Consider the following 144,179-nt stretch of genomic DNA (forward strand, 5'->3'; position numbering starts at 1 on the left):
CTAGTACCCCACTGAGGGAGCAGTGACACTAGTTCCCCACTGAGGGAGGAGTGACACTAGTTCCCCATTGAGGGAGCAGTGACACAAGTTCCCCAATGAGGGAGGAGTGACACTAGTTCCCCAATGAGGGAGAAGTAACACTAGTTCCCCACTGAGGGAGCAGTGACACCAGTTCCCCACTGAGGGAGGAGTGACATTAGTTCCCCATTGAGGGAGCAGTGAAACCAGTTCTTCACTGAGGGAGGAGTGACACTAGTTCACCAATGAGGGTGCAGTGACACTAGTTCCCCACTGAGGTAGCAGGGACACTAGTTCCCCAATGAGGGAGCAGTGAAACCAGTTCTTCACTGAGGGAGGAGTGACACTAGTTCCCCAATGAGGGAGGAGTGACACTAGTTCACCACTGAGGGAGGAGTGACACTAGTTCCCCAATGAGGGAGCAGTGACACTAGTTCACCACTGAGGGAGGAGTGACACTAGTTCCCCAATGAGGGAGGAGTGACACTAGTTCCGCACTGAGGTAGAATTGACACTAGTTCCCCACTGTGCGAGGATTGACACTACTTCCCCAATGAGGAAAGAGTGACACTAGTTCACCACTGAGGGAACAGTGACACTAGTTCCCCACTGAGGGAGGAGTGACACTAGTTCCTCAATGAGGAAAGAGTGACACTAGTTCACCACTGAGGGAACAGTGACACTAGTTCCCCACTGAGGGAGGAGTGACAATAGTTCCTCAATGAGGGAGCAGTGACACTAGTTGCCCAATGAGGGAGGAGTGACACTAGTTTCCCCACTGAGGGAGGAGTGACACGAGTTCCCCAATGAGGGAGGATCGACACTAGTTCCCCAATGACAGTGCAGTGATACCAGTTCCGTAATGAGAGAGCAGTGCCACTAGTTCCCCACTGAGGGAGGAGTGACACTAGTACCCCACTGAGGGAGCAGTGACACTAGTTCCCCACTGAGGGAGGAGTGACACTAGTTGCCCATTGAGGGAGCAGTGACACTAGTTCCCCAATGAGGGAGGAGTGACACTAGTTCCCCAATGAGGGAGAAGTAACACTAGTTCCCCACTGAGGGAGCAGTGACACTAGTTCCCCACTGAGGGAGGAGTGACATTAGTTCCCCATTGAGGGAGCAGTGAAACCAGTTCTTCACTGAGGGAGGAGTGACACTAGTTCACCAATGAGGGTGCAGTGACACTAGTTCCCCACTGAGGTAGCAGGGACACTAGTTCCCCAATGAGGGAGCAGTGAAACCAGTTCTTCACTGAGGGAGGAGTGACACTAGTTCCCCAATGAGGGAGGAGTGACACCAGTTCCCCACTGAGGGAGGAGTGACACTAGTTCCCCAATGAGGGAGCAGTGACACTAGTTCGCCACTGAGGGAGGAGTGACACTAGTTCCCCAATGAGGGAGGAGTGACAGTAGTTCCGCACTGAGGTAGAAGTGACACTAGTTCCCCACTGTGCGAGGATTGACACTCCTTCCCCAATGAGGAAAGAGTGACACTAGTTCACCACTGAGGGAACAGTGACACTAGTTCCCCACTGAGGGAGGAGTGACACTAGTTCCTCAATGAGGAAAGAGTGACACTAGTTCACCACTGAGGGAACAGTGACACTAGTTCCCCACTGAGGGAGGAGTGACACTAGTTCCTCAATGAGGGAGCAGTGACACTAGTTCCTCAATGAGGGAGCAGTGACACTAGTTGCCCAATGAGGGAGGAGTGACACTAGTTTCCCCACTGAGGGAGGAGTGACACGAGTTCCCCAATGAGGGAGGATCGACACTAGTTCCCCAATGACAGTGCAGTGATACCAGTTCCGTAATGAGAGAGCAGTGCCACTAGTTCCCCACTGAGGGAGGAGTGACACTAGTACCCCACTGAGGGAGCAGTGACACTAGTTCCCCACTGAGGGAGGAGTGACACTAGTTCCCCATTGAGGGAGCAGTGACACTAGTTCCCCAATGAGGGAGGAGTGACACTAGTTCCCCAATGAGGGAGCAGTGACACCAGTTCCCCACTGAGGGAGGAGTGACACTAGTTCCCCATTGAGGGAGCAGTGAAACCAGTTCTTCAATGAGGGAGGAGTGACACTAGCTCACCAATGAGGGTGCAGTGACACTCGTTCCCCACTGAGGTAGCAGGGACACTAGTTCCACACTGAGGGAGGAGTGACACTAGTTCCCCATTGAGGGAGCAGTGAAACCAGTTCTTCAATGAGGGAGGAGTGACACTAGCTCACCAATGAGGGTGCAGTGACACTCGTTCCCCACTGAGGTAGCAGGGACACTAGTTCCACACTGAGGTAGCAGTGACACTAGTTCCCCACTGACGGAGGAGTGACACTACTTCCCCAATGAGGGAGGAGTGACATGAGTTCACCACAGAGGGAGCAGTGACACCTTTTCCCCAATGAGGGAGCAGTGACACTGGAACCCCACTGAGGGAGCAGTGACACTAGTTCACCACTGAGGGAGCAGTGACACCAGTTCCCCAATGAGGGAGCAGTGGCACTAGTTCCCCACTGAGGGAGGAGTGACACTAGTTCCCCAATGAGGGAGCAGTGACACTATTTCCTCAATGAGGTAGCAGTGACACTAGTTCCCCAATGAGGGAGGAGTGACACGATTTCCTCAATGAGGTAGCAGTGACACTAGTTCCCCAATGAGGGAGGAGTGACACTAGTTTCCCCACTGAGGGAGGAGTGACACGAGTTCACCACTGAGGGAGCAGTGACACACGTTCCCCAATGAGGGAGGAGCGACACTAGTTCCCCAATGAGAGTGCAGTGACACTAGTTCCCCAATGAGGGAGCAGTGATACCAGTTCCGTAATGAGAGAGCAGTGACACTAGTTCCTCATTGAGGGAGGAGTGACTCTAGATCCCCAATGAGGGAGCAGTGACACTATTTCCTCAATGAGGTAGCAGTGACACTAGTTCCCCAATGAGGGATTAGTGACACTATTTCCTCAATGAGGGAGGAGTGACACTAGTTTCCCCACTGAGGGAGGAGTGACACGAGTTCACCACTGAGGAAGCAGTCACACACGTTACCCAATGAGGGAGGAGCGACACTAGTTCCCCAATGAGAGTGCAGTGACACTAGTTCCCCAATGAGAGTGCAGTGACACTAGTTCCTCAATGAGGGAGCAGTGATACCAGTTCCGTAATGAGAGAGCAGTGACACTAGTTCCTCATTGAGGGAGGAGTGACACTAGTTTCCCCACTGAGGGAGGAGTGACACTAGTTTCCCCACTGAGGGAGGAGTGACACGAGTTCACCACTGAGGGAACAGTGACACACGTTCCCCAATGAGGGAGGAGCGACACTAGTTCCCCAATGAGAGTGCAGTGACACTAGTTCCTCATTGAGGGAGGAGTGACACCAGTTCTTCATTGAGGGAGCAGTGACACTAGTTCCCCACTGAGGGAGACGTAACACTAGTTCCCCACTGAGGGAGCAGTGACACTAGTTCCCCACTGAGGGAGCAGTGACACTAGTTCCCCACTGAGGGAGGAGTGACGCTAGTTCCCCACTGAGGGAGTAGTGACACTAGTTCCCCACTGAGGAAGCAGTGACACCAGTTCCTGACTGAGGGAGGAGTGACACTAGTTCCCAACTGAGGGAGGAGTGACACTAGTTCCCCACTGAGGGAGCAGTGACACTAGTTCCCAACTGAGGGAGGAGTGACACTAGTTCCCCACTGAGGGAGCAGTGACACTAGTTTCCCCAATGAGGAAGGAGTGACACTAGTTCCCCACTGAGGTAGCAGTGACACTTGTTCCCCACTGACAGAGGAGTGACACAAGTTCCCCACTGATGTAGCAGTGACACTTGTTCTCCACTGAGAGAGGAGTGACATTGGTTACCCAATGAGGGAGCAGTGACACTAGTTCCACACTGAGGAAGGAGTGACACTAGTTCCCCACTGAGGTAGCAGTGACACTTGTTCCCCACTGAGGGAGGAGTGACACAAGTTCCCCACTGAGGTAGCAGTGACACTTGTTCTCCACTGAGAGAGGAGTGACACTAGTTCCCCAATGAGGGAGCAGTGACACTAGGTCCACACTGAGGGAGGAGTGACACTAGTTCCCCACTGAGGGAGCAGTGACACTAGTTCCCAACTGAGGGAGGAGTGACACTAGTTCCCCACTGAGGGAGCAGTGACACTCGTTCCCCACTGAGGAAGGAGTGACACTAGTTCCCCACTGAGGTAGCAGTGACACTTGTTCCCCACTGAGAGAGGAGTGACACAAGTTCCCCACTGAGAGAGGAGTGACACAAGTTCCCCACTGAGGTAGCAGTGACACTTGTTCTCCACTGAGAGAGGAGTGACACTAGTTCCCCAATGAGGGAGCAGTGACACTAGTTCCACACTGAGGGAGGAGTGACACTAGTTCCCCAATGAGGGAGGAGTGACACTAGTTCCCCACTGAGGGAGGAGTGACACTAGTTCCCCAATGAGGGAGGAGTGACACTTGTACCCCAATGAGGGAGCAGTGACATCAGTTCCCCACTGAGGGAGGAGTGACACTAGTTCCCCAATGAGGGAGCAGTGACACTAGTTCCCCACTGAAGGAGGAGTGACACGAGTTCCCCAATGAGGGAGGAGTGACACTAGTTCCCCACTGAGGTAGAAGTGACACTAGTTCCCCACTGTGCGAGGAGTGAAACTACTTCCCCAATGAGGAAAGAGTGGCACTAGTTCACCACTGAGGGAACAGTGACACTAGTTCCCCACTGAGGGAGGAGTGACACTAGTTCCTCAATGAGGGAGGAGCGACACCAGTTCCCCACTGAGGTAGAAGTGACACTAGTTCCCCACTGTGCAAGGAGTGACACTACTTCCCCAATGAGGAATGAGTGACACTAGTTCACCACTGAGGGAAGAGTGACACTAGTTCCCAACTGAGGGAGGAGTGAGACTAGTTACTCAATGAGGGAGCAGTGACACTAGTTGCCCAATGAGGGAGGAGTGACACTAGTTTTCCCCAATGAGGGAGGATCGACACTAGTTCCCCAATGACAGTGCAGTGATACCAGTTCCGTAATGAGAGAGCAGTGTCACTAGTTCCTCCTTGAGGGAGGAGTGACACTAGTTCCCCAATGAGGGAGCAGTGAAACTAGTTCCCCACTGAGGGAGGAGTGACATCAGTTCCCCACTGAGGGAGGAGTGACACTAGTTCCCCAATGAGGGAGGAGTGACACTAGTTCCCCAATGAGGGAGGAGTGACAATAGTTCCCTAATGAGGGATCAGTGACACTAGTTCCCCACTGAGGGAGGAGTGACACTAGTTCCCCAATGAGGGAGCAGTGACACTAGTTCCCCACTGAGGGAGGAGTGACACTAGGACCCCACTGAGGGAGGAGTGACACTAGTTCCCCAATGAGGGAGCAGTGACACTAGTTCCCCACTGAGGGAGGAGTGACACTAGTTGCCCAATGAGGGAGGAGTGACACTAGTTCCCCAATGAGGGAGGAGTGACACTAGTTCCCCACTGAGGTAGAAGTGACACTAGTTCCCCACTGTGCGAGGATTGACACTACTTCCCCAATGAGGAAAGAGTGACACTAGTTCACCACTGAGGGAACAGTGACACTAGTTCCCCACGGAGGGAGGAGTGACACTAGTTCCTCAATGAGGAAAGAGTGACACTAGTTCACCACTGAGGGAACAGTGACAAGAGTTCCCCACTGAGGGAGGAGTGACACTAGTTCCTCAATGAGGGAGCAGTGACACGAGTTGCCCAATGAGTGAAGAGTGACACTAGTTTCCCCACTGAGGGAGGAGTGACACGAGTTCCCCAATGAGGGAGGATCGACACTAGTTCCCCAATGAGGGAGGAGTGACACTAGTTCCCCAATGAGGGAGGAGTGACACTAGTTCCCCAATGAGGGAGGAGTGACACTAGTTCCCCACTGAGGTAGAAGTGACACTAGTACCCCACTGTGCGAGGATTGACACGACTTCCCCAATGAGGAAAGAGTGACACTAGTTCACCACTGAGGGAACAGTGACACTAGTTCCCCACTGAGGGAGGAGTGACACTAGTTCCTCAATGAGGAAAGAGTGACACTAGTTCACCACTGAGGGAACAGTGACAAGAGTTCCCCACTGAGGGAGGAGTGACACTAGTTCCTCAATGAGGGAGCAGTGACACGAGTTGCCCAATGAGTGAAGAGTGACACTAGTTTCCCCACTGAGGGAGGAGTGACACGAGTTCCCCAATGAGGGAGGATCGACACTAGTTCCCCAATGAGGGAGGATCGACACTAGTTCCCCAATGACAGTGCAGTGATACCAGTTCCGTAATGAGAGAGCAGTGCCACTAGTTCCCCATTGAGGGAGGAGTGACACTAGTTCCCCACTGAGGGAGAAGTAACACTAGTTCCCCACTGAGGGAGGAGTGACACTAGTTCCCCATTGAGGGAGCAGTGACACTAGTTCCCCAATGAGGGAGGTGTGACACTAGTTCCCCAATGAGGGAGAAGTAACACTAGTTCCCCACTGAGGGAGCAGTGACACCAGTTCCCCACTGAGGGAGGAGTGACACTAGTTCCCCATTGAGGGAGCAGTGAAACCAGTTCTTCACTGAGGGAGGAGTGACACTAGTTCACCAATGAGGGTGCAGTGACACTAGTTCCCCACTGAGGTAGCAGTGACACTAGTTCCCCACTGACGGAGGAGTGACACTACTTCCCCAATGAGGGAGGAGTGACACTGGAACCCCACTGAGGGAGGAGTGACACTAGTTCACCACTGAGGGAGCAGTGACACCAGTTCCCCAATGAGGGAGCAGTGGCACTAGTTCCCCACTGAGGGAGGAGTGACACTAGTTCCCCAATGAGGGAACAGTGACACACGTTCCCCAATGAGGGAGGAGCGACACTAGTTCCCCAATGAGGGAGGAGCGACACTAGTTCCCCAATGAGAGTGCAGTGACACTAGTTCCTCATTGAGGGAGGAGTGACACCAGTTCTTCATTGAGGGAGCAGTGACACTAGTTCCCCACTGAGGGAGACGTAACACTAGTTCCCCACTGAGGGAGCAGTGACACTAATTTCCCACTGAGGGAGCAGTGACACTAGTTCCCCACTGAGGGAGCAGTGACACTAGTTCCCCACTGAGGGAGGAGTGACGCTAGTTCCCCACTGAGGGAGCAGTGACACTCGTTCCCCACTGAGGAAGCAGTGACACCAGTTCCTGACTGAGGGAGGAGTGACACTAGTTCCCAACTGAGGGAGAAGTGACACTAGTTCCCCACTGAGGGAGCAGTGACACTAGTTCCCAACTGAGGGAGGAGTGACACTAGTTCCCCACTGAGGGAGCAGTGAAACTCGTTCCCCAATGCGGAAGGAGTGACACTCGTTCCCCAATGAGGAAGGAGTGACACTTGTTCCCCACTGAGAGAGGAGTGACACAAGTTCCCCACTGAGGAAGGAGTGACACTAGTTCCCCACTGAGGTAGCAGTGACACTTGTTCCCCACTGAGAGAGGAGTGACACAAGTTCCCCACTGAGGTAGCAGTGACACTTGTTCTCCACTGAGAGAGGAGTGACACTAGTTCCCTAATGAGGGAGCAGTGACACTAGTTCCACACTGAGGGAGGAGTGACACTAGTTCCCCACTGAGGGAGCAGTGACACTAGTTCCCAACTGAGGGAGGAGTGACACTAGTTCCCCACTGAGGGAGCAGTGACACTCGTTCCCCAATGAGGAAGGAGTGACACTAGTTCCCCACTGAGGTAGCAGTGACACTTGTTCCCCACTGAGAGAGGAGTGACACAAGTTCCCCACTGAGGTAGCAGTGACACTTGTTCTCCACTGAGAGAGGAGTGACACTAGTTCCCCAATGAGGGAGCAGTGACACTAGTTCCACACTGAGGGAGGAGTGACACTAGTTCCCCAATGAGGGAGGAGTGACACTGGTTCCCCACTGAGGGAGGAGTGACACTAGTTCCCCAATGAGGGAGGAGTGACACTTGTACCCCAATGAGGGAGCAGTGACACTAGTTCACCACTGAGGGAACAGTGACACTAGTTCCCCACTGAGGGAGGAGTGACAGTAGTTCCTCAATGAGGGAGCAGCGACACCAGTTCCCCACTGAGGTAGAAGTGACACTAGTTCCCCACTGTGCGAGGAGTGATACTACTTCCCCAATGAGGAAAGAGTGACACTAGTTCACCACTGAGGGAAGAGTGACACTAGTTCCCAACTGAGGGAGGAGTGAGACTAGTTACTCAATGAGGGAGCAGTGACACTAGTTGCCCAATGAGGGAGGAGTGACACTAGTTTTCCCCACTGAGGGAGGAGTGACACGAGTTCCCCAATGAGGGAGGATCGACACTAGTTCCCCAATGACAGTGCAGTGATACCAGTTCCGTAATGAGAGAGCAGTGCCACTAGTTTCTCCTTGAGGGAGGAGTGACACTAGTTCCCCAATGAGGGAGCAGTGAAACTAGTTCCCCACTGAGGGAGGAGTGACACTAGTTCCCCACTGAGGGAGGAGTGACACTAGTTCCCCAATGAGGGAGGAGTGACACTGGTTCCCCAATGAGGGAGGAGTAACACTAGTTCCCCAATGAGGGATCAGTGACACTAGTTCCCCACTGAGGGAGGAGTGACACTAGTTCCCCAATGAGGGAGGAGTGACACTAGTTCCCCACTGAGGGAGGAGTGACACTAGTTCCCCACTGAGGGAGGAGTGACACTAGTTCCCCAATGAGGGAGCAGTGACACTAGTTCCCCACTGAGGGAGGAGTGACACTAGTTCCCCAATGAGGGAGGAGTGACACTAGTTCCCCACTGAGGTAGAAGTGACACTAGTTTCCCACTGTGCGAGGATTGACACTACTTCCCCAATGAGGAAAGAGTGACACTTGTTCACCACTGAGGGAACAGTGACACTAGTTCCCCACTGAGGGAGGAGTGACACTAGTTCCTCAATGAGGAAACAGTGACACTAGTTCACCACTGAGGGAACAGTGACAAGAGTTCCCCACTGAGGGAGGAGTGACACTAGTTCCTCAATGAGGGAGCAGTGACACTAGTTGCCCAATGAGGGAGGAGTGACACTAGTTTCCCCACTGAGGGAGGAGTGACACGAGTTCCCCAATGAGGGAGGATCGACACTAGTTCCCCAATGACTGTGCAGTGATACCAGTTCCGTAATGAGAGAGCAGTGCCACTAGTTCCCCACTGAGGGAGGAGTGACACTAGTACCCCACTGAGGGAGCAGTGACACTAGTTCCCCACTGAGGGAGGAGTGACACTAGTTGCCCATTGAGGGAGCAGTGACACTAGTTCCCCAATGAGGGAGGAGTGACACTAGTTCCCCACTGAGGGAGCACTGACACCAGTTCCCCACTGAGGGAGCATTGACACCAGTTCCCCACTGAGGGAGGAGTGACACTAGTTCCCCATTGAGGGAGCAGTGAAACCAGTTCTTCACTGAGGGAGGAGTGACACTAGTTCACCAATGAGGGTGCAGTGACACTAGTTCCCCACTGAGGTAGCAGGGACACTAGTTCCCCAATGAGGGAGCAGTGAAACCAGTTCTTCACTGAGGGAGGAGTGACACTAGTTCCCCAATGAGGGAGGAGTGACACTAGGACCCCACTGAGGGAGGAGTGACACTAGTTCCCCAATGAGGGAGCAGTGACACTAGTTGGCCACTGAGGGAGGAGTGACACTAGTTCCCCAATGAGGGAGGAGTGACACTAGTTCCGCACTGAGGTAGAAGTGACACTAGTTCCCCACTGTGCGAGGATTGACACTACTTCCCCAATGAGGAAAGAGTGACACTAGTTCACCACTGAGGGAACAGTGACACTAGTTCCCCACTGAGGGAGGAGTGACACTAGTTCCTCAATGAGGAAAGAGTGACACTAGTTCACCACTGAGGGAACAGTGACACTAGTTCCTCACTGAGGGAGGAGTGACACTAGTTCCTCAATGAGGGAGCAGTGACACTAGTTCCTCAATGAGGGAGCAGTGACACTAGTTGCCCAATGAGGCAGGAGTGACACTAGTTTCCCCACTGAGGGAGGAGTGACACGAGGTCCCCAATGAGGGAGGATCGACACTAGTTCCCCAATGACAGTGCAGTGATACCAGTTCCGTAATGAGAGAGCAGTGCCACTAGTTCCCCACTGAGGGAGGAGTGACACTAGTACCCCAATGAGGGAGCAGTGACACTAGTTCCCCACTGAGGGAGGAGTGACACTAGTTCCCCATTGAGGGAGCAGTGACACTAGTTCCCCAATGAGGGAGGAGTGACACTAGCTCCCCAATGAGGGAGAAGTAACACTAGTTCCCCACTGAGGCAGCAGTGACACCAGTTCCCCACTGAGGCAGGAGTGACACGAGTTCCCCATTGAGGGAGCAGTGAAACCAGTTCTTCACTGAGGGAGGAGTGACACTAGTTCACCAATGAGGGTGCAGTGACACTAGTTCCCCACTGAGGTAGCAGGGAGACTAGTTCCCCAATGAGGGAGCATTGAAACCAGTTCTTCACTGAGGGAGGAGTGACACTAGCTCACCAATGAGGGTGCAGTGACACTCGTTCCCCACTGAGGTAGCAGGGACACTAGTTCCCCACTGAGGTAGCAGTGACACTAGTTCCCCACTGACGGAGGAGTGACACTACTTCCCCAATGAGGGAGGAGTGACACGAGTTCACCACAGAGGGAGCAGTGACACCTTTTCCCCAATGAGGGAGCAGTGACACTGGAACCCCACTGAGGGAGGAGTGACACTAGTTCCCCACTGAGGGAGCAGTGACACCAGTTCCCCAATGAGGGAGCAGTGGCACTAGTTCCCCACTGAGGGAGGAGTGACACTAGTTCCCCAATGAGGGAGCAGTGACACTATTTCCTCAATGAGGTAGCAGTGACACTAGTTCCCCAATGAGGGAGGAGTGACACCATTTCCTCAATGAGGTAGCAGTGACACTAGTTCCCCAATGAGGGAGGAGTGACACTAGCTTCCCCACTGAGGGAGGAGTGACACGAGTTCACCACAAAGGGAGGAGTGACACGAGTTCACCACTGAGGGAGCAGTGACACACGTTCCCCAATGAGGGAGGAGCGACACTCGTTCCCCAATGAGAGTGCAGTGACACTAGTTCCCCAATGAAGGAGCAGTGATACCAGTTCCGTAATGAGAGAGCAGTGACACGAGTTCCTCATTGAGGGAGGAGTGACACTAGATCCCCAATGAGGGAGCAGTGACACTATTTCCTCAATGAGGTAGCAGTGACACTAGTTCCCCAATGAGGGATTAGTGACACTATTTCCTCAATGAGGGAGGAGTGACACTAGTTTCCCCAATGAGGGAGGAGTGACACGCGTTCACCACTGAGGAAGCAGTGACACACGTTACCCAATGAGGGAGGAGCGACACTAGTTCCCCAATGGGAGTGCAGTGACACTAGTTCCTCAATGAGGGAGCAGTGATACCAGTTCCGTAATGAGGGAGCAGTGACACTAGTTCCTCATTGAGGGAGGAGTGACACGAGTTCACCACTGAGGGAACAGTGACACACGTTCCCCAATGAGGGAGGAGCAACACGAGTTCCCCAATGATGGAGGAGCGACACTAGTTCCCCAATGAGAGTGCAGTGACACTAGTTCCTCATTGAGGGAGGAGTGACACCAGTTCTTCATTGAGGGAGCAGTGACACTAGTTCCCCACTGAGGGAGACGTAACACTAGTTCCCCACTGAGGGAGCAGTGACACTAATTCCCCAATGAGGGAGGAGTGACACTAGTTCCCCACTGAGGTAGAAGTGACACTAGTTTCCCACTGTGCGAGGATTGACACTACTTCCCCAATGAGGAAAGAGTGACACTAGTTCCCCACTGAGGGAACAGTGACACTAGTTCCCCACTGAGGGAGGAGTGACACTAGTTCCTCAATGAGGAAACAGTGACACTAGTTCACCACTGAGGGAACAGTGACAAGAGTTCCCCACTGAGGGAGGAGTGACACTAGTTCCTCAATGAGGGAGCAGTGACACTAGTTGCCCAATGAGGGAGGAGTGACACTAGTTTCCCCACTGAGGGAGGAGTGACACGAGTTCCCCAATGAGGGAGGATCGACACTAGTTCCCCAATGACAGTGCAGTGATACCAGTTCCGTAATGAGAGAGCAGTGCCACTAGTTCCCCATTGAGGGAGGAGTGACACTAGTTCCCCAATGAGGGAGAAGTGACACTAGTTCCCCACTGAGGGAGGAGTGACACTAGTTCCCCATTGAGGGAGCAGTGACACTAGTTCCCCAATGAGGGAGGAGTGACACTAGTTCCCCAATGAGGGAGAAGTAACACTAGTTCCCCACTGATGGAGCATTGACACCAGTTCCCCACTGAGGGAGGAGTGACACGAGTTCCCCATTGAGGGAGCAGTGAAACCAGTTCTTCACTGAGGGAGGAGTGACACTAGTTCACCAATGAGGGTGCAGTGACACTAGTTCCCCACTGAGGTAGCAGGGACACTAGCTCCCCAATGAGGGAGCAGTGAAACCAGTTCTTCACTGAGGGAGGAGTGACACTAGTTCCCCAATGAGGGAGGAGTGACACTAGGACCCCACTGAGGGAGGAGTGACACTAGTTCCCCAATGAGGGAGCAGTGACACTAGTTCGCCACTGAGGGAGGAGTGACACTAGTTCCCCAATGAGGGAGGAGTGACACTAGTTCCGCACTGAGGTAGAAGTGACACTAGTTCCCCACTGTGCGAGGATTGACACTACTTCCCCAATGAGGAAAGAGTGACACTAGTTCACCACTGAGGGAACAGTGACACTAGTTCCCCACTGAGGGAGGAGTGACACTAGTTCCTCAATGAGGAAAGAGTGACACTAGTTCCTCAATGAGGAAAGAGTGACACTAGTTCACCACTGAGGGAACAGTGACACTAGTTCCTCACTGAGGGAGGAGTGACACGAGTTCCTCAATGAGGGAGCAGTGACACTAGTTCCTCAATGAGGGAGCAGTGACACTAGTTGCCCAATGAGGGAGGAGTGACACTAGTTTCCCCACTGAGGGAGGAGTGACACGAGTTCCCCAATGAGGGAGGATCGACACTAGTTCCCCAATGACAGTGCAGTGATACCAGTTCCGTAATGAGAGAGCAGTGCCACTAGTTCCCCACTGAGGGAGGAGTGACACTAGTACCCCAATGAGGGAGCAGTGACACTAGTTCCCCACTGACAGTGCAGTGATACCAGTTCCGTAATGAGAGAGCAGTGCCACTAGTTCCCCAATGAGGGAGGAGTGACACTAGTTCCCCAATGAGGGAGAAGTGACACTAGTTCCCCACTGTGCGAGGAGTGACACTACTTCCCCAATGAGGAATGAGTGACACTAGTTCACCACTGAGGGAACAGTGACACTAGTTCCCAACTGAGGGAGGAGTGAGACTAGTTACTCAATGAGGGAGCAGTGACACTAGTTGCCCAATGAGGGAGGAGTGACACTAGTTTTCCCCAATGAGGGAGGATCGACACTAGTTCCCCAATGACAGTGCAGTGATACCAGTTCCGTAATGAGAGAGCAGTGTCACTAGTTCCTCCTTGAGGGAGGAGTGACACTAGTTCCCCAATGAGGGAGCAGTGAAACTAGTTCCCCACTGAGGGAGGAGTGACATCAGTTCCCCACTGAGGGAGGAGTGACACTAGTTCCCCAATGAGGGAGGAGTGACACTAGTTCCCCAATGAGGGAGGAGTGACAATAGTTCCCTAATGAGGGATCAGTGACACTAGTTCCCCACTGAGGGAGGAGTGACACTAGTTCCCCAATGAGGGAGCAGTGACACTAGTTCCCCACTGAGGGAGGAGTGACACTAGGACCCCACTGAGGGAGGAGTGACACTAGTTCCCCAATGAGGGAGCAGTGACACTAGTTCCCCACTGAGGGAGGAGTGACACTATTTCCCCAATGAGGGAGGAGTGACACTAGTTCCCCAATGAGGGAGGAGTGACACTAGTTCCCCACTGAGGTAGAAGTGACACTAGTTCCCCACTGTGCGAGGATTGACACTACTTCCCCAATGAGGAAAGAGTGACATTAGTTCACCACTGAGGGAACAGTGACACTAGTCCCCCACTGAGGGAGGAGTGACACTAGTTCCTCAATGAGGAAAGAGTGACACTAGTTCACCACTGAGGGAACAGTGACAAGAGTTCCCCACTGAGGGAGGAGTGACACTAGTTCCTCAATGAGGGAGCAGTGACACGAGTTGCCCAATGAGTGAAGAGTGACACTAGTTTCCCCACTGAGGGAGGAGTGACACGAGTTCCCCAATGAGGGAGGATCGACACTAGTTCCCCAATGAGGGAGGAGTGACACTAGTTCCCCAATGAGGGAGGAGTGACACTAGTTCCCCACTGAGGTAGAAGTGACACTAGTTCCCCACTGTGCGAGGATTGACACTACTTCCCCAATGAGGAAAGAGTGACACTAGTTCACCACTGAGGGAACAGTGACACTAGTTCCCCACTGAGGGAGGAGTGACACTAGTTCCTCAATGAGGAAAGAGTGACACTAGTTCACCACTGAGGGAACAGTGACAAGAGTTCCCCACTGAGGGAGGAGTGACACTAGTTCCTCAATGAGGGAGCAGTGACACGAGTTGCCCAATGAGTGAAGAGTGACACTAGTTTCCCCACTGAGGGAGGAGTGACACGAGTTCCCCAATGAGGGAGGATCGACACTAGTTCCCCAATGAGGGAGGATCGACACTAGTTCCCCAATGAGGGAGGATCGACACTAGTTCCCCAATGACAGTGCAGTGATACCAGTTCCGTAATGAGAGAGCAGTGCCACTAGTTCCCCATTGAGGGAGGAGTGACACGAGTTCCCCAATGAGGGAGGAGTGACACTAGTTCCCCACTGAGGGAGGAGTGACACTAGTTTCCCCACTGAGGGAGGAGTGACACTAGTTCCCCACAGAGGGAGGAGTGACACTAGTTCCCCACTGAGGGAGGAGTGACACTAGTTCCCCACTGAGGGAGGAGTGAAAAAGTTCCCCACTGAGGGAGCAGTGACACTAGTTCCCCACTGAGGGAGGAGTGACACTAGTTCCCCACTGATGAAGGAGTGAAACTCGTTCCCCACTGAGGGAGGAGTGACACGAGTTCCCCAATGAGGGAGGAGTGACACTAGTTCCCCACTGAGGGAGGAGTGACACTAGTTTCCCCACTGAGGGAGGAGTGACACTAGTTCCCCACAGAGGGAGGAGTGACACTAGTTCCCCACTGAGGGAGCAGTGACACTAGTTCCCCAATGAGGGAGGAGTGACACTAGTTTCCCCACTGAGGGAGGAGTGACACTAGTTTCCCCACTGAGGGAGGAGTGACACGAGTTCACCACTGAGGGTGCAGTGACAATCGTTCCCCAATGAGAATGAAGTGACACTAGCTCCTCAATGAGGGAGCAGTAATACCAGTTCCGTAATGAGAGAACAGTGACACTAGTTCCTCATTGAGGGAGGAGTGACACTAGATCCCCACTGAGGGTGGAGTGACAAAGTTCCACACTGAGGGAGGAGTGACACTAGTTCCCCACTGAGGGAGCTGTGACACTAGTTCCCCAATGAGGGAGGAGTTACGCTAGTTCCCCACTGAGGGAGCAGTGACACTAGTTCCCCACTGAGGGAGCAGTGACACGAGTTCCCCAATGAGGGAGAAGTAACACTAGTTCCCCAATGAGGGAGGAGTGACACTAGTTCCCCACTGAGGGAGCAGTGACACTAGTTCCCCACTGAGGGTGCCGTGAAACTAGTTCCCCACTGAGGGAGGAGTGACACTAGTTCCCCACTGAGGGAGGAGTGACACTTGTTCCCCACAGAGGGCGGAGTGAAACTAGTTCCCCACTGAGGGAGGAGTGACACTAGTTCACCACAGAGGGAGCAGTGACACCTTTTCCCCAATGAGGGAGCAGTGACACGAGAAACCCACTGAGGGAGCAATGACACTAGTTCCCCACTGAGGGAGGAGTGACACTAGTTCCCCACTGAGGGAGGAGTGAAAATAGTTCCCCACTGAGGGAGGAGTGACACCAGTTCCCCAATGAGGGAGGAGTAACACTAGTTCACCACAGAGGGAGTAGTGACACCTTTTCCCCAATGAGGGTGCCGTGAAACTTGTTCCCCATTGAGGGAGGAGTGACACTAGTTCCCCAATGAGGGAGCAGTGACACCAGATCGCCACTGAGGGAGGAGTGACACTAGTTCCCCAATGAGGGAGCAGTGACACCAGATCGCCACTGAGGTAGCAGTGACACTAGTTCCCCAATGAGGGAGGTGTGACACTAGTTTCCCCACTGAGGGAGGAGTGACACGAGTTCACCACTGAGGGAGCAGTGACACTAGGTCCCCAATGAGGGAGCAGTGACACGAGTTCCATAATGAGGGAGGAGCGACACTAGTTCCCCAATGAGAGTGCAGTGATACTAGTTCCTCAATGATGGAGCAGTGATACCAGTTCCGTAAAGAGAGAGCAGTGACACTAGTTCCTCATTGAGGGAGGAATGACACCAGTTCCCCACTGAGGGAGCAGTGACACGAGTTCCCCAATGAGGGAGCAGTGACACTAGTTCCCCACTGAGGGAGGAGTGACACTAGTTCCCCACTGAGGGAGCAGTGACACTAGTTCCACACTGAGGGAGGAGTGACACTAGTTCCCCACTGAGGGAGCAGTGACACTAGTTCCCCACTGAGGGAGGAGCGACACTCGTTCCCCACTTAGGGAGCAGTGACACTCGTTCCCCACTGAGAGAGGAGTGACACTAGTTTCCCCAATGAGGAAGGAGTGACACTGGTTCCCCACTTAGGGAGCAGTGACACTAGTTCCCCACTGAGGGAGCAGTGACACGAGTTCCCCAATGAGGAAGGAGTGACACGAGTTTTCCCAATGAGGAAGGAGTGACACTGGTTCCCCACAAAGGGAGCAGTGACACTAGTTCCCCAATGAGGAAGGAGTGACACTGGTTTCCCCACTGAGGGAGCAGTGACACTCGTTCCCCACTGAGGAAGGAGTGACACTAGTTTCCCCAATGAGGAAGGAGTGACACTGGTTCCCCACTTAGGGAGCAGTGACACTAGTTCCCCACTGAGGGAGCAGTGACACTAGTTCCCCAATGAGGAAGGAGTGACACTAGTTTCCCCAATGAGGAAGGAGTGACACTGGTTTCCCCCCTGAGGGAGGAGTGACACTGGTTTCCCCCCTGAGGGAGGAGTAACACTAGTTCACCACAGAGGGAGCAGTGACACCTTTTCCCCAATGAGGGAGCAGTGACACTAGAAACCCACTGACGGAGCAGTGACACTAGTTCCCCACTGAGGGAGGAGTGACACTAGTTCCCCACTGAGGAAGGAGTGAAACTCGTTCCCCACTGAGGGAGGAGTGACACGAGTTCCCCAATGAGGGAGGAGTGACACTAGTTCCCCACTGAGGGAGGAGTGACACCTTTTCCCCAATGAGGGAGCAGTGACACTAGAAACCCACTGAGGGAGCAGTGACACTAGTTCCCCACTGAGGGAGGAGTGACATGTGTTCCCCAATGAGGGAGGAGTGACACTAGTTCCCCATTGAGGGAGGAGTGACACTAATTTCCCCACTGAGGGAGGAGTGACACTAGTTCCCCACAGAGGGAGGAGTGGCACTAGTACCCCACTGAGGGAGGAGTGACACGAGTTCACCACTGAGGGTGCAGTGACACTAGTTCCCCAATGAGAGTGAAGTGACACTAGCTCCTCAATGAGGGAGCAGTGATACCAGTTCCGTAATGAGAGAACAGTGACACTAGTTCCTCATTGAGGGAGGAGTGACATTAGATCCCCACTGAGGGTGGAGTGACAAAGTTCCCCACTGAGGGAGGAGTGATACTAGTTCCCCACTGAGGGAGCAGTGACACTAGTTCCTCAATGAGGGAGGAGTTACGCTAGTTCCCCACTGAGGGAGCAGTGACACTAGTTCCCCACTGAGGGAGCAGTGACACTAGTTCCCCACTGAGGGAGCAGTGACACGAGTTCCCCAATGAGGGAGAAGTAACACTAGTTCCCCAATGAGGGAGGAGTGACACTAGTTCCCCACTGAGGGAGGAGTGACACTAGTTCCCCAATGAGGGAGGAGTGACACTAGTTCCCCACTGAGGGAGCAGTGACACTAGTTCCCCACTAAGGGTGCCGTGAAACTAGTTCCCCACTGAGGGAGGAGTGACATTAGTTCCCCACTGAGGGAGCAGTGACACTAGTTCCCCACTGAGGGAGGAGTGACACTTGTTCCCCACTGAGGGAGGAGTGAAACTAGTTCCCCACTGAGGGAGGAGTGACACTGCTTCCCCAATGAGGGAGGAGTAACACTAGTTCACCACAGAGGGAGCAGTGACACCTTTTCCCCAATGAGGGAGCAGTGACACTAGAAACCCACTGAGGGAGCAATGACACTAGTTCCCCACTGAGGGAGGAGTGACACTAGTTCCCCACTGAGGGAGGAGTGAAAATAGTTCCCCACTGAGGGAGGAGTGACACTACTTCCCCAATGAGGGAGGAGTAACCCTCGTTCACCACAGAGGGAGTAGTGACACCTTTTCCCCAATGAGGGTGCCGTGAAACTTGTTCCCCACTGAGGGAGGAGTGACACTAGTTCCCCAATGAGGGAGCAGTGACACCAGATCGCCACTGAGGGAGGAGTGACACTAGTTCCCCAATGAGGGAGCAGTGACACCAGATCGCCACTGAGGTAGCAGTGACACTAGTTCCCCAATGAGGGAGGTGTGACACTAGTTTCCCCACTGAGGGAGGAGTGACACGAGTTCACCACTCAGGGAGCAGTGACTCTAGGTCCCCAATGAGGGAGCAGTGACAAGAGTTCCATAATGAGGGAGGAGCGACACTAGTTCCCCAATGAGAGTGCAGTGATACTAGTTCCTCAATGATGTTGCAGTAATACCAGTTCCGTAAAGAGAGAGCAGTGACACTAGTTCCTCATTGAGGGAGGAATGACACCAGTTCCCCACTGAGGGAGCAGTGACACGAGTTCCCCACTGAGGGAGCAGTGACACTAGTTCCACACTGAGGGAGAAGTGACACTAGTTCCCCACTGAGGGAGCAGTGACACTAGTTCCCCACTGAGGGAGGAGTGACACTAGTTCCCCACTGAGGGAGCAGTGACACTAGTTCCACACTGAGGGAGGAGTGACACTAGTTCCCCACTGAGGGAGCAGTGACACTAGTTCCCCACTGAGGGAGGAGCGACACTCGTTCCCCACTTAGGGAGCAGTGACACTCGTTCCCCACTGAGAGAGGAGTGACACTAGTTTCCCCAATGAGGAAGGAGTGACACTAGTTCCCCACTGAGGGAGCAGTGACACTAGTTCCCCACTGAGGGAGGAGCGACACTCGTTCCCCACTTAGGGAGCAGTGACACTCGTTCCCCACTGAGAGAGGAGTGACACTAGTTTCCCCAATGAGGAAGGAGTGACACTGGTTCCCCACTTAGGGAGCAGTGACACTAGTTCCCCACTGAGGGAGCAGTGACACTAGTTCCCCAATGAGGAAGGAGTGACACGAGTTTCCCCAATGAGGAAGGAGTGACACTGGTTCCCCACAAAGGGAGCAGTGACACTAGTTCCCCAATGAGGAAGGAGTGACACTAGTTTCCCCACTGAGGGAGCAGTGACACTCGTTCCCCACTGAGGAAGGAGTGACACTAGTTTCCCACTGAGGGAGCAGTGACACTCGTTCCCCAATGAGGAAGGAGTGACACTAGTTTCCCCAATGAGGAAGGAGTGACACTGGTTTCCCCCCTGAGGGAGGAGTGACACTAGTTCCCCACTGAGGGAGGAGTAACACTAGTTCACCACAGAGGGAGCAGTGACACCTTTTCCCCAATGAGGCAGCAGTGACACTAGAAACCCACTGAGGGAGCAGTGACACTAGTTCCCCACTGAGGGAGGAGTGAAAAAGTTCCCCACTGAGGGAGGAGTGACACTACTTCCCCACTGAGGGAGGAGTGACACTAGTTCCCCAATGAGGGAGCAGTGACATCAGATCGCCACTGAGGGAGGAGTGACACTAGTTCCCCAATGAGGGAGCAGTGACACCAGATCGCCACTGAGGTAGCAGTGACACTAGTTCCCCAATGAGGGAGGTGTGACACTAGTTTCCCCACTGAGGGAGGAGTGACACGAGTTCACCACTGAGGGAGCACTGACACTAGGTCCCCAATGAGGGAGCAGTGACACGAGTTCCACAATGAGGGAGGTGCGACACTAGTTCCCCAATGAGAGTGCAGAGACACTGGTTCCTCAGAGAGGGAGCAGTGATACCAGTTCCCCTATGAGGAAGGAGTGACACTAGCTTCCCCAATGAGGAAGGAGTGACACTAGTTACCCCAATGAGGAAGGAGTGACACTAGTTTCCCCACTTAGGGAGCAGTGACACTCGTTTCCCACTGAGGAAGGAGTGACACTAGTTTCCCCAATGAGGGAGGAGCGACACTGGTTCCCCACTGAGGGAGCACTGACACTAGTTCCCCACTGAGGGAGCAGTGACACTAGTTCCCCAATGAGGAAGGAGTGACAACGGTTTCCCCCCTGAGGGAGGAGTGACACTAGTTCCCCACTGAGGGAGCAGTGACACTAGTTCCCCACTGAGGGAGGAGCGACACTCGTTCCCCACTTAGGGAGCAGTGACACTCGTTCCCCACTGAGAGAGGAGTGACACTAGTTTCCCCAATGAGGAAGGAGTGACACTGGTTCCCCACTTAGGGAGCAGTGACACTAGTTCCCCACTGAGGGAGCAGTGACACGAGTTCCCCAATGAGGAAGGAGTGACACGAGTTTTCCCAATGAGGAAGGAGTGACACTGGTTCCCCACAAAGGGAGCAGTGACACTAGTTCCCCAATGAGGAAGGAGTGACACTGGTTTCCCCACTGAGGGAGCAGTGACACTCGTTCCCCACTGAGGAAGGAGTGACACTAGTTTCCCCAATGAGGAAGGAGTGACACTGGTTTCCCCCCTGAGGGAGGAGTGACACTAGTTCCCCACTGAGGGAGGAGTAACACTAGTTCACCACAGAGGGAGCAGTGACACCTTTTCCCCAATGAGGGAGCAGTGACACTAGAAACCCACTGAGGGAGCAGTGACACTAGTTCCCCACTGAGGGAGGAGTCACACTAGTTCCCCACTGAGGAAGGAGTGAAACTCGTTCCCCACTGAGGGAGGAGTGACACGAGTTCCCCAATGAGGGAGGAGTGACACTAGTTCCCCACTGAGGGAGGAGTGACACCTTTTCCCCAATGAGGGAGCAGTGACACTAGAAACCCACTGAGGGAGCAGTGACACTAGTTCCCCACTGAGGGAGGAGTGACACTAGTTCCCCACTGAGGGAGGAGTGACATGAGTTCCCCAATGAGGGAGGAGTGACACTAGTTCCCCACTGAGGGAGGAGTGACACTAATTTCCCCACTGAGGGAGGAGTGACACTAGTTCCCCACAGAGGGAGGAGTGGCACTAGTTCCCCACTGAGGGAGGAGTGACACGAGTTCACCACTGAGGGTGCAGTGACACTAGTTCCCCAATGAGAGTGAAGTGACACTAGCTCCTCAATGAGGGAGCAGTGATACCAGTTCCGTAATGAGAGAACAGTGACACTAGTTCCTCATTGAGGGAGGAGTGACATTAGATCCCCACTGAGGGTGGAGTGACAAAGTTCCCCACTGAGGGAGGAGTGATACTAGTTCCCCACTGAGGGAGCAGTGACACTAGTTCCTCAATGAGGGAGGAGTTACGCTAGTTCCCCACTGAGGGAGCAGTGACACTAGTTCCCCACTGAGGGAGCAGTGACACTAGTTCCCCACTGAGGGAGCAGTGACACGAGTTCCCCAATGAGGGAGAAGTAACACTAGTTCCCCAATGAGGGAGGAGTGACACTAGTTCCCCACTGAGGGAGGAGTGACACTAGTTCCCCACTGAGGGAGGAGTGACACTAGTTCCCCACTGAGGGAGCAGTGACACTAGTTCCCCACGAAGGGTGCTGTGAAACTAGTTCCCCACTGAGGGAGGAGTGACATTAGTTCCCCACTGAGGGAGCAGTGACACTAGTTCCCCACTGAGGGAGGAGTGACACTTGTTCCCCACTGAGGGAGGAGTGAAACTAGTTCCCCACTGAGGGAGGAGTGACACTGCTTCTCCAATGAGGGAGGAGTAACACTAGTTCACCACAGAGGGAGCAGTGACACCTTTTCCCCAATGAGGGAGCAGTGACACTAGAAACCCACTGAGGGAGCAATGACACTAGTTCCCCACTGAGGGAGGAGTGACACTAGTTCCCCACTGAGGGAGGAGTGAAAATAGTTCCCCACTGAGGGAGGAGTGACACTACTTCCCCAATGAGGGAGGAGTAACCCTCGTTCACCACAGAGGGAGTAGTGACACCTTTTCCCCAATGAGGGTGCCGTGAAACTTGTTCCCCACTGAGGGAGGAGTGACACTAGTTCCCCAATGAGGGAGCAGTGACACCAGATCGCCACTGAGGGAGGAGTGACACTAGTTCCCCAATGAGGGAGCAGTGACACCAGATCGCCACTGAGGTAGCAGTGACACTAGTTCCCCAATGAGGGAGGTGTGACACTAGTTTCCCCACTGAGGGAGGAGTGACACGAATTCACCACTCAGGGAGCAGTGACTCTAGGTCCCCAATGAGGGAGCAGTGACAAGAGTTCCATAATGAGGGAGGAGCGACACTAGTTCCCCAATGAGAGTGCAGTGATACTAGTTCCTCAATGATGTTGCAGTAATACCAGTTCCGTAAAGAGAGAGCAGTGACACTAGTTCCTCATTGAGGGAGGAATGACACCAGTTCCCCACTGAGGGAGCAGTGACACGAGTTCCCCACTGAGGGAGCAGTGACACTAGTTCCACACTGAGGGAGAAGTGACACTAGTTCCCCACTGAGGGAGCAGTGACACTAGTTCCCCACTGAGGGAGGAGTGACACTAGTTCCCCACTGAGGGAGCAGTGACACTAGTTCCACACTGAGGGAGGAGTGACACTTGTTCCCCACTGAGGGAGCAGTGACACTAGTTCCCCACTGAGGGAGGAGCGACACTCGTTCCCCACTTAGGGAGCAGTGACACTCGTTCCCCACTGAGAGAGGAGTGACACTAGTTTCCCCAATGAGGAAGGAGTGACACTGGTTCCCCACTTAGGGAGCAGTGACACTAGTTCCCCACTGAGGGAGCAGTGACACTAGTTCCCCAATGAGGAAGGAGTGACACGAGTTTCCCCAATGAGGAAGGAGTGACACTGGTTCCCCACAAAGGGAGCAGTGACACTAGTTCCCCAATGAGGAAGGAGTGACACTAGTTTCCCCACTGAGGGAGCAGTGACACTCGTTCCCCACTGAGGAAGGAGTGACACTAGTTTCCCACTGAGGGAGCAGTGACACTCGTTCCCCAATGAGGAAGGAGTGACACTAGTTTCCCCAATGAGGAAGGAGTGACACTGGTTTCCCCCCTGAGGGAGGAGTGACACTAGTTCCCCACTGAGGGAGGAGTAACACTAGTTCACCACAGAGGGAGCAGTGACACCTTTTCCCCAATGAGGCAGCAGTGACACTAGAAACCCACTGAGGGAGCAGTGACACTAGTTCCCCACTGAGGGAGGAGTGAAAAAGTTCCCCACTGAGGGAGGAGTGACACTACTTCCCCACTGAGGGAGGAGTGACACTAGTTCCCCAATGAGGGAGCAGTGACATCAGATCGCCACTGAGGGAGGAGTGACACTAGTTCCCCAATGAGGGAGCAGTGACACCAGATCGCCACTGAGGTAGCAGTGACACTAGTTCCCCAATGAGGGAGGTGTGACACTAGTTTCCCCACTGAGGGAGGAGTGACACGAGTTCACCACTGAGGGAGCACTGACACTAGGTCCCCAATGAGGGAGCAGTGACACGAGTTCCACAATGAGGGAGGTGCGACACTAGTTCCCCAATGAGAGTGCAGAGACACTGGTTCCTCAGAGAGGGAGCAGTGATACCAGTTCCCCTATGAGGAAGGAGTGACACTAGCTTCCCCAATGAGGAAGGAGTGACACTAGTTTCCCCAATGAGGAAGGAGTGACACTAGTTTCCCCACTTAGGGAGCAGTGACACTCGTTTCCCACTGAGGAAGGAGTGACACTAGTTTCCCCAATGAGGGAGGAGCGACACTGGTTCCCCACTGAGGGAGCACTGACACTAGTTCCCCACTGAGGGAGCAGTGACACTAGTTCCCCAATGAGGAAGGAGTGACAACGGTTTCCCCCCTGAGGGAGGAGTGACACTAGTTCCCCACTGAGGGAGCAGTGACACTAGTTCCCCACTGAGGGAGGAGCGACACTCGTTCCCCACTTAGGGAGCAGTGACACTCGTTCCCCACTGAGAGAGGAGTGACACTAGTTTCCCCAATGAGGAAGGAGTGACACTGGTTCCCCACTTAGGGAGCAGTGACACTAGTTCCCCACTGAGGGAGCAGTGACACGAGTTCCCCAATGAGGAAGGAGTGACACGAGTTTTCCCAATGAGGAAGGAGTGACACTGGTTCCCCACAAAGGGAGCAGTGACACTAGTTCCCCAATGAGGAAGGAGTGACACTGGTTTCCCCACTGAGGGAGCAGTGACACTCGTTCCCCACTGAGGAAGGAGTGACACTAGTTTCCCCAATGAGGAAGGAGTGACACTGGTTCCCCACTTAGGGAGCAGTGACACTAGTTCCCCACTGAGGGAGCAGTGACACTAGTTCCCCAATGAGGAAGGAGTGACACTAGTTTCCCCAATGAGGAAGGAGTGACACTGGTTTCCCCCCTGAGGGAGGAGTGACACTAGTTCCCCACTGAGGGAGGAGTAACACTAGTTCACCACAGAGGGAGAAGTGACACCTTTTCCCCAATGAGGGAGCAGTGACACTAGAAACCCACTGAGGGAGCAGTGACACTAGTTCCCCACTGAGGGAGGAGTGACACTAGTTCCCCACTGAGGAAGGAGTGAAACTCGTTCCCCACTGAGGGAGGAGTGACACGAGTTCCCCAATGAGGGAGGAGTGACACTAGTTCCCCACTGAGGGAGGAGTGACACCTTTTCCCCAATGAGGGAGCAGTGACACTAGAAACCCACTGAGGGAGCAGTGACACTAGTTCCCCACTGAGGGAGGAGTGACACTAGTTCCCCACTGAGGGAGGAGTGACATGAGTTCCCCAATGAGGGAGGAGTGACACTAGTTCCCCACTGAGGGAGGAGTGACACTAATTTCCCCACTGAGGGAGGAGTGACACTAGTTCCCCACAGAGGGAGGAGTGGCACTAGTTCCCCACTGAGGGAGGAGTGACACGAGTTCACCACTGAGGGTGCAGTGACACTAGTTCCCCAATGAGAGTGAAGTGACACTAGCTCCTCAATGAGGGAGCAGTGATACCAGTTCCGTAATGAGAGAACAGTGACACTAGTTCCTCATTGAGGGAGGAGTGACATTAGATCCCCACTGAGGGTGGAGTGACAAAGTTCCCCACTGAGGGAGGAGTGATACTTGTTCCCCACTGAGGGAGCAGTGACACTAGTTCCTCAATGAGGGAGGAGTTACGCTAGTTCCCCACTGAGGGAGCAGTGACACTAGTTCCCCACTGAGGGAGCAGTGACACTAGTTCCCCACTGAGGGAGCAGTGACACGAGTTCCCCAATGAGGGAGAAGTAACACTAGTTCCCCAATGAGGGAGGAGTGACACTAGTTCCCCACTGAGGGAGGAGTGACACTAGTTCCCCACTGAGGGAGGAGTGACACTAGTTCCCCACTGAGGGAGCAGTGACACTAGTTCCCCACTAAGGGTGCCGTGAAACTAGTTCCCCACTGAGGGAGGAGTGACATTAGTTCCCCACTGAGGGAGCAGTGACACTAGTTCCCCACTGAGGGAGGAGTGACACTTGTTCCCCACTGAGGGAGGAGTGAAACTAGTTCCCCACTGAGGGAGGAGTGACACTGCTTCCCCAATGAGGGAGGAGTAACACTAGTTCACCACAGAGGGAGCAGTGACACCTTTTCCCCAATGAGGGAGCAGTGACACTAGAAACCCACTGAGGGAGCAATGACACTAGTTCCCCACTGAGGGAGGAGTGACACTAGTTCCCCACTGAGGGAGGAGTGAAAATAGTTCCCCACTGAGGGAGGAGTGACACTACTTCCCCAATGAGGGAGGAGTAACCCTCGTTCACCACAGAGGGAGTAGTGACACCTTTTCCCCAATGAGGGTGCCGTGAAACTTGTTCCCCACTGAGGGAGGAGTGACACTAGTTCCCCAATGAGGGAGCAGTGACACCAGATCGCCACTGAGGGAGGAGTGACACTAGTTCCCCAATGAGGGAGCAGTGACACCAGATCGCCACTGAGGTAGCAGTGACACTAGTTCCCCAATGAGGGAGGTGTGACACTAGTTTCCCCACTGAGGGAGGAGTGACACGAGTTCACCACTCAGGGAGCAGTGACTCTAGGTCCCCAATGAGGGAGCAGTGACAAGAGTTCCATAATGAGGGAGGAGCGACACTAGTTCCCCAATGAGAGTGCAGTGATACTAGTTCCTCAATGATGTTGCAGTAATACCAGTTCCGTAAAGAGAGAGCAGTGACACTAGTTCCTCATTGAGGGAGGAATGACACCAGTTCCCCACTGAGGGAGCAGTGACACGAGTTCCCCACTGAGGGAGCAGTGACACTAGTTCCACACTGAGGGAGAAGTGACACTAGTTCCCCACTGAGGGAGCAGTGACACTAGTTCCGCACTGAGGGAGGAGTGACACTAGTTCCCCACTGAGGGAGCAGTGACACTAGTTCCACACTGAGGGAGGAGTGACACTAGTTCCCCACTGAGGGAGCAGTGACACTAGTTCCCCACTGAGGGAGGAGCGACACTCGTTCCCCACTTAGGGAGCAGTGACACTCGTTCCCCACTGAGAGAGGAGTGACACTAGTTTCCCCAATGAGGAAGGAGTGACACTGGTTCCCCACTTAGGGAGCAGTGACACTAGTTCCCCACTGAGGGAGCAGTGACACTAGTTCCCCAATGAGGAAGGAGTGACACGAGTTTCCCCAATGAGGAAGGAGTGACACTGGTTCCCCACAAAGGGAGCAGTGACACTAGTTCCCCAATGAGGAAGGAGTGAAACTCGTTCCCCACTGAGGGAGGAGTGACACGAGTTCCCCAATGAGGGAGGAGTGACACTAGTTCCCCACTGAGGGAGGAGTGACACCTTTTCCCCAATGAGGGAGCAGTGACACTAGAAACCCACTGAGGGAGCAGTGACACTAGTTCCCCACTGAGGGAGGAGTGACACTAGTTCCCCACTGAGGGAGGAGTGACATGAGTTCCCCAATGAGGGAGGAGTGACACTAGTTCCCCACTGAGGGAGGAGTGACACTAATTTCCCCACTGAGGGAGGAGTGACACTAGTTCCCCACAGAGGGAGGAGTGGCACTAGTTCCCCACTGAGGGAGGAGTGACACGAGTTCACCACTGAGGGTGCAGTGACACTAGTTCCCCAATGAGAGTGAAGTGACACTAGCTCCTCAATGAGGGAGCAGTGATACCAGTTCCGTAATGAGAGAACAGTGACACTAGTTCCTCATTGAGGGAGGAGTGACATTAGATCCCCACTGAGGGTGGAGTGACAAAGTTCCCCACTGAGGGAGGAGTGATACTAGTTCCCCACTGAGGGAGCAGTGACACTAGTTCCTCAATGAGGGAGGAGTTACGCTAGTTCCCCACTGAGGGAGCAGTGACACTAGTTCCCCACTGAGGGAGCAGTGACACTAGTTCCCCACTGAGGGAGCAGTGACACGAGTTCCCCAATGAGGGAGAAGTAACACTAGTTCCCCAATGAGGGAGGAGTGACACTAGTTCCCCACTGAGGGAGGAGTGACACTAGTTCCCCACTGAGGGAGGAGTGACACTAGTTCCCCACTGAGGGAGCAGTGACACTAGTTCCCCACTAAGGGTGCCGTGAAACTAGTTCCCCACTGAGGGAGGAGTGACATTAGTTCCCCACTGAGGGAGCAGTGACACTAGTTCCCCACTGAGGGAGGAGTGACACTTGTTCCCCACTGAGGGAGGAGTGAAACTAGTTCCCCACTGAGGGAGGAGTGACACTGCTTCCCCAATGAGGGAGGAGTAACACTAGTTCACCACAGAGGGAGCAGTGACACCTTTTCCCCAATGAGGGAGCAGTGACACTAGAAACCCACTGAGGGAGCAATGACACTAGTTCCCCACTGAGGGAGGAGTGACACTAGTTCCCCACTGAGGGAGGAGTGAAAATAGTTCCCCACTGAGGGAGGAGTGACACTACTTCCCCAATGAGGGAGGAGTAACCCTCGTTCACCACAGAGGGAGTAGTGACACCTTTTCCCCAATGAGGGTGCCGTGAAACTTGTTCCCCACTGAGGGAGGAGTGACACTAGTTCCCCAATGAGGGAGCAGTGACACCAGATCGCCACTGAGGGAGGAGTGACACTAGTTCCCCAATGAGGGAGCAGTGACACCAGATCGCCACTGAGGTAGCAGTGACACTAGTTCCCCAATGAGGGAGGTGTGACACTAGTTTCCCCACTGAGGGAGGAGTGACACGAGTTCACCACTCAGGGAGCAGTGACTCTAGGTCCCCAATGAGGGAGCAGTGACAAGAGTTCCATAATGAGGGAGGAGCGACACTAGTTCCCCAATGAGAGTGCAGTGATACTAGTTCCTCAATGATGTTGCAGTAATACCAGTTCCGTAAAGAGAGAGCAGTGACACTAGTTCCTCATTGAGGGAGGAATGACACCAGTTCCCCACTGAGGGAGCAGTGACACGAGTTCCCCACTGAGGGAGCAGTGACACTAGTTCCACACTGAGGGAGAAGTGACACTAGTTCCCCACTGAGGGAGCAGTGACACTAGTTCCGCACTGAGGGAGGAGTGACACTAGTTCCCCACTGAGGGAGCAGTGACACTAGTTCCACACTGAGGGAGGAGTGACACTAGTTCCCCACTGAGGGAGCAGTGACACTAGTTCCCCACTGAGGGAGGAGCGACACTCGTTCCCCACTTAGGGAGCAGTGACACTCGTTCCCCACTGAGAGAGGAGTGACACTAGTTTCCCCAATGAGGAAGGAGTGACACTGGTTCCCCACTTAGGGAGCAGTGACACTAGTTCCCCACTGAGGGAGCAGTGACACTAGTTCCCCAATGAGGAAGGAGTGACACGAGTTTCCCCAATGAGGAAGGAGTGACACTGGTTCCCCACAAAGGGAGCAGTGACACTAGTTCCCCAATGAGGAAGGAGTGACACTAGTTTCCCCACTGAGGGAGCAGTGACACTCGTTCCCCACTGAGGAAGGAGTGACACTAGTTTCCCACTGAGGGAGCAGTGACACTCGTTCCCCAATGAGGAAGGAGTGACACTAGTTTCCCCAATGAGGAAGGAGTGACACTGGTTTCCCCCCTGAGGGAGGAGTGACACTAGTTCCCCACTGAGGGAGGAGTAACACTAGTTCACCACAGAGGGAGCAGTGACACCTTTTCCCCAATGAGGCAGCAGTGACACTAGAAACCCACTGAGGGAGCAGTGACACTAGTTCCCCACTGAGGGAGGAGTGAAAAAGTTCCCCACTGAGGGAGGAGTGACACTACTTCCCCACTGAGGGAGGAGTGACACTAGTTCCCCAATGAGGGAGCAGTGACATCAGATCGCCACTGAGGGAGGAGTGACACTAGTTCCCCAATGAGGGAGCAGTGACACCAGATCGCCACTGAGGTAGCAGTGACACTAGTTCCCCAATGAGGGAGGTGTGACACTAGTTTCCCCACTGAGGGAGGAGTGACACGAGTTCACCACTGAGGGAGCACTGACACTAGGTCCCCAATGAGGGAGCAGTGACACGAGTTCCACAATGAGGGAGGTGCGACACTAGTTCCCCAATGAGAGTGCAGAGACACTGGTTCCTCAGAGAGGGAGCAGTGATACCAGTTCCCCTATGAGGAAGGAGTGACACTAGCTTCCCCAATGAGGAAGGAGTGACACTAGTTTCCCCAATGAGGAAGGAGTGACACTAGTTTCCCCACTTAGGGAGCAGTGACACTCGTTTCCCACTGAGGAAGGAGTGACACTAGTTTCCCCAATGAGGGAGGAGTGACACTGGTTCCCCACTGAGGGAGCACTGACACTAGTTCCCCACTGAGGGAGCAGTGACACTAGTTCCCCAATGAGGAAGGAGTGACAACGGTTTCCCCCCTGAGGGAGGAGTGACACTAGTTCCCCACTGAGGGAGCAGTGACACTAGTTCCCCACTGAGGGAGGAGCGACACTCGTTCCCCACTTAGGGAGCAGTGACACTCGTTCCCCACTGAGAGAGGAGTGACACTAGTTTCCCCAATGAGGAAGGAGTGACACTGGTTCCCCACTTAGGGAGCAGTGACACTAGTTCCCCACTGAGGGAGCAGTGACACGAGTTCCCCAATGAGGAAGGAGTGACACGAGTTTTCCCAATGAGGAAGGAGTGACACTGGTTCCCCACAAAGGGAGCAGTGACACTAGTTCCCCAATGAGGAAGGAGTGACACTGGTTTCCCCACTGAGGGAGCAGTGACACTCGTTCCCCACTGAGGAAGGAGTGACACTAGTTTCCCCAATGAGGAAGGAGTGACACTGGTTCCCCACTTAGGGAGCAGTGACACTAGTTCCCCACTGAGGGAGCAGTGACACTAGTTCCCCAATGAGGAAGGAGTGACACTAGTTTCCCCAATGAGGAAGGAGTGACACTGGTTTCCCCCCTGAGGGAGGAGTGACACTAGTTCCCCACTGAGGGAGGAGTAACACTAGTTCACCACAGAGGGAGCAGTGACACCTTTTCCCCAATGAGGGAGCAGTGACACTAGAAACCCACTGAGGGAGCAGTGACACTAGTTCCCCACTGAGGGAGGAGTGACACTAGTTCCCCACTGAGGAAGGAGTGAAACTCGTTCCCCACTGAGGGAGGAGTGACACGAGTTCCCCAATGAGGGAGGAGTGACACTAGTTCCCCACTGAGGGAGGAGTGACACCTTTTCCCCAATGAGGGAGCAGTGACACTAGAAACCCACTGAGGGAGCAGTGACACTAGTTCCCCACTGAGGGAGGAGTGACACTAGTTCCCCACTGAGGGAGGAGTGACATGAGTTCCCCAATGAGGGAGGAGTGACACTAGTTCCCCACTGAGGGAGGAGTGACACTAATTTCCCCACTGAGGGAGGAGTGACACTAGTTCCCCACAGAGGGAGGAGTGGCACTAGTTCCCCACTGAGGGAGGAGTGGCACTAGTTCCCCACTGAGGGAGGAGTGACACGAGTTCACCACTGAGGGTGCAGTGACACTAGTTCCCCAATGAGAGTGAAGTGACACTAGCTCCTCAATGAGGGAGCAGTGATACCAGTTCCGTAATGAGAGAACAGTGACACTAGTTCCTCATTGAGGGAGGAGTGACATTAGATCCCCACTGAGGGTGGAGTGACAAAGTTCCCCACTGAGGGAGGAGTGATACTAGTTCCCCACTGAGGGAGCAGTGACACTAGTTCCTCAATGAGGGAGGAGTTACGCTAGTTCCCCACTGAGGGAGCAGTGACACTAGTTCCCCACTGAGGGAGCAGTGACACTAGTTCCCCACTGAGGGAGCAGTGACACGAGTTCCCCAATGAGGGAGAAGTAACACTAGTTCCCCAATGAGGGAGGAGTGACACTAGTTCCCCACTGAGGGAGGAGTGACACTAGTTCCCCACTGAGGGAGGAGTGACACTAGTTCCCCACTGAGGGAGCAGTGACACTAGTTCCCCACTAAGGGTGCCGTGAAACTAGTTCCCCACTGAGGGAGGAGTGACATTAGTTCCCCACTGAGGGAGCAGTGACACTAGTTCCCCACTGAGGGAGGAGTGACACTTGTTCCCCACTGAGGGAGGAGTGAAACTAGTTCCCCACTGAGGGAGGAGTGACACTGCTTCCCCAATGAGGGAGGAGTAACACTAGTTCACCACAGAGGGAGCAGTGACACCTTTTCCCCAATGAGGGAGCAGTGACACTAGAAACCCACTGAGGGAGCAATGACACTAGTTCCCCACTGAGGGAGGAGTGACACTAGTTCCCCACTGAGGGAGGAGTGAAAATAGTTCCCCACTGAGGGAGGAGTGACACTACTTCCCCAATGAGGGAGGAGTAACCCTCGTTCACCACAGAGGGAGTAGTGACACCTTTTCCCCAATGAGGGTGCCGTGAAACTTGTTCCCCACTGAGGGAGGAGTGACACTAGTTCCCCAATGAGGGAGCAGTGACACCAGATCGCCACTGAGGGAGGAGTGACACTAGTTCCCCAATGAGGGAGCAGTGACACCAGATCGCCACTGAGGTAGCAGTGACACTAGTTCCCCAATGAGGGAGGTGTGACACTAGTTTCCCCACTGAGGGAGGAGTGACACGAGTTCACCACTCAGGGAGCAGTGACTCTAGGTCCCCAATGAGGGAGCAGTGACACTAGTTCCACACTGAGGGAGGAGTGACACTAGTTCCCCACTGAGGGAGCAGTGACACTAGTTCCCCACTGAGGGAGGAGCGACACTCGTTCCCCACTTAGGGAGCAGTGACACTCGTTCCCCACTGAGAGAGGAGTGACACTAGTTTCCCCAATGAGGAAGGAGTGACACTGGTTCCCCACTTAGGGAGCAGTGACACTAGTTCCCCAATGAGAGTGCAGTGATACTAGTTCCTCAATGATGTTGCAGTAATACCAGTTCCGTAAAGAGAGAGCAGTGACACTAGTTCCTCATTGAGGGAGGAATGACACCAGTTCCCCACTGAGGGAGCAGTGACACGAGTTCCCCACTGAGGGAGCAGTGACACTAGTTCCACACTGAGGGAGAAGTGACACTAGTTCCCCACTGAGGGAGCAGTGACACTAGTTCCCCACTGAGGGAGGAGTGACACTAGTTCCCCACTGAGGGAGCAGTGACACTAGTTCCACACTGAGGGAGGAGTGACACTAGTTCCCCACTGAGGGAGCAGTGACACTAGTTCCCCACTGAGGGAGGAGCGACACTCGTTCCCCACTTAGGGAGCAGTGACACTCGTTCCCCACTGAGAGAGGAGTGACACTAGTTTCCCCAATGAGGAAGGAGTGACACTGGTTCCCCACTTAGGGAGCAGTGACACTAGTTCCCCACTGAGGGAGCAGTGACACTAGTTCCCCAATGAGGAAGGAGTGACACGAGTTTCCCCAATGAGGAAGGAGTGACACTGGTTCCCCACAAAGGGAGCAGTGACACTAGTTCCCCAATGAGGAAGGAGTGACACTAGTTTCCCCACTGAGGGAGCAGTGACACTCGTTCCCCACTGAGGAAGGAGTGACACTAGTTTCCCACTGAGGGAGCAGTGACACTAGTTCCCCAATGAGGAAGGAGTGACACTAGTTTCCCCAATGAGGAAGGAGTGACACTGGTTTCCCCCCTGAGGGAGGAGTGACACTAGTTCCCCACTGAGGGAGGAGTAACACTAGTTCACCACAGAGGGAGCAGTGACACCTTTTCCCCAATGAGGCAGCAGTGACACTAGAAACCCACTGAGGGAGCAGTGACACTAGTTCCCCACTGAGGGAGGAGTGAAAAAGTTCCCCACTGAGGGAGGAGTGACACTACTTCCCCACTGAGGGAGGAGTGACACTAGTTCCCCAATGAGGGAGCAGTGACATCAGATCGCCACTGAGGGAGGAGTGACACTAGTTCCCCAATGAGGGAGCAGTGACACCAGATCGCCACTGAGGTAGCAGTGACACTAGTTCCCCAATGAGGGAGGTGTGACACTAGTTTCCCCACTGAGGGAGGAGTGACACGAGTTCACCACTGAGGGAGCACTGACACTAGGTCCCCAATGAGGGAGCAGTGACACGAGTTCCACAATGAGGGAGGTGCGACACTAGTTCCCCAATGAGAGTGCAGAGACACTGGTTCCTCAGAGAGGGAGCAGTGATACCAGTTCCCCTATGAGGAAGGAGTGACACTAGCTTCCCCAATGAGGAAGGAGTGACACTAGTTTCCCCACTTAGGGAGCAGTGACACTCGTTTCCCACTGAGGAAGGAGTGACACTAGTTTCCCCAATGAGGGAGGAGCGACACTGGTTCCCCACTGAGGGAGCAGTGACACTAGTTCCCCACTGAGGGAGCAGTGACACTAGTTCCCCAATGAGGAAGGAGTGACAACGGTTTCCCCCCTGAGGGAGGAGTGACACTAGCTCCCCACTGAGGGAGGAGTAACAGTAGTTCACCACAGAGGGAGCAGTGACACGAGTTCCCCACTGAGGGAGCAGTGACACTAGTTCCCCACTGAGGGAGCAGTGACACTAGTTCCACACTGAGGGAGAAGTGACACTAGTTCCCCACTGAGGGAGCAGTGACACTAGTTCCCCACTGAGGGAGGAGTGACACTAGTTCCACACTGAGGGAGGAGTGACACTAGTTCCCCACTGAGGGAGCAGTGACACTAGTTCCCCACTGAGGGAGGAGCGACACTAGTTCCCCACTGAGGGAGGAGCGACACTCGTTCCCCACTTAGGGAGCAGTGACACTCGTTCCCCACTGAGAGAGGAGTGACACTAGTTTCCCCAATGAGGAAGGAGCGACACTGGTTCCCCACTTAGGGAGCAGTGACACTAGTTCCCCACTGAGGGAGCAGTGACACTAGTTCCCCAATGAGGAAGGAGTGACACGAGTTTCCCCAATGAGGAAGGAGTGACACTGGTTCCCCACAAAGGGAGCAGTGACACTAGTTCCCCAATGAGGAAGGAGTGACACTGGTTTCCCCACTGAGGGAGCAGTGACACTCGTTCCCCACTTAGGGAGCAGTGACACTAGTTCCCCAATGAGGAAGGAGTGACACGAGTTTCCCCAATGAGGAAGGAGTGACAACAGTTTCCCCCCTGAGGGAGGAGTGACACTAGCTCCCCACTGAGGGAGGAGTAACACTAGTTCACCACAGAGGGAGCAGTGACACCTTTTCCCCAATGAGGGAGCAGTGACACTAGAAACCCACTGAGGCAGCAGTGACACTAGTTCCCCACTGAGGGAGGAGTGACACTAGTTCCCCACTGAGGAAGGAGTGAAACTCGTTCCCCACTGAGGGAGGAGTGACACTAGTTCACCAATGAGGGAGGAGTGACACTAGTTCCCCACTGAGGGAGGAGTGACACTAGTTTCCCCACTGAGGGAGGAGTGACACTAGTTCCCCACAGAGGGAGGAGTGACACTAGTTCCCCACTGAGGGAGCAGTGACACTAGTTCCCCACTGAGGGAACAGTGACACTCATTGCCCACTGAGGGAGCAGTGACACTCGTTCCTCACTGAGGGAGCAGTGGCAGTAGTTCCCCACTGAGGTAGCAGGGACACTAGCTCCCCAATGAGGCAGCAGTGAAACCAGTTCTTCACTGAGGGAGGAGTGACACTAGTTCACCAATTAGGGAGGAGTGACACTAGGTCCCCAATGAGGGAGCAGTGACACTAGGTCCCCAATGAGTGAGCAGTGACACGAGTTCCCCAATGAGGGAGGAGCGACACTAGTTCCCCAATAAGGGAGGAGTAACACTTTTTTCCCCACTGAGGGAGGAGTGACACGAGTTCACCACTGAGGGAGCATTGACACTCGTTCCCCAATGAGGGAGCAGTGACACGAGGTCCCCAATGAGGGAGCAGTGACACGAATTCCCCAATGAGGGAGGAGCGACACTAGTTCCCCAATGAGAGTGCAGTGACACTAGTTCCTCAATGAGGGAGCAGTGATACCAGTTCCGTATTGAGGGAGCAGTGACACTAGTTCCTCATTGAGGGAGGAGTGACACTAGTTCCCCTCTGAGGAAGGAGTGACACTTGTTTCCCACTGAGGGAGCAGTGACACTAGTTCCCCACTGAGGGAGCAGAGACACTAGTTCATCATTGAGGGAGCAGTGACACTAGTTCACCACTGAGGGAGAAGTAACACTAGCCCCCCACTGAGGGAGCAGTGACACTAGTTCCTCATTGAGGGAGCAGTGAAACTAGTTCACCACTGAGGGAGAAGTAACACTAGTCCCCCACTGAGGGAGCAGTGACACGAGTACCCCTCTGAGGGAGGAGTGACACTAGTTCCCCACTGAGGGAGCAGTGACACTAGATCCCCACTGAGGGAGCAGTGACACTAGTTCCCCATGAGGGAGCAGTGACACTAGTTCCCCACTGAGGGAGCAGTGACACTAGTTCCTCACTGAGGGAGCAGTGGCATTTATTGCCCACTGAGGGAGCAGTGACACTCGCTCCTCACTGAGGGAGCAGTAGCACTAGTTCCCCAATGAGGGAGCAGTGACACTAGTTCCCCAATGAGGGAGCAGTGGCACTAGTTCCCCACTGAGGGAGCAGTGGCACTAGTTCCCCAATGAGGGAGCAGTGACACAAGTTCATCACTGAGGGAGCAGTGACACTAGTTCCCCAATGAGGGAGCAGTGGGACTAGTTCCCCACTGAGGGAGGAGTGACACTAGTTCCCCACTGAGGGAGCAGTGGCACTAGTTCCCCACTGAGGGAGCAGTGACACTAGTTCCCCAATGAGGGAGCAGTGACACAAGTTCATCACTGAGGGAGCAGTGACACTAGTTCCCCACTGAGGGAGCAGTGACACTAGTTCCCCACTGAGGGAGGAGTGACACTAGTTCCCCACTGAGGGAGCAGTGGCACTAGTTCCTCACTGAGGGAGCAGTGACACTAGTTCCCCAATGAGGGAGCAGTGGCACTAGTTCCCCACTGAGGGAGCAGTGACACAAGTTCATCACTGAGGGAGCAGTGACACTAGTTCCCCAATGAGGGAGCAGTGGCACTAGTTCCCCAATGAGGGAGCAGTGACACAAGTTCATCACTGAGGGAGCAGTGACACTAGTTCCCCACTGAGGGAGCAGTGACACTAGTTCCCCACTGAGGGAGGAGTGACACTAGTTCCCCACTGAGGGAGCAGTGGCACTAGTTCCTCACTGAGGGAGCAGTGACACTTGTTCCCCACTGAGGGAGCAGTGGCACTAGTTCCCCAATGAGGGAGCAGTGACACAAGTTCATCACTGAGGGAGCAGTGACACTAGATCCCCAATGAGGGAGCAGTGACACTAGTTCCCCACTGAGGGAGCTGTGACACTAGTTCCCCAATGAGGGAGGAGTGACACGAGTTCCCCACTGAGGGAGCAGTGGCACTAGTTTCCCCACTGAGGGAGCAGTGGCACTAGTTCCCCACTGAGGGAGGAGTGACACGAGTTCCCCACTGAGGGAGCAGTGGCACTAGTTTCCCCACTGAGGGAGCAGTGACACTAGTTCCCCACTAAGGGAGCAGTGACACTAGTTCCCCACTGAGGCAGGAGTGACACTAGTTCCCCACTGAGGGAACAGTGACACTAGTTCCCCACTGAGGGAACAGTGACACTTATTGCCCACTGAGGGAGCAGTGACACTCGTTCCTCACTGAGGGGGCAGTGGCAGTAGTTCCCCAATGAGGCAGCAGTGAAACCAGTTCTTCACTGAGGGAGGAGTGACACTAGTTCATCAATGAGGGTGCAGTGAAACCAGTTCTTCACTGAGGGAGGAGTGAGACTACTTCCCCAATTAGGGAGGAGTGACACTCGGTCCCCAATGAGGGAGAAGTGACACTCGGTCCCCAATGAGTGAGCAGTGACACGTGTTCCCCAATGAGGGAGGAGCGACACTCGTTCCCCAATAAGGGAGGAGTAACACTTTTTTCCCCACTGACGGAGGAGTGACACGAGTTCACCACTGAGGGAGCAGTGACACTCGTTCCCCAATGAGGGAGCAGTGACACTAGGTCCCCAATCAGGGAGCAGTGACACGGGTTCCCCAATGAGGGAGGAGCGACACTAGTTCCCCAATGAGAGTGCAGTGACACTAGTTCCTCAATGAGGGAGCAGTGATACCAGTTCCCCACTGAGGGAGAAGTAACACTGGTCCCCCACTGAGGGAGCAGTGACACTAGTTCCCCACTGAGGGAGGAGTGAAACTAATTCCCCTCTGAGGGAGGAGTGACACTTATTCCCCACAAAGGGAGCAGTGACACTCGTTTCCCAATGAGGGAGGAGTGACACTAGTTCCCCACTGAGGGAGCAGTGGCACCAGTTCCCCACTGAGGGAGCAGTGGCACTAGTTCCCCACTGAGGGAGCAGTGACACGAGATCCCCACTGAGGGAGCAGTGAAACTAGTTCCCCACTGAGGGAGGAGTGACACGAGTTCCCCACTGAGGGAGCAGTGACACTAGTTCCCCACTGAGGGAGCAGTGGCAGTAGTTCCCCACTGAGGTAGCAGGGACACTAGTTCCTCAATGAGGGAGCAGTGAAACCAGTTCTTCACTGAGGGAGGAGTGACACTAGTTCCCCAATTAGGGAGGAGTGACACTAGTTCCCCACTGAGTTAGCAGTGACACTAGTTCCCCACTGAGGGAGGAGTGACACGAGTTCACCACTGAGGGAGCAGTAACACCCGCTCCCCAATGAGGGAGGAGTGACACTTGTTTCCCCACTGAGGGAGGAGTGACACGAGTTCACCACTGAGGGAGCAGTGACACCCGTTCCCCAATGAGGGAGCAGTGACACTCGATCCCCAATGAGGGAGCAGTGACACTAGTTCCTCAATGAGGGAGCAGTGATACCAGTTCCGTAATGAGGGAGCAGTGACACTAGTTCCTCATTGAGGGAGGAGTGACACTAGTTCCCCACTGAGGGAGAAGTAACACTGGTCCCCCACTGAGGGAGCAGTGACACTAGTTCCCCACTGAGGGAGGAGTGAAACTAGTTCCCCACTGAGGGAGCAGTGACAATTTTTCCCCACGGAGGGAGGAGTGACACTAGTTCCACACTGAGGTAGGAGTGACACTAGTTCCCCACTGAGGGAGCAGTGACACTAATTCCCCACTCAGGGAGCAGTGGCACTAGTTCCCCACTGAGGGAGCAGTGACACTAGTTCCCCACTGAGGGAGGAGCGACACTCGTTCCCCACTTTGGGAGCAGTGACACTCGTTCCCCACTGAGAGAGGAGTGACACTAGTTTCCCCAATGAGGAAGGAGTGACACTGGTTCCCACTTCGGGAGCAGTGACACTAGTTCCCCACTGAGGGAGCAGTGACACTAGTTCCCCAATGAGGAAGGAGTGACACGAGTTTCCCCAATGAGGAAGGAGTGACACTGGTTCCCCACAAAGGGAGCAGTGACACTAGTTCCCCAATGAGGAAGGAGTGACACTAGTTTCCCCACTGAGGGAGCAGTGACACGAGTTCCCCACTGAGGAAGGAGTGACACTAGTTTCCCCAATGAGGAAGGAGTGACACTGGTTCCCCACTGAGGGAGCAGTGGCAGTAGTTCCCCACTGAGGTAGCAGGGACACTAGTTCCCCAATGAGGGAGCAGTGGCAGTAGTTCCCCACTGAGGTAGCAGGGACACTAGTTCCCCAATGAGGGAGCAGTGAAACCAGTTCTTCACTGAGGGAGGAGTGACACTAGTTCACCAGTGAGGGTGCAGTGACACTCGTTCCCCAATGAGGGAGCAGTGAAACCAGTTCTTCACTGAGGGAGGAGTGACACTGGTTCCCCAATTAGGGAGGAGTGACACTAGTTCCCCACTGAGTTAGCAGTGACACTAGTTCCCCACTGAGGGAGGAGTGACACGGGTTCACCACTGAGGGAGCAGTAACACCCTCTCCCCAATGAGGGAGGAGTGACACTTGCTTCCCCACTGAGGGAGGAGTGACACGAGTTCACCACTGAGGGAGCAGTGACACCCGTTCCCCAATGAGGGAGCAGTGACACTCGATCCCCAATGAGGGAGCAGTGACACTAGTTCCTCAATGAGGGAGCAGTGATACCAGTTCCGTAATGAGGGAGCAGTGACACTAGTTCCTCATTGAGGGAGGAGTGACACTAGTTCCCCACTGAGGGAGAAGTAACACTGGTCCCCCACTGAGGGAGCAGTGACACTAGTTCCCCACTGAGGGAGGAGTGAAACTAGTTCCCCACTGAGGGAGCAGTGACACTTTTTCCCCACGGAGGGAGGAGTGACACTATTTCCACACTGAGGGAGGAGTGCCACTAGTTCCCCACTGAGGGAGCAGTGACACTAATTCCCCACTCAGGGAGCAGTGGCACTAGTTCCCCACTGAGGGAGCAGTGACACTAGTTCCCCACTGAGGGAGCAGTGACACTAGTTCCCCACTGAGGGAGGAGTGACACGGGTTCACCACTGAGGGAGCAGTAACACCCGCTCCCCAATGAGGGAGGAGTGACACTTGTTTCCCCAATGAGGGAGCAGTGACACTCGATCCCCAATGAGGGAGCAGTGACACTAGTTCCTCAATGAGGGAGCAGTGATACCAGTTCCGTAATGAGGGAGCAGTGACACTAGTTCCTCATTGAGGGAGGAGTGACACTAGTTCCCCACTGAGGGAGAAGTAACACTGGTCCCCCACTGAGGGAGCAGTGACACTAGTTCCCCACTGAGGGAGGAGTGAAACTAGTTCCCCACTGAGGGAGCAGTGACACTTTTTCCCCACGGAGGGAGGAGTGACACTAGTTCCACACTGAGGGAGGAGTGACACCAGTTCCCCACTGAGGGAGCAGTGACACTAATTCCCCACTCAGGGAGCAGTGGCACTAGTTCCCCACTGAGGGGGCAGTGACACTAGTTCCCCACTGAGGGAGCAGTGACACTAGTTCCCCACTGAGGGAGGAGCGACACTCGTTCCCCACTTAGGGAGCAGTGACACTCGTTCCCCACTGAGAGAGGAGTGACACTAGTTTCCCCAATGAGGAAGGAGTGACACTGGTTCCCACTTCGGGAGCAGTGACACTAGTTCCCCACTGAGGGAGCAGTGACACTAGTTCCCCAATGAGGAAGGAGTGACACGAGTTTCCCCAATGAGGAAGGAGTGACACTGGTTCCCCACAAAGGGAGGAGTGACACTAGTTCCCCAATGAGGAAGGAGTGACACTAGTTTCCCCACTGAGGGAGCAGTGACACGAGTTCCCCACTGAGGAAGGAGTGACACTAGTTTCCCCAATGAGGAAGGAGTGACACTGGTTCCCCACTTAGGGAGCAGTGACACTAGTTCCCCACTGAGGGAGGAGTGAAACTAGTTCCCCACTGAGGGAGCAGTGACACTTTTTCCCCACGGAGGGAGGAGTGACACTATTTCCACACTGAGGGAGGAGTGCCACTAGTTCCCCACTGAGGGAGCAGTGACACTAATTCCCCACTCAGGGAGCAGTGGCACTAGTTCCCCACTTAGGGAGCAGTGACACTAGTTCCCCACTGAGGGAGCAGTGACACTAGTTCCCCACTGAGGGAGGAGCGACACTCGTTCCCCACTTAGGGAGCAGTGACACTCGTTCCCCACTGAGAGAGGAGTGACACTAGTTTCCCCAATGAGGAAGGAGTGACACTGGTTCCCACTTCGGGAGCAGTGACACTAGTTCCCCACTGAGGGAGCAGTGACACTAGTTCCCCAATGAGGAAGGAGTGACACGAGTTTCCCCAATGAGGAAGGAGTGACACTGGTTCCCCACAAAGGGAGCAGTGACACGAGTTCCCCACTGAGGAAGGAGTGACACTAGTTTCCCCAATGAGGAAGGAGTGACACTGGTTCCCCACTGAGGGAGCAGTGGCAGTAGTTCCCCACTGAGGGAGCAGGGACACTAGTTTCCCAATGAGGGAGCAGTGGCAGTAGTTCCCCACTGAGGTAGCAGGGACACTAGTTCCCCAATGAGGGAGCAGTGAAACCAGTTCTTCACTGAGGGAGGAGTGACACTAGTTCACCAGTGAGGGTGCAGTGACACTCGTTCCCCAATGAGGGAGCAGTGAAACCAGTTCTTCACTGAGGGAGGAGTGACACTAGTTCCCCAATTAGGGAGGAGTGACACTAGTTCCCCACTGAGTTATCAGTGACACTAGTTCCCCACTGAGGGAGGAGTGACACGAGTTCACCACTGAGGGAGCAGTAACACCCGCTCCCCAATGAGGGAGGAGTGACACTTGTTTCCCCACTGAGGGAGGAGTGACACGAGTTCACCACTGAGGGAGCAGTGACACCCGTTCCCCAATGAGGGAGCAGTGACACTCGATCCCCAATGAGGGAGCAGTGACACTAGTTCCTCAATGAGGGAGCAGTGATACCAGTTCCGTAATGAGGGAGCAGTGACACTAGTTCCTCATTGAGGGAGGAGTGACACTAGTTCCCCACTGAGGGAGAAGTAACACTGGTCCCCCACTGAGGGAGCAGTGACACTAGTTCCCCACTGAGGGAGGAGTGAAACTAGTTCCCCACTGAGGGAGCAGTGACACTTTTTCCCCACGGAGGGAGGAGTGACACTATTTCCACACTGAGGGAGGAGTGCCACTAGTTCCCCACTGAGGGAGCAGTGACACTAATTCCCCACTCAGGGAGCAGTGGCACTAGTTCCCCACTGAGGGAGCAGTGACACTAGTTCCCCACTGAGGGAGCAGTGACACTAATTCCCCACTCAGGGAGCAGTGGCACTAGTTCCCCACTGAGGGAGCAGTGGCACTAGTCCCCCACTGAGGGAGGAGCGACACTCGTTCCCCACTTAGGGAGCAGTGACACTCGTTCCCCACTGAGAGAGGAGTGACACTAGTTTCCCCAATGAGGAAGGAGTGACACTGGTTCCCACTTCGGGAGCAGTGACACTAGTTCCCCACTGAGGGAGCAGTGACACTAGTTCCCCAATGAGGAAGGAGTGACACGAGTTTCCCCAATGAGGAAGGAGTGACACTGGTTCCCCACAAAGGGAGCAGTGACACTAGTTCCCCAATGAGGAAGGAGTGACACTAGTTTCCCCACTGAGGGAGCAGTGACACGAGTTCCCCACTGAGGAAGGAGTGACACTAGTTTCCCCAATGAGGAAGGAGTGACACTGGTTCCCCACTAAGGGAGCAGTGACACTAGTTCCCCACTGAGGGAGCAGTGACACTAGTTCCCCAATGAGGAAGGAGTGACACTAGTTTCCCCAATGAGGAAGGAGTGACACTGGTTTCCCCCCCTGAGGAAGGAGTGACACTAGTTTCCCCAATGAGGAAGGAGGAACACTTTTTTCCCCACAGAGGGAGCAGTGACACCTTTTCCCCAATGAGGCAGCAGTGACACTAGAAACCCACTGAGGGGGCAGTGACACTAGTTTCCCACTGAGGGAGGAGTGAAAAAGTTCCCCACTGAGGGAGGAGTGACACTAGTTCCCCAATGAGGGAGCAGTGACATCAGATCGCCACTGAGGGAGGAGTGACACTAGTCCCCCAATGAGGGAGCAGTGACACCAGATCGCCACTGAGGTAGCAGTGACACTAGTTCCCCAATGAGGGAGGTGTGACACTAGTTTCCCCACTGAGGGAGGAGTGACACGAGTTCACCACTGAGGGAGCAGTGACACTAGGTCCCCAATGAGGGAGCAGTGACACTAGTTCCCCAATGAGAGTGCAGAGACACTGGTTCCTCAATGAGGGAGCAGTGATACCAGTTCCCCTATGAGGAAGGAGTGACACTAGTTTCCCCAATGAGGAAGGAGTGACACTGGTTCACCACTTAGGGAGCAGTGACACTAGTTCCCCAATGGGAGTGCAGTGACACTAGTTCCTCAATGATGGAGCAGTGATACCAGTTCCGTAATGAGGCAGCAGTGACACTAGTTCCTCACTGAGGGAGGAGTGACACTAATTCCCCTCTGAGGGAGGAGTGACACTTGTTCTCCACTAAGGGAGCAGTGACACTAGTTCCCCAATGAGGGAGGAGTGACACTAGTTCCCCACTGAGGGAGCAGTGGCACCAGTTCCCCACTGAGGGAGCAGTGACACTAGTTCCCCACTGAGGGAGCAGTGGCACTAGTTCCTCACTGAGGGAGCTGTGACACTAGTTGGCCACTGAGGGAGCAGTGACACTAGTTCCCCACTGAGGGAGCAGTGACACTAGTTCCCCACTGAGGGAGCAGTGAAACTAGTTCCCCACTGAGGGAGGAGTGACACGAGTTCCCCACTGAGGGAGCAGTGACACTAGTTCCCCACTGAGGGAGCAGTGGCAGTAGTTCCCCACTGAGGTAGCAGGGACACTAGTTCCCCAATGAGGGAGCAGTGAAACCAGTTCTTCACTGAGGGAGGAGTGACACTAGTTCACCAGTGAGGGTGCAGTGACACTCGTTCCCCAATGAGGGAGCAGTGAAACCAGTTCTTCACTGAGGGAGGAGTGACACTACTTCCCCAATTAGGGAGGAGTGACACTAGTTCCCCACTGAGTTAGCAGTGACACTAGTTCCCCACTGAGGGAGGAGTGACACTAGTTCCCCACTGAGGGAGCAGTGACACTCGTTCCCCTCTTAGGGAGCAGTGACACACGTTCCCCACTGAGAGAGGAGTGACACTAGTTTCCCCAATGAGGAAGGAGTGACACTGGTTCCCCACTTAGGGAGCAATGACACTAGTTCCCCACTGAGGGAGCAGTGACACTAGTTCCCCAATGAGGAAGGAGTGACACGAGTTTCCCCAATGAGGAAGGAGTGACACTTGTTCCCCACAAAGGAGCAGTGACACTAGTTCCCCAATGAGGAAGGAGTGACACTAGTTTCCCCACTGAGGGAGCAGTGACACTCGTTCCCCACTGAGGAAGGAGTGACCCTAGTTTCCCCAATGAGGAAGGAGTGACACTGGTTCCCCACTTAGGGAGCAGTGACACTAGTTCCCCACTGAGGGAGCAGTGACACTAGTTCCCCAATGAGGAAGGAGTGACACTAGTTTCCCCAATGAGGAAGGAGTGACACTGGTTTCCCCCCTGAGGGAAGAGTGACACTAGTTCCCCACTGAGGGATGAGTAACACTAGTTCACCACAGAGGGAGCAGATACACCTTTTCCCCAATGAGGCAGCAGTGACACTAGAAACCCACTGAGGGAGCACTGACACTAGTTCCCCACTGAGGGAGGAGTGAAAAAGTTCCCCACTGAGGGAGGAGTGACACTACTTCCCCACTGAGGGAGGAGTGACACTAGTTCCCCAATGAGGGAGCAGTGACATCAGATCGCCACTGAGGGAGGAGTGACACTAGTTCCCCAATGAGGGAGCAGTGACACCAGATCGCCACTGAGGTAGCAGTGACACTAGTTCCCCAATGAGGGAGGTGTGACACTAGTTTCCCCACTGAGGGAGGAGTGACACGAGTTCACCACTGAGGGAGCACTGACACTAGGTCCCCAATGAGGGAGCAGTGACACGAGTTCCACAATGAGGGAGGTGCGACACTAGTTCCCCAATGAGAGTGCAGAGACACTGGTTCCTCAATGAGGGAGCAGTGATACCAGTTCCCCAATGAGGAAGGAGTGACACTAGTTTCCATAATGAGGAAGGAGTGACACTGGTTCCCCACTTAGGGAGCAGTGACACCAGTTCCCCAATGAGGAAGGAGTGACACTAGTTTCCCCACTTAGGGAGCAGTGACACTCGTTCCCCACTGAGGAAGGAGTGACACTAGTTTCCCCAATGAGGGAGGAGCGACACTGGTTCCCCACTTAGGGAGCAGTGACACTAGTTCCCCACTGAGGGAGCAGTGACACTAGTTCCCCAATGAGGAAGGAGTGACACTAGTTTCCCCAATGAGGAAGGAGTGACACTGGTTTCCCCCCTGAGGGAGGAGTGACACTATTTCCCCACTGAGGGAGGAGTAACACTAGTTCACCACAGAGGGAGCAGTGATACCTTTTCCCTAATGAGGGAGCAGTGACACTAGAAACCCACTGAGGGAGCAGTGACACTAGTTCCCCACTGAGGGAGGAGTGACACTAGTTCCCCAGTGAGGAAGGAGTGAAACTCGTTCCCCACTGAGGGAGGAGTGACACTAGTTCCCCAATGAGGGAGGAGTGACACTAGTTCCCCACTGAGGGAGGAGTGACACTAGTTTCCCCACTGAGGGAGGAGTGACACTAGTTCCCCAAAGAGGGAGGAGTGACACTAGTTCCCCACTGAGGGAGGAGTGATGCTAGTTCCCCACTGAGGGAGCAGTGACACTCGTTCCTCACTGAGGGAGCAGTGGCAGTAGTTCCCCACTGAGGTAGCAGGGACACTAGTTCCCCAATGAGGCAGCAGTGAAACCAGTTCTTCACTGAGGGAGGAGTGACACTAGTTCACAAATGAGGGTGCAGTGAAACCAGTTCTTCACTGAGGGAGGAGTGACACTACTTCCCCAATTAGGGAGGAGTGACATTAGGTCCCCAATGAGGGAGCAGTGACACTAGGTCCCCAATGAGTGAGCAATGACACTAGTTCCCCACTGAGGGAGCAGTGACACTAGTTCCCCAATGAGGAAGGAGTGACACGAGTTTCCCCAATGAGGAAGGAGTGACACTGGTTCCCCACAAAGGAGCAGTGACACTAGTTCCCCAATGAGTAAGGAGTGACACTAGTTTCCCCACTGAGGGAGCAGTGACACTCGTTCCCCACTGAGGAAGGAGTGACACTAGTTTCCCCAATGAGGAAGGAGTGACACTGGTTCCCCACTTAGGGAGCAGTGACACTAGTTCCCCACTGAGGGAGCAGTGACACTAGTTCCCCAATGAGGAAGGAGTGACACTAGTTTCCCCAATGAGGAAGGAGTGACACTGGTTTCCCCCCTGAGGGAAGAGTGACACTAGTTCCCCACTGAGGGATGAGTAACACTAGTTCACCACAGAGGGAGCAGATACACCTTTTCCCCAATGAGGCAGCAGTGACACTAGAAACCCACTGAGGGAGCAGTGACACTAGTTCCCCACTGAGGGAGGAGTGAAAAAGTTCCCCACTGAGGGAGGAGTGACACTACTTCCCCACTGAGGGAGGAGTGACACTAGTTCCCCAATGAGGGTGCAGTGAAACCAGTTCTTCACTGAGGGAGGAGTGACACTACTTCCCCAATTAGGGAGGAGTGACATTAGGTCCCCAATGAGGGAGCAGTGACACTAGGTCCCCAATGAGTGAGCAGTGACACGAGTTCCCCAATGAGGGAGGAGCGACACTCGTTCCCCAATAAGGGCGGAGTAACACTTTTTTCCCCACTGAGGGAGGAGTGACACGAGTTCACCACTGAGGGAGCAGTGACACTCGTTCCCCAATGAGGGAGCAGTGACACGAGGTCCCCAATGAGGGAGCAGTTGCACGAGTTCCCCAATGAGGGAGGAGCGACACTAGTTCCCCAATGAGAGTGCAGTGACACTAGTTCCTCAATGAGGGAGCAGTGATACCAGTTCCGTATTGAGGGAGCAGTGACACTCGTTCCTCATTGAGGGAGGAGTGACACTAGTTCCCCTCTGAGGAAGGAGTGACACTTGTTCCCCACTGAGAGAGCAGTGACACTAGTTCCCCACTGAGGGAGCAGAGACACTAGTTCATCATTGAGGGAGCAGTGACACTAGTTCACCACTGAGGGAGAAGTAACACTAGTCCCCCACTGAGGGAGCAGTGACACTAGTACCCCTCTGAGGGAGGAGTGACACTAGTTCCCCACTGAGGGAGCAGTGACAATAGCTCCTCATTGAGGGAGCAGTGAAACTAGTTCACCACTGAGGGAGAAGTAACACTAGTCCCCCACTGAGGGAGCAGTGACACTAGTACCCCTCTGAGGGAGGAGTGACACTAGTTCCCCACTGAGGGAGCAGTGACACTAGATCGCCACTGAGGGAGCAGTGACACTAGTTCCCCACTGAGGGAGCAGTGACACTAGTTCCTCATTGAGGGAACAGTGATACCAGTTCCGTAATGAGGGTGTAGTGACACAAGTTCCTCATTGAGGGAGGAGTGACACTAGTTCCCCACTGAGGGAGAAGTGACACTAGTTCCCCACTGAGGGAGGAGTGACACTAGTTCCTCACTGAGGGAGCAGTGGCATTTATTGCCCACTGAGGGAGCAGTGACACTAGCCCCACACTGAGGGAGCAGTAGCACTAGTTCCCCACTGAGGGAGCAGTGACACTAGTTCCCCACTGAGGGAGCAGTGACACTAGTTTCCCCACTGAGGGAGCAGTGGCACTAGTTCCCCACTGAGGGAGGAGTGACACTAGTTCCCCACTGAGGGAGCAGTGACACTAGCTCCTCACTGAGGGAGGAGTGACACTAGTTCACCAATGAGGGTGCAGTGAAACCAGTTCTTCACTGAGGGAGGAGTGAGACTACTTCCCCAATTAGGGAGGAGTGACACTAGGTCCCCAATGAGGGAGAAGTGACTCTCGGTCCCCAATGAGTGAGCAGTGACACGAGTTCCCCAATGAGGGAGGAGCGACACTCGTTCCCCAATAAGGGAGGAGTAACACTTTTTTCCCCACTGAGGGAGGAGTGACACGAGTTCACCACTGAGGGAGCAGTGACACTCGTTCCCCAATGAGGGAGCAGTGACACTAGGTCCCCAATGAGGGAGCAGTGACACGAGTTCCCCAATGAGGGAGGAGCGACACTAGTTCCCCAATGAGAGTGTAGTGACACTAGTTCCTCAATGAGGGAGCAGTGATACCAGTTCCGTAATGAGGGAGCAGTGACACTAGTTCCTCATTGAGGGAGGAGTGACACTAATTCCCCTCTGAGGGAGGAGTGACACTTGTTCCCCACTAAGGGAGCAGTGACACTAGTTCCCCAATGAGGGAGGAATGACACTAGTTCCCCACTGAGGGAGCAGTGACACTAGTTCCCCACTGAGGGAGCAGTGGCAGTAGTTCCCCACTGAGGTAGCAGGGACACTAGTTCCCCAATGAGGGAGCAGTGAAACCAGTTCTTCACTGAGGGAGGTGTGACACTAAATCACCAGTGAGGGTGCAGTGACACTAGTTACCCCACTGAGGGAGGAGTGTCACGAGTTCCCCTATGAGAGAGGAGTGACACTCGTTCCCCAATGGGGGAGCAGTGAAACCAGTTCATCACTGAAGGAGTAGTGACACTACTTCCCCAATTAGGGAGGAGTGACACTAGTTTCCCCACTGAGGTAGCAGTGACACGAGTTCCCCACTGAGGGAGGAGTGACACTAGATCCCCACTGAGGTAGCAGTGACACGAGTTCCCACTGAGGGAGGAGTGACACTGGATCCCCACGGAGGGAGGAGTGACACTAGTTCCACACTGAGGGAGGAGTGACACTAGTTTCCCCACTGAGGGAGGAGTGACACGAGTTCCCTACTGAGGGAGGAGTTACACTAAATCCCCACTGAGGGAGGAGTGACACTAGTTTCCCCACTGAGGGAGGAGTGACACGAGTTCCCCACTGAGGGAGGAGTGACACTAGTTCCCCTCTGAGGTGGCAGTGACACTAGTTCCCCACTGAGGCAGGAGTGACTCTAGTTTCCCCACTGAGGGAGGAGTGACACTGGTTCCCCACTGAGGTAGCAGTGACACTAGTTCCCCACTGAGGGAGGAGTGACACGAGTTACCCACTGAGGGAGGAGTGACACGGGTTCCCCACTGAGGGAGCAGTGAAACCAGTTCTTCACTGAGGGAGGAGTGACACTACTTCCCCAATTAGGGAGGAGTGACACGAGTTCCCCACTGAGGTAGCAGTGACACGGGTTCCCCACTGAGGTAGCAGTGACACTAGTTTCCCCACTGAGGGAGGAGTGACACGAGTTCACCACTGAGGGAGCAGTGACACCCGTTCCCCAATGAGGGAGCAGTGACACTCGGTCCCCAATGAGGGAGCAGTGACACGAGTTCCCCAATGAGGGAGGAGCGACACTAGTTCCCCAATCAGAGTGCAGTGACACTAGTTCCTCAATGAGGGAGCAGTGATACCAGTTCCGTAATGAGGGAGCAGTGACACTAGTTCCTCATTGAGGGAGGAGTGACACTAATTCCCCTCTGAGGGAGGAGTGACACTAGTTCCCCAATGTGGGAGCAGTGACACCAGATCGCCACTGAGATAGCAGTGACACTAGTTCCCCAATGAGGGAGGTGTGACACTAGTTTCCCCACTGAGGGAGGAGTGACACGAGTTCACCACTGAGGGAGCACTGACACTAGGTCCCCAATGAGGGAGCAGTGACACGAGTTCCACAATGAGGGAGGTGCGACACTAGTTCCCCAATGAGAGTGCAGAGACACTGGTTCCTCAATGAGGGAGCAGTGATACCAGTTCCCCAATGAGGAAGGAGTGACACTAGTTTCCCCAATGAGGAAGGAGTGACACTGGTTCCCCACTTAGGGAGCAGTGACACCAGTTCCCCAATGAGGAAGGAGTGACACTAGTTTCCCCACTTAGGGAGCAGTGACACTCGTTCCCCACTGAGGAAGGAGTGACACTAGTTTCCCCAATGAGGGAGGAGCGACACTGGTTCCCCACTTAGGGAGCAGTGACACTAGTTCCCCACTGAGGGAGCAGTGACACTAGTTCCCCAATGAGGAAGGAGTGACACTAGTTTCCCCAATGAGGAAGGAGTGACACTGGTTTCCCCCCTGAGGGAGGAGTGACACTATTTCCCCACTGAGGGAGGAGTAACACTAGTTCACCACAGAGGGAGCAGTGATTCCTTTTCCCTAATGAGGGAGCAGTGACACTAGAAACCCACTGAGGGAGCAGTGACACTAGTTCCCCACTGAGGGAGGAGTGACACTAGTTCCCCACTGAGGAAGGAGTGAAACTCGTTCCCCACTGAGGGAGGAGTGACACTAGTTCCCCAATGAGGGAGGAGTGACACTAGTTCCCCACTGAGGGAGGAGTGACACTAGTTTCCCCACTGAGGGAGGAGTGACACTAGTTCCCCAAAGAGGGAGGAGTGACACTAGTTCCCCACTGAGGGAGGAGTGACGCTAGTTCCCCACTGAGGGAGCAGTGACACTCGTTCCTCACTGAGGGAGCAGTGGCAGTAGTTCCCCACTGAGGTAGCAGGGACACTAGTTCCCCAATGAGGCAGCAGTGAAACCAGTTCTTCACTGAGGGAGGAGTGACACTAGTTCACAAATGAGGGTGCAGTGAAACCAGTTCTTCACTGAGGGAGGAGTGACACTACTTCCCCAATTAGGGAGGAATGACATTAGGTCCCCAATGAGGGAGCAGTGACACTAGGTCCCCAATGAGTGAGCAGTGACACGAGTTCCCCAATGAGGGAGGAGCGACACTCGTTCCCCAATAAGGGCGGAGTAACACTTTTTTCCCCACTGAGGGAGGAGTGACACGAGTTCACCACTGAGGGAGCAGTGACACTCGTTCCCCAATGAGGGAGCAGTGACACGAGGTCCCCAATGAGGGAGCAGTTGCACGAGTTCCCCAATGAGGGAGGAGCGACACTAGTTCCCCAATGAGAGTGCAGTGACACTAGTTCCTCAATGAGGGAGCAGTGATACCAGTTCCGTATTGAGGGAGCAGTGACACTAGTTCCTCATTGAGGGAGGAGTGACACTAGTTCCCCTCTGAGGAAGGAGTGACACTTGTTCCCCACTGAGAGAGCAGTGACACTAGTTCCCCACTGAGGGAGCAGAGACACTAGTTCATCATTGAGGGAGCAGTGACACTAGTTCACCACTGAGGGAGAAGTAACACTAGTCCCCCACTGAGGGAGCAGTGACACTAGTACCCCTCTGAGGGAGGAGTGACACTAGTTCCCCACTGAGGGAGCAGTGACACTAGCTCCTCATTGAGGGAGCAGTGAAACTAGTTCACCACTGAGGGAGAAGTAACACTAGTCCCCCACTGAGGGAGCAGTGACACTAGTACCCCTCTGAGGGAGGAGTGACACTAGTTCCCCACTGAGGGAGCAGTGACACTAGATCGCCACTGAGGGAGCAGTGACACTAGTTCCCCACTGAGGGAGCAGTGACACTAGTTCCTCATTGAGGGAACAGTGATACCAGTTCCGTAATGAGGGTGTAGTGACACAAGTTCCTCATTGAGGGAGGAGTGACACTAGTTCCCCACTGAGGGAGAAGTGACACTAGTTCCCCACTGAGGGAGGAGTGACACTAGATCCTCACTGAGGGAGCAGTGGCATTTATTGCCCACTGAGGGAGCAGTGACACTAGCCCCACACTGAGGGAGCAGTAGCACTAGTTCCCCACTGAGGGAGCAGTGACACTAGTTCCCCACTGAGGGAGGAGTGACACTAGTTCCCCACTGAGGGAGCAGTGACACTAGCTCCTCATTGAGGGAGGAGTGACACTAGTTCACCAATGAGGGTGCAGTGAAACCAGTTCTTCACTGAGGGAGGAGTGAGACTACTTCCCCAATTAGGGAGGAGTGACACTAGGTCCCCAATGAGGGAGAAGTGACTCTCGGTCCCCAATGAGTGAGCAGTGACACGAGTTCCCCAATGAGGGAGGAGCGACACTCGTTCCCCAATAAGGGAGGAGTAACACTTTTTTCCCCACTAAGGGAGGAGTGACACGAGTTCACCACTGAGGGAGCAGTGACACTCGTTCCCCAATGAGGGAGCAGTGACACTAGGTCCTCAATGAGGGAGCAGTGACACGAGTTCCCCAATGAGGGAGGAGCGACACTAGTTCCCCAATGAGAGTGTAGTGACACTAGTTCCTCAATGAGGGAGCAGTGATACCAGTTCCGTAATGAGGGAGCAGTGACACTAGTTCCTCATTGAGGGAGGAGTGACACTTGTTCCCCACTAAGGGAGCAGTGACACTAGTTCCCCAATGAGGGAGGAATGACACTAGTTCCCCACTGAGGGAGCAGTGGCACCAGTTCCCCACTGAGGGAGCAGTGAAACCAGTTCTTCACTGAGGGAGGTGTGACACTCGTTCACCAGTGAGGGAGCAGTGACACTAGTTCCCCACTGAGGGAGCAGTGACACTAGTTCCCCACTGAGGGAGGAGTGACACGAGTTCCCCACTGAGGGAGCAGTGACACTAGTTCCCCACTGAGGGAGCAGTGGCAGTAGTTCCCCACTGAGGTAGCAGGGACACTAGTTCCCCAATGAGGGAGCAGTGAAACCAGTTCTTCACTGAGGGAGGTGTGACACTAGTTCACCAGTGAGGGTGCAGTGACACTACTTCCCCAATTAGGGAGGAGTGACACTAGATCCCCACTGAGTTAGCAGTGACACTAGTTCCCCACTGACGGAGGAGTGACACGAGTTTCCGCACTGAGGGAGGAGTGACATTCGTTCCCCACTCAGGGAGGAGTGACACTAGTTCCGCACTGAGGGAGGTGTGACACTAGTTACCCCACTGAGGGAGGAGTGTCACGAGTTCCCCTATGAGAGAGGAGTGACACTAGTTCCCCAATGGGGGAGCAGTGAAACCAGTTCATCACTGAAGGAGTAGTGACACTACTTCCCCAATTAGGGAGGAGTGACACTAGTTTCCCCACTGAGGTAGCAGTGACACGAGTTCCCCACTGAGGGAGGAGTGACACTAGATCCCCACTGAGGTAGCAGTGACACGAGTTCCCCACTGAGGGAGGAGTGACACTGGATCCCCACGGAGGGAGGAGTGACACTAGTTCCACACTGAGGGAGGATTGACACTAGTTTCCCCACTGAGGGAGGAGTGACACGAGTTCCCTACTGAGGGAGGAGTTACACTAGATCCCCACTGAGGGAGGAGTGACACTAGTTTCCCCACTGAGGGAGGAGTGACACGAGTTCCCCACTGAGGGAGGAGTGACACTAGTTCCCCTCTGAGGTGGCAGTGACACTAGTTCCCCACTGAGGCAGGAGTGACTCTAGTTTCCCCACTGAGGCAGGAGTGACACTGGTTCCCCACTGAGGTAGCAGTGACACTAGTTCCCCACTGAGGGAGGAGTGACACGAGTTACCCACTGAGGGAGGAGTGACACGGGTTCCCCACTGAGGGAGCAGTGAAACCAGTTCTTCACTGAGGGAGGAGTGACACTACTTCCCCAATTAGGGAGGAGTGACACGAGTTCCCCACTGAGGGAGCAGTGACACGGTTTCCCCACTGAGGTAGCAGTGACACTAGTTTCCCCACTGAGGGAGGAGTGACACTAGTTCACCACTGAGGGAGCAGTGACACCCGTTCCCCAATGAGGGAGCAGTGACACTCGGTCCCCAATGAGGGAGCAGTGACACGAGTTCCCCAATGAGGGAGGAGCGACACTAGTTCCCCAATCAGAGTGCAGTGACACTAGTTCCTCAATGAGGGAGCAGTGATACCAGTTCCGTAATGAGGGAGCAGTGACACTAGTTCCTCATTGAGGGAGGAGTGACACTAATTCCCCTCTGAGGGAGGAGTGACACTTGTACCCCACTAAGGGAGCAGTGACACTAGTTCCCCAATGAGGGAGGAATGACACTAGTTCCCCACTGAGGGAGCAGTGGCACCAGTTCCCCACTGAGGGAGCAGTGGCAGTAGTTCCCCACTGAGGTAGCAGGGACACTAGTTCCCCACTGAGGGAGCAGTGAAACCAGTTCTTCACTGAGGGAGGTGTGACACTAGTTCACCAGTGAGGGAGCAGTGACACTAGTTCCCCACTGAGGGAGCAGTGACACGAGTTCCCCACTGAGGGAGGAGTGACACGAGTTCCCCACTGAGGGAGCAGTGACACTAGTTCCCCACTGAGGGAGCAGTGGCAGTAGTTCCCCACTGAGGTAGCAGGGACACTAGTTCCCCAATGAGGGAGCAGTGAAACCAGTTCTTCACTGAGGGAGGTGTGACACTAGTTCACCAGTGAGGGTGCAGTGACACTACTTCCCCAATTAGGGAGGAGTGACACTAGATCCCCACTGAGTTAGCAGTGACACTAGTTCCCCACTGACGGAGGAGTGACACGAGTTTCCGCACTGAGGGAGGAGTGACACTCGTTCCCCACTCAGGGAGGAGTGACACTAGTTCCGCACTGAGGGAGGTGTGACACTAGTTACCCCACTGAGGGAGGAGTGTCACGAGTTCCCCTATGAGAGAGGAGTGACACTAGTTCCCCAATGGGGGAGCAGTGAAACCAGTTCATCACTGAAGGAGTAGTGACACTACTTCCCCAATTAGGGAGGAGTGACACTAGTTTCCCCACTGAGGTAGCAGTGACACGAGTTCCCCACTGAGGGAGGAGTGACACTAGATCCCCACTGAGGTAGCAGTGACACGAGTTCCCCACTGAGGGAGGAGTGAGACTGGATCCCCATGGAGGGAGGAGTGACACTAGTTCCACACTGAGGGAGGAGTGACACTAGTTTCCCCACTGAGGGAGGAGTGACACGAGTTCCCTACTGAGGGAGGAGTTACACTAGATCCCCACTGAGGGAGGAGTGACACTAGTTTCCCCACTGAGGGAGGAGTGACACGAGTTCCCCACTGAGGGAGGAGTGACACTAGTTCCCCTCTGAGGTGGCAGTGACACTAGTTCCCCACTGAGGCAGGAGTGACTCTAGTTTCCCCACTGAGGCAGGAGTGACACTGGTTCCCCACTGAGGTAGCAGTGACACTAGTTCCCCACTGAGGGAGGAGTGACACGAGTTACCCACTGAGGGAGGAGTGACACGGGTTCCCCACTGAGGGAGCAGTGAAACCAGTTCTTCACTGAGGGAGGAGTGACACTACTTCCCCAATTAGGGAGGAGTGACACGAGTTCCCCACTGAGGGAGCAATGACACGGGTTCCCCACTGAGGTAGCAGTGACACTAGTTTCCCCACTGAGGGAGGAGTGACACTAGTTCACCACTGAGGGAGCAGTGACACCCGTTCCCCAATGAGGGAGCAGTGACACTCGGTCCCCAATGAGGGAGCAGTGACACGAGTTCCCCAATGAGGGAGGAGCGACACTAGTTCCCCAATCAGAGTGCAGTGACACTAGTTCCTCAATGAGGGAGCAGTGATACCAGTTCCGTAATGAGGGAGCAGTGACACTAGTTCCTCATTGAGGGAGGAGTGACACTAATTCCCCTCTGAGGGAGGAGTGACACTTGTACCCCACTAAGGGAGCAGTGACACTAGTTCCCCAATGAGGGAGGAATGACACTAGTTCCCCACTGAGGGAGCAGTGGCACCAGTTCCCCACTGAGGGAGCAGTGGCAGTAGTTCCCCACTGAGGTAGCAGGGACACTAGTTCCCCAATGAGGGAGCAGTGAAACCAGTTCTTCACTGAGGGAGGTGTGACACTAGTTCACCAGTGAGGGAGCAGTGACACTAGTTCCCCACTGAGGGAGCAGTGACACGAGTTCCCCACTGAGGGAGGAGTGACACGAGTTCCCCACTGAGGGAGCAGTGACACTAGTTCCCCACTGAGGGAGCAGTGGCAGTAGTTCCCCACTGAGGTAGCAGGGACACTAGTTCCCCAATGAGGGAGCAGTGAAACCAGTTCTTCACTGAGGGAGGTGTGACACTAGTTCACCAGTGAGGGTGCAGTGACACTACTTCCCCAATTAGGGAGGAGTGACACTAGATCCCCACTGAGTTAGCAGTGACACTAGTTCCCCACTGACGGAGGAGTGACACGAGTTTCCGCACTGAGGGAGGAGTGACACTCGTTCCCCACTCAGGGAGGAGTGACACTAGTTCCCCACTGAGGGAGGTGTGACACTAGTTACCCCACTGAGGGAGGAGTGTCACGAGTTCCCCTATGAGAGAGGAGTGACACTAGTTCCCCAATGGGGAGCAGTGAAACCAGTTCATCACTGAAGGAGTAGTGACACTACTTCCCCAATTAGGGAGGAGTGACACTAGTTTCCCCACTGAGGTAGCAGTGACACGAGTTCCCCACTGAGGGAGGAGTGACACTAGATCCCCACTGAGGTAGCAGTGACACGAGTTCCCCACTGAGGGAGGAGTGACACTGGATCCCCACGGAGGGAGGAGTGACACTAGTTCCACACTGAGGGAGGAGTGACACTAGTTTCCCCACTGAGGGAGGAGTGACACGAGTTCCCTACTGAGGGAGGAGTTACACTAGATCCCCACTGAGGGAGGAGTGACACTAGTTTCCCCACTGAGGGAGGAGTGACACGAGTTCCCTACTGAGGGAGGAGTTACACTAGATCCCCACTGAGGGAGGAGTGACACTAGTTTCCCCACTGAGGGAGGAGTGACACGAGTTCCCCACTGAGGGAGGAGTGACACTAGTTCCCCTCTGAGGTGGCAGTGACACTAGTTTCCCCACTGAGGGAGGAGTGACACTAGTTTCCCCACTGAGGGAGGAGTGACACGAGTTCCCTACTGAGGGAGGAGTTACACTAGATCCCCACTGAGGGAGGAGTGACACTAGATCCCCACTGTGGTAGCAGTGACACGAGTTCCCCACTGAGGGAGGAGTGACACTGGATCCCCACGGAGGGAGGAGTGACACTAGTTCCACACTGAGGGAGGAGTGACACTAGTTTCCCCACTGAGGGAGGAGTGACACGAGTTCCCTACTGAGGGAGGAGTGACACTAGTTTCCCCACTGAGGGAGGAGTGACACGAGTTCCCCACTGAGGGAGGAGTGACACTAGTTCCCCTCTGAGGTGGCAGTGACACTAGTGCCCCACTGAGGCAGGAGTGACTCTAGTTTCCCCACTGAGGGAGGAGTGACACTGGTTCCCCACTGAGGTAGCAGTGACACTAGTTCCCCACTGAGGGAGGAGTGACACGAGTTACCCACTGAGGGAGGAGTGACACGGGTTCCCCACTGAGGGAGCAGTGAAACCAGTTCTTCACTGAGGGAGGAGTGACACTACTTCCCCAATTAGGGAGGAGTGACACGAGTTCCCCACTGAGGTAGCAGTGACACGGGTTCCCCACTGAGGTAGCAGTGACACTAGTTTCCCCACTGAGGGAGGAGTGACACTAGTTCACCACTGAGGGAGCAGTGACACTCGTTCCCCAATGAGGGAGAAGTGACACTCGGTCCCCAATGAGGGAGCAGTGACACGAGTTCCCCAATGAGGGAGGAGCGACACTAGTTCCCCAATCAGAGTGCAGTGACACTAGTTCCTCAATGAGGGAGCAGTGATACCAGTTCCGTAATGAGGGAGCAGTGACACTAGTTCCTCATTGAGGGAGGAGTGACAATAGTTCCCCACTGAGGGAGAAGTAAAACTAGTCCCCCACTGAGGGAGCAGTGACACTAGTTCCCCACTGAGGAAGGAGTGACACTAGTTCCCCACTGAGGGAGCAGTGACACTATTTCCCCACTGAGGGAGGAGTGACACTAATTCCCCATTGAGGGAGCAGTGGCACTAGTTCGCCAATGAGGGAGCAGTGAAACCAGTTCTTCACTGAGGGAGGAGTGACACTAGTTCCCCACTAAGGGAGGAGTGACACTAGTTTCCCCACAGTGGTAGCAGTGATACTAGTTCCCCACTGAGGGAGGAGTGACACTAGTTTCCCCACTGAGGTAGCAGTGACACTAGTTCCCCACTGAGGGAGGAGTGACACTATTTTCCCCACTGAGGTAGCAGTGATACTAGTTCCCCAATGAGGGAGCAGTGAAACCAGTTCTTCACTGAGGGAGGAGTGACACTAGTTTCCCCACTGAGGTAGCAGTGACACGAGTTCCCCACTGAGGTAGCAGTGACACGAGTTCCCCACTGAGGTAGCAGTGATACTAGTTCCCCAATGAGGGAGGAGTGACACTAGTTTCCCCACTGAGGGAGGAGTGACACTAGTTCCCCACTGAGGTAGCAGTGACACGAGTTCCCCACTGAGGGAAGAGTGACACTACTTCCCCAATCAGGGAGGAGTGACACGAGTTCCCCACTGAGGGAGGAGTGACACTAGTTTCCCCACTGAGGGAGGAGTGACACGAGTTCCCCACTGAGGGAGGAGTGACACTAGATCGCCACTGAGGGAGGAGTGACACTAGTTTCCCCACTGAGGGAGGAGTGACACGAGTTCCCCACTGAGGGAGGAGTGACACTAGTTCCCCACTGAGGGAGGAGTGACACTAGTTCCCCACTGAGGGAGGAGTGACACTAGTTTCCCCACTAAGGGAGGAGTGACACTAGTTCCCCACTGAGGGAGCAGTGACACTATTTCCCCACTGAGGGAGGAGTGACTCTAGTTCCCCACTGAGGGAGGAGTGACACTATTTTCCCCACTGAGGTAGCAGTGATACTAGTTCCCCAATGAGGGAGCAGTGAAACCAGTTCTTCACTGAGGGAGGAGTGACACTAGTTTCCCCACTGAGGTAGCAGTGACACGAGTTCCCCACTGAGGTAGCAGTGAAACCAGTTCTTCACTGAGGGAGGAGTGACACGAGTTCCCCACTGAGGTAGCAGTGATACTAGTTCCCCAGTGAGGGAGGAGTGACACTAGTTTCCCCACTGAGGGAGGAGTGACACTAGTTCCCCACTGAGGTAGCAGTGACACGAGTTCCCCACTGAGGGAAGAGTGACACTAATTCCCCAATCAGGGAGGAGTGACAGGAGTTCCCCACTGAGGGAGGAGTGACACTAGTTTCCCCACTGAGGGAGGAGTGACACGAGTTCCCCACTGAGGGAGGAGTGACACTAGATCGCCACTGAGGGAGGAGTGACACTAGTTTCCCTACTGAGGGAGGAGTGACACGAGTTCCCCACTGAGGGAGGAGTGACACTAGTTCCCCACTGAGGGAGGAGTGACACTAGTTCCCCACTGAGGGAGGAGTGACACTAGTTCCCCACTGAGGGAGGAGTGACACTAGTTTCCCCACTGAGGGAGGAGTGACACTAGTTCCCCACTGAGGTAGCAGTGACACTAGTTCCCCACTGAGGGAGGAGTGACTCTGGTTTCCCCACTGAGGGAGGAGTGACACGAGTTCCCCACTGAGGTAGCAGTGATACTAGTTCCCCAATGAGGGAGGAGTGACACTAGTTCCCCACTGAGGTAGCAGTGACACTAGTTCCCCACTGAGGGAGGAGTGACTCTGGTTTCCCCACTGAGGGAGGAGTGACACGAGTTCCCCACTGAGGTAGCAGTGATACTAGTTCCCCAATGAGGGAGGAGTGACACTAGTTCCCCACTGAGGTAGCAGTGACACGAGTTCCCCACTGAGGGAGGAGTGACACTAGTTTCCCACTGAGGGAGGAGTGACACGAGTTTCCCCACTGAGGGAGGAGTGACACGAGTTCCCCACTGAGAGAGGAGTGACACTACTTCCCCAATTAGGGAGGAGTGACACGAGTTCCCCACTGAGGGAGGAGTGACACTAGTTTCCCCACTGAGGGAGGAGTGACACGAGTTCCCCACTGAGGGAGGAGTGACACGAGATCCCCACTGAGGGAGGAATGACAATAGTTTCCCCACTGAGGGAAGAGTGACACGAGTTCCCCACTGAGGGAGGAGTGACACTAGTTCCCCACTGTGGTTGCAGTGACACTAGTGCCCCACTGAGGGAGGATTGACTCGAGTTTCTCCACTGAGGGAGGAGTGACACTGGTTCCCCACTGAGGTAGCAGTGACACAAGTTCCCCACTGAGGGAGAAGTGACACGAGTTACCCACTGAGGGAGGATTGACACTAGTTCCCCACTGAGGGAGGAGTGACACTGCTTCCCCAATGAGGGAGCAGTGACACCAGATCGCCACTGAGGGAGGAGTGACACTAGTTCCGCACTGAGGGAGGAGTGACACTAGTTCCCCAATGAGGGAGCAGTGAAACCAGTTCTTCACTGAGGGAGGAGTGACACTAGTACCCCACTGAGGTAGCAGTGACACGAGTTCCCCACTGAGGTAGCAGTGAAACCAGTTCTTCACTGAGGGAGGAGTGACACTACTTCCCCAATTAGGGAGGAGTGACATGAGTTCCCCACTGAGGTAGCAGTGATACTAGTTCCCCAATGAGGGAGGAGTGACACTAGTTCCCCACTGAGGTAGCAGTGACACGAGTTCCCCACTGAGGGAGGAGTGACACTCGTTCCCCACTGAGGGAGGAGCGACACGAGTGTCCCCACTGAGGGAGGAGTGACACGAGTTCCCCACTGAGAGAGGAGTGACACTACTTCCCCAATTAGGGAGCAGTGACACGAGTTCCCCACTAAGGGAGGAGTGACACTAGTTCCACACTGAGGGAGGAGTGACACTAGTTTCCCCACTGAGGGAGGAGTGACACGAGTTCCCTACTGAGGGAGGAGTTACACTAGATCCCCACTGAGGGAGGAGTGACACTAGTTTCCCCACTGAGGGAGGAGTGACACGAGTTCCCCACTGAGGGAGGAGTGACACTAGTTCCCCTCTGAGGTAGCAGTGACACTAGTTCCCCACTGAGGCAGGAGTGACTCTAGTTTCCCCACTGAGGGAGGAGTGACACTGGTTCCCCACTGAGGTAGCAGTGACACTAGTTCCCCACTGAGGGAGGAGTGACACGAGTTACCCACTGAGGGAGGAGTGACACGAGTTCCCCACTGAGGGAGCAGTGAAACCAGTTCTTCACTGAGGGAGGAGTGACACTACTTCCCCAATTAGGGAGGAGTGACACGAGTTCCCCACTGAGGTAGCAGTGACACGAGTTCCCCACTGAGGTAGCAGTGACACTAGTTTCCCCACTGAGGGAGGAGTGACACTAGTTCACCACTGAGGGAGCAGTGACACCCGTTCCCCAATGAGGGAGCAGTGACACTCGGTCCCCAATGAGCGAGCAGTGACACGAGTTCCCCAATGAGGGAGGAGCGACACTAGTTCCCCAATCAGAGTGCAGTGACACTAGTTCCTCAATGAGGGAGCAGTGATACCAGTTCCGTAATGAGGGAGCAGTGACACTAGTTCCTCATTGAGGGAGGAGTGACACTAGTTCCCCACTGAGGGAGGAGTGACACTAGTTCCCCACTGAGGGAGCAGTGACACCATTTCCCCACTGAGGGAGGAGTGACTCTAGTTCCCCACTGAGGGAGGAGTGCCACTAGTTCCCCACTGAGGGAGCAGTGACACTAATTCCCCATTGAGGGAGCAGTGGCACTAGTTCGCCAATGAGGGAGCAGTGAAACCAGTTCTTCACTGAGGGAGGAGTGACACTAGTTCACCAATGAGGGAGGAGGAACACTAGTTCCCCACTGAGGTAGCAGTGACACTAGTTCCCCACTGAGGGGGGAGTGACACCAGTTTCCCCACAGTGGTAGCAGTGATACTAGTTCCCCACTGAGGGAGGAGTGACACTAGTTTCCCCACTGAGGTAGCAGTGACACTAGTTCCCCACTGAGGGAGGAGTGACACTATTTTCCCCACTGAGGTAGCAGTGATACTAGTTCCCCAATGAGGGAGCAGTGAAACCAGTTCTTCACTGAGGGAAGAGTGACACTAGTTTCCCCACTGAGGTAGCAGTGACACGAGTTCCCCACTGAGGTAGCAGTGAAACCAGTTCTTCAGTGAGGGAGGAGTGACACGAGTTCCCCACTGAGGTAGCAGTGATACTAGTTCCCCAATGAGGGAGGAGTGACACTAGTTTCCCCACTGAGTGAGGAGTGACACTAGTTCCCCACTGAGGTAGCAGTGACACGAGTTCCCCACTGAGGGAAGAGTGACACTACTTCCCCAATCAGGGAGGAGTGACACGAGTTCCCCACTGAGGGAGGAGTGACACTAGTTTCCCCACTGAGGGAGGAGTGACACGAGTTCCCCACTGAGGGAGGAGTGACACTAGATCCCCACTGAGGGAGGAGTGACACTAGTTTCCCCACTGAGGGAGGAGTGACACGAGTTCCCCACTGAGGGAGGAGTGACACTAGTTCCCCACTGAGGTAGCAGTGACACTAGTTCCCCACTGAGGGAGGTGTGACACTAGTTTCCCCACTGAGGGAGGAGTGACACGAGTTCCCCACTGAGGTAGCAGTGACACTAGTTCCCCACTGAGGGAGGAGTGACTCTGGTTTCCCCACTGAGGGAGGAGTGACACGAGTTCCCCACTGAGGTAGCAGTGATACTAGTTCCCCAATGAGGGAGGAGTGACACTAGTTCCCCACTGAGGTAGCAGTGACACGAGTTCCCCACTGAGGGAGGAGTGACACTAGTTCCCCACTGAGGGAGGAGTGACACGAGTTTCCCCACTGAGGGAGGAGTGACACGAGTTCCCCACTGAGAGAGGAGTGACACTACTTCCCCAATTAGGGAGGAGTGACACGAGTTCCCCACTGAGGGAGGAGTGACACTAGTTTCCCCACTGAGGGAGGAGTGACACGAGTTCTCCACTGAGGGAGGAGTGACACGAGATCCCCACTGAGGGAGGAATGACACTAGTTTCCCCACTGAGGGAGGAGTGACACGAGTTCCCCACTGTGGTTGCAGTGACACTAGTGCCCCACTGAGGGAGGATTGACTCTAGTTTCTCCACTGAGGGAGGAGTGACACTGCTTCCCCAATGAGGGAGCAGTGACACCAGATCGCCACTGAGGGAGGAGTGACACTAGTTCCGCACTGAGGGAGGAGTGACACTAGTTCCCCAATGAGGGAGCAGTGAAACCAGTTCTTCACTGAGGGAGGAGTGACACTAGTTTCCCCACTGAGGTAGCAGTGACACGAGTTCCCCACTGAGGTAGCAGTGAAACCAGTTCTTCACTGAGGGAGGAGTGACACTACTTCCCCAATTAGGGAGGAGTGACACGAGTTCCCCACTGAGGTAGCAGTGATACTAGTTCCCCAATGAGGGAGGAGTGACACTAGTTCCCCACTGAGGTAGCAGTGACACGAGTTCCCCACTGAGGGAGGAGTGACACTCGTTCCCCACTGAGGGAGGAGTGACACGAGTGTCCCCACTGAGGGAGGAGTGACACGAGTTCCCCAATTAGGGAGGAGTGACACGAGTTCCCCACTAAGGGAGGAGTGACACTAGTTTCCCCACTGAGGGAGGAGTGACACGAGTTCCCCAATCAGAGTGCAGTGACACTAGTTCCTCAATGAGGGAGCAGTGATACTAGTTCCCCACTGAGGGAGAAGTAACACTAGTTCCCCACTGAGGGAGCAGTGACACTAGTTCCCCACTGAGGCAGGAGTGACACTACTTTCTCACTGAGGGAGCAGTGACATTAGTTCCCCACTGAGGGTGCAGTAAAACTAGTTCCCCACTGAGGGAGCAGTGACACTAGTTCCCCACTGAGGGAGGAGTGACACTCGTTCCCCACTTCGGGAGCAGTGACACTAGTTCCCCACGGAGGGAGGAGTGACAAATGTTCCCCACTGAGGGAGCAGTGACACTATTTCCCCATTGATGGAGGAGTGACTCTAGTTCCCCACTGAGGGAGGAGTGACACTAGTTCCCCACTGAGGGAGCAGTGACACTAATTCCCCACTGAGGGAGCAGTGGCACCAGTTCCCCAATGAGGGAGCAGTGAAACCAGTTCTTCACTGAGGGAGGAGTGACACTAGTTCACCAATAAGGGAGGAGGAACACTAGTTCCCCACTGAGGTAGCAGTGACACTAGCACCCCACTGAGGGAGGAGTGACAATAGTTTCCCCACAGAGGTAGCAGTGATCCTCGTTCCCCACTGAGGGAGCAGTGACACTAGTTCCCCACTGAGGGAGCAGTGGCAGTAGTTCCCCACTGAGGTAGCAGGGACACTAGTTCCCCAATGAGGGAGCAGTGAAACCAGTTCTTCACTGAAGGAGGTGTGACACTAGTTCACCAGTGAGGGTGCAGTGACACTACTTCCCCAATTAGGGAGGAGTGACACTAGATCCCCACTGAGTTAGCAGTGACACTAGTTCCCCACTGACGGAGGAGTGACACGAGTTTCCGCACTGAGGGAGGAGTGACACTCGTTCCCCACTCAGGGAGGAGTGACACTAGTTCCCCACTGAGGGAGGTGTGACACTAGTTACCCCACTGAGGGAGGAGTGTCACGAGTTCCCCTATGAGGGAGGAGTGACACTAGTTCCCCAATGGGGGAGCAGTGAAACCAGTTCATCACTGAAGGAGTAGTGACACTACTTCCCCAATTAGGGAGGAGTGACACTAGTTTCCCCACTGAGGTAGCAGTGACACGAGTTCCCCACTGAGGGAGGAGTGACACTAGATCCCCACTGAGGTAGCAGTGACACGAGTTCCCCACTGAGGGAGGAGTGACACTGGATCCCCACGGAGGGAGGAGTGACACTAGTTCCACACTGAGGGAGGAGTGACACTAGTTTCCCCACTGAGGGAGGAGTGACACGAGTTCCCTACTGAGGGAGGAGTTACACTAGATCCCCACTGAGGGAGGAGTGACACTAGTTTCCCCACTGAGGGAGCAGTGACACTAATTCCCCATTGAGGGAGCAGTGGCACTAGTTCGCCAATGAGGGAGCAGTGAAACCAGTTCTTCACTGAGGGAGGAGTGACACTAGTTCCCCACTAAGGGAGGAGTGACACTAGTTTCCCCACAGTGGTAGCAGTGATACTAGTTCCCCACTGAGGGAGGAGTGACACTAGTTTCCCCACTGAGGTAGCAGTGACACTAGTTCCCCACTGAGGAAGGAGTGACACTATTTTCCCCATTGAGGTAGCAGTGATACTAGTTCCCCAATGAGGGAGCAGTGAAACCAGTTCTTCACTGAGGGAGGAGTGACACTAGTTTCCCCACTGAGGTAGCAGTGACACGAGTTCCCCACTGAGGTAGCAGTGAAACCAGTTCTTCACTGAGGGAGGAGAGACACGAGTTCCCCACTGAGGTAGCAGTGATACTAGTTCCCCAATGAGGGAGGAGTGACACTAGTTTCCCCACTGAGGGAGGAGTGACACTAGTTCCCCACTGAGGTAGCAGTGACACGAGTTCCCCACTGAGGGAAGAGTGACACTACTTCCCCAATCAGGGAGGAGTGACACGAGTTCCCCACTGAGGGAGGAGTGACACTAGTTTCCCCACTGAGGGAGGAGTGACACGAGTTCCCCACTGAGGGAGGAGTAACACTAGATCCCCACTGAGGGAGGAGTGACACTAGTTTCCCCACTGAGGGAGGAGTGACACGAGTTCCCCACTGAGGGAGGAGTGACACTAGTTCCCCACTGAGGGAGGAGTGACACTAGTTCCCCACTGAGGGAGGAGTGACACTAGTTTCCCCACTGAGGGAGGAGTGACACTAGTTCCCCACTGAGGTAGCAGTGACACTAGTTCCCCACTGAGGGAGGAGTGACTCTGGTTTCCCCACTGAGGGAGGAGTGACACGAGTTCCCCACTGAGGTAGCAGTGATACTAGTTCCCCAATGAGGGAGGAGTGACACTAGTTCCCCACTGAGGTAGCAGTGACACGAGTTCCCCACTGAGGGAGGAGTGACACTAGTTCCCCACTGAGGGAGGAGTGACACGAGTTTCCCCACTGAGGGAGGAGTGACACGAGTTTCCCCACTGAGGGAGGAGTGACACTACTTCCCCAATTAGGGAGGAGTGACACGAGTTCCCCACTGAGGGAGGAGTGACACTTGTTTCCCCACTGAGGGAGGAGTGACACGAGTTCCCCACTGAGGGAGGAGTGACACGAGATCCCCACTGAGGGAGGAATGACAATAGTTTCCCCACTGAGGGAGGAGTGACACGAGTTCCCCACTGAGGGAGGAGTGACACTAGTTCCCCACTGTGGTTGCAGTGACACTAGTGCCCCACTGAGGGAGGATTGACTCTAGTTTCTCCACTGAGGGAGGAGTGACACTGGTTCCCCACTGAGGTAGCAGTGACACAAGTTCCCCACTGAGGGAGAAGTGACACGAGTTACCCACTGAGGGAGGATTGACACTAGTTCCCCACTGAGGGAGGAGTGACACTGCTTCCCCAATGAGGGAGCAGTGACACCAGATCGCCACTGAGGGAGGAGTGACACTAGTTCCGCACTGAGGGAGGAGTGACACTAGTTCCCCAATGAGGGAGCAGTGAAACCAGTTCTTCACTGAGGGAGGAGTGACACTAGTACCCCACTGAGGTAGCAGTGACACGAGTTCCCCACTGAGGTAGCAGTGAAACCAGTTCTTCACTGAGGGAGGAGTGACACTACTTCCCCAATTAGGGAGGAGTGACATGAGTTCCCCACTGAGGTAGCAGTGATACTAGTTCCCCAATGAGGGAGGAGTGACACTAGTTCCCCATTGAGGTAGCAGTGACACGAGTTCCCCACTGAGGGAGGAGTGACACTCGTTCCCCACTGAGGGAGGAGCGACACGAGTGTCCCCACTGAGGGAGGAGTGACACGAGTTCCCCACTGAGAGAGGAGTGACACTACTTCCCCAATTAGGGAGGAGTGACACGAGTTCTCCACTAAGGGAGCAGTGACACTAGTTCCACACTGAGGGAGGAGTGACACTAGTTTCCCCACTGAGGGAGGAGTGACACGAGTTCCCTACTGAGGGAGGAGTTACACTGGATCCCCACTGAGGGAGGAGTGACACTAGTTTCCCCACTGAGGGAGGAGTGACACGAGTTCCCCACTGAGGGAGGAGTGACACTAGTTCCCCTCTGAGGTAGCAGTGACACTAGTTCCCCACTGAGGCAGGAGTGACTCTAGTTTCCCCACTGAGGGAGGAGTGACACTGGTTCCCCACTGAGGTAGCAGTGACACTAGTTCCCCACTGAGGGAGGAGTGACACGAGTTACCCACTGAGGGAGGAGTGACACGAGTTCCCCACTGAGGGAGCAGTGAAACCAGTTCTTCACTGAGGGAGGAGTGACACTACTTCCCCAATTAGGGAGGAGTGACACGAGTTCCCCACTGAGGTAGCAGTGACACGAGTTCCCCACTGAGGTAGCAGTGACACTAGTTTCCCCACTGAGGGAGGAGTGACACTAGTTCACCACTGAGGGAGCAGTGACACCCGTTCCCCAATGAGGGAGCAGTGACACTCGGTCCCCAATGAGGGAGCAGTGACACGAGTTCCCCAATGAGGGAGGAGCGACACTAGTTCCCCAATCAGAGTGCAGTGACACTAGTTCCTCAATGAGGGAGCAGTGATACCAGTTCCGTAATGAGGGAGCAGTGACACTAGTTCCTCATTGAGGGAGGAGTGACACTAGTTCCCCACTGAGGGAGAAGTAAAACTAGTCCCCCACTGAGGGAGCAGTGACACTAGTTCCCCACTGAGGGAGGAGTGACACTAGTTCCCCACTGAGGGAGCAGTGACACCATTTCCCCACTGAGGGAGGAGTGACTCTAGTTCCCCACTGAGGGAGGAGTGCCACTAGTTCCCCACTGAGGGAGCAGTGACACTAATTCCCCATTGAGGGAGCAGTGGCACTAGTTCGCCAATGAGGGAGCAGTGAAACCAGTTCTTCACTGAGGGAGGAGTGACACTAGTTCACCAATGAGGGAGGAGGAACACTAGTTCCCCACTGAGGTAGCAGTGACACTAGTTCCCCACTGAGGGGGGAGTGACACTAGTTTCCCCACAGTGGTAGCAGTGATACTAGTTCCCCTCTGAGGGAGGAGTGACACTAGTTTCCCCACTGAGGTAGCAGTGACACTAGTTCCCCACTGAGGGAGGAGTGACACTATTTTCCCCACTGAGGTAGCAGTGATACTAGTTCCCCAATGAGGGAGCAGTAAAACCAGTTCTTCACTGAGGGAGGAGTGACACTAGTTTCCCCACTGAGGTAGCAGTGACACGAGTTCCCCACTGAGGTAGCAGTGAAACCAGTTCTTCAGTGAGGGAGGAGTGACACGAGTTCCCCACTGAGGTAGCAGTGATACTAGTTCCCCAATGAGGGAGGAGTGACACTAGTTTCCCCACTGAGGGAGGAGTGACACTAGTTCCCCACTGAGGTAGCAGTGACACGAGTTCCCCACTGAGGGAAGAGTGACACTACTTCCCCAATCAGGGAGGAGTGACACGAGTTCCCCACTGAGGGAGGAGTGACACTAGTTTCCCCACTGAGGGAGGAGTGACACTAGTTCCCCACTGAGGTAGCAGTGACACTAGTTCCCCACTGAGGGAGGTGTGACACTAGTTTCCCCACTGAGGGAGGAGTGACACGAGTTCCCCACTGAGGGAGGAGTGACACTCGTTCCCCACTGAGGTAGCAGTGACACTAGTTCCCCACTGAGGGAGGAGTGACTCTGGTTTCCCCACTGAGGGAGGAGTGACACGAGTTCCCCACTGAGGTAGCAGTGATACTAGTTCCCCAATGAGGGAGGAGTGACACTAGTTCCCCACTGAGGTAGCAGTGACACGAGTTCCCCACTGAGGGAGGAGTGACACTAGTTCCCCACTGAGGGAGGAGTGACACGAGTTTCCCCACTGAGGGAGGAGTGACACGAGTTCCCCACTGAGAGAGGAGTGACACTACTTCCCCAATTAGGGAGGAGTGACACGAGTTCCCCACTGAGGGAGGAGTGACACTAGGTTCCCCACTGAGGTAGCAGTGACACAAGTTCCCCACTGAGGGAGAAGTGACACGAGTTACCCACTGAGGGAGGATTGACACTAGTTCCCCACTGAGGGAGGAGTGACACTGCTTCCCCAATGAGGGAGCAGTGACACCAGATCGCCACTGAGGGAGGAGTGACACTAGTTCCGCTCTGAGGGAGGAGTGACACTAGTTCCCCAATGAGGGAGCAGTGAAACCAGTTCTTCACTGAGGGAGGAGTGACACTAGTTTCCCCACTGAGGTAGCAGTGACACGAGTTCCCCACTGAGGTAGCAGTGAAACCAGTTCTTCACTGAGGGAGGAGTGACACTACTTCCCCAATTAGGGAGGAGTGACACGAGTTCCCCACTGAGGTAGCAGTGATACTAGTTCCCCAATGAGGGAGGAGTGACACTAGTTCCCCACTGAGGTAGCAGTGACACTCGTTCCCCACTGAGGGAGGAGTGACACGAGCGTCCCCACTGAGGGAGGAGTGACACGAGTGTCCCCACTGAGGGAGGAGTGACACGAGTTCCCCACTGAGAGAGGAGTGACACTACTTCCCCAATTAGGGAGGAGTGACACGAGTTCCCCACGAAGGGAGGAGTGACACTAGTTTCCCCACTGAGGGAGGAGTGACACGAGTTCCCCAATCAGAGTGCAGTGACACTAGTTCCTCAATGAGGGAGCAGTGATACTAGTTCCCCACTGAGGGAGAAGTAACACTAGTTCCCCACTGAGGGAGCAGTGACACTAGTTCCCCACTGAGGCAGGAGTGACACTACTTTCTCACTGAGGGAGCAGTGACATTAGTTCCCCACTGAGGGTGCAGTAAAACTAGTTCCCCACTGAGGGAGCAGTGACACTAGTTCCCCACTGAGGGAGGAGTGACACTCGTTCCCCACTTCGGGAGCAGTGACACTAGTTCCCCACGGAGGGAGGAGTGACAAATGTTCCCCACTGAGGGAGCAGTGACACTATTTCCCCACTGATGGAGGAGTGACTCTAGTTCCCCACTGAGGGAGGAGTGACACTAGTTCCCCACTGAGGGAGCAGTGACACTAATTCCCCACTGAGGGAGCAGTGGCACCAGTTCCCCAATGAGGGAGCAGTGAAACCAGTTCTTCACTGAGGGAGGAGTGACACTAGTTCACCAATAAGGGAGGAGGAACACTAGTTCCCCACTGAGGTAGCAGTGACACTAGCACCCCACTGAGGGAGGAGTGACAATAGTTTCCCCACAGAGGTAGCAGTGATCCTCGTTCCCCACTGAGGGAGCAGTGACACTAGTTCCCCACTGAGGGAGCAGTGGCAGTAGTTCCCCACTGAGGTAGCAGGGACACTAGTTCCCCAATGAGGGAGCAGTGAAAACAGTTCTTCACTGAAGGAGGTGTGACACTAGTTCACCAGTGAGGGAGGAGGAACACTAGTTCCCCACTGAGGTAGCAGTGACACGAGTTCCCCACTGAGGGGGGAGTGACACTAGTTTCCCCACAGTGGTAGCAGTGATACTAGTTCCCCACTGAGGGAGGAGTGACACTAGTTTCCCCACTGAGGTAGCAGTGACACTAGTTCCCCACTGAGGGAGGAGTGACACTATTTTCCCCACTGAGGTAGCAGTGATACTAGTTCCCCAATGAGGGAGCAGTGAAACCAGTTCTTCACTGAGGGAGGAGTGACACTAGTTTCCCCACTGAGGTAGCAGTGACACGAGTTCCCCACTGAGGTAGCAGTGAAACCAGTTCTTCAGTGAGGGAGGAGTGACACGAGTTCCCCACTGAGGTAGCAGTGATACTAGTTCCCCAATGAGGGAGGAGTGACACTAGTTTCCCCACTGAGGGAGGAGTGACACTAGTTCCCCACTGAGGTAGCAGTGACACGAGTTCCCCACTGAGGGAAGAGTGACACTACTTCCCCAATCAGGGAGGAGTGACACGAGTTCCCCACTGAGGGAGGAGTGACACTAGTTTCCCCACTGAGGGAGGAGTGACACTAGTTCCCCACTGAGGTAGCAGTGACACTAGTTCCCCACTGAGGGAGGTGTGACACTAGTTTCCCCACTGAGGGAGGAGTGACACGAGTTTCCCACTGAGGGAGGAGTGACACTAGTTCCCCACTGAGGTAGCAGTGACACTAGTTCCCCACTGAGGGAGGAGTGACTCTGGTTTCCCCACTGAGGGAGGAGTGACACGAGTTCCCCACTGAGGTAGCAGTGATACTAGTTCCCCAATGAGGGAGGAGTGACACTAGTTCCCCACTGAGGGAGGAGTGACACTAGTTCCCCACTGAGGGAGGAGTGACACGAGTTTCCCCACTGAGGGAGGAGTGACACGAGTTCCCCACTGAGAGAGGAGTGACACTACTTCCCCAATTAGGGAGGAGTGACACGAGTTCCCCACTGAGGGAGGAGTGACACTAGGTTCCCCACTGAGGTAGCAGTGACACAAGTTCCCCACTGAGGGAGAAGTGACACGAGTTACCCACTGAGGGAGGATTGACACTAGTTCCCCACTGAGGGAGGAGTGACACTGCTTCCCCAATGAGGGAGCAGTGACACCAGATCGCCACTGAGGGAGGAGTGACACTAGTTCCGCACTGAGGGAGGAGTGACACTAGTTCCCCAATGAGGGAGCAGTGAAACCAGTTCTTCACTGAGGGAGGAGTGACACTAGTTTCCCCACTGAGGTAGCAGTGACACGAGTTCCCCACTGAGGTAGCAGTGAAACCAGTTCTTCACTGAGGGAGGAGTGACACTACTTCCCCAATTAGGGAGGAGTGACACGAGTTCCCCACTGAGGTAGCAGTGATACTAGTTCCCCAATGAGGGAGGAGTGACACTAGTTCCCCACTGAGGTAGCAGTGACACTCGTTCCCCACTGAGGGAGGAGTGACACGAGTTCCCCACTGAGGGAGGAGTGACACTAGTTCCCCACTGAGGTAGCAGTGACACTAGTTCCCCACTGAGGGAGGAGTGACTCTGGTTTCCCCACTGAGGGAGGAGTGACACGAGTTCCCCACTGAGGTAGCAGTGATACTAGTTCCCCAATGAGGGAGGAGTGACACTAGTTCCCCACTGAGGTAGCAGTGACACGAGTTCCCCACTGAGGGAGGAGTGACACTAGTTCCCCACTGAGGGAGGAGTGACACGAGTTTCCCCACTGAGGGAGGAGTGACACGAGTTCCCCACTGAGAGAGGAGTGACACTACTTCCCCAATTAGGGAGGAGTGACACGAGTTCCCCACTGAGGGAGGAGTGACACTAGGTTCCCCACTGAGGTAGCAGTGACACAAGTTCCCCACTGAGGGAGAAGTGACACGAGTTACCCACTGAGGGAGGATTGACACTAGTTCCCCACTGAGGGAGGAGTGACACTGCTTCCCCAATGAGGGAGCAGTGACACCAGATCGCCACTGAGGGAGGAGTGACACTAGTTCCCCACTGAGGGAGGAGTGACACTAGTTCCCCAATGAGGGAGCAGTGAAACCAGTTCTTCACTGAGGGAGGAGTGACACTAGTTTCCCCACTGAGGTAGCAGTGACACGAGTTCCCCACTGAGGTAGCAGTGAAACCAGTTCTTCACTGAGGGAGGAGTGACACTACTTCCCCAATTAGGGAGGAGTGACACGAGTTCCCCACTGAGGTAGCAGTGATACTAGTTCCCCAATGAGGGAGGAGTGACACTAGTTCCCCACTGAGGTAGCAGTGACACTCGTTCCCCACTGAGGGAGGAGTGACACGAGCGTCCCCACTGAGGGAGGAGTGACACGAGTGTCCCCACTGAGGGAGGAGTGACACGAGTTCCCCACTGAGAGAGGAGTGACACTACTTCCCCAATTAGGGAGGAGTGACACGAGTTCCCCACTAAGGGAGGAGTGACACTAGTTTCCCCACTGAGGGAGGAGTGACACGAGTTCCCCAATCAGAGTGCAGTGACACTAGTTCCTCAATGAGGGAGCAGTGATACTAGTTCCCCACTGAGGGAGAAGTAACACTAGTTCCCCACTGAGGGAGCAGTGACACTAGTTCCCCACTGAGGCAGGAGTGACACTACTTTCTCACTGAGGGAGCAGTGACATTAGTTCCCCACTGAGGGTGCAGTAAAACTAGTTCCCCACTGAGGGAGCAGTGACACTAGTTCCCCACTGAGGGAGGAGTGACACTCGTTCCCCACTTCGGGAGCAGTGACACTAGTTCCCCACGGAGGGAGGAGTGACAAATGTTCCCCACTGAGGGAGCAGTGACACTATTTCCCCACTGATGGAGGAGTGACTCTAGTTCCCCACTGAGGGAGGAGTGACACTAGTTCCCCACTGAGGGAGCAGTGACACTAATTCCCCACTGAGGGAGCAGTGGCACCAATTCCCCAATGAGGGAGCAGTGAAACCAGTTCTTCACTGAGGGAGGAGTGACACTAGTTCACCAATAAGGGAGGAGGAACACTAGTTCCCCACTGAGGTAGCAGTGACACTAGCACCCCACTGAGGGAGGAGTGACAATAGTTTCCCCACAGAGGTAGCAGTGATCCTCGTTCCCCACTGAGGGAGCAGTGACACTAGTTCCCCACTGAGGGAGCAGTGGCAGTAGTTCCCCACTGAGGGAGCAGTGAAAACAGTTCTTCACTGAAGGAGGTGTGACACTAGTTCACCAGTGAGGGAGGAGGAACACTAGTTCCCCACTGAGGTAGCAGTGACACGAGTTCCCCACTGAGGGGGGAGTGACACTAGTTTCCCCACAGTGGTAGCAGTGATACTAGTTCCCCACTGAGGGAGGAGTGACACTAGTTTCCCCACTGAGGTAGCAGTGACACTAGTTCCCCACTGAGGGAGGAGTGACACTATTTTCCCCACTGAGGTAGCAGTGATACTAGTTCCCCAATGAGGGAGCAGTGAAACCAGTTCTTCACTGAGGGAGGAGTGACACTAGTTTCCCCACTGAGGTAGCAGTGACACGAGTTCCCCACTGAGGTAGCAGTGAAACCAGTTCTTCAGTGAGGGAGGAGTGACACGAGTTCCCCACTGAGGTAGCAGTGATACTAGTTCCCCAATGAGGGAGGAGTGACACTAGTTTCCCCACTGAGGGAGGAGTGACACTAGTTCCCCACTGAGGTAGCAGTGACACGAGTTCCCCACTGAGGGAAGAGTGACACTACTTCCCCAATCAGGGAGGAGTGACACGAGTTCCCCACTGAGGGAGGAGTGACACTAGTTTCCCCACTGAGGGAGGAGTGACACGAGTTCCCCACTGAGGGAGGAGTGACACTAGAACCCCACTGAGGGAGGAGTGACACTAGTTTCCCCACTGAGGGAGGAGTGACACGAGTTCCCCACTGAGGGAGGAGTGACAATAGTTCCCCACTGAGGTAGCAGTGACACTAGTTCCCCACTGAGGGAGGTGTGACACTAGTTTCCCCACTGAGGGAGGAGTGACACGAGTTCCCCACTGAGGGAGGAGTGACACTAGTTCCCCACTGAGGTAGCAGTGACACTAGTTCCCCACTGAGGGAGGAGTGACTCTGGTTTCCCCACTGAGGGAGGAGTGACACGAGTTCCCCACTGAGGTAGCAGTGACACTAGTTCCCCAATGAGTGAGGAGTGACACTAGTTCCCCACTGAGGTAGCAGTGACACGAGTTCCCCACTGAGGGAGGAGTGACACTAGTTCCCCACTGAGGGAGGAGTGACACGAGTTTCCCCACTGAGGGAGGAGTGACACGAGTTCCCCACTGAGAGAGGAGTGACACTACTTCCCCAATTAGGGAGGAGTGACACGAGTTCCCCACTGAGGGAGGAGTGACACTAGTTTCCCCACTGAGGGAGGAGTGACACGAGTTCCCCACTGAGGGAGGAGTGACACGAGATCCCCACTGAGGGAGGAATGACACTAGTTTCCCCACTGAGGGAGGAGTGACACGAGTTCCCCACTGAGGGAGGAGTGACACTAGTTCCCCACTGTGGTTGCAGTGACACTAGTGCCCCACTGAGGGAGGATTGACTCGAGTTTCTCCACTGAGGGAGGAGTGACACTGGTTCCCCACTGAGGTAGCAGTGACACAAGTTCCCCACTGAGGGAGAAGTGACACGAGTTACCCACTGAGGGAGGATTGACACTAGTTCCCCACTGAGGGAGGAGTGACACTGCTTCCCCAATGAGGGAGCAGTGACACCAGATCGCCACTGAGGGAGGAGTGACACTAGTTCCGCACTGAGGGAGGAGTGACACTAGTTCCCCAATGAGGGAGCAGTGAAACCAGTTCTTCACTGAGGGAGGAGTGACACTAGTTTCCCCACTGAGGTAGCAGTGACACGGGTTCCCCACTGAGGTAGCAGTGAAACCAGTTCTTCACTGAGGGAGGAGTGACACTACTTCCCCAATTAGGGAGGAGTGACACGAGTTCCCCACTGAGGTAGCAGTGATACTAGTTCCCCAATGAGGGAGGAGTGACACTAGTTCCCCACTGAGTTAGCAGTGACACTCGTTCCCCACTGAGGGAGGAGTGACACGAGCGTCCCCACTGAGGGAGGAGTGACACGAGTTCCCCACTGAGAGAGGAGTGACACTACTTCCCCAATTAGGGAGGAGTGACACGAGTTCCCCCCTAAGGGAGGAGTGACACTAGTTTCCCCACTGAGGGAGGAGTGACACGAGTTCCGCAATCAGAGTGCAGTGACACTAGTTCCTCAATGAGGGAGCAGTGATACTAGTTCCCCACTGAGGGAGAAGTAACACTAGTTCCCCACTGAGGGAGCAGTGACACTAGTTCCCCACTGAGGCAGGAGTGACACTACTTTCTCACTGAGGGAGCAGTGACATTAGTTCCCCACTGAGGGTGCAGTAAAACTAGTTCCCCACTGAGGGAGCAGTGACACTAGTTCCCCACTGAGGGAGGAGTGACACTCGTTCCCCACTTCGGGAGCAGTGACACTAGTTCCCCACGGAGGGAGGAGTGACAAATGTTCCCCACTGAGGGAGCAGTGACACTATTTCCCCACTGATGGAGGAGTGACTCTAGTTCCCCACTGAGGGAGGAGTGACACTAGTTCCCCACTGAGGGAGCAGTGACACTAATTCCCCACTGAGGGAGCAGTGGCACCAGTTCCCCAATGAGGGAGCAGTGAAACCAGTTCTTCACTGAGGGAGGAGTGACACTAGTTCACCAATAAGGGAGGAGGAACACTAGTTCCCCACTGAGGTAGCAGTGACACTAGCACCCCACTGAGGGAGGAGTGACAATAGTTTCCCCACAGAGGTAGCAGTGATCCTCGTTCCCCACTGAGGGAGCAGTGACACTAGTTCCCCACTGAGGGAGCAGTGGCAGTAGTTCCCCACTGAGGTAGCAGGGACACTAGTTCCCCAATGAGGGAGCAGTGAAACCAGTTCTTCACTGAAGGAGGTGTGACACTAGTTCACCAGTGAGGGTGCAGTGACACTACTTCCCCAATTAGGGAGGAGTGACACTAGATCCCCACTGAGTTAGCAGTGACACTAGTTCCCCACTGACGGAGGAGTGACACGAGTTTCCGCACTGAGGGAGCAGTGACACTCGTTCCCCACTAAGGGAGGAGTGACACTAGTTCCCCACTGAGGGAGGTGTGACACTAGTTACCCCACTGAGGGAGGAGTGTCACGAGTTCCCCTATGAGGGAGGAGTGACACTAGTTCCCCAATGGGGGAGCAGTGAAACCAGTTCATCACTGAAGGAGTAGTGACACTACTTCCCCAATTAGGGAGGAGTGACACTAGTTTCCCCACTGAGGTAGCAGTGACACGAGTTCCCCACTGAGGGAGGAGTGACACTAGATCCCCACTGAGGTAGCAGTGACACGAGTTCCCCACTGAGGGAGGAGTGACACTGGATCCCCACGGAGGGAGGAGTGACACTAGTTCCACACTGAGGGAGGAGTGACACTAGTTTCCCCACTGAGGGAGGAGTGACACGAGTTCCCTACTGAGGGAGGAGTTACACTAGATCCCCACTGAGGGAGGAGTGACACTAGTTTCGCCACTGAGGGAGGAGTGACACGAGTTCCCCACTGAGGGAGGAGTGACACCAATTCCCCTCTGAGGTGGCAGTGACACTAGTTCCCCACTGAGGCAGGAGTGACTCTAGTTTCCCCACTGAGGGAGGAGTGACACTGGTTCCCCACTGAGGTAGCAGTGACACTAGTTCCCCACTGAGGGAGGAGTGACACGAGTTACCCACTGAGGGAGGAGTGACACGAGTTCCCCACTGAGGGAGCAGTGAAACCAGTTCTTCACTGAGGGAGGAGTGACACTACTTCCCCAATTAGGGAGGAGTGACACGAGTTCCCCACTGAGGTAGCAGTGACACGGGTTGCCCACTGAGGTAGCAGTGACACTAGTTTCCCCACTGAGGGAGGAGTGACACTAGTTCACCACTGAGGGAGCAGTGACACCCGTTCCCCAATGAGGGAGCAGTGACACTCGGTCCCCAATGAGGGAGCAGTGACACGAGTTCCCCAATGAGGGAGGAGCGACACTAGTTCCCCAATCAGAGTGCAGTGACACTAGTTCCTCAATGAGGGAGCAGTGATACCAGTTCCGTAATGAGGGAGCAGTGACACTAGTTCCTCATTGAGGGAGGAGTGACACGAGTTCCCCACTGAGGGAGAAGTAAAACTAGTCCCCCACTGAGGGAGCAGTGACACTAGTTCCCCACTGAGGAAGGAGTGACACTAGTTCCCCACTGAGGGAGCAGTGACACTATTTCCCCACTGAGGGAGGAGTGACTCTAGTTCCCCACTGAGGGAGGAGTGCCACTAGTTCCCCACTGAGGGAGCAGTGACACTAATTCCCCATTGAGGGAGCAGTGGCACTAGTTCGCCAATGAGGGAGCAGTGAAACCAGTTCTTCACTGAGGGAGGAGTGACACTAGTTCACCAATGAGGGAGGAGGAACACTAGTTCCCCACTGAGGTAGCAGTGACACTAGTTCCCCACTGAGGGAGGAGTGACACTAGTTTCCCCACAGTGGTAGCAGTGATACTAGTTCCCCACTGAGGGAGGAGTGACACTAGTTTCCCACTGAGGTAGCAGTGACACTAGTTCCCCACTGAGGGAGGAGTGACACTATTTTCCCCACTGAGGTAGCAGTGACACTAGTTCCCCACTGAGGGAGCAGTGAAACCAGTTCTTCACTGAGGGAGGAGTGACACTAGTTTCCCCACTGAGGTAGCAGTGACACGAGTTCCCCACTGAGGTAGCAGTGAAACCAGTTCTTCACTGAGGGAGGAGTGACACGAGTTCCCCACTGAGGTAGCAGTGATACTAGTTCCCCAATGAGGGAGGAGTGCCACTAGTTTCCCCACTGAGGGAGGAGTGACACTAGTTCCCCACTGAGGTAGCAGTGACACGAGTTCCCCACTGAGGGAAGAGTGACACTACTTCCCCAATCAGGGAGGAGTGACACGAGTTCCCCACTGAGGGAGGAGTGACACTAGTTTCCCCACTGAGGGAGGAGTGACACGAGTTCCCCACTGAGGGAGGAGTGACACTGGATCCCCACTGAGGGAGGAGTGACACTAGTTTCCCCACTGAGGGAGGAGTGACACGAGTTCCCCACTGAGGGAGGAGTGACACTAGTTCCCCACTGAGGGAGGAGTGACACTAGTTCCCCACTGAGGGAGGAGTGACACTAGTTTCCCCACTGAGGGAGGAGTGACACGAGTTCCCCACTGAGGGAGGAGTGACACTAGTTCCCCACTGAGGTAGCAGTGACACTAGTTCCCCACTGAGGGAGGAGTGACTCTGGTTTCCCCACTGAGGGAGGAGTGACACGAGTTCCCCACTGAGGTAGCAGTGATACTAGTTCCCCAATGAGGGAGGAGTGACACTAGTTCCCCACTGAGGTAGCAGTGACACGAGTTCCCCACTGAGGGAGGAGTGACACTAGTTCCCCACTGAGGGAGGAGTGACACTAGTTCCCCACTGAGGGAGGAGTGACACGAGTTTCCCCACTGAGGGAGGAGTGACACGAGTTCCCCACTGAGAGAGGAGTGACACTACTTCCCCAATTAGGGAGGAGTGACACGAGTTCCCCACTGAGGGAGGAGTGACACTAGTTTCCCCACTGAGGGAGGAGTGACACGAGTTCCCCACTGAGGGAGGAGTGACGCGAGATCCCCACTGAGGGAGGAATGACACTAGTTTCCCCACTGAGGGAGGAGTGACACGAGTTCCCCACTGAGGGAGGAGTGACACTAGTTCCCCACTGTGGTTGCAGTGACACTAGTGCCCCACTGAGGGAGGATTGACTCTAGTTTCTCCACTGAGGGAGGAGTGACACTGGTTCCCCACTGAGGTAGCAGTGACACAAGTTCCCCACTGAGGGAGGAGTGACACTGCTTCCCCAATGAGGGAGCAGTGACACCAGGTCGCCACTGAGGGAGGAGTGAAAATAGTTCCGCACTGAGGGAGGAGTGACACTAGTTCCCCAATGAGGGAGCATTGAAACCAGTTCTTCACTGAGGGAGGAGTGACACTAGTTTCCCCACTGAGGTAGCAGTGACACGAGTTCCCCACTGAGGTAGCAGTGATACTAGTTCCCCAATGAGGGAGGAGTGACACTAGTTCCCACTGAGGTAGCAGTGACACGAGTTCCCCACTGAGGGAGGAGTGACACTCGTTCCCCACTGAGGGAGGAGTGACACGAGTGTCCCCACTGAGGGAGGAGTGACACGAGTTCCCCACTGAGAGAGGAGTGACACTACTTCCCCAATTAGGGAGGAGTGACACGAGTTCCCCACTAAGGGAGGAGTGACACTAGTTCCCCACTGAGGCAGGAGTGACACTACTTTCTCACTGAGGGAGCAGTGACATTAGTTCCCCACTGAGGGTGCAGTAAAACTAGTTCCCCACTGAGGGAGCAGTGACACTAGTTCCCCACTGAGGGAGGAGTGACACGAGTTCCCCACTGAGGGAAGAGTGACACTACTTCCCCAATCAGGGAGGAGTGACACGAGTTCCCCACTGAGGGAGGAGTGACACTAGTTTCCCCACTGAGGGAGGAGTGACACGAGTTCCCCACTGAGGGAGGAGTGACACTAGATTCCCACTGAGGGAGGAGTGACACTAGTTTCTCCACTGAGGGAGGAGTGACACGAGTTCCCCACTGAGGGAGGAGTGACACTAGTTCCCCACTGAGGGAGGAGTGACACTAGTTCCCCACTGAGGGAGGAGTGACACTAGTTTCCCCACTGAGGGAGGAGTGACACGAGTTCCCCACTGAGGGAGGAGTGACACTAGTTCCCCACTGAGGTAGCAGTGACACTAGTTCCCCACTGAGGGAGGAGTGACTCTGGTTTCCCCACTGAGGGAGGAGTGACACGAGTTCCCCACTGAGGTAGCAGTGATACTAGTTCCCCAATGAGGGAGGAGTGACACTAGTTCCCCACTGAGGGAGGAGTGACACGAGTTTCCCCACTGAGGGAGGAGTGACACGAGTTCTCCACTGAGAGAGGAGTGACACTACTTCCCCAATTAGGGAGGAGTGACACGAGTTCCCCACTGAGGGAGGAGTGACACTAGTTTCCCCACTGAGGGAGGAGTGACACGAGTTCCCCACTGAGGGAGGAGTGACGCGAGATCCCCACTGAGGGAGGAATGACACTAGTTTCCCCACTGAGGGAGGAGTGACACGAGTTCCCCACTGAGGGAGGAGTGACACTAGTTCCCCACTGTGGTTGCAGTGACACTAGTGCCCCACTGAGGGAGGATTGACTCTAGTTTCTCCACTGAGGGAGGAGTGACACTGGTTCCCCACTGAGGTAGCAGTGACACAAGTTCCCCACTGAGGGAGAAGTGACACGAGTTACCCACTGAGGGAGGATTGACACTAATTCCCCACTGAGGGAGGAGTGACACTGCTTCCCCAATGAGGGAGCAGTGACACCAGATCGCCACTGAGGGAGGAGTGACACTAGTTCCGCACTGAGGGAGGAGTGACACTAGTTCCCCAATGAGGGAGCAGTGAAACCAGTTCTTCACTGAGGGAGGAGTGACACTAGTTTCCCCACTGAGGTAGCAGTGACACGAGTTCCCCACTGAGGTAGCAGTGAAACCAGTTCTTCACTGAGGGAGGAGTGACACTACTTCCCCAATTAGGGAGGAGTGACACGAGTTCCCCACTGAGGTAGCAGTGATACCAGTTCCCCAATGAGGGAGGAGTGACACTAGTTCCCCACTGAGGTAGCAGTGACACGAGTTCCCCACTGAGGGAGGAGTGACACTCGTTCCCCACTGAGGGAGGAGCGACACGAGTTCCCCACTGAGAGAGGAGTGACACTACTTCCCCAATTAGGGAGGAGTGACACGAGTTCCCCACTAAGGGAGGAGTGACACTAGTTCCACACTGAGGGAGGAGTGACACTAGTTTCCCCACTGAGGGAGGAGTGACACGAGTTCCCTACTGAGGGAGGAGTTACACTAGATCCCCACTGAGGGAGGAGTGACACTAGTTTCCCCACTGAGGGAGGAGTGACACGAGTTCCCCACTGAGGGAGGAGTGACACGAGTTCCCCACTGAGGGAGGAGTGACACTAGTTCCCCTCTGAGGTAGCAGTGACACTAGTTCCCCACTGAGGCAGGAGTGACTCTAGTTTCCCCACTGAGGGAGGAGTGACACTGGTTCCCCACTGAGGTAGCAGTGACACTAGTTCCCCACTGAGGGAGGAGTGACACGAGTTACCCACTGAGGGAGGAGTGACACGAGTTCCCCACTGAGGGAGCAGTGAAACCAGTTCTTCACTGAGGGAGGAGTGACACTACTTCCCCAATTAGGGAGGAGTGACACGAGTTCCCCACTGAGGTAGCAGTGACACGAGTTCCCCACTGAGGTAGCAGTGACACTAGTTTCCCCACTGAGGGAGGAGTGACACTAGTTCACCACTGAGGGAGCAGTGACACCCGTTCCCCAATGAGGGAGCAGTGACACTCGGTCCCCAATGAGGGAGCAGTGACACGAGTTCCCCAATGAGGGAGGAGCGACACTAGTTCCCCAATCAGAGTGCAGTGACACTAGTTCCTCAATGAGGGAGCAGTGATACCAGTTCCGTAATGAGGGAGCAGTGACACTAGTTCCTCATTGAGGGAGGAGTGACACTAGATTCCCACTGAGGGAGAAGTAAAACTAGTCCCCCACTGAGGGAGCAGTGACACTAGTTCCCCACTGAGGGAGGAGTGACACTAGTTCCCCACTGAGGGAGCAGTGACACCATTTCCCCACTGAGGGAGGAGTGACTCTAGTTCCCCACTGAGGGAGGAGTGCCACTAGTTCCCCACTGAGGGAGCAGTGACACTAATTCCCCATTGAGGGAGCAGTGGCACTAGTTCGCCAATGAGGGAGCAGTGAAACCAGTTCTTCACTGAGGGAGGAGTGACACTAGTTCACCAATGAGGGAGGAGGAACACTAGTTCCCCACTGAGGTAGCAGTGACACTAGTTCCCCACTGAGGGGGTAGTGACACTAGTTTCCCCACAGTGGTAACAGTGATACTAGTTGCCCACTGAGGGAGGAGTGACACTAGTTTCCCCACTGAGGTAGCAGTGACACTAGTTCCCCACTGAGGGAGGAGTGACACTATTTCCCCACTGAGGTAGCAGTGACACGAGTTCCCCACTGAGGTAGCAGTGAAACCAGTTCTTCAGTGAGGGAGGAGTGACACGAGTTCCCCACTGAGGTAGCAGTGATACTCGTTCCCCAATGAGGGAGGAGTGACACTAGTTTCCCCACTGAGGGAGGAGTGACACTAGTTCCCCACTGAGGTAGCAGTGACACGAGTTCCCCACTGAGGGAAGAGTGACACTACTTCCCCAATCAGGGAGGAGTGACACGAGTTCCCCAATTAGGGAGGAGTGACACTAGTTTCCCCACTGAGGGAGGAGTGACACGAGTTCCCCACTGAGGGAGGAGTGACACTAGATCCCCACTGAGGGAGGAGTGACACTAGTTTCCCCACTGAGGTAGCAGTGACACTAGTTCCCCACTGAGGGAGGTGTGACACTAGTTTCCCCACTGAGGGAGGAGTAACACGAGTTCCCCACTGAGGGAGGAGTGACACTAGTTCCCCACTGAGGTAGCAGTGACACTAGTTCCCCACTGAGGGAGGAGTGACTCTGGTTTCCCCACTGAGGGAGGAGTGACACGAGTTCCCCACTGAGGTAGCAGTGATACTGGTTCCCCAATGAGGGAGGAGTGACACTAGTTCCCCACTGAGGTAGCAGTGACACGAGTTCCCCACTGAGGGAGGAGTGACACTAGTTCCCCACTGAGGGAGGAGTGACACGAGTTCCCCACTGAGGGAGGAGTGACACTAGTTTCCCCACTGAGGGAGGAGTGACACGAGTTCCCCACTGAGGGAGGAGTGACACGAGATCCCCACTGAGGGAGGAATGACACTAGTTTCCCCACTGAGGGAGGAGTGACACGAGTTCCCCACTGAGGGAGGAGTGACACTAGTTCCCCACTGTGGTTGCAGTGACACTAGTGCCCCACTGAGGGAGGATTGACTCTAGTTTCTCCACTGAGGTAGCAGTGACACAAGTTCCCCACTGAGGGAGGAGTGACACTGCTTCCCCAATGAGGGAGCAGTGACACCAGGTCGCCACTGAGGGAGGAGTGACACTAGTTCCGCACTGAGGGAGGAGTGACACTAGTTCCCCAATGAGGGAGCAGTGAAACCAGTTCTTCACTGAGGGAGGAGTGACACTAGTTTCCCCACTGAGGTAGCAGTGACACGAGTTCCCCACTGAGGTAGCAGTGAAACCAGTTCTTCACTGAGGGAGGAGTGACACTACTTCGCCAATTAGGGAGGAGTGACACGAGTTCCCCACTGAGGTAGCAGTGATACTAGTTCCCCAATGAGGGAGGAGTGACACTAGTTCCCCACTGAGGTAGCAGTGACACGAGTTCCCCACTGAGGGAGGAGTGACACGAGCGTCCCCACTGAGGGAGGAGTGACACGAGTGTTCCCACTGAGGGAGGAGTGACACGAGTTCCCCACTGAGAGAGGAGTGACACTACTTCCCCAATTAGGGAGGAGTGACACGAGTTCCCCACTAAGGGAGGAGTGACACTAGTTTCCCCACTGAGGGAGGAGTGACACGAGTTCCCCAATCAGAGTGCAGTGACACTAGTTCCTCAATGAGGGAGCAGTGATACTAGTTCCCCACTGAGGGAGAAGTAACACTAGTTCCCCACTGAGGGAGGAGTGACACTAGTTCCCCACTGAGGCAGGAGTGACACTACTTTCTCACTGAGGGAGCAGTGACATTAGTTCCCCACTGAGGGTGCAGTAAAACTAGTTCCCCACTGAGGGAGCAGTGACACTAGTTCCCCACTGAGGGAGGAGTGACACTCGTTCCCCACTTCGGGAGCAGTGACACTAGTTCCCCACGGAGGGAGGAGTGACAAATGTTCCCCACTGAGGGAGCAGTGACACTATTTCCCCACTGATGGAGGAGTGACTCTAGTTCCCCACTGAGGGAGGAGTGACACTAGTTCCCCACTGAGGGAGCAGTGACACTAATTCCCCACTGAGGGAGCAGTGGCACCAGTTCCCCAATGAGGGAGCAGTGAAACCAGTTCTTCACTGAGGGAGGAGTGACACGAGTTCACCAATAAGGGAGGAGGAACACTAGTTCCCCACTGAGGTAGCAGTGACACTAGCACCCCACTGAGGGAGGAGTGACAATAGTTTCCCCACAGAGGTAGCAGTGATCCTCGTTCCCCACTGAGGGAGGAGTGACACTAGTTTCCCCACTGAGGTAGCAGTGACACTAGTGCCCCACTGAGGGAGGATTGACTCTAGTTTCCCCACTGAGGGAGGAGTGACACTGGTTCCCCACTGAGGTAGCAGTGACACGAGTTCCCCACTGAGGGAGAAGTGACACGAGTTACCCACTGAGGGAGGATTGACACTAGTTCCCCACTGAGGGAGGAGTGACACTACTTCCCCAATGAGGGAGCAGTGACACCAGATCGCCACTGAGGGAGGAGTGACACTAGTTCCCCACTGAGGGAGGAGTGACACTAGTTCCCCAATGAGGGAGCAGTGAAACCAGTTCTTCACTGAGGGAGGAGTGACACTAGTTTCCCCACTGAGGTAGCAGTGACACGAGTTCCCCACTGAGGTAGCAGTGAAACCAGTTCTTCACTGAGGGAGGAGTGACACTACTTCCCCAATTAGGGAGGAGTGACACGAGTTCCCCACTGAGGTAGCAGTGATACTAGTTCCCCAATGAGAGAGGAGTGACACTAGTTCCCCACTGAGGTAGCAGTGACACGAGTTCCCCACTGAGGGAGGAGTGACACTCGTTCCCCACTGAGGGAGGAGTGACACGAGTGTCCCCACTGAGTGAGGAGTGACACGAGTTCCCCACTGAGAGAGGAGTGACACTACTTCCCCAATTAGGGAGGAGTGACACGAGTTCCCCACTGAGGGAGGAGTGACACTAGTTTCCCGACTGAGGGAGGAGTGACACGAGTTCCCCACTGAGGGAGGAGTGACACTAGATCCCCACTGAGGGAGGAATGACACTAGTTTCCCCACTGAGGGAGGAGTGACACGAGTTCCCCACTGAGGGAGGAGTGACACTAGTTCCCCACTGTGGTAGCAGTGACACTCGTGCCCCACTGAGGGAGGAGTGACTCTAGTTTCCCCACTGAGGGAGGAGTGTCACTGGTTCCCCACTGAGGTAGCAGTGACACTAGTTCCCCACTGAGGGAGGAGTGACACGAGTTACCCACTGAGGGAGGATTGAAACTTGTTCCCCACTGAGGGAGGAGTGACACTACTTCCCCAATGAGGGAGCAGTGACACCAGATCGCCACTGAGGGAGGAGTGACACTAGTTCCCCACTGAGGGAGGAGTGACACGAGTTCGCCAATGTGGGAGGAGCAACACTAGTTCCCCAATCAGAGTGCAGTGACACTAGTTCCTCAATGAGGGAGCAGTGATACCAGTTCCGTAATGAGAGAGCAGTGACACTAGTTCCCCACTGAGGGAGAAGTAACACTAGTTCCCCACTGAGGGAGGAGTGACACTACTTTCTCACTGAGGGAGCAGTGACACTAGTTCCCCACTGAGGGAGGAGTGACACTAGATTCCCACTGAGGGAGGAGTGACACTAGTTTCTCCACTGAGGGAGGAGTGACACGAGTTCCCCACTGAGGGAGGAGTGACACTAGTTCCCCACTGAGGGAGGAGTGACACTAGTTCCCCACTGAGGGAGGAGTGACACTAGTTTCCCCACTGAGGGAGGAGTGACACGAGTTCCCCACTGAGGGAGGAGTGACACTAGTTCCCCACTGAGGTAGCAGTGACACTAGTTCCCCACTGAGGGAGGAGTGACTCTGGTTTCCCCACTGAGGGAGGAGTGACACGAGTTCCCCACTGAGGTAGCAGTGATACTAGTTCCCCAATGAGGGAGGAGTGACACTAGTTCCCCACTGAGGTAGCAGTGACACGAGTTCCCCACTGAGGGAGGAGTGACACTAGTTCCCCACTGAGGGAGGAGTGACACGAGTTTCCCCACTGAGGGAGGAGTGACACGAGTTCTCCACTGAGAGAGGAGTGACACTACTTCCCCAATTAGGGAGGAGTGACACGATTTCCCCACTGAGGGAGGAGTGACACTAGTTTCCCCACTGAGGGAGGAGTGACACGAGTTCCCCACTGAGGGAGGAGTGACGCGAGATCCCCACTGAGGGAGGAATGACACTAGTTTCCCCACTGAGGGAGGAGTGACACGAGTTCCCCACTGAGGGAGGAGTGACACTAGTTCCCCACTGTGGTTGCAGTGACACTAGTGCCCCACTGAGGGAGGATTGACTCTAGTTTCTCCACTGAGGGAGGAGTGACACTGGTTCCCCACTGAGGTAGCAGTGACACAAGTTCCCCACTGAGGGAGAAATGACACGAGTTACCCACTGAGGGAGGATTGACACTAATTCCCCACTGAGGGAGGAGTGACACTGCTTCCCCAATGAGGGAGCAGTGACACCAGATCGCCACTGAGGGAGGAGTGACACTAGTTCCGCACTGAGGGAGGAGTGACACTAGTTCCCCAATGAGGGAGCAGTGAAACCAGTTCTTCACTGAGGGAGGAGTGACACTAGTTTCCCCACTGAGGTAGCAGTGACACGAGTTCCCCACTGAGGTAGCAGTGAAACCAGTTCTTCACTGAGGGAGGAGTGACACTACTTCCCCAATTAGGGAGGAGTGACACGAGTTCCCCACTGAGGTAGCAGTGATACCAGTTCCCCAATGAGGGAGGAGTGACACTAGTTCCCCACTGAGGTAGCAGTGACACGAGTTCCCCACTGAGGGAGGAGTGACACTCGTTCCCCACTGAGGGAGGAGCGACACGAGTTCCCCACTGAGAGAGGAGTGACACTACTTCCCCAATTAGGGAGGAGTGACACGAGTTCCCCACTAAGGGAGGAGTGACACTAGTTCCACACTGAGGGAGGAGTGACACTAGTTTCCCCACTGAGGGAGGAGTGACACGAGTTCCCTACTGAGGGAGGAGTTACACTAGATCCCCACTGAGGGAGGAGTGACACTAGTTTCCCCACTGAGGGAGGAGTGACACGAGTTCCCCACTGAGGGAGGAGTGACACGAGTTCCCCACTGAGGGAGGAGTGACACTAGTTCCCCTCTGAGGTAGCAGTGACACTAGTTCCCCACTGAGGCAGGAGTGACTCTAGTTTCCCCACTGAGGGAGGAGTGACACTGGTTCCCCACTGAGGTAGCAGTGACACTAGTTCCCCACTGAGGGAGGAGTGACACGAGTTACCCACTGAGGGAGGAGTGACACGAGTTCCCCACTGAGGGAGCAGTGAAACCAGTTCTTCACTGAGGGAGGAGTGACACTACTTCCCCAATTAGGGAGGAGTGACACGAGTTCCCCACTGAGGTAGCAGTGACACGAGTTCCCCACTGAGGTAGCAGTGACACTAGTTTCCCCACTGAGGGAGGAGTGACACTAGTTCACCACTGAGGGAGCAGTGACACCCGTTCCCCAATGAGGGAGCAGTGACACTCGGTCCCCAATGAGGGAGCAGTGACACGAGTTCCCCAATGAGGGAGGAGCGACACTAGTTCCCCAATCAGAGTGCAGTGACACTAGTTCCTCAATGAGGGAGCAGTGATACCAGTTCCGTAATGAGGGAGCAGTGACACTAGTTCCTCATTGAGGGAGGAGTGACACTAGATTCCCACTGAGGGAGAAGTAAAACTAGTCCCCCACTGAGGGAGCAGTGACACTAGTTCCCCACTGAGGGAGGAGTGACACTAGTTCCCCACTGAGGGAGCAGTGACACCATTTCCCCACTGAGGGAGGAGTGACTCTAGTTCCCCACTGAGGGAGGAGTGCCACTAGTTCCCCACTGAGGGAGCAGTGACACTAATTCCCCATTGAGGGAGCAGTGGCACTAGTTCGCCAATGAGGGAGCAGTGAAACCAGTTCTTCACTGAGGGAGGAGTGACACTAGTTCACCAATGAGGGAGGAGGAACACTAGTTCCCCACTGAGGTAGCAGTGACACTAGTTCCCCACTGAGGGGGTAGTGACACTAGTTTCCCCACAGTGGTAACAGTGATACTAGTTGCCCACTGAGGGAGGAGTGACACTAGTTTCCCCACTGAGGTAGCAGTGACACTAGTTCCCCACTGAGGGAGGAGTGACACTATTTCCCCACTGAGGTAGCAGTGACACGAGTTCCCCACTGAGGTAGCAGTGAAACCAGTTCTTCAGTGAGGGAGGAGTGACACGAGTTCCCCACTGAGGTAGCAGTGATACTCGTTCCCCAATGAGGGAGGAGTGACACTAGTTTCCCCACTGAGGGAGGAGTGACACTAGTTCCCCACTGAGGTAGCAGTGACACGAGTTCCCCACTGAGGGAAGAGTGACACTACTTCCCCAATCAGGGAGGAGTGACACGAGTTCCCCACTGAGGGAGGAGTGACACTAGTTTCCCCACTGAGGGAGGAGTGACACGAGTTCCCCACTGAGGGAGGAGTGACACTAGATCCCCACTGAGGGAGGAGTGACACTAGTTTCCCCACTGAGGTAGCAGTGACACTAGTTCCCCACTGAGGGAGGTGTGACACTAGTTTCCCCACTGAGGGAGGAGTAACACGAGTTCCCCACTGAGGGAGGAGTGACACTAGTTCCCCACTGAGGTAGCAGTGACACTAGTTCCCCACTGAGGGAGGAGTGACTCTGGTTTCCCCACTGAGGGAGGAGTGACACGAGTTCCCCACTGAGGTAGCAGTGATACTGGTTCCCCAATGAGGGAGGAGTGACACTAGTTCCCCACTGAGGTAGCAGTGACACGAGTTCCCCACTGAGGGAGGAGTGACACTAGTTCCCCACTGAGGGAGGAGTGACACGAGTTCCCCACTGAGGGAGGAGTGACACTAGTTTCCCCACTGAGGGAGGAGTGACACGAGTTCCCCACTGAGGGAGGAGTGACACGAGATCCCCACTGAGGGAGGAATGACACTAGTTTCCCCACTGAGGGAGGAGTGACACGAGTTCCCCACTGAGGGAGGAGTGACACTAGTTCCCCACTGTGGTTGCAGTGACACTAGTGCCCCACTGAGGGAGGATTGACTCTAGTTTCTCCACTGAGGTAGCAGTGACACAAGTTCCCCACTGAGGGAGGAGTGACACTGCTTCCCCAATGAGGGAGCAGTGACACCAGGTCGCCACTGAGGGAGGAGTGACACTAGTTCCGCACTGAGGGAGGAGTGACACTAGTTCCCCAATGAGGGAGCAGTGAAACCAGTTCTTCACTGAGGGAGGAGTGACACTAGTTTCCCCACTGTGGTTGCAGTGACACTAGTGCCCCACTGAGGGAGGATTGACTCTAGTTTCTCCACTGAGGTAGCAGTGACACAAGTTCCCCACTGAGGGAGGAGTGACACTGCTTCCCCAATGAGGGAGCAGTGACACCAGGTCGCCACTGAGGGAGGAGTGACACTAGTTCCGCACTGAGGGAGGAGTGACACTAGTTCCCCAATGAGGGAGCAGTGAAACCAGTTCTTCACTGAGGGAGGAGTGACACTAGTTTCCCCACTGAGGTAGCAGTGACACGAGTTCCCCACTGAGGTAGCAGTGAAACCAGTTCTTCACTGAGGGAGGAGTGACACTACTTCGCCAATTAGGGAGGAGTGACACGAGTTCCCCACTGAGGTAGCAGTGATACTAGTTCCCCAATGAGGGAGGAGTGACACTAGTTCCCCACTGAGGTAGCAGTGACACGAGTTCCCCACTGAGGGAGGAGTGACACGAGCGTCCCCACTGAGGGAGGAGTGACACGAGTGTTCCCACTGAGGGAGGAGTGACACGAGTTCCCCACTGAGAGAGGAGTGACACTACTTCCCCAATTAGGGAGGAGTGACACGAGTTCCCCACTAAGGGAGGAGTGACACTAGTTTCCCCACTGAGGGAGGAGTGACACGAGTTCCCCAATCAGAGTGCAGTGACACTAGTTCCTCAATGAGGGAGCAGTGATACTAGTTCCCCACTGAGGGAGAAGTAACACTAGTTCCCCACTGAGGGAGGAGTGACACTAGTTCCCCACTGAGGCAGGAGTGACACTACTTTCTCACTGAGGGAGCAGTGACATTAGTTCCCCACTGAGGGTGCAGTAAAACTAGTTCCCCACTGAGGGAGCAGTGACACTAGTTCCCCACTGAGGGAGGAGTGACACTCGTTCCCCACTTCGGGAGCAGTGACACTAGTTCCCCACGGAGGGAGGAGTGACAAATGTTCCCCACTGAGGGAGCAGTGACACTATTTCCCCACTGATGGAGGAGTGACTCTAGTTCCCCACTGAGGGAGGAGTGACACTAGTTCCCCACTGAGGGAGCAGTGACACTAATTCCCCACTGAGGGAGCAGTGGCACCAGTTCCCCAATGAGGGAGCAGTGAAACCAGTTCTTCACTGAGGGAGGAGTGACACGAGTTCACCAATAAGGGAGGAGGAACACTAGTTCCCCACTGAGGTAGCAGTGACACTAGCACCCCACTGAGGGAGGAGTGACAATAGTTTCCCCACAGAGGTAGCAGTGATCCTCGTTCCCCACTGAGGGAGGAGTGACACTAGTTTCCCCACTGAGGTAGCAGTGACACTAGTGCCCCACTGAGGGAGGATTGACTCTAGTTTCCCCACTGAGGGAGGAGTGACACTGGTTCCCCACTGAGGTAGCAGTGACACGAGTTCCCCACTGAGGGAGAAGTGACACGAGTTACCCACTGAGGGAGGATTGACACTAGTTCCCCACTGAGGGAGGAGTGACACTACTTCCCCAATGAGGGAGCAGTGACACCAGATCGCCACTGAGGGAGGAGTGACACTAGTTCCCCACTGAGGGAGGAGTGACACTAGTTCCCCAATGAGGGAGCAGTGAAACCAGTTCTTCACTGAGGGAGGAGTGACACTAGTTTCCCCACTGAGGTAGCAGTGACACGAGTTCCCCACTGAGGTAGCAGTGAAACCAGTTCTTCACTGAGGGAGGAGTGACACTACTTCCCCAATTAGGGAGGAGTGACACGAGTTCCCCACTGAGGTAGCAGTGATACTAGTTCCCCAATGAGAGAGGAGTGACACTAGTTCCCCACTGAGGTAGCAGTGACACGAGTTCCCCACTGAGGGAGGAGTGACACTCGTTCCCCACTGAGGGAGGAGTGACACGAGTGTCCCCACTGAGTGAGGAGTGACACGAGTTCCCCACTGAGAGAGGAGTGACACTACTTCCCCAATTAGGGAGGAGTGACACGAGTTCCCCACTGAGGGAGGAGTGACACTAGTTTCCCGACTGAGGGAGGAGTGACACGAGTTCCCCACTGAGGGAGGAGTGACACTAGATCCCCACTGAGGGAGGAATGACACTAGTTTCCCCACTGAGGGAGGAGTGACACGAGTTCCCCACTGAGGGAGGAGTGACACTAGTTCCCCACTGTGGTAGCAGTGACACTCGTGCCCCACTGAGGGAGGAGTGACTCTAGTTTCCCCACTGAGGGAGGAGTGTCACTGGTTCCCCACTGAGGTAGCAGTGACACTAGTTCCCCACTGAGGGAGGAGTGACACGAGTTACCCACTGAGGGAGGATTGAAACTTGTTCCCCACTGAGGGAGGAGTGACACTACTTCCCCAATGAGGGAGCAGTGACACCAGATCGCCACTGAGGGAGGAGTGACACTAGTTCCCCACTGAGGGAGGAGTGACACGAGTTCGCCAATGTGGGAGGAGCAACACTAGTTCCCCAATCAGAGTGCAGTGACACTAGTTCCTCAATGAGGGAGCAGTGATACCAGTTCCGTAATGAGAGAGCAGTGACACTAGTTCCCCACTGAGGGAGAAGTAACACTAGTTCCCCACTGAGGGAGGAGTGACACTACTTTCTCACTGAGGGAGCAGTGACACTAGTTCCCCACTGAGGGAGAAGTAACACTAGTTCCCCACTGAGGGAGGAGTGACACTACTTTCTCACTGAGGGAGCAGTGACACTCGTTCCCCACTGAGGGAGGAGTGACACTACTTTCTCACTGAGGGAGCAGTGACATTAGTTCCCCACTGAGGGTGCAGTAAAACTAGTTCCCCACTGAGGGAGCAGTGACACTAGTTCCCCACTGAGGGAGGAGTGACACTCGTTCCCCACTTCGGGAGCAGTGACACTCGTTCCCCACTGAGGAAGGAGTGACACTGATTCCCCACAGAGGGAGCAGTGACACCAGTTCCCCAATGAGGGAGGTGAGACACTAGTTCCCCACAGAGGCAGCAGTGACACTAGTTCCTCAATGAGGAAGCAGTGATACAAGTACCCCAATGAGGGAGGAGTGACACCAGTTCTTCATTGAGGGAGGACTGACACTAGTTCCCCACTGAGGGAGCAGTGACACCAGTTCCCCCATGAGGTAGGTGCGACACTAGTTCCCCACTTCGGGAGCAGTGACACTCTTTCCCCACTGAGGGAGAAGTAACTCTTGTTCCCCAATGTGGACGCAGTGACACTAGTTGCCCACTGAGGGAGCAGTGACACTTATTGCCCACTGAGGGAGGAGCGACACTAGTTCCCCACGAAGGGAGGAGTGACACTAGTTCCCCACTGAGGGAGCATTGAAACTAGTTCCCCACTGAGGGAGCAGTGACACCAGTGCCCCACTGAGGGAGGAGTGACACTAGTTCCCCACTGAGGGAGCAGTGACACTAGTTCCCCACTGAGGGAGGAGCGACACTATTTCCTCACTGAGGGAGGAGTGACACTTTTTGCCCACTGAGAGAGGAGCGACACTATTTCCCCACTGAGGGAGGAGTGACACTTATTGCCCACTGAGGGAAGAGCGACACTATTTCCCCACTGAGGGAGGAGTGACATTAGTTGCCCAGTGAGGTAGAAGTGACACCAGTTCCCCACTGAGGGAGGAGCGACACTAGTTCCCCACTGAGGGAGGAGTGACACTTATTGCCCACTGAGGGAGGAGCGACACTATTTCCCCACTGAGGGAGGAGTGACATTAGTCCCCCACTGAGGTAGAAGTGACACTAGTTCCCCACTGTGGGAGGAGTGACACTACTTCCCCAATGAGGAAGGAGTGACACTAGTTCACCACTGAGGGAGCAGTGACACCAGTTCACCAATGAGGGAGCAGTGACACCAGTTCACCAATGAGGGTGCAGTGACACTAGTTCCCCACTGAGGGAGCAGTGACACGAGTTCCCCACTGAGGGAGAAGTAACTCCAGTTCCCCAATGAGGGAACAGTGACACGAGTTCCCCAATGAAGGAGGTGCGACACCAGATCCCCACTGAGGGAGGAGTGACACTAGTTCCCCAATGAGGGAGGTGCGACACTAGTTCCCCAAGAGGGAGCAGTGATACCAGTTCACCACTGAGGGAGCAGTGACACCAGTTCCCCAATGAGGGAGCTGTGACATTAGTTCCTCAATGAGGGAGCTGTGATACCAGTTCACCACTGAGGGAGCAGTGACACCAGTTCCCCAATGAGGGAGACGTGACACTAGTTCCTCAATGAGGGAGCAGTGACACCAGTTCACCAATGAGGGTGCAGTGACACTAGTTCCCCACTGAGGGAGCAGTGACACGAGTTCCCCACTGAGGGAGAAGTAACTCCAGTTCCCCAATGAGGGAACAGTGACACGAGTTCCCCAATGAAGGAGGTGCAACACCAGATCCCCACTGAGGGAGGAGTGACACTATTTCCCCAATGAGGTAGCAGTGACACTAGTTCCCCACTGAGGGATGAGTGACACTAGTTTCCCCACTGAGGGAGGAGTCACACGAGTTCACCACTGAGGAAGCAGTGACACTAGTTCCCCAATGAGGGAGCAGTGACACTAGGTCCCCAATGAGGGAGCAGTGACACGAGTTCCCCAATGAGGGAGGAGCGACATTAGTTCCCCACTGAGGGTGCAGTAACACTAGTTCCGCACTGAGGGAGCAGTGACACTAGTTCCCCAATGAGGGACCAGTGACAACAGTTCCTCATTGAGGGAGGATTGACATTAGTTCCCCACTGAGGGAGCAGTGACACCAGTTCCCCAATGAGGGAGCAGTGACATTAGTTCCTCAATGAGGGAGCAGTGATACCAGTTCACCACTGAGGGAGCAGTGACACCAGTTCCCCAATGAGGGAGACGTGACACTAGTTCCTCAATGAGGGAGCTGTGATACCAGTTCACCACTGAGGGAGCAGTCACACCAGTTCCCCAATGAGGGAGCAGTGACACCAGTTCACCACTGAGGGAGCAGTCACACCAGTTCCCCAATGAGGGAGCAGTGACACCAGTTCACCAATGAGGGTGCAGTGACACTAGTTCCCCACTGAGGGAGCAGTGACACCAGTTGCCCTCTGAGGGAGCAGTGACACTAGTTCCCCACTGAGGGAGGAGTGGCACTAGTTCCCCACTGAGCGAGCAGTGACACTGGTTCCCCACTGAGGGAGGAGTGACACTAGTTCCCCACTGAGGGAGGAGTGACACTAGTTCACCACTGAGCGAGCAGTGACACTAGTTCCCCACTGAGGGAGGAGTGACGCTAGTTCCCCACTGAGGGAGGAGTGACACTAGTTCACCACTGAGGGTGCAGTGACACCAGTTCCCCAATGAGGGAGGAGTGACACTAGATCCCCGCTGAGGGAGGAGTGACACTAGTTCCCCACTGAGGGAGCAGTTACACTATTTTCCCACTGAGGGAGGAGTGACACAACTTCCGCACTGAGGGAGCAGTGATACTAGCTCCCTACTGAGGGAGCAGTGACACTAGTTCCCCACTGAGGGAGGAGTGACACTAGTTCCCCACTGAGGGACCAGTGACACTAAATTCCCACTGAGGGAGGAGTGACACAACTTCCCCACTGAGGGAGCAGTGATACTCGCTCCCTACTGAGGGAGCAGTGACACTAGTTCCCCACTGAGGGAGGAGTGACACTAGTTCTCCAATGAGGAAGCAGTGACACTCGTTCCCCACTGAGCGAGGAGTGACACTAGTTCCCCAATGAGGGAGCAGTGACACCAGTTCCCCACTGCGGGAGCAGTGACACTAGTTCCCCACTGAGGGAGGAGTGACACTCCTTCCCCAATGAGGGAGGAGTGACACTAGTTCACCACTGAGGGTTCAGTGACACCAGTTCCCCAATGAGGGAGCAGTGACACTAGATCCCCGCTGAGGGAGCAGTGACACTACTTCCCCAATGAGGGAGGAGTGACACTAGTTCCCCACTGAGGTTGCAGTGACACTGGTTCCCCACTGAGGGAGAAGTGACACTACTTCCCCAATGAGGGAGGAGTGACACTAGTTCACCACTGAGGGTGCAGTGACACCTGTTCCCCAATGAGGGAGCAGTGACACTATATCCCCGCTGAGGGAGGAGTGACACTAGTTCCCCACTGAGAGAGGAGTGACACTATATCCCCGCTGAGGGAGGAGTGACACTAGTTCCCCAATGAGGAAGCAGTGACACTAGTTCCCCACTGAGAGAGGAGTGACACGAGTTCCCCACCGAGGGAGCAGTGACACTAGTTCCCCAATGAGAGTGCAGTGACACTTGTTCCTCAATGAGGGAGCAGTGATACCAGTTCCGTAATGTGGGAGCAGTGACACTAGTTCCTCATTCAGGGAGAAGTAACACTAGTTCCCCAATGTGGGATCAGTGACACTAGTTCCCCACTGAGGGAGCAGTGAAAGCAGTTCCGTAATGACGGAGCAGTGACACTCGTTCCCCACTGAGGGAGCATTGACACTAGTTCCTCATTGAGGGAGGTGTGACACTAGTTCCCCACTGAGGGAGGAGTGACACTAGTTCCCCACTGAGGGAGCAGTGACACTAGTTCCCTAATGAGGGACCAGTGACAACAGTTCCTCATTGAGGGAGTATTGACATTAGTTCCCCACTGAGGGAGAAGTAACACTAGTTCCCCAATGTGGAAGCAGTGACACTAGTTGCCCTCTGAGGGAGCTGTGACACTCGTTCCTCAATGAGGGAGCAGTGACACTATTTCCTCACTGAGGGAGGAGTGACACAAGTTCCCCACTGAGGGAGCAGCGACATGAATCCCCATGGAGATAAAAGCAAGACTTGCATTTCTATCGCACCTTTCACGACCACTGGACATCCGAAAGCACTTTACTGCCAATTAAATACTTCAAGTGTCGTCACTGATGTAATGCAGTAAACACAGCAGCCAGTAAGCACACAGCAAATTCCCACAAGCTGCATTGTGATAATGACCAGATAATCTCTTTTTGTGCTGTTGATTGAGGAATAAATATTGGCCGGGACACCAGGGATAACTCCCCTGCTCTTCGAAATATTGCCACAGGATCTTTTCCATCCCCAAGAGGGCAGATGGAGCCTTGATTTAACTGCTCATCCGATAGACGGCACCTCCAATAGTGTAGAACTGCTCAATGCTACACTGGAATGCCAGCCTCAGTGCTTGTACTCAACTCTTGAAGTGAGACTTCAACCCACAACCTTATGACTTAGAGGCAGGATCCTACCAACTGAGCCACAGCAGGGAAGCACTGACATTCAAGCCAATTTTAGGTGCTGAGAACTTTTGAAGACTGAAGACATCAGCAATTGATATTATTTCTTCTACTCAGGACAATGAAGACTGTGGCAAAGTATGTCCTCACTGATCAGGGTTTCTCAGGCCTAGGGTAGCTACACACATACAAATGCATAGAGCTTTGCTCACTGGCCTCCAAATGCTGATTGTACTTGAACGTTACTCAGCCACAGTTAGAATTTAGTTGGTCCCAGGTACTGTGAGACTACTTTCTGCAGGTTGCCTCTCACTTCTGGCCAAAGCATGACTTGGGTGGCTTAGCAACTGAATTTACATGACATAACTTGCATTAAAACAAAACCAGAATCAATTTACATTGAGAAACACCGTGTCATATAACTGATCTGTTTAAGCATATAAATGTTGTTGCTGTAGCAACTATCAATGCATATTTTTTCATGAATAAAGACAATCCATTTAATGAGGTAATCAATGCCAAGCACATAACTGCATCTTGTTAGTCATGTCATTAGACCTGCCACTGATAAGCAAAGTGTAAAGACTCGACTGAATGTTATTAAGGGTTGTTCACAGGAAACCCAGAGAGTCCACACACATCCTGCAGCACTTCTTCATGTCTTGATCAGTTTGCTTAACTTTCCATTTTTGAACTGGAGCACATTAAAGACGATAACCTGGAGCAGAACGAAGGCTGCATTGTGCTTGTTGACCCAGCTGCTGGGCAAGTCGAGCAAAAAAAAATGCACGACCAAGCTCAGAAACATATGCTTTCATTTCTGTGTCATGCAAACAAGGTCACTGAGGCATGTTTTGCACTGCATCTGGTGGTGATTTGTTCTTTAGCAGTTCGCGTTTTGACAAAACCTGCATCCATCTGTTCGTAAGAAAAAAAATGCAATGATACCCTTCACCCTCATATGCAATGGAATTCCTGAGCTTTGCCAATATTTATTCACAGATCACAAATAAAAATAGAGTCAAGAGGAAATCACACCTTCCTGTTGCCACCCACCACCCCCCCCCCTTCCCCCCACCTACCCACCCTACATAGTGTAGGTCACAATCTGTACCAGCAGCTTTCGTCAAGATGCATCAGCCCAGAATGGATACTTCCCTTGCGGTCACATCTTAATTGCTTGCAGCTAAGCTGGCATGACAGATACATGACTTCACCATGGTATTTCTTTTTCCTTTAGTCCTTGAAATGTGCTTGTCTGGTAGAAATTGAGGGCAGGAGCCTAAGGTATGAGCTTGGTATTTCAGGAACGTAAAGCAGAGCAGTAGCTCATAGGCAAACTTGTCCACTGCCATTTATCACAAAGCTGCTTCTTTAAAATAAATCCTCTGGACACTCAGTATAATTTGGAGTAGACAGCGCAAGTAGTTCGAGATCAACAAGTTTTAAATCACTGCATAGAGTCCCTCTCAGTCAAAGCATTTTGACCAAGCTCATATCACATGAGGAATTTCAAGATTTTTAAATTCCATGTTCCATTTACAAAAATATCAGAATTTTATTAGAAATCAAATTTCCCCAAATCTGTTGCATATAAATGCATTCTCAATACAGATGATAGGGAAATGATAGATTGAAACAGGATTCGCACTTACTCTAAACCATGACTTTTAAACTTTTCTTTCTAGAAGATCGCCTGCAAATAGTGACACACACCCAGGGACCTCCTGTCCTAATTTCCTAAAGACAGTGTCAGCTACTTGAAGGAAAATGGTGCTAAAATTACTTTGTTTAATATGAACATATGCCAATGATGGATAGGAAAAGACCAGCTGGTCCATTGAGCTTAAGCATCAAGATCCCCAAAGTTCCCACGCACCAACAGTTATGGAATAGATTGGGATTGGCTTGAAACAGAGTTTTCTGAAAGAAACAATTCCCCAGGCTGATTCAAGCAACAGCAAAAAATCTGGCAAATTGCTCTCTGAACCTCAAAAGTGATCAAAATAAGTTCTAGAAGATCGAAGTGACCAAAAGGCATATCACTCAAAACCCTATCTGCGTTCTGATATCAGCCTCACCCAGGAACTCATACAGATCCCTGTAAAACATTTGCAGGAGATCAGTGCACATTCCTTTGCACTGTTTGTATTTTTTGACTTGATGCTGTTTGGAACTGTTTTGTAATGTATGTTTTACAGATTTTTATGAATGATGTATATTTTGGAAATAAAAAGAAATCAGTGCACATTTGCATGAGCCATCAACTTATTGGAGAGATCAATGGTTCTGTGTGAAAAGAAAAAACTGAAATTCAATTTAGTTGTATGCTTATGCAACTTATCTATATTTCCCCTGCTTCTCCCTAATCTATCCAAATCAAACATTTTTTCCATATGCACATAATCTAGTCCCTGCATCGAACCTGAATTCAATCTCCTCAAAACCTTTTCTAGAGTAAAAAGACCTCACTCTCTCAGTCTATCATTATAACTAAGGGCTTTTAAACTTGATACCAATCTAGTGGCCCTGTTCTGAACCATTTCCAGTTCTTTTATATCACTCACCATCTGAAGCTGAACTAAGTATTCTGGATGAGGCCTAACCAAGCTCTTAAATAACGGCATTATACTTTTTTTTTTGTTTTATATTGGATTTCTGTAACAATACTTCCCAATACTATTATCCTTTCCTATAATCTCAAGGTACTGATTGTGAACCTTTGGACAATCATACACTATAACTTAACAGATTTTAGTTCAGCACTCTGCATGGTATTTACATGCTTGTTATTGTCCCTACAAACATGTACCAAATTTATGTACATCAAATGTCATCTAGCAGATGTGGGACACATTTCCCCATTCTCATCCAAGTTTCCAACAAGCCTTTGCGTCATCTCTGAACATGCGGACAGTTCTTCCAACATCTTCATCCAGAGCATTAAAATATATTTTAAGGAATAAAAACCCTAACGCTGATCCCTGTGGGACTCCACTAATAATCAATTTCCATAGACAGCCATGACCATTAATAATAACCCTTCCTGCAAGGATGCTATCAATTCCTTTTTCACCCCAGGACCTTACCTTCAATCCCATCGGACTCTATTTTATAAATTAGCCGATTAATTAGCATACAGCAACACAAATAACATATCAGTGTGTCAAATAATGTAAAAATCTATTGAACGCATGGACCTCCCCCCACACCGCAGTGATCTTCTCCAGGCCCCTCCACCCGCTCTGGTTCCAGTTTGAACAAATATGCTCTGTATAGCAGAATAGCCTATCAAATTCAAAAATAGGAAGTGTGACATTAGGAGCCTATGATAAAATGTGCTTATCTCTAAGATTCATTGAAGTAAATAGTTTTAGACACTTCCTTTTATGGCTTGGATAAGTTTATAGATCCCTATTTTTTAGCAACCATTAAGGTTCTGAAAATAAAAACTATATTTAAGCCAAAATCACCCTAAGGTCAAGAACGATTCTGTTCTTCGTAACATCATGAATTATTTTCACACTAACTGGTGACCCAAGATGAATTGGCAAGGGATTAAACTAACTAGAATGAAAATCTGTGAAGTAAGCAGAATACCAGAAGGCTCTGCCTGGAATAGTGTGTTACAGCCAAGTGAAGAGTTGCCACAGTCACTCCTCTTGCCCTTCCTCTTATTTGACCACAATAGGGTTTATTCCTTTTTAAACAGTGGTTGTGTTTACCATATCAGTAAGTGTTTTACCATTTACCTTTACTGTGAGTGTGAAAGAACCAATCAGATGGGTTTTCTTGAGTTTAAGCAAGAAAGAGGTGAGTTTATTATACTTAACAATCTAAAACCAATCTAAAAATAATTTTAAAAAATACACATTCACGTGTTAATCACACACAGACAAATAGATTACTGAGGGAAAATAGATTTGGTGGTTGGATTAGAGTCCAGAATAAATGGAACTTAAACACACAGTCTGTGAAGTGGATGATCCGGTGGACTTCCAGCTGAAGCTGTATTCTTGAAGTCCTCAGCTGGTCAAAGTGAACTTTGTGGTTGGCCCACTTGGTTCAAGGCTTTCTTGAAGGCAGACTTGTTCTCTTCCCTTGGTCTCTGTCTGTAGCAAGGTGCAGGCTTGGAGGGATTCACAGTTGCAGACGGTCTTCAAACTTGTGTTATCTGGGGGGAGAGAGAGAGAGAAAGGGAGGCAGCAGCCTTTTCCTGCTGCACAGTCTACTTTACTGCCTGTCTCTTTGTCCAAGGAAAAAAAAACAGCTTCCCCCAAGATGGACAGATGGCTGCTTCAGGTTTTCTGGAACCTTCTAATGAAATTCAAGGTTAGGAATCGGCTCCACAGGCCCCAGGATGCCAATTTACACTTGGAGGGGGTTTGCTCTTTCAAAATCAAGGTGTTAGGATTGCCTTGACTGTCGTGCTAATGAAGCAATTTTAGGTAATTTCATCACTTTGAGCAAGCCATTGTCCTGGGTCCATTCTGCTCAAATCTCCGGGTGGATCTTTTGAATATGAAAAGGTGTTTCAGATGCAAATTGCGATGGCCACCTTGGCTGCCAGTTTTTTTAAAAGTTAACTGCAGAACCTTTCCCATTAAAAGTTTAATGTAAGTTTTCCACCGATTAATTAAAAATTCCTCATTTGGCATATTGTGTTTTCTTGACTGTAAGGGATTAAACTAACTAGAATGAAAATCTGTGAAGTAAGCATAATAACAGAAGGCTATAATAAAAGCAAGAAATGCTGGAAATACTCAGCAGGTCTGGTAGCATCTGTGGAGAGAGAAAGCTAGAAATGTAATAGGTTTTAAGCAAATAAAGTGGGGGATGGGGCAAGACTTAACCAAAGAGAAGGTGTTGAAAGGTCAAGATCACCAGAAGGTCATGGAGCAAAGATAAATGCTATGTTAATGGTGTGCTAAAAAGACAAAGTGTTAATGCAGAGAGGGTGTTAATTGACAGAAAAATAGAACAGCCTGGCCCAAAGCACAAACATTAAAAAAGCAGTGGCTAGGCACATGGTAAAAAAATGAATAATGAAACAAAATAAAATAAAATAGAAAAATAAAAAAGAAAAAATAACTAAAAATAAAAAGTTGGTGGGGGGGCCAGCACGCTCTGAAATTATTGAACTCAATGTTCAGTCCAACAGGCTGTAGTGTGCCTAATCAGTAAATTAGATGCTGTTCCTTGACCTTGCATTGATGTTCACTGGACCACTGCAGCAATCCCAGGACAGATATGTGGGAATGAGAGTTGGTGGGGGGGGGGGGGGAAGGGGGGGTTGGTGTTGAAATGGCCAGCAACTGGAAGCTCAGGGTCATGCTTTTGGACTGAGCAGAGGTGTTTCGCAAAGTGGTCACCCAATCTGAGTTTGGTCTCCCCAATGTAACCAGCAGGCTATACCTGGAATAGTGCCATGTGTTACAGAAGGATGTGAGTTCAAAGTACAGGTCTCTAGTTCTTAAAAATGCAATCACTAAACTACCGTTGATCATACAAAATGTCATTTTTTTCATAACTATTTAAGCTGTCAGTGATAGTAAGCCTTTCTGTACACTGCTCTGGAAAAAGGAAGTTTCACTTCCATAATTCTACTGTTCTGCTGCACATTATTGATAAATGTTGTAAGAGGTATGACACCATTATTAGTACCTATGCACTAACCATGATGAACTCCAATCAAACCAAAAACTGAACTCTGAAGACCTAGGGCAATTAGTGCACTGGTCCCTAGGAAGGACAAGCTCATTATCATGGGTGACTTTAATGCTGGTGCAGAAGCTGACCACCAGTCCTGGAAGGGAGTCAATGGCATAGAGAAATGCAACAATAATGGAACAGTGTTCCAGAGGATGTGTACAGATCATCTAACTACCACCAATACACTCTCCAGGCTTCCACAAAAATACAAAACTACAAGCTTGCACCTCCATTCTAAACATTGGCACCTGATCAAGAACATACTGGTCCACCAGAGAAATTATAACTATGTTAAGTTCACATGAGTCATGAGAGGAGCCAAGTTTTGGACACCAATTCTCTGACCAAGCATTTCCTGCTGATATGGCGAAAGTAAATCATCTTACAAGAGTATACTTGATGCATCCATTATTCATCTATTCAAAGAGAAAGGCAGCAAATATATGCTTGACAATCAGATGAACTTTCCTACTTGCCATTACAAGAATTGCTAATGTTGTCCCCTTGTTTAAGAAGGGTAGCAGGGATAATCCAGGTAATTATAGACCGGTGAGCCTGACGTCAGTGGTAGGGAAGCTGCTGGAGGAGATACTGAGGGATAGGATCTATTCCCATTTGGAAGAAAATGGGCTCATCAGTGATAGGCAACATGGTTTTGTGCAGGGAAGGTCATGTCTTACCAACTTAATAGAATTCTTTGAGGAAGTGACAAAGTTGATTGATGAGGGAAGGGCTGTCGATGTCATATACATGGACTTCAGTAAGGCGTTTGATAAGGTTCCCCATGGCAGGCTGATGGAGAAAGTGAAGGCGCTTGGGGTCCAAGGTGTACTAGCTAGATGGATAAAGAACTGGCTGGGCAACAGGAGACAGAGAGTAGCAGTGGAAGGGAGTTTTTCAAAATGGAGACGTGTGACCAGTGGTGTTCCACAGGGATCCGTGCTGGGACCACTGTTGTTTGTGATATACATTAATGATTTGGAGGAAAGTATAGGTGGACTGATTAGCAAATTTGCAGACGACACTAAGATTGGTGGAGTAGCAGATAGTGAAGGGGACTGTCAGAGAATACAGCAGAATATAGATAGATTGGAGAGTTGGGCAGAGAAATGGCAGATGGAGTTCAATCAGGGCAAATGCGAGGTGATGCATTTTGGAAGATCCAATTCAAGAGTGAACTATACAGTAAATGGAAAAGTCCTGGGGAAAATTGATGTCCAGAGAGATTTGGGTGTTCAGGTCCACTGTTCCCTGAAGGTGGCAACGCAGGTAAATAGAGTGGTCAAGAAGGCATACGGCATGCTTTCCTTCATCGGACGGGGCATTGAGTACAAGAGTTGGCAGGTCATGTTACAGTTGTATAGGACTTTGGTTCGGCCACATTTGGAATACTGCGTACAGTTCTGGTCGCCACATTATCAAAAGGATGTGGATGCTTTGGAGAGGGTGCAGAGGAGGTTCACCAGGATGTTGCCTGGTATGGAGGGCGCTAGCTATGAAGAGAGGTTGAGCAGATTAGGATTATTTTCATTAGAAAGACGGAGGTTGAGGGGGGACCTGATTGAGGTGTACAAAATCATGAGAGGTATAGACAGGGTGGATAGCAAGAGGCTTTTTCCCAGAGTGGGGGTTTCAATTACTAGAGGACACGAGTTCAAAGTGAAAGGGGAAAAGTTTAGGGGGGATATGCGTGGAAAGTTCTTTACGCAGAGGGTGGTGGGCACCTGGAACGCATTGCCAGCGGAGGTGGTAGATGCGGGCACGATGGAGTCTTTTAAGATGTATCTAGACAGATACATGAATGGGCAGGAAGAAAAGAGATACAGAACCTTAGAAAATAGGCGACATGTTTAGAGAGAGGATCTGGATTGGCGCAGGCTTGGAGGGCCGAAGGGCCTGTTCCTGTGCTGTAATTATCTTTGTTCTTTGTTCTTTGTTCTTTGATAACCTTTGCTAGGATTATCCTAAATCAAATATAGCTGGATAACTAAAAATACTTAATACCTGGATAACTAGAAGTCTTGCATCCTTGGCAGTCCGTGGCATCACACCTGAAGGTATAGCCTTACAGGCACCAAATGCTTGTACAAAAACATAATAATTAGCTTAAATAACCAGTTAGGAACATAAGAAGGAACATAGGAACAGGGAGTAGGCGATTCACCAGAGTCTGTACCACCATTCAGTTAGATTATGACTGCTGTGTACCTTATCCTCATTTATCTGCCTTGATTCCTTTACCCTTGATACCCTGTTCTAATAAAAATCTAGCAATCTCAGTTTTGGAATCTTCTAGCCTCAACAGTTTTTTTGGGGGGGTGGGGGGAGTTTTCCAGATTTCCACTTTGTATGAAATGCTTTCTGACATCACCCCTGAATGGCCTAGCTCCAATTCTGAGGTTATGCCCCCTTCCTCTGGACTCTCCCACCAGAGGAAATACTTTCTCACGATCCATCCTATCAATTCCTTAATCATCTTAAACACCCGAATTCAGTCACCCCCTTAATCTTCTACACTCAAGAAAATGCAAGCTAATCTAAGCAACCTGTCCTCATAATATAACACTTTTAGCCCAGTTATCATTCTGGTGAAATCAGCACCCCTGCACTCCTCCAAGGCCAATTTATTCTCCCTGAGGTGCAGTGTCCAGAACTGAATGCAGGACTCCAAAAGGGATTTAATGAGAGCTCTGTACAGCTGTAACATAACTGCCAACCCTTTGTATTTCAATCCTCGTGAAATAAAAGCTGACATTCCATTAGCCTTTTAAATTATTTTTTGTACCTACCAACCAGTGCTTTCTATGCATTAACACCTAAATCTCACTGCTCATCCACAGTTCCTAGCTTCTTGCCATTGAGAAAGTACGCTGATCTATCTTTCTTAGGTCCAAAGTAGATGACTTCACACTTTCCCATATTAAACTTCATCTGCCATAGTTTTGCCCATCACCTAATCAATCAATGCCTCTTTGCAACTTTCTGCTCCTAAATGTAATATTTAACGTGCCACCTAAGTTAGTATAATCAGAAAGCTTGGATATACAGTTCTCTATTAGACATATATAAATATTTATAAATATAATAGAAAGTTGAGGCCTCAGTACAGATCCCTGGGGGTCACCACTAATCATATCCTGCCATTATCCCTACACTCTGTTTCTTACCCCTGAAGCAATTTCCTATCTAAGCCAAGAGCCTCCAATTGGAGCTAATTCAATGTTGAAATAATTAAATAAAGTGTTTACCATGCTATGTTGCTGTGATGCATTGTTGATTGTCGCTTATAATGCTGATTTGGAAATCACTTCGAAGAAAATTTGGCAATGAAATGTTGATACATAATAGCTTATTAAAAAAAGAATGAAGTTTTTCATTCTTGTAATTTCCTCCAATTCCACACAATCTCATTTTTGTTAACAGTCATTTATGTGGAAACTTGTCAAATGCCTTCTGGAAATCTATATAAATAACATCCGTAGACAATCCTTTATCTACCATGTAAGTTAGTTCCTCATAAATAGATACAACAAATCCATGTCGGCTCTATCTGATCAGCTCATGTTATGTTACCAAATATTCAATTTGCTAAATATGAACAAATGAACAATAGCAAAATATACTAATTTAAGCATGAGGTAAGTAACCCAAAGGAAGTAGAGCAAATAGTTTGGGCCCTCAAATTACTTGGGGATTCCATCGATCGCTTATTCTAACTCTGGCAAGAATGCAGTAGAACTTGTAGTGCTTTGAAAATTGCATTGTGCATTCTGTTCACTTGAGGCTACTATATACACATGCCAGCAGACGGGCTGAAAAGTGAAAGTAAAAAAAGAATAAAGAATCATCATTGTTTTTCAACAGTATGTAGTCTCATATCTCTTACTAAACTCAGCTGACTCTCACTTCAGTACCGAGAACACCACAATGATGATGAGGTAAATAGAAAACGGATGATGAAAAACAGAAACATTGCTTTCAGGTATGAAACTTTTGGAAGGTTTTTGCCCGCTTTCTGAAGACAACATTTTAAGTTGGAGACTGTGCTAGACACTCAAAGGAATCTTGCACAGTGTTCTCTCCAGAATGACATATCAAAAGAAAATTAATCTCGGATCATTGCAGATAAGTTTCCTCTGTGAGGGACGCGACCCCGTATCCTTGATCGCACGTTATCACTGCATTACTAACCAATATGGCATTGTCTATGCCCAATCTACCGCATTTTGATCTGGATTCATCATCTGTATTCCCATGGTGGCAAAAGTGGCTGCGACGGTTCGAAGGCCAGATGGCAGTTTTTGCAATCACAGAGGACACAAGGAAAAAGGCCTTGATTCACCACTATGGAAGTGAAGAATTAGAAGAAATCTTTGAGACATTTACGCCTGAGCAAACATATTATGATGCAGCAACAAATTGTATGAACAGCCTATTTTCCACCCAAGAAAAATACTATATATGAAACGATTATCTTCCAATGCACTAAGCAAGATGGAAACGAGTCAATTGACCAATATTGCATGCGATTGAGGCAACTAGCAACCAAATGAGACTTTGGTGATGTTGAACATGTCGAACGGGAAATCAAAACACAAATCATCAAAGGTTGTCTCTCTAGTCAACTGTGCCAAAAAACACTCAAGAAAAACAGAAAGCTGCTAGAGCTGCTGGAGTTAGCAAGATCACTATCGCTCTGAGTCCAGAGCTACTGAAGTTGAGGCTGCTAACAGCAACTACCATACTCCAATTTCAACTCCTGTGAACACTATTCATTGCTCATGTGCCAGGAAACCATCTGCAAAGCAACAACAGCCGTCTCATAAACAGAGTTGCGACTTATCCAAAGAATGTTTCTACTGTGGTAGTGCTTACCCACACCGGACAGAGTGTCCTGCTACTGGTAAACAGTGTAAAGCTCATGGAAAACCCAATCACTTTGCTCATGTTTGTTGCTCATCAGCAAAATCAACTACTAAGTCTAATACCAACAAAAGGGCCACGTATGCGTACCACAGCAAAAAGGCAAGAGAATGTCACCAACGTAGAGGCAGATAGCCCTGAACATACTTTAATTCTCTCTTGCAGACACAGCAAACAGCCACGTGTGACAGTGACCATTGGCTGCTCGTTTGCAAATCCGATACAGAAGCATCTGCCAGTTCATGCCCCATTCTCTGCAAACCAGGGAATATGAAGAGTTTCCCTTAAAACAGCAACAAATAGCTGAAAGTTCTAGGGACTTTTGTAATGCCACTCTCATTTAAAGACACCAGAATGAATGCTATATTCCATGTCATATCTGGAGAATGTAATAGAATATCTATTTCGACACAGCAACATATTTGCACATGATTGCAATCACAAATACAATTCCCACTCATAACAAAAACATTCTTGAACTGTATGCTGATTGCTTCACTGGTATTGGAAAACTGAAAGGTGTTACATGCAAGCTGCATGTAGATGCTAATGTGCCCCAGCTGCGCATCAATAGTGACAATTGCCATTTCAGGTCAGGAAACAGACAGAGAAGGAACTTCAATGCCTACTTGACCTTGACATTATTAACAAAGTTGAGGATGAGCTTACCTCTTGGGTCTCACCCATACAAGTCATCAAGGAACTCAAGAGTGAGAACCAGATTAGAATCTATGTTGAGGGACTCCCCTCTCATCCTCCTCCTTGTTTGACCACAACAGGGTTTATTTCCTTTTCAAAGTGGATGTACTTGCCAATTCGGAGACTGTTTAACTACTTACATGCTATGATCATAAAAGAAGCAATCGGACAGGTTTTCTTGAGTTTAACAAAGAAAGAGGTTAGCTTTATTGTACTTACACTGATTTAAGTAAAACAATAAACTACACTCCAACTTTCACACACACACAAACAAATAGGTTACAGAGTGGGGAAGGATAGGTTGGTTGGATTAGAGTCTGGAGCAATAAGGAGGGGTATACAGTCTGCAGTTTGGTGACTCAGCTGGCTTCCAGATGAACTCGGTTGTCTTGAGGCATCTGGCTTGCAGATGTGGCCAGCTAGTTCAGTGGTTCTCCTGGATAACAGCGAGGCAGATGATTTCTTCGGGGGTCTCTGTCTGCAGCAGTGATAGCCTAGGTGGTTATGGCCAGCAGGCAGGGTTCGAAGCTTGTAAGGTGGACTGGAGAGACAGATAGGGAGGAGGGATGCCACTTAGTTCTTCTCTGGTTGGTGTCCAGTTGCTTGTCTCTGTTTCTGCAGAGAAAACCCCAGCATAAACACACATATGACCATCACCCAGTGATTCAACATGCTGGCAATCATTGTATATTCTCTTTTACAAATTAATAAGTTCATGTCTAGGAGTTCCCTTCTCTCAACCAGGGTCCCATTGTTCAAAGAATTCGGTTTGAGTCGTTTATTTCCAGTTCAATGTCCCAAGTGATGCCTTAATGTCTTGTTAATTGGAGCAGGACAGGTAATTCACTCAAAATTCCCCGAGTCTTTGTGCTGGAGGGGACTGACCAGACAATGCGTCTCCACCTGGATGCACTGGAATGGAGGATAGAGTGATGCAAATTGCAGTGGCCATTTTAGCTGCTAGGAGTCATCTTTTATATGTTCCTTTTTTCCCTTTTTAAAATTTAATTCAGTCTTCCAGTTGGTTGATTAAAAAATCATCATTTGACATAGCAAGTGTTCGTGACAAAGCCATAAAACGGGAAAGACACTTGACACTGACAATTGATGATACCATAGAGAAAGTGAATGCTGCTAAACACTTTGCTAAACTTGACCTCAATGCTGGCTACCATCAAATCGAGCTTGAAGAAGAATCGAGCTATCTTACTGTATTCGCTACTCCTATTGGACTTTTTCAATACAAGAGGCTCAACATTGGAATCAACTCAGCAGCTAAGGTATTTCAGCATTTGATTCAATCTGCACTTCGAGGACTTGAAGGCACGCTGAACATCAGTGATGACATTCTCATATACCGTCGCACTGACAGGGAACTCAAGACAGGAGTTCCTCAGGGTAGTGTCCTAGGCCCAACCATCTTCAGCTGCTTCATCAATGACGTTCCTTCAATCATAAGGTCAGAAGTGGGGATGTTCGCCGATGATTGCACTATGTTCAGCACCATTCGCAACTCCTCAAATACTGAAGCAGTCCGTGTAGAAATGCAGCAAGACCTGGACAATATCCAGGCTTGGGCTGATAAGTGGCAAGTAACATTTGCGCCACACAAGTGCCAGGCAATGACCATATCCAACAAGAGAGAATCTAACCATCTCCCTTGACATTCAATGGCATTACCATCGCTGAATCCCCTGCTATCAACATCCTAGGGGATGTTGACCAGAAACTCAACTGGAGTAGCCATATAAATACCGTGGCTACAAGAGCAGGTCAGAGGCTAGGAATCCTGCGGCGAATAACTCACCTCCTGACTCCCCAAAGCCTGTCCACCATCTACAAGTGACAAGTCAGGAGCGTGATGGAATACTCTCCACTTGCCTGGATGGGTGCAGCTCCAACAACATTCAAGAAGCTCAACACCATTCAGGACAAAGCAGCCTACTTGATTGGCACCCCATCCACAAACATTCACTCCCTCCACCACCGACATACAGTGCCAGCAGTGTGTACCATCAAGATGCACTGCAGCAGTGTGTAACAAGATGCACTGCCGCAACGCACCAAGGCTCCTTAGACAGCACCTTCCAAACCCGTGACCTCTACGACCTCGAAAGACAAGAGCAGCAGATGCATGGGAACATCACAACCTGCAAGTTCCCGCCCAAGTCACACACCATCCTGACTTGGAACTATATTGCCGTTCCTTCAATGTCGCTGGGTCAAAATCTTGGAACTCCCTTCCTAACAGCACTGTGGGTGTACCTACCTCACATGGACTGCAGCGGTTCAAGAAGGCAGCTCACCACCACCTTCTCAAGGGGAATTAGGGATGGGCAATAAATGTTGGCATAGCCAGCGACACCCACATCCCATGAATGGATAAAAAAAAACACCTACATGCATGTAACCTCACATTCAACAATGACAAGTGCTTCTTTAACGTAAGCAGAATTGAATTCTTTGGTCACATGTTCAGTGGTGGAGTATCACCTGATCCACTGAAAGTTGAAACCGTTGCAAATGCTGTGAATCCTAGAAATGTGAGAGAAGTCCGGAGTCTGCTAGGACTCATCACATACTGCAGTCGTTGCATTCCTGACCTCGCTATGCTGTCTACCCCGCTACGTGATCTGACAAAAGAGACCACCAAGTGGGAATGGGCTAAATCACACAAACACCAGATCAAATGACGTTTTTCAGAAAGTTGCACAAATGCCTTTTTCCACCCTGAGAAAACTACTGGATGAAGCTTAGGTGCTGATCTCGTACAGGAAGACAAGACAGGTAAGCCATCAATCATTGCGATGGCAAGCAGATCACTAATGCCTGTAGAGCAATGTTATTCACAAGCAGAAAAAGAAGCACTTTCAGTCACATGGGGTATCTTACACTTTCAGTCTCTATCTGGATGGAAGCGTAAAAAGTAATCGTCGATTATAGACCACTAGTGAGTTTGTTCAACAATCCACATAAACCAGCCACTCACATAAAACATTGCATACTCAAACTACAAGAGTATGAATTCCATGTTGAGTATCAGCCAGGCAAGCTCAACCCAGCAGACTACCTCTCGCAACATCCGCTGACAATAGTCAGTCCTATTAGTCATGAGGAAAAGGTTGCTGAACAACATCTTTACCTACCTAAGCATAAATGCAGTGCCAAAGTCATTAAAACTAGCTGATATCAAAGCAGCAACAATACAAGATGGGGCTTTGAAATTATGTATGAAGGCTATGGAATCATGAAACTGGGAAAACGTGATCGAGCGAGCATCTACAAATGAAATTGCTCACACTACAAGGTCTTCACAATGTTCAAAATAAGTTCACTGTTACAACCACATCTGATCTCATATGGCGCAACAACTGTATTGTCATTCCACACCCATTGAGGAAATCTATTGTCGATATAGCACATGAAAGACACCAAGGAATTGTCAAAACCAAACAACTCCTGAGGCAAAATGTATGGTTCCCAGGAATCAACTGCACGGTAGAGCACAAAATCAATCAGGTTTGCCATGTCAAGCAACCACAATGTCAAATCCTTGTGATCTTCTCAAGATGTCTGAACTGTCTCCAGGACCATGGATTGAAGTCAGCATTGACTTCACAGATTTACCCACAAGTGAACACCTGCTTGCTGTCACTGATGACTACAGCAGATTCTCAATCGTGGAATCAGTTGTGTTAACTTCAACGAAAGCAGTCATCCCAAAGCTTGACCAGATCTACACCTTGTCTGGAATCCCTCAAACGGTAAGAAGTGACAATGGGCCCCATTCAACAACAATGAGTTCAGCAAAGTTGCAAACTACCCAGGGTTCACTCATCAAAAAATCACACCTCCTTGCCCAAGAGCTAATGGAGAAGTCGAGAGATTTATGCGAACCTTGCAAAAAGTGATATGTTCAGCTACAACTGAGAACAAGTCAAGGAAGCAAGAGCTATATCACTTTCCTCATAATTACAGAGCAACTCCTCACTTGACTACTGGAAAACCTCCAACTACACTCAACCTATGTGCACACATTTTCCTGAGCTACCCTGTGGAGCTCAATGATCAATATGTGCATGAACACGATGGAGAACAGAAGGATCAAATGAAGGCAAATGCAGAGAGCAACATGAAATTTAGAACTACACCACTGAAGCCAGGAGATAAAGTACTTCTGAAACATGATGGTCGTGTTGGAAAACAAATAACTCCTTATGACATCCAACCGTTGTGTCCAACACAAAAGGATCAATGATCACTGCTAAGCGCGGTTCACAAATCAGCACATGAAACATGCCATTCTTCAAAGTATTGAAAACACCACTTGTAAGCATTGAGTCCGATTCTGACATCTCAGATGAAGAACATGAGTCAAATGGGACTACACTTGATGTCAGCTGATATCCTATTTGTGAGAGAAAACTCCAACACACTTAAGTGGCGTAGTGGTTAGCACCGCAGCCTCACAGCTCCAGCGACCCAGGTTCAATTCTGGGTACTGCCTGTGTGGAGTTTGCAAGTTCTCCCTGTATCTGCGTGGGTTTTCTCCGGGTGCGCCGGTTTCCTCCCACATGCCAAAGACTTGCAGGTTGATAGGTAAATTGGCCATTAGCAATTGCCCCTAGCATAGATAGGGACAGGTGGGGATGTGATAGGAATATGGAATTAGTGTAGGATTAGTATAAATGGGTGGTTGATGGTCAGCACAGACTCAGTGGGCCGAAGGGACTGTTTCAGTGCTGTATCTCTAAACTAAAACTAAGTGACTATGCTGCAAAGTGAACTATTTATGTTTAAGTTTATTTTTTACATTTTTGGAAACAAACCCTTGAAACATACTATGCCTTTCATTTACTGAGAAGGGGAGGGATGTAGTGTTTTGAAAATTGAATTGTGCATTTTGTCCACTTGAGGCTACTATACACACATGCCAGCAGAGGGGCTGGCGTCTTTTCCCACTCCTTGTCAATCACAACAGGTTTAATTCTTTTTTAAAGTGGATGTACTGGTCAATTCAGTCGGTGTTTGATTACTTACTTGCCATGATCATAACAAGAACCAATTGGACAGGTTTCCTTGAGTTAACAAAGAAAGAGGTTAACTTTATTATACCTAAAGTTAACTAATAAAATAATAAACAATGCGCCATCTTTCACTCGCATGCACACACTAGAGGTTTACATACACACACAAATAGGTTACAGAGTGGGGAAAGATAGATTGGTTGCGTTAGAGTCCATAATAAAGGTATACAGTCTGTGGAGTTTGGTGATTTGGCTGGCTTCTAGCTGAATTCAATGGTCTTGAGGCTTTTAGTTTGAAGAGGTAGATGACTGGTTGGGTGAGTCTCTTGGAGGTAGCGATACGGATGAGTTTCTCCAGCGGGGGTTCTGACTGTAGCCAGAGTCTGCAAAGGTGGTCAGTCAACAGGCAGGATTTGAAAACCTTCAAGCTGGAATGGAGAGTGAGAGAGAGAGAGAGAGAGACCCCCACTTAGGGTCTGCTCATGTCAGAGTCCAGTTTCTTCTCCTCTGCTGCAGAGAAAACACCAGCTTAAAACCACAGATGGGGAGGGGCTTGTCACATGACAGTCACTCAGTCATTCAAACATAGCAGTTAGCAGTAGTTCTCTGCTTGCTGAAAAGAACAAGCTGTTCCTTTAAACTTTCTGGGTCTTGGTTCTTGCTGGGGTCTTAGCAGACATTTTATCTCCCCCTCCTCACAAGCATTGCAGTGTAGGATACAGTGTTGCAAATTAGGTGGCCATCTTAAGCTGAAAGGATGACTTTGCTGGCAGCTTGTCTTTTTAAAATGTCTTTTAAAAAATATAAATTCGGATCTTCAGTCAATGGATTAAAGAAAATTATCATTCAACAAAACGCATTGGCATAACAATTGTTTTTCAACAGCGTGCCATAGAACCATAGAAAAATTATGGCACAGAAGGAGGCCATTCAGGCATCGTGTCCGTGCTGGTCTCATATGTCTTACTAAACTCAGCTGACGCTTACTTCAGTCCCAAGATCACCACATAACCCCCACTAAACTGTTAGCCATTTTCAGAAGTTTTCTCAGTGTCCTGTGAGGGGTGGAACCTCTACTTGACCTTTCCAAGGGCAATAATGGGCAGGGGCTCATATGATTCCAGCATATGATCCTCATTCAGGAACTGCCTTTTGTTGAGGTGGACAACACACAGAGTCAGTAAAGGTGGACCATCCTCAATAAGAGCATGTGGGGGCCTCACTGGTGGTCTCCAGGTCACGCAAGCCACCTGGACATTGACATTTAGAAAAACATATTTGTATCAAATCAGCTGCCTGATCAGGTCCAAGGAGAAGCTTTTGTAGTTGGAGGGAGGACAAAAGATGAAGGGGTCTGGGTAGGTGAGTGGCTGAGTTTCTGAGTGAGTACATGGAATAGGCAGGTACTGGAGATGTTCCTGAAGTGACACTTAAACCCCCATTCCCTGTGCTAATGAAATGCCTTCTCATTAACCCGACAAACAATGTCGGACTCTATCACAGTCGAGGCCTTCATTTTATTCAGAACTACCAAGTACAGGCCAACAAGTAGCACAGAACTGACCAGATAGTTCCTTGTCCAGTTTCCAACATGTTCCTTCTGCACTCAGGTTAGTGTATATAGCTGAATTTATTGTTAGAACATGAGAAAATTCTGAAAAAAAAGTGCAGTGAAACAGCACCCCTGAAATTCATTAGAAATGTCAGCAAAAAGTTCCTGTCACATAGATCTGCCTCTGCCTGGGAGCTGAGGCTTGAGTTAGAAATTTCATCTACACTGGAACGGTGGTGATTTCCAGCTTCTGTGACTAGGTTCTGTGTGTGAGAGCTGTATCATTGGATTGTCGTTTTCACCTTACTTGTGGGACATTCCAGTAATCACACTGCAAATTTGAATGGTAGTTGCAGCGGAGATATTGTGTGTGTGTGGGTGTGTTATTTATATATAAAAAAGCCAAATGCATAATGGAAATTGTAGTTTTCTCCCTGTTTGAATGGAACTAATATCCAAGGTGGGGCACAACAAAGCAGGAAGTAAGTTGACAAGCAACTCAGCATTTCGGCCAGCTCTGGACCATAGCAAATGAACACTCAAATAGGGACTGGAAATATTCCTCTGTGCAATGTTTGACCAATGCAGGTTTCAAGAAATTGAAAGCCAACCATGGAGTAAACCAACTGAAAGGAAGAAAATAAATCTTGGAGCTGTGTAATTAACAGAAAAGGGAGCATATTTGAGGGTAATTGGAAGGTGGGAAGAATAAACAGATAAATGAATATTTGCATCTTAACAAAATACTACAAATCCACTGTGGATAATAGCAATGTCCACCATCTCAAAGTCCTGAACCACTGCTGTGGAGGATAGGAGATTAAAATTTAGCACTATTTAGCATTATACAAAACAGCATTATGATTAAATTGCGATTTCTCTTTGTCAACTTATGCTGTGGGTCAATGTGACAATACTGCTTCCAAGCAAGCACTTTAACAGCTGGAATAATCAAGGATAACTTTTCCCTATTAAGGAAGAATAAGAAAATCAGAAAACACAAAGAAAAGTGATACTTCTATCAAGAATGTTGCCCTTGTACAGAAAGTTACTGAACAACTTCATTAATCACTGCACTGACCTGGCAACCGAGAGGCAAGGTTCTATTCTTTGTACCTTAGTTTGAACTTAGATTACCAAACTGAAGGAACCATTAATTACTTCTTGAATTTCAGTATGATGGATTAACAATGTGGAAAAATGTGAGTTTCATTGATTCCACACTGCATTGAGATATTCATGTTTGAGAAATCCTCTTGTATTTTAACACTTTTGGTATTGTCATGACAGGGTGAGTAATCTCATGATATTCCCTGTCCTGGATGTGTTACCCTGAAAAATTCAAGAGCATCTCTCGTTCCTTCATGATCGCTGGGTCCAATTCCTGGAACTCCCAACCTAACAGCTCTATGGGAGTACCTACATCACAGTGGTTCAAGAAGAAGGCTGACTACCACCTTCTCATGAAAATCTAGGGATGGGCAATTAATATGCCAGCTTTGTAGTGACACATATATCCCTAAAATGAATTTTAAAATTGCATGTTTTGCTCTGTGCATTTTTCTTTTTTCTTCTTACGATTGTCAGTCACACTTATCCTTTCAAAATACTCACACTCACACTGAAATCCAAGTGCGGGCAGAAAAAGCTTGTGGATATTTTGAAAATTTGTGAAAATGAGGCTAGCGTTCTGAGACAGTATTCAAGCGTAAATACATCAATTCTGTATCATCTGCAATTTTGTTAAAATGTTAACTGCTCAATTATGGTGCCATTTAAACTTTAATTTCTAGATGGATCTAGAACGAGATGATGTAGATGTAACATTAAATAAAAGAGATTTACGACAGAGCACAGGAGAAATGCTTGGCCTGTTTTTACATGGAAAGCTGTAGAACGCACAGTTAGTGAGACCACAAGGCTGATTTTCAATTTCACCACCTGGGTTACAATCTGTGAAGGGGTGTTGTGGGTAAACTTGCCCAATTTCCATTCCACTGAAAATAGGTGGTTAGAGGAAAAGGAAATCAAGGGAAATGGAAGGGCAAGTGGGTTTAGGATTATTGCTCATATGGAAGATAAACATCACGGACGGGTTGGGCCAAACAGCCTGTTCCCACATTGTAATTTCTGTGTAATAAATGTCAGCTTTAACAAATAAAGCTTAATACCAGAAGTCCTAATATGACAAATGAAAAGGATCTTTTCCAAAACTCTCTTGCCAAGTACTGTAATCATCTGATTTTTGACAGCAATGTTTTCCTGAATATCAACTGAGACAAAACAGTTTCTTAGCTCAACAGTCTTAACTTAAAAGGACAAATTTGAGATAATACTGTTATTTATCCAAATGATTACAACCGAGAATCTCAATTTTGTGGATTTCTTCGCTACAATTCATTGGCAAAGTCCGAATATACTTCATACAATTCAGGAGCAACATATCACACAATTTGTTCCACTTTATTCTGAATATTTTAGAAGTGCCAATAATATTCTCTCAAGCAAGTGTTAAAAACAGGTGGTGAAATCAAAACAAATCCCTTTGTTCTTTGGAAACTAGTTTGATTAGTTAATTGGGGGCAATGTGCCAAGTTATAATGCCAGATCCCGTGCTTTGCAGGTGTTAATTGGATGAAGTTATTAATTGGTCAAAGCTTAACGTAATTCAGAATGAGGAACTATATAATACATTTGAACTGCATCATTGCACAAATGTGGTTTTGTTGTGGTTGCACATTAAAACTGTCCAACTCCTATACATGAAAGAGGCCTTGAAGTATCCAAAAAGCTCTGATATGTTATTCCATCATTTCTGTTTAGTAATGTTGTTAACATCTTGCCAGGTTGCCTTCCTCAAATAAATGAAATGGTTAAAGACAATGTCTATCTGCAGATTTTTGGGTTCCAACTGAATTCTGGAGGATGTTCAGACAAAAGAACTTGAGAAATATGTGGTATATGCATTTTACGTGACTGCTTTTAAAAACAACAAAGTGGTTTCCTCTTTTGACAGCACATCACTTCAAGCTGAAGAAACAAATTTGGGTATTTAGAATTTAGGAGGAGTGAAGGGTATATCTCCTGTGATTTGGTCTGCTAGAGTTATCAATTCCTAGAAGTAATGACATTATGTAATCTTGTAACATACATTTTGAAATGATGATTTGAGGTTAACATGCCTGACTCTAAATTTTGCAATTTTTCAAAGCCTGTTGGCATTTTTGTGTGTTGTTCTTGTATTTGTGGCATTGCTAGGGTGTCCATATATCAAGATGTCATCCTTGTGACAAATAACTCCTTTGAGCCCTTCTAAGATGTTGGGCATAGACCGTTGAAAGATCTCTGGTGCAGACGTTATTCCAAAAGGTAATCTATTGATACAAAACTGCCCAAATGGTGTTATAAATGCGGTCAATAATCTTGAAGTCTCATCTAGGGGTACCTGCCAAAACGCATTATTGGCATCAAGTTTCATAAACATGCTGCTCTGAGAAAATTTCCCTAAACTATCAACTGTTGGCATTGGGCGAATCTCACGTGCTACTGCTTTGTTGAGCTGCGTTTAATCCATGCAAATACGCAGAGTTCCATTTTGCTTTGGGACAGGAACCATGGCCGAACATCACTCCATTGATTGTGTTCCCAGAAAGATAACGCCTATTCCTGTCATCTCTTCCAATTGTTCTTGAACTTTGGTCAACAATGGATTCTTCTTGGTGTGAAGATACACAGTGGCCTGGCCCCTTCCTTCAGTGTGATCCTGTACTCCGTCTTGAGTCTTTCAAGCCCTGTAAAAAGCTTTGGGTATTCGGCTTGAAAGCGATTGTTTACCTTTGTTTGCTTGACTTTGTGAATTTTCTTAATCATCTGCCATTCTAAACATGCATTCCTATTCAGTAAGGAAAATTCTTAATTATGCAAGACATATAAGATCTCTACCAGTTGTATCCCTCTATGCTGAATAGTTGCTTGGAGTTTGCCTTTTATTCGCAGTTGTGTCCTGCCTGGATCATGATGCAACTGCATATCCACCGACTGTCGGCAAGGTCTCATCACCCATGGCTCTTGGTCAGACAGTACTGTGACGCTAGCCCCTGTGTCAAGTTTAAAACTCATGAGGTGTCCATTCATGTAGATGTCAGCCAACCAGAAATCTTCATCTGGGTTATTAATTTCTCCCAAGAAATCTCCTGGTTCTCTCTCGTCTGAAAAAAACTTTGCTCTGGCACATTTTCCTATAATGTCCAGTTTTTTTAAAATTAAAATACTCAGCTTGACTTGCTCCCGTCTGTGGGTCTTCCTGGCTCCACAATGTTGGCATGGTTTCCCTGTGTCATGCACCTTCTCATCTGTATGTGTTTTCTTTTCCGCAAAGTGTCTCTCTGATTTTGGCCTCACAAACTGTACTGGCATGGGACTTCTCCTCATCCACGGCTTGTCTTCAGCTCGTAGAATGGCCTGATTCTGTTTGCGAACTTCAGCATGTCTTACAATCTGAATTGCTTTTTCCAGTGTAAGATCTTCCTTGGAGTGCAAAAAGGTTTGATAAGGATTCATCAGCTATGCCAACACCTATCCGGTCTCTAATTAGTTCCACCTTTAATTCGCCATATTCACATCCTTCGGCCAATCTATACAGATCCTTAATATAGGAATCTATGGATTCATCAATCTTCTGCACCCACTTATTAAATTTGTCTCTTTCCTAGATTTTATTGCGGCAAAGATTGAAATATTTATCAAACGCTTGAAGTACCTCTTCAAGTTTATTGGAGGCCTTGTTGATCCCTTGTTGGACAATTATGTTGTTTGCAATTGCACCTAGGGAATATGAAAGGGTGTTCACTTGTTCCACTTCTGATTTGGTATGGAGTTGAGAAGCAATCCTAAACCTTAGGAACCTTTTCCTCCATAAGGACCAACTTTGTACCTGATTGGATCCTTTTTGATCGTGGAAGCTTCCAGGCATTCCAAATTTTGAAGCCAAATTGCTTTCTTTAAAAGACTTTTTAGGGTATTCCCCTTTCTTTAAGAAATTCCGTTTTTTTTTCCAGGGCTTTCTTGCTTTAATGGAGGTGTTCCTGCTGTTTCTGGGGGTTTCCCGTGCTTTTCAGGAGTTCCAGCGCTTTTCGGTGGTTTCCCGCTCTTTGTCATCGCGTTCAGCCCGAGTGAAGGATTGTGGTTTTTCCCTGGTTTTTTTTTCAACTTTCAGAGCACAATGCCTTAAGAGAATTACCTCAAGCTTTTCAAAGGGCTTTCAACCCGATGCAAGACCGTCAGTATCGTGACTCACCCGATCGCTGGATTCCACTTGCAGACCACCACGCTCTGACTCACTGCAGCTCCGGAGCACTTCACAGCCTCTTGAGCACGAAAGTACTTTTCTTACTGTACTGAGCTAGTATTTATCTTTAAATTTCTCTGTTGTTCACCATAGTTTTACCTTTGTTTTGCCACTGTTTTATCATTGCCAGCATGTTGTGTGTTGTTGTTGTATCTCTAGCATTGCTAGGGTGTTCTGGAGAAGGTCTTAGACTCTGGATAAAGTCAACTAACAGCTCTTTATTATTTACATTTACTATATACACTTTCCACAAGCCTCCTAAGCTAGTATCCTCTGTGCCACTATCTCTTCTTCTCCTATAGCCCATACCATGTGACTGTTAGATCACCACTCTCACAGTCTTCAGTATTAACTGTTTATACCCTTGTACTACAAGTGTCACCTTGAGAACTTGCTCCAGATCAGTTTTCAGAATTTTAAGAACCTGTGAAGGACTTACAATAAAAATGAGTTGGGTTGCTGTTACTAAAATGAAGATCTTTAATGTTGATTCCGAAGCCATTTTGCTCTTCATTGCTAGGAGTGTTAGTTTATACTCGGACTGAGAGGACAGCTTTCCAACCATCCAGATGGAAGGAGAGCCCCCTTTTCAAGGCTTGGTTGGCATTGACATCATAGAACATTGCCATGGAATTAAGGTCATATTTCTGGTCTGTTATCAGATGTTTCAAAAGGAGATAGATTTTGCTAATGCAAAATTGTTAGCTTTATCCAGAAAGTGAGAGGGGGGGAAACCCCATGTAATTAATTGATCTTTATGAACAGCTGACTTAAAAGAATCTTCTACTGTAGAAACCACTCTTTACCCCCTTCAGATTTTAGTCTTGCAATTTTAGGTATTTGTGTCAACTAACATACTTAGTACAAAGCGAAGAATGTAGTTCCAGCTTAGGGAAGTTTAAGCTTTGATCACTGAAATCTCAATTCAGGGTGCAATTGAAGATTCAAATGTGAAAAGGTTTTTGAAAATGAAATCAATGGTAACAATGCAATCATCTGAAAGGCAGAAACACCCAGCTAGATAGGAGATACATGATTAAAAACAAGAACAGGACCAGTGGCAAGAGTAAAATTCTAACACTGTTAGTGAAATTGCAGCAAAGAGGAGGTATGAATGGAGTGAAAAAAAGTAAAAGAAAGTGATGGAAACAAGAAGCGAAAATGTCTCAGAAGGAGGCACATTTAAAACATTGAGGAAGTAGAGGAAGAATCAAGATTTCCCAATGCACTGCAGTTCAACCAGCTGTACACTAAATAGAAGAAAAGCATCTGATTTGACCACACAAAGAGGCATCTCAAGAGCTTTGTATAAAATTTTCAGACTACAGTTCAATTGTGTATAATCAAACCCATGTGTCAAAGATCTGATGGGAAGTAGAAGTGGAATGCTCTACCACTGCATTAGCATTTAATGAAGGAAATCGTGGAGAAAATAGTGCAGGCAAATAAATATTAAAATGTCCATTCTAAAAAAATGCTATTTCAACTTGGAAGATTCTTTGCCATGGGTTATGATTTTTAAACCCTAGATTTTTTTTTTTTTCGTTTGTGGGATGTGGGCATCACTGGCTAGGCCAGCATTTATTGCGCATCCCTAATTGACCTTGAACTGAGCGGCTTGCTAGGCCATTTCAAAGGACATTTTAAGAGTTAACCACATTGCTGTGGGTCTGGGGAGTCACATATAGGCCAGACCAGATAAGGACAGCTGATTTCCTTCCCTAAAGGACCTTACTGAACCAAATGGGTTTTTACAACAATTGACAATGGTTTCATGGTCATCATTAGACAAGCTTCTTTTTAAATTCGGGATTTATTAATTGAATTCAAATTTCACTACCTGCCATGGTGGGATTTAAACCCATGTCCCCAGAGCATTACCCTGGACTCTGGATTACCAGATGTTCCACGTAATACACTTTTGTTGGCTTGGGAAATAGTGCAAAATTTGATAATTTAGCTTCTACCATTTTTATAAATATTGTTTATCAAACAGCTGACAGTGAATTGAAATGAATGCCTTAACAGCAGATTATAACATAAAGAGGAAATATACAACCACAGATATTTGCAGCACTGGAAGTCATTAGGTCCACTATGTTTCTGCTGATTGCACTTCAAAAGTACTTTATTGGCTGTCACTGTTGTAACCAGGCGCAGCAAGGTCCCACAAAGTGCAATGAGATAAATGACCAGGTAATGGCCGTGAAATTCACCACTGGTGCCAGTGCTATGGGAGCTCAAATCATGTCAGCCATAACATTTCCAGCCACTTGGCGTGTGACCCACGCAGCACACTCTGACTGTAAGGGCGCTAGTGTGAATGTGACCTGCGTGTGATGGAAGCATCCAGAGTGGGCAGATTGTGACATTAAATAGCCTCTAACACTGATTTGGCACATGATCTGCCATTTTGGACCTTGCAAGTCCTGTACCACCCTCTCTTAATCACTCCTGGCTGAACAAGCGTTTAGCTGTACAAGGTATCCCTCACCCCTGCAATGTTATTTTGCTATTTAAAGGGATCATTATGCAACATTTAAGTGAGGTGCTTTTGACATTCTTTTGCTAGTGTAGAGTTAGTGGAAGTACTGTGCTGAGTGTTATTGGTGGCGTTTTGCAAACTTTTTGGATTTACAAGGGAGTGGTGCTGGATTTTGACAAGGAGGGTAGAGGAGTTGGAAGGCCTGACCACACATGGAATGCTGCCTATGATATGAGCTATGTTGCCACCAGGAATGTCATGGAGCAAACCATCAGTGTCCTGAAACAACAGTTCCGCTGCCTGGATCACTCAGGGGGTGGGGAGAAGCCCTCCAATACTCACCGGAGCGTATCTCAACATTTGTGATGGTCTGCTGTATCCTCCAAAACCTCGTTCTCCTGAGGATGCAGCCCTCGTCACCAGGCCATCGGAGGTCACCTTGGGAGTAGGAAAAAGAGGAAGAGGAGGAGGAGGATGAACAAGAGGATGAGGCATCTGGGATCAAGAGTAACATTTCTTTCTAAAAATTGCTTCTTGACAGTCTATGGAATTTAATGCCATTGCAGTGTCAAACCATTGGACCTTCTGGGCACTTTATAAACTTAAGGAAGTTTACGTAAGTGTTTGAATGTGCGGAACATCCCCCATGTCAGCTGGCATGTGCAAATCTCTCTGCTAACTTCAGGAGTCGGATTCACAACTAAGCAGTAAAAGCAAAGTGTTGCCCCCTGTGAATTAATAGGAAATCGGTGACTATAGTATAAACCACAGCCTTAATGCAGAGATTTCGAAATCTGTGAAAGGGACAAAAAAGGACCTACAACAAGAGAATAACATTAACTGTTCATGCAACTAAATATCTGACTTCCTGTTTTACTTTAGTATAGTATCTTAAATCAAGTTGTCAGAATAATTATCCAACCTATTTGTTGTGAATTGATTTCAAATCCAACACTGATGGGATAGTAAATTACTTGGGGTTCACTCTCTGATGTCAACTTAAAACAATAATTATCCTTTGATTGTAACGACCACAAAACAGATTTTATTCAAGTCTTGAATGAATAATGTTACAAAAGGAACAGAAAAAATTGGCATAAGATATATCATAATTCATAATATTCTTGAAAAGTATTAGAATCATTTTGCATTGATTTTGATGCCAAGATATACTGCTGCAGTCCTCAAGTGAATGAGTAAAACTGATTTGTTTGCAGCTTTGAGACTGTATAGGCAGATTACACTGGGAAATATCCTGTTAGTAGTCCAAATAGGCCTTTCAAAGAAAAAACAACCCACTTATTCAGTAATGGTAGTATGACAGTATATACTCACTTCAGCAGGATTGGATCACATCTACTAATGTCAACTTGTCATTTAAATCTGAGCCAACATTAATAACTATTATGGGCAGCACAGAGATCTGCAGCTGCCAGCCTCTCAATCCGGTGCTGGGGAGGGGGGTGGGTGGGGGTGGGGGGGTAAGGGAGGAAAGCACCTCCCTTACAGCACCTGGGCAGCCGGGTGCTCTGGTTTCCTCCCACAGCCAAAGACTTGCAGGTGATAGATAAATTGGCTGTTGTAAATTGCCCCTAGTGTAGGTAGGGAATATGGGATTACTGTAGGGTTAGTATAAATGGGTGGTTGTTGGTCGGCACAGACTCGGTGGGCCGAAAGGCCTGTTTCAGTGCTGTATCTCTAAATAAATAAAAGTATCAAGAAATTGCTGAACTGAAAATTCTAATATTTTACTACAAATTTTCAAAAAGTGTATAAAACTAGAATTAATTAATAGAATTAAGCAGTAAAAACAAGTCCTGCAATAATTTAAGCTATCATAAGTGGTTAAAATGGTGTTTGCTGACAGAAAGTTCAACAAATGCTAACAGTTCATCCAAAGCAGAAATCACCATCAACTGAAAACACAAAGCAACTGAAGCTGGAGATGTGAAAGTGACAAGCTTTAAAATATATGTTTTCAAACTAGTATCAAAAAATATTGATCTCACACCTTACACAGCAAGTTACCTTTAAAGAAGGTTGCTTACATTTAGCTAAACTCAATATTGGATTCTCGAGAGAAGTTGCAGATAACAGAGGCAATACCATATGGTTAAACTGTGATCATATTTACAAAGAACAGGTTTGTGCTCTCAATACCCATAGCACAAAGACTAAATCTTTTCCTGTAGTTTTAAGCTGAGTTTATATGAGTATAGGAAGGATGTCTAACCACCATATGATCTTTAGCTAACACATTTCTTTTAAATAAGAAGCTGTAGGAAGTTTCCAGCTGGTTAAAATAATAAACAGGGCACATGCCAACCTTACAAACAGCTATTAGAATAACCAGCTATAAATTTCCTTCACTCATGGGCATGCTGAAAGAAGCAAAACATTGTGGGAGCTAAATTTTACAGCCCTTGAAAATGGGCCCCAGGATTGCCATGCACGGTTAACTCGTGCCTGTTGATTGAAATGCAGGCAGCATGCTAACTTCCTTTGGATGATCTCTACGTCCTGCCAGCGAGAACCACGCTACTCATTGGCTGGACTCAACAGCAGAAGGCCAATATCCTGAGTGGCTAGCACCACTTAAAAGCTAGCTTGCGCTGCTTAAAGCAGCCTGCACCTCTTAAAGGAGAGGTGCATTGTCGTTGGAGCAGGTGGTGGCAGTCGTGGTTGAAGAGGATCTGACCTGAGAAAGAGTGAGGAAAGAGATCAGGCCCCAAAGATTTTGGATGCTGCCCTGGAGGCTTTCGTGGAGGAGGTGCAAAGATGAGAGATGTCCTGTATCTGCAGGGGGCCAGGAGGCCCTCCAGACACACTCTCAGAAGGCACAGGAGCAGATAGCCGTGGAGGTAAATGCCAGGAGTCAAGCACTGAGGATCTGGTTGCAGTGCTGCAAGAATTCAATGACCTGACACGAGTGGTCAAGTTCAGCGAATGCACCATCAAATGCTATATCCTACCAAGTGCACCAGGAGTCTCAGCCACTGCTCAAATCAACACACATCTGTCACTCACCTACCAATCTCTATTAGTCAGACTACATATGCTTCAGCTCACCCTCACACATTTACCACTGCTGCAAACCTCACATCCATGTCTCACAGGTTACACACACTGCCAGCTATTCAGCCATGGCAGCTACATCAGCCAACTAGATTGTGTCCACATTCACTGACACATTCCTTGCTCTTTTGCAGGACAAGTTGGCGCACAACCGGGGGGCAGCAGCTGCTGACCGGAGGAGGCAGGCATGGCATATCGTAACCCCCATGGATGGCCATTGCTGAAGGCTTGTGCAGTGGAAAAGCTGAAACCATCAAAGATGACAGTATCGTCGTACCTAATCCTTCTTCACATAGTCCACTTCCCACTCATCTCACATTCTCTTCTGATTTACAAGCCACAGATGGTCTATGCATGCACTTCTTACTCCTCTCAACACAATCCTACCATTGTGCATTTTGTCATTCAGATACCCAGGAAGTGCAACCTGACCAGGCAGTGGAGGAACAGCAAGAAGACAGTAGTAATGTAGACAAAGCAACGTCACTTGATTTCACACTCGCAGCCACCAGCTCAGAAACTGTCACTGCGTGTAATCTAGAGAACAGATTAGAGGCAGGATATGTACGTGGTGAGATACCAGGCATAAGTGTCCTGCAGTCAGGGCAGAGGAAAAGGATAGCGCAGGTGGTAGCTCACCAGAGGGTAAGGGTGCACACGAGTTTCACTGCTGAGGACTCAGATGAGGACTTCAATGGCGCAGAAGAATATTGATGGGTGTGCACTACAAAGCACTTGGTGCATTGGAAAGCATGTCAGAAAGCCTATGCTCAGTGTCAAGGAGCATGGAGGAGGCCAGCACCAACTTGGCACAAGGCGTTTCACAGAGCTTGGAACCCATCCTTTCAAGCACATAAGTGGTGGCCAACTTGCTTTGCATACTTGTGAACCCAACATGATGCAGATGGATGTCTGATGGCTAACGTTGCAACTTCAATTGCAGCACAGGCAGCAGCCAGACAATGTAAGAGTGCTGCAGTGGGGTCTCAGACTGCTGTTATGCAACGTATTACAACTGGGGTGGGAGGAGTGCACTGTTAATTCAGTCCCACTTCCCCACAGGTCACAACATATTCTTTAAAATTTTCCCACTTGTTGAAACAGTCAGATATCCTATTTTCCCCAGAATAGAACACACTAACCAGGTTTCTTTACTGAACAACAAAATTAACAGTTTATTATAAAACAAGTCTTAACCAGTAATGGAATAAAACAATATCACATAGATCAAATTTTATGAAAATTCAACATTACATTTTTAAAAAGTCCCCTTTACCTTAGTCCCTTCCCACTCACACACACACACATATATATATTCCGGTTAACTGAAAAAAAGTTTAAAAAAAGATATTTAGATCAGAGCTCTGTTACAGACAAAAAACACACTTGGGCAGATCACTTGCGCACCATTGAAAAAATAGCAGATGAAACTCACTGCACCAAACTAGCACACAGTCCAACCTCCGACAACTGTACAAAATATTCCAGAATGAGCTCTCTTCAGGCGGTGTTGAAAAGCAATTTAGCAGACCTTCTTGAAATGCAGGAAACAAGACGAAATGACACACTGAACTTCACCGAGTCTTTTAGGGAATTGCAAAAAAAAGAGCTGGATTGTAGCCTTCTGTTCTTCCTTGGAATTTGCTCCTTTTTCTGTCCTTTTTTGACACTTCAGTAGCACTTGACTTTTGTCTGCTTCCAGATGGTATCACACACAGACACTGACTGACAACTAGAAAACTTGTCAGGCTCTCTGCCCATCCCAGGTGTTCTCTGTTACTACTGGGCTTGTCCAATCAAAGGCACGCTTGTCATTTTCTGCCCCTGTTGCCAGGCCTTCTGTTCTAAACCTAACCCAAGCCATGTGACAAACTGCAACACTGTTGCCAATCTGGCTCCCTCAGTCCTCTTGATTAAAAAACTGATCCAACGTTCATTTAGCTTAACTATAAATTCCTTTAAAAAAATATTTTAAACAAAAACAGAATCACTCTCATAACAAAGATGCTGCCATCTTGGCTGTGGATTACAATGTGCAAAGGGGCTTGCAGGGTGTCACAACAGTCCAGAACTCTGTCTTCCAACAGATTACTTGGATTGCTGAAGCACCACCCAGGGGAGTGGCAGTGGCTCCATGGAACACAAACCTACTGTCCTCTCGCAGGAAGACAGCATTCACACTCCCACCCCTGCCACTCCACCCATGTGCACCGAGCCAGCCCAGTCTGCAGACAGGCCCTCCATGCCCAGAGCTGCTCAAGGCCATCTGCAGTCTCCTCCACTGAAAGTCAGCAGCCTTCCACCAGCCATGCGACACACAAAAGACTGGCACTAAGGAAATGCACAAGGTCTATTAATTGACTTCTGTATGGCACGATTTCTTTTATAAATTTGGTTCAGAATGTTTATTTTTGGCGGCTTTTATTTTTGCATTGCGGACAATGTGATGGTGAGTGACAGAGGAAAGGGAAGTTGTAGGAGTGTTGTTGAATGGGGAATTTGGGTTGTGGTCATTGGTTTGACACTTGTATAAGTTCTTCAGAAAGGGACTGTCTAAGATGCCTCTTTCTTCTTCTCATGCTCCTGCTTCTCAGCTGCACCCCATACAGTTGGTGGTAAGGACTGTCCCCTAATGATAGCGAGGTTGTGCAGACTGTTATGACCAGGTGAGAAAGAGGTTTCGGGTTCCCTTTCAGTCTTCACCAGGTCTACCGTAACAGGGTTTTATTTTTAAACACACCTTGTTTTTAGCTCCCCCTTGGTGAATCCTGCTCACCACTTTCCAATTATAAGGCAAAGAAAGCAGCACAAACAAGCTTTCCGAGGTTTAAAGAAGAACAATGAAATGTTACTCAAATTCAGTTAACTCCTACAGATACACAACGCGCCCCCGCTAGCATGCATATGTGATACACACATGCAGATAGGGACAGAAAAGAGCAGCAGAAATAAAGTAGAAAAGTTTGAGGCTATATCTGAAGAGTTTTTGTTATGGGTCTTCGAGCTCACTGTAGAGTCCTGGCTTGTAGGTAGATCTAGTGGGGTCCAGTAGTCATCTTAAACCTTGTTCACTGTCGGAGACTTTTCTCTCTTGGGGTTCCTGTGTCTTCAGTGGGTTTTTGGAGTTCTGTGAGAAAGTGATGGGAGCAGGCAGACAAACAGAAGGTCTTCTTCAGTCCAGGAGCAAAGCACTTTCTGCCAGTTCAAACACTGTCTCTCCAATTTAAAACTCTCAGTTCAAACTCTGCAACAGCCAGTTAATCATGTGACTAACTGGTTTGACCACGTCTGTTTGTGAATTGTATTGGAGCAGGGGATAGCTCATTTGTTCCCAAACACTGTCTGTTAATATGCAAAAATGTCTTTCCAGCCAGCAGCCTGGTGACCCCTCATCACAGGCCTTCTCTTCTTCCCAGCAACAATTTGAAATTTATTGTCCATGTGGCAAAATTAATGTGCCTCATTCTTGGCAGGTGGGGGCCTACATGACAAGACCACCATGAATCTTGACACCCACTCCATGGTGCTCTGCCTTTGGTCGCACACCAGCTTGAGGTTGAGCCAGTGGAATCCCTTTTGGTTCCAGAATAGGGTAGGGTTGACAATCCTAGTGGCGTTGTGCGCTCGCTCTATCTATTTGTCTCTGGCAAAGAGAATGAAATCTATTTAGCTCTCTTTCAATAGAGAGTCTCAGTGATCTCCCCTACAGTAGACAGAAAAGTGTGAGATATTGCAAATATCTCCATCTCCAGCTTGGAAGGAGACAAACAAATAAAAATTCATCATCACGGCCACCTTTGCAGCTATTAACAATGCAGTTCTTGCCCTGACTAGAGGTACAGTTGTGGCTGCAGAGAGTGGCAGATTACAGTGAGGACGTCCTTACTTATTTGCAGATGCCTCATAAACTGTTCCTTGCTGAGGTACAGAGAGAAATATTTCTCTGTGAATGCCCCGGGTGGATAAGGCCTCCTGCTGAGAGCCCTTCTCCCCCTCCTCCTCCCTCCCTCTTCCAGCTTGTCCTGCTCTTTGTGGCCTCTGTTCATTCTCCAAGTCATACTGCAATCATAGGAGAATGGCTACTAGTGCACCCATGCCTGGGAGCAACTGGTTTGTGCAGAAGCCATGAAGTCAGCAAAAATTCCTTCAGCAGCTGTCACACCACTTCCTGTAGACTTTTGAAACTTGAAATAATTCTGGAAAGGACCAAACACCTGTAGTACCATAGCGACAGCCAGAAGAAATCAACCAGTAACTAAGCTGTAAGTAGTTGATGACTCCTTTAAATAGCGCCAGCGGAGCCATGGAGCCCAGATTTGCAGCCAAAGAGTTGTTGATACTCAGAATTACAACACTAACATCATGTTCATAATGTGACAAATTTTAATGCACCTTAAAATGCGCTTTCTGGGTTTTCAGGCAAATGCAGAAAAGCTAACTAAATACATTTCGTTGCAAAAACTATTAGCAATTTTCTTAATTTAACCATAATCCATTATTACTGCAAAAACTCATTGTGGAGTGGGTGCTGCGTGCCATTTTAGAGAATTGACTCAAAGGTACCAACTACAACATATAATATAATCGAGGAGTTTGAGCATGACTTATCACACAGAAATGGTTATTTTCACTTCTAAATTTTCATTGATTTTAATTGGACCAATACATGGTACATCAATGTATTTGAGGCCTTAAAAATGGCATTGCAACATAAAACTGCTCATGCAATTATTTCCAATCAGTGCAGTCTGGTTTATTGGTTAAATCAGTGTGAAAGTCAATACGGACCAATCAGCTAAAACTCAATTGTACCAGCTTACAAGTTGTCCTCAGCCTGTTGGCACTCTCAATACCTTCATCCTATCAAAGGGTTCAGACATCCACAAAGCCACTTTCGTTGTAGTACAAAAAGTGCATTAAAGTTTTCAGTAATGAATAGCAAGAATGTTTTACTTTTCCAAGACTTAACGAGTAGAACAAACCTAACAGTTGCCAAATGAATAATAACTGCGTGTTCTTAGACACTGTCCTAAGCTCGGAGACACTTACAGATAAGAACAAGTAGTGCTTTTTAGCTTTCTCCTATTCATGTTAATAAGTCCGTAACCAGGTCTCCAAGTTTCAGGGCTAAACTACAATAAGTGCATTCCAGACTTCGTTGCAAACAGCCATTTCCATACAATAACATTCTAAAAACACTTCAAGCCATCCATCAAATTGCTCCACATGTTGAAAAGCACACTCAAAAGCAGCAGAAAAGATTTTAGATTCAGACAATCCACCTTAACTAAACATTTAACAGCACTCCTGTCTCTATGGGAATTCATGTATTTGAAGGTGATGCAAGCAGGGCAATGACAAATTGAGCTAATCTCTGCAGTTCTATCCTGCCATTTATTTTGTTCCTATATTTAAAATGGTCACATCAATACTCAGCAGTTTCTGGTAAAAGAAATAAACAGAGTTCATTCCACAGTAGATCCAATTCAGTTTCATCCTCCAGGAAACTAGGAACGGAACCTTAGGCAGAGACTGACAAATCCGAGGGAGACTTAAGCCAAACCGCTAATATACACCTCCAGTCGAAGATATAGGAGGGAGCAATATAAGATTAGGTCATCTCCTCTCAGCTAAGAATAGTACACATGATGGTAGAGAATATATAGAGGACTAGAGCTAAGAAATGAAAGTTTCACATTTACATAGGGCCTTTCATGACCTCTGGACATCCCAAAGCGCTTTACAGCCAATTAAGTACTTTTTAAGTGTAGTCAATGCTGTAATGTAGGGAACATGGAGTATGTGCCTTATCTACATAAAATCATCTAACCTGAGGACTGTGCTAAGTTTCAAGTGGTGATTCCCTGTTGAAATGGTGCTGGGATTCGCTGGGCTCTTGTGGGGCTTTGCACAATGAGAGAGTGGCCAGTTGACCTTGCCTGTTTCAGGGAGGTCAGTTAGAAATAGAACTAGAATATGATCTCTGCACATTCTTCACAATTGTGGGGAGCACTATGATTGACAGGGAAGTGTGGATTCCACTGAGCAGTGACTCTTATTAGAGCAGCAACCATTTTAGCCTGAAGTTATCTCATTTAGTAGCCTGCTGAAAATCTGCTAGCCAAGAAATAAGGTGTGTCTTCGTGAGAGTGGGCAGAATTACCCTTTTTGATGCAGGTAGCATAAATATTACCCTGGAAGAGGTGCAGCTGAGGAGGGCAGTCATAACTGGGGCTGTGGAAAACAACCTCATCGGCATAATAGCCAGAAAGTATGGCCGCAGCTGGGATACAGAGTCAATGCTATTTCCCCATTGGCTATAGATGTGTCAAGTTAAGTTCGTTAAGGTAGACCACAGGTTGACTACTCTAAATCATTGTCCATAGGACACCATAAGCACTGAGCTGCAAACACAATGTGACAGCAGCAAAGAAGTATGACAAACACTGATACAGGTATTTGACAACTGCACTTGCAGACACATAATAGTGCAGCTTATGGCTGACACTTAACAAAGCTTGCAACATCACACAGAACTGCTACATGCTGTGGCAGCAATCAAACTGGCACCAGAAAGTACTTTCATGCTGGTTGGCCATTTATTCAGACAAGGCTGGACACTGGGGTGGCACTCTGAGCTCTACAAAGTTCCAACAGCTGCAGGTTTATGTCAAGTTTTAAAAGTAAAGTCAGGCCACTGTGATCAAAAGGCAAGGACTGATGAGCCCAAAGACACTCAGGTTTTGGTGAGGTAGCTCTGCAAATAGTGGGAGCAGAATGTATTGCGGAGAAATGAGGAAGAGCCTGGTAGCTTCCTGGTAGCATAAGAAGGCAACTGTCATCTTTTTCCATTGGCTTCAAGCTCACTTCCTCGCTAAGGCCCTCCACAACAACAGTGTGGCACTCAGCTTGTTTGGCTTGGAGCTCTGCACCAGCCATGTCAAGCAGGCCAACTTGGTAAATATATAACAGCTGGAATTCAACGTTGGGTGGGAGGTGCAGCCCACCAGCTGAAAAATTGGTGGTGCGCCGCCTCCACCAAGCCTGGGCAGCCACACAGGGATTTTCACTGCCCTGGCTCTTAATTGGTCTTGGGGCGGGACTTCACCTCCTTGAGGCAGGAAGTTCCGCCTAACAGGGCTGCTGGCCAATCAGCGGGCCGGCAGCTCTTAGTCCCAACAGCGCCATGGGAGTGGTGGCCACTGCTGAGACTACATCCAGCTTCAGTAGGAAGAGGAAGGACGGCCTGGGAAAGAAGATAAGTTTTTGGGGCCTCACAAGGGATAATCAGTTGGACACCAGAGAGGCAAGGGGGAGTCATTTGGGAGTGGGGGGAGGGGGAGTATTGTGCTTTGGGGGCAGTTGGGGCATCGGGGACAGCCCTCTGTTGGGCACAGGGTGCCTGATCAGGAGGACCCCCCCCCCCACCGCAGCCCGCAAAAGGTCGCCAGGATTTACCTGGCGGTGTTCTTGGGGCCTTTGCCACCCACCTGCCAGGGGTAAAGTACCCATGGGGCGGGAGGAGTCCCTTAAGTGGCAGTTAATTGGCCACTTTTCTGCCTTGATTGGCCTGGCATGGGCGGGCCGTTTCTCGCCACCGTCGCCTCGTGTAAAATTGCAGTGGAGGCAGGAAGGCATTGGGAACGGAACCCCCCACCTCCCACTCAATTCTTCTCACCAACCCCCCAACCACCACCACCACCACCAGCCTGCTCGTTGGGGGGCCATAAAATTCCAGCCAACTTTTTGCTTTTTTTTCTGGGGGCTTCCAAGATGATGACCTTGTCCCCAGAATGCACGAAGAACACCTGACCCATTGCATAAGCACCTGCCACACCCTGCTGGTTGCATAGCAACCGTCCACCTCGGGGAGATACACGGTGTTTAGAATTAGGAGGAAGCACATCACAAGAGGTAAATTATACAAAGAAATGATTCAACATTTTATAATTCTGAGCAGATCAGGTAAAAAAAAATAAGTAAGAGTTTCTATTTACCCATTGTTTATTGGATTAAAGCACTTCATCTTTTAATGCATGACCCAGATCATTGTATAACTTTTACTGAAACACTTCTAGCTGTAGAATTGGAGACACTGTACATGCCACTATCAAATTGCATGCATATTGCTATTATCCATCAGCAGAACAGGAGAGGGGAGGGGGTGGGGTGGGGAGAAAGAGACTTCTGAAATGCAGGAAAAAATAACAATAACTACTGTGTGTCATATTATAACAACAATTGCAGCAAACATTGCCACTTGTGATCATAGTCTCATTTCAAGCAAAATAACCCAGGGTTCATGTTACACAAGGCCTCTCTGCACGTAATTCTCTCATTGAGTAATTAACTATTCTCCCTGTTTCCATTTAGCTTCAGCTGCCATAGCCTTTTATGTTTTTTTTTAAAAAGAAAGCAAGAATCACTAAGTCTAATTACCAGATGTCAGCATAAGAACGCAGCAAATAATTCGAAGCAATCAGTTCAGGAGCACTGCCGCTGTATTAATATCTTAATCTCCTTTATTCTTTTGTTGCCAAGTTATGACTGGATAACACAAAAATGTTTGAAATATGGCTCCTCGACCAATGGATTATAATTAAACCTTGCTCATAATTATAATTAGGTTTGGAATTTTTTTTTTAAATCAAGGCACTAGAGTTACAGCCTTGTAACGCTAAAAATAATAATAATCTGTTCAAGAAACAATTGTGATCAGTCAATAGTGTTTAAGGTAGCATCGACCTAGTAAGTGACATAACTAGGCTGGCATCTACAGAAACAATAAGTGTGTCATTTAATGATATTATTTAGGACTAAAAGGTCTGGTTAATATTCTGTATCATATGGTTTTAATTTACCAAGAAACTAGACAGCAGCTGCTCTTAATATGAATGTTGCATGTAGCTGTAAATATTAATGATGAATGAAGAGTATTGCGCAGTCTAAAATTCCAGGATGTAGTTGTTATCCTGTAAGTACTTACCATGCTTATAGTCAGCTCAGTGAGGCACAGTCAAGAGGCTTGCTCAGCTTTTGATGTCAAGGTGTTCTTAGATAAGAAACAATACATCTCGGTCTTTATCAATTTCACTGAAATAAACTGCATGTTTACAGTCGCTAAAAATTTCTGCCCTGTGGCAAATGACCATTTATAATGATTAGATCAAAGTAAATATACCTCAGGAAATGTCACCCCAATCAAAAGCAGGAGAAAGTGTCTATTGAATTTCTTTGTTGTTTGATCCACAGAAAGTTCAAAGTTGAAATGATCACTGGACGCCTGATATTGTACTAATAGGTGACAAACTGGTAAAACTATGCATTGGAGATTAATGTATGTTGCTTTTGATGAATCAGCATGCATTCTTCACAGCAATCTGTCTTTGCTCTTCACACATTTAAGCACACATACACAACCCAACAGTTGCTCGGTGATACTTTGCGGCTGAAGATCTTTATCAGGCGCTAGGAAGCTAGGGAGCAATAGATCATTTTGCAAACTATTGACCTCATGATGTCATCGCTCAGCTTTGGGCTGTGGGCACTGAGGACTCCGGCACTTGTAGCAAAAACACATGTGAAGAAGCATCAGTTCAAGTTCTACAGTAACTCACTGAGAGGGGGATGGCAATAAGGCATGTGACAGTACCAATTACACAGATGGACTTGAAAGGATGCAAAAGGTTGAGTTGGAACACAATTCAAGGAAGCAACAGATAAACTTTTTTGGAATTAGTAATCAGAAGTTAAAATCTTAGAAGCCATATGTTTCACTGGCAGAATTGATTACAATTGCCTTCGCATTGGGTGGGCACATTTTCTAGATATTTGTTAGCTAGTGTGCTCAGCTTTCTGTATATTCAATTTGAAATGCTGTATTCTCAGCACACTAACCATAAATATACTATAGAAATAGAAACATAGAAAAATAGGAGCAGGAGTAGGCCATTCAGCCCTTCGAGCCTGCTCCGCCATTCAATACGATCATGGCTGATCATCCAAACTCAGCAACCTGTTCCTGCTTTCTCCCTGTATCCCTTGATCCCATTAGCCCTAAGAACCATATCTAACTCTTTCGAGAATATATTTAATGATTTGGCCTCAACTGCTTTCTGTGGTAGAGAATTCCACAGGTTCACCACTCTCTGAGTGAAGAAATCTCTCCTCATCTCAGTCTTAAATGGCTTACCCCTTATCCTTAGACTGTGATCCCTGGTCCTGGGCTCCCCTGTCATCGGGAACATCCTTCCTGCATCTAGACTGTCCAGTCCTGTTAGAACTTTGTAGGTTTCTATGAGATCCCCTCTCATGCTTCTAAACTCCAGCGAATAGAAGCCCAATCGACCCAATCTCTCTTCACACGTCAGTCCTGCCATCCCAGGAATCAGTCTGGTGAACCTTTGCTGTACTCCCTCCATAGCAAGAACATCCTTCCTCAGATAAGGAGACCAAAACTGCACACAATACTCCAGATGTGGTCTCACCAAGGCCTTGTATAATTGCAGCAAGACCTCCTTGCTCCTGTACTCGAATTCTCTCGCTATGAAGGCCACTTCAACTGCACTTCAACAGCATCAACAACAACTTGCATTTGTATAGAACCTTTAATGTGGTAAATTATCCAAGGAGCTTCACAGGGCGGAAGCAGACAAAAAAAAATTGACATTGAGCCAGAGAAGGAGATGTTAGGATCAATGACCAAAAACTTGGACAAAGAGGTAGGTTTTAAGGAGCATCTAAAAGGAGGAAAGAGAGGTTGAGAGATGCATAGATTTAGGGAGACAATTCCAGAGATTAGGGCCTAGACAGCTGAAAGCACTGCCGCCAATGATGAGTTGAAAGAAGTTGGGGATGCGCAGAAAGACAGAAGTAAAGGTTCCTGGTGAGGGTGTGCATAAACATTGAGATTCAATAGTGATCATCACAAGTGTTGATTGGGCTCCAAAGTGACATTTTCGTTTTGACTGCTCCAAGCTGGTCCTTTAGCTCCACCATCACTTCCATAAGTGTCAGCTTGTCCAAAACTCTGCTTCTTGTATCCTATCCCACAGTGTCCTATATTGGCTCCTTGTCCCTCCAATACCTCCAGTTAATCCTTTGGATAGCCTCACTCATCCCTATTCTGTAACCGTTCCCAGAGGATCCTGTCCCTCTTGAGTTCTTGCCTCTTGTATAGCCCATCCCTTTACCACACCATTGGTGGTTTTGCCTCCAATCATCTAGGTCCCATGCTCTGCTTCTCTCTACCTCTCCACTCCCCTCGCCTCTTTTAAGACCCTCCTCAAAACACATCTCTTTGACTATTTTTTGGTCATCCCTCCTAACATCGCCTCCAGTGTTGCCTTATTACAGCTCTGTGAATTTTTTTTTACATTAAAGATACTTCAGGTTGTTGCTGCAAGCTTGTTTTAGTATTGTCTTTAAAATGGTCTCCAAATCGCATTGCAATGTTTTTATAAAACACCATAATAAACCAGGTGAAGACTTAAAATTGTACACTTCATGAAACATTTGTTTAAATGTACCCATGTAACTTGAAAAAAGCCTCGTAACACTTTACATATGAACATGTGAAATAGGAGCAGGAGTAGGCCACTCGGCCCTTCGAGCCTGCTCCACCATTCAATAAGTTCATGGCTGAACTGATTACTCCACATTTCCACCTTCCCCCGATAACCTTCCACCCCCTTGCTTATCAAGAATCTATCTACCTCTGCCTCAAAAATATTCAATTACTCAGCTTCCACCGCCTTTTGAGGAAGAGAATTCCAAAGACTCATGACCCTCTGAGAGAAAAAAATTCTCCTCATCTCCGTCTTAAATGGGCGACCCCTTATTTTTAAACAGTGACCTCTAGTTCTAGACTCTCCCACAAGGGGAAACATCCTTTTCCCTCAGCCTCTTCTATGTTTCAAACATTACTGCTTTTTTCCTTCTAATTTTCTTTCCTCATCTCCTTTCTTTCACTGATAGCCAGATTCGGGCATGGGGCCACGGCAACAGCAACCTTCCAATACCTGCATCCATTCACGTGTGAACTCAGACAAGAAGTGTCAGCAAATTATTCAATCTGTCACACGTCACAACAAGGCCTAATCCTGTTCTCCTCCTATGTTCACATACAAAGCAGAGATCACTGTACTATGATCAGGAGTGGGAATACTCGGTGATTTTTCACCCTCCCGGCCTTGGGGCAATAATGGTTAATGGTAATGCCTCCACCATCACTGGCTGAGATCAGCTGATTCCTCATAGGCCAGAGTTCAAACTTGGCCCTTTCTAGCCCATATCAATCAGTGCTAAATTATACAGTGTATTCAATTAAAAAATAATCAGAATAACTTAGTTATTTTCTTTCTGTTATTACATTAACTAGATGAAAAGAAATATACAGCAGTAGATTTTGAAAAAATATCTGATTTGTGTATTTATATTATCAGCCAAATAAGCAAGTCAGGACAAGAAAATCCCTTGGTGAAACAAAGGGGAGTTATGATTAAAAACTAACTTAATAAATAATCAAAGTTTGGCATGAGTCGTTCATCAGTAAGTGTAATGATGAATTGTGCCTGAGTAATGTTATTTGGAAATGTCAGGAAGCTATCATCCTAAATATCAGTTTGGTAATCATCTTTTAAATTGATTAAATTCCACGTTCGGCAGCAACAATGTAGATTTCATGCACTTTTACTTAACGGTTCATGCATGTCTGATTGTGCAAGATATTTTTAGGGTTCATCAATATGTGCTGAGAAATGTAAATTTTCCACGGGAGATTAGCAGAATCTGATGCATGTTTCTCTGCGCTTTCCGTCCATCTTCAAAAACAGTCCAGGTGAACTCCTGTGCAAATTTTACCTCATCTTAGCAAGGACAGAATCAGATTCAGCTGCAATAGACCTGCAATCAAATAGCCTGCCGACACTTACTCTTATGAAGTGTGGGCACTCTAGGGTGGGTATCAGAGAGCAGCTGGTGACTGTGCCCCATCAAAGCTGCAGGAGAGATAAGGGGAGCAAATGGCAAACAACAAAACACTACTTTGAATAGAAAGGGTTGCATTTACTCTTTAACTGGTATTGAGCAGCTGTTATTCAGCTCTCCGTCGATAGTTCCGATGGTAGAGCGGAGGACTGTAGAGTTTATAGAGTCATCGTTAGGTTGCTGGTTCAATTCCGGCTCGAAGGAGATAATTTTTTTGGGCGGCACAGTGGCGCAGTGGTTAGCACCGCAGCCTCACAGCTCCAGGGACCCGGGTTCAATTCTGGGTACTGCCTGTGCGCAGTTTGCAAGTTCTCCCTGTGTCTGCATGGGTTTACGCCGGGTGCTCTGGTTTCCTCCCACATCCAAAGACTTGCAGGTGATAGGTAAATTGGCCGTTGTAAATTGCTCCTAGTGTAGGGAAGTGATAGGAAATATGGGATTACTGTAGGGTTAGTATAAATGGGTGGTTGTTGGTCGGCACATACTTGGTGGGCCGAAGGGCCTATTTCAGTGCTGTATCTCTAAATAAATAAAAATAAAAATACTATGGGCAAAATATAACTGAGTGAGCCTCGTTTGCAGCAGGGGGCCTAGCAAAACATTATCCACACGCTGCCCACCATTTTCAATCCACGGACAGGCATTTCACCCATGATTTTCAGCTGCACAGCGGCATGGTAATCTTAGCAAATTTCGGCCTCTGCGTAAATACTCGTTCCTCATTAAAAAGTAGAAAATAAAACGCAACATTCACATATTCCGGAATGGTCTCAAGCAACCACAGATAAACAATCAAACAATAAAACTCAATTCTAGTCTCATAAGAAAGCCACAACAGTACTGCGAGGTGGATGCTCACTAATGGCTTTAACAACAGATGGAAAACAGATTTTCATCTAGGATCCTGGATTACAATAAATGATGACTTCCAGTCAGAAATCTAACTCAGCAATTAAATGTAGTTGGTGTGTCTGCAGTTCAGCACTTCACAGAGGAGCAGGCTGCACTTTTCTTTTAACCTTTTCTGAAAACATTTATTACTAGTCTGCATGCTAATTGCCTACTGTGTAAGCAGTGTATATTTCTCCTAAACATGAATTAGCAACCTCCTTCCCTGTGAATGATAATATTCCTTGAGGATTGTATGACTAATACAAACTGTAAATTAACATTATAAACTGTAAACTAACAGACTATGAAGTAAAAATTATAAATTATTTTCTAAAAGAAAAAGACTTTTGCTACACAAAACAGAATTGTGGCAACAAGACATGGGCCGAAAACATTCATGCACTTTGTTAATAACTTTATAAAACACTAGTTTTCCCTCAACTGTAGTATTGTGTCGAATTCTGGGCTTTGGGAAGGATGTGAATGTTTTACAGAGTGTGCAGAAAAGATTTACAAGAATGGTACCATGGATGAGGGACTTCAGTTACGTCGTTAGATTGGAGAAGCTGGGGCTGTTCTCGTTAGAGAAGGGAAGATCAAGAGGAGATTTGATAGAGGTGTTCAATATCCTGAGGAGTCTAGACAGAGTAGATAGGGAGAAGCTGTTTCCATTATGGAAGGATTGAGAACTAGAGGACACTGATTTAAGGTGATTGGCAAAAGAACCAAAGGAGACATGAGGAAAAACTTTTTTACACAGTGAGTGGTTAGGATCTGGGATGCAAGTATCCTGCATGTTGCCGGTGGCCATTCTTCATGGGAGTTTGAACAGCAAGGTCAATGGGCAGGACATTATAGCCAAGCCTAAACTTGCTCTCATCTGATGCCCACACACACACAAACACATGAACTTTCATCAAGAGTCACTGGATAGCAATTAGGAAGAGCAATCCTGGTTAATTTTTCCCGCTTCTTAGCCCAGGGGCATTAAGCCAATTTTAACATTGCCACCATGCGACTAAAATCAGTTAACTCTGCGCAGACCAGTTTCAGCCTGGGGCTTTACTGCCCTATTTGTCTTATTACATATGCTGTTCAAAATGAAATATTTAAAGACGCACCAATCTTCCTTTTAAAACATGTGTTTGACAAACTCTTCTTCCCCTTTGTTTTTCAATATACAGCACAAGCTTATAAACCATGTTGAATGTACCACTATGTCCTCTTTTCTGACCCTTTTCCTTCTTTTCCTCCTCCCCCCCATCCCACCTCCCTCCCAAAATATGGGTTGCCAAACACTTTTTGCAATACTTGGACCCATTTAATGCAACAGCAACTTGCATTCATATAGCACCTTTAACATCGTAAAGCATTGAAGTTGCTTCACAGAAGCATAATCAGATGAAAATTGACACTGAGCCAAAGAAAGGGATATTAGGGCAGCTGATTGAAGCCTCTGTTAAAGAGGTAGGTTTTAAGCGGTTTTAAGGAATTTTAAGGTTTAAACTACTCTTGCAGGGGGGTGGGACCCAAAGTAGTAGTCTCTCCGATCAGATAGTTGAGACAAATGTAGCAGTAAAAGCAAGCAAGTCCAGTAGGCAGGCCGGGCAGGGGCAGGACAGGGAGCGTTGAAGGTCTGGTAGGCTAAACTGCATTTACTTTAATACAAGAAGCCTTAGAAGTAAGGCAGATGAATTCAGAGCATGGATCGGTACATGGGATTGTGATATTATAGCTATCACGGAAACGTGGTTTAGGCTGGTCCAGAAGGTTCGAACACATGGGATCCAGGGTGAGCTAGCAAACTGGATACAAAATTGGCTTGGTGATAGGAGGCAGAGGGTGGAGGGTTGTTTTTCAGATTGGAGGCCGGTGACCAGTGGTGTGCTGCAGGAGTCGGTGTTGGGCCCTCTGTTGTTTGTCATATATATTAATGACTTGGATGTCAATGTAGGGGGCATGATTAGTAAGTTTGCAGATGACACCAAAATTGGTGGTACAGTGGACAGTGATGAAGGTTGTTCAAGGTTACAACAGGATATAGATCAACTGGGAAAGTGGGCGAGGGAGTTGTAAATGGATTTTAATGCAGACAAGTGTGAAGTGATGCATTTTGGGAAGTTAAACCAGGGCAGGACATATGCAGTGAATGGCAGGGCCCTGGGGAGTGTTATTGAGCAGAGACACCTTGGGGTGCAAGTACACAGTTCCCTGAAAGTGGCAACACAGGTAGACAGAGTGGTGAAAAAGGTGTATGGCATGCTTGCCTTCATCGGCCGAGGCATTGAGTACAAGAGTTGGGACGTCATGTTACAGTTGTACATAACGTTGGTTCGGCCGCATTTGGAGTACTGTGTGCAGTTCTGGTCGCCGCACTACAGGAAAGATGTGATTAAGCTGGAGAGGGTGCAGTAAAGATTCACAAGGATATTAGCCTGGTTTGGAGGGCTTGAGTTAGAAAGAGAGATTGGATAGGCTGGATCTGTTTTCCCTGGAGCGAAGGAGGCTGAGAGGGGACATGATAGAGGTATATAAAATTATAAGAGGCATAGATAGGGTAGATAGCCAGAGTCTGTTTCCCATAGTAGGGGTGACTAAAACTAGAGGGCATAGATTTAAGGTGAGAGGGAGGAGGTTTAAAGGGGATCAAAGGAGTAAATTTTTCACACAAAGAATAGTGGGTATCTGGAATGAGCTGCCTGAGGAGGTGGTGGAGGCAGGAACAGTAGCAACATTTAAGAGGCATCTGGACAGGTACTTGAATGAGCAAGGCATAGAGGGATATGGAATTAATGCAGGCAGGTGGGATTAGTATAGATAGGCATTATGGTCGGCATGGACGCGGTGGGCCGAAGGGCCTGTTTCTATGCTGTACGACTCTATGACTCTATAAGGAGTGTTTTAAAGAAGAAAAGAAAGGTGGAAAGGTAGAAAGGCAAGAAATTCCATAACTTGGGGCCTAAACAGCTGAAATGGTCAGGCAAAGGACGTCAGGGATGTAAAAGAGGTCAGAATTGGACGAACGTAAAGCCCTTGGAGGATTGTAGGAGGTTACAGAGATAGTGAGGGGTAAGACCATGAAGGGATTTGAACATAAGGATAAGAATTTTAAGTTTGAGTTGGTGGATCAAGTGTCAATGTAGATCAGTGAGCAGAGGGATGATGGGTGAATGGGACTTAATAGAACACATGAATTTTCAAAAATACTTCAATGAAATTAAGGTATTGAGAAAGAGAAGTTATCGATTCATAAAGGTCATCTAACTCTGGACAGAAAAGTGGTATGTTCTTTCTCTAATATCCCTGATGGTGAATTTATCCATTGAGCAGTTATATCACACAAACCAGACTCAATTCACAGTCGGTGCTTGAATTAGATTATCTCAACTGCGCCAGTTTCATAACTGACTTCAGTGTCCTTTGGATCAGGGAGGGAAAAAGTTATCAGGGATTCTGCTGGAAGTAAGTACGTACAGACATCAAGTGAAAACAGTCCCCCACAGTCAATACCACGTCAACACTTAGAGCTGAAGTTTACCCACACAGGCAGGAAACAGGCATCTGGATTGTTTTCCAGTCCCGAGCCTGCCCCTGGTGGGAAACTGATGAAAGTCACGATTTTCACATGGGCGAACCCTTAATTGATATGGAAATGGGTTTCTTGTCCCCTAGGATTCATCCACACACTTTGCGGGTTAGAGTGAAGATCTGAGGCAGGGTGGACTGCTGAAGGCTGAAGATGTCAGGGAAGTGGGCGCAAGCATGGAGGGAGCTCTTGTTGTGGCCACAGACCAGTTGGATGTCGAGGGAAAGGAAGCCTTTCCTGTTGATGAATCTGATTGGGCAGTCACTCCACATGGGTGCAATCGATGTCATGCACTTGAGGTAATCTAGCAATGGCACTGAAACCCACTACCCTCTGTGCCTGCGAGGCTGTGTCTGTCATTAAATTAATGTACTGTCCAGCTATGGCAACGGGGGCATCAGTGACCTGTGAGATGGAGTGGTGTGCTGCCATTTGTGAGATGCCACCAAGGAAGGCAGCTGATCCTTGGAAGAAGTCAGTAGTGAAGAAGTTCAAGGCCACAGTGACTGGTGCTGCAAGGTGCGAGGTCTTCAGTGAAGAGGTCACAGATCTCTGTGACCACCTGCCTGGAGAGTCGCAGTCTCCTGCAGCACTGGGTTCTCGGTCACCTCCAGGTAGCTCCGTCTTCAG

Source organism: Heterodontus francisci, chromosome 23 (genome assembly GCF_036365525.1).
Source record: "Heterodontus francisci isolate sHetFra1 chromosome 23, sHetFra1.hap1, whole genome shotgun sequence".
Classification (NCBI taxonomy): domain Eukaryota; kingdom Metazoa; phylum Chordata; class Chondrichthyes; order Heterodontiformes; family Heterodontidae; genus Heterodontus; species Heterodontus francisci.